We start from the raw sequence: 144,179 nt of genomic DNA, 5'->3' as shown, positions 1-144,179 counted from the left end.
TTCTTCAACAACAATTCATTGCATGAAAATTATTTACCAGAAAATTCGTCATGGGAAACTTCATTGTGAGAAAAATTCTTCGCTGGAAAATTCATCGGCATGTTTCCTGCCAAAGAAAAATTATCTCAAAGTCCTCAAATGTTTTATAAAAAATTATAATTATGATTATAAATGATAAAAAAAGGATAAATTTAAAGAGCACATACACAAAATAAATCAAACTCCAAATTTTAAAATGAAGTTATGTGTTTACATGTGACTTTATAGTCAATATACGTTTGAAAAGGAAAATAAAACAATGAAAAAAAGCAATAATCAACAATTTTCAAAAACCAAATCTAACTCCTTTTTATGGAATTAGATTTGGGCAAGTCCTCTTAAATAATCAAGCTTCACAATTTTCATAATCAATGATGATATACTGAAGTCTTTCCACTTCAGTCTTTCAATAGCATTTTCCTTACCAGGAAGAGGTTGGGTGTCAGCAATATATTACTCTATTTTTTAGATAAAAGTTTGAAAATAGGGGAAAATAGAGTAATATATTGCAATATATTATATATTATATAGAGTACATATTATATATATGTAATATACAGAGTAATATATATTCAGTAATATATAATGGAAGATGATATAGTTAGTGGGTTAGAATGTGTAGGTTAGAATGAAACTCTTAACATGTCAGATGTTCCAGAAAGGTTATAGGTTATAGTGTGTTTAGGAGGGACAGAGAGAATTAAATGGGGGGCGTGTTGTTGATGATAGCTGATGAACTGCAGCCAAGGAGAATTGAAGTTGTATCGCAGGATAGTGAAAAGAGCTCATTTGAGGCTATTTGGTGTGAGATTGAGACTGGCAGAATAAAATATACAGTTGGGTGCTGCTATAGACCAGGTGATGGAATAGATGGTGGAGATAGTATGCATAAACAAATTGATGAAATGAGTGGAAGGAGGGTAATTATTATGGGGGATTTCAACTACAGTAACATTGATTGGAAGGAGGAAAGGACACATGTGAGGAAGGAAATGGATTTTATTCAATTATTAAGGGATAACTATCTGAGACAGCATGTAATTGAAAATACTTGGGGTGTGAGAGTGCTTGACCTGGTAATAGCATCTGAGAATTTGACTGTAATGAATATGACCATGTTGCCACCCATTGGTGAGAGTGATCATAAGGTCTTGACCTGAGAGGTGGCTAAAGGTGTGGAATTTTCGATTAAGACAAGGTATATGTGGAATTATCATGCTGGCAAGTATGACAAGCTTAGGAGAGTGCTTGGATCAGTGCCATGGCATGTAAAATTGCAAAGGCTGAATGTCGATAGAGCATGGGAAGTGGTCAAGGAGCATTTACAGGAGGTTATGGCTGATTGTATACCTAGTGTCCGAATAGTAAAACAAGTAGGGGTTAAATGGATGAATAACACCATTAAGCTTGAGCTGCAAAAAAAGAAACAACTGTGGAGGAAATTTAAAGAAAGAGGTGACCTGCAGGCACTCGAACGGTATAAAATGCAGGCCAGAAGGGTAACAAGTGTGGTAAAAAAAGAAAAAGCGGATTATGAAAGGAAACTAGCTATGCAAGTTAAAGAGAATCCCAAACAGTTCTTTCAATATGCTGCAAGTAAGAAAAAAACTGTACACGGCAAAATGATTTTAAGGAATGACGATGGTAAGGAGGTCACTGAATCAGTCGATACAGTGGAGTTACTGAGCGAGCACTTTGCAAAAGTATATCATCCAGGTGGTGACAGTGAAAAAATGAAGGAACCATTAGTTTATACAGGAATTGTGATGAATGAAGTGGAGGTGAATAGTCTATTACAGAACCTTAATGTGAATACATCTGTGGGATTGGATGGTATACCGGCATGGGTCTTGCATGAAGCGGCTAAAGAATTATCAGTGCCCTTGACCATGTTGTTTAATCTGGGTCTCGGGTCTGGTTTAGTCCCTAAGGTGTGGAAAGAGGGGAAAATAGTTCCACTGCATAAAGGAGGATCCAAGACTACTGTTGCAAATTACCGACCAATCAGCATATCAGGAGTCATTGTCAAGGTCTTGCAGAAAGTAGTCTGCAAGGGGAAAAATACAGGAATGGATTGATGAAAATGAGATACGGTACGAGGGACAGCATGGCTTTGTGAAGGGTAGATCATGCCTCAGTAACTTGCTCAAGTTTTATAATTTTATAACAAGGTGACGGCTGAACTGGATAGGAGTAATGGGTTTACAGTAATACTGCTGGACCTGGAAAAGGTGTTTGACAGGATACCACATGGAATTCTAATCCGTAAACTACAACATATGGAAATGGATATAGGGTTGGTGAGATGGATAGGTGGGTGGTTGATGGAGAGATATCAAAGAGTAGTTTATTCAGAAGTACAGTCCAAAAGACGGCCTGTGACTAGTGGTGTGCTGCAGGGTTCTGTTCATGGACCGCTGCTGTTTAATTTGTTCATTAACAACATAGGGAAGGATCTAAGAGGGATAGTTCATTTGTTTGCTGATGATGCTAAGTTAGGTAGGGCAATAGTGAATGCAGAAGACTTGGATAGATTGGAGTTCTGGGCTAAGAAGAATGGATGTCAATTTAATGTGACAAAATGTAAAGTTATGCATTTTGGGGTGGAAAGATTAGCAGTAGTATACCACATTGGTGGAACTGTACTCCAGAAGATTGGAGTGTTGGTAGATAGGGAGATGAAGTTTAGGGGGGGGGAACATTGCAAAAGTGGCTAAATCAGCTCATCAACTCACTTGGTTGTTGAAAAATACTTTGACGAGCAGAGAAAAGCAAGTTATTGTACCTCTGTACCGAGCATTGATAAGACCTCATCTCGACTACTATGCCCAGATTTAGTCATCTAGGTTTCTTCTTGATGGGGAGGAGCTGGAGAGGATCCAGAGGCAAGTGACCAAGATGATTGCAGGTCAATGGAATGACCTGCTCTCACCTTATGAGAACAGGTTCAAGATTTGTGGGTTGCAGAAATTAGTTGATAGGCGGAAAAGGGGAGATATGATTGAGACATTCCAATTGCTAAAGGGTTTCTATAGGATTAATTCAGAGGATATTTTTGAGATCAGGACTGGTGGTGGGAGAACTAGGGGACATCTGTGGAAGCTGGGCAAGAGTGCGGTTAGCAAGGGTGTTAGAGCTAGGTATTTTACTTGGAGAGTGGTAAATGAGTGGAATAAGCTGCCAGAGCTGTTGTGGGTGCTATGACGGTGAATGAGTTCAAGGCAATTTATGATAGATACTGTGAGAATGTTCGAATAGTTGTGTGGACATGATGTTTAGGGCCTCCCTCGATGAGTCTAAGGACTCCCTGGAGTTGCCCGTAATAATAATAATAATAATAATAATAATAATATTGTTCTATTTTTCCTTTATTTAGATTTTGCTCATCTTTCAATGCTTCAGAAACTTTCATATTGCAAGATGAAAAGCACTAATTTATTTGCTGAATGCATGATGCGATCCATCACATGAGTTGTTTGTTTTGGTATGATGCTGCTTTTGACCCTTCAAAAGCAGCATCATAACAATTCCATAATGAAATGGCAAACTGAGGTAGGTAGATGGTGAAGTAACCAATGATCAGGTTGGCCAATCCAGATGTCTTCTAAATAGTTCAGAAGGGACTAAGATCAGCAGGAAAGTCACGGTTTTCACATAATTCATCAAAAGAACGTACAATATTTAGAGATGCCACAAAAGCAACTGCTGATGCCATGCACAATTTGATTGCAAATTCTAAATCTATTTTATTTTTAATCATTGTATATCATTTGCTTGAATGCTGCAAGATGTACATTGGGTGAAGGAAAAAAAACACAAATTTTTTTCTATTTGGAAATTTTATATGGGGTGCATTAATACAAGTCACTTCAACATGTGCCATAATTACATTTGCTAATAAATCTAATTCTAAATTTTTTTTTTAATTCAGCCAAAAATCTATGGTTTGTACTTAATTTCTTAAAGGCATAAATGCAAATATCACAAGAATCATGTGATCATTAAGAATGCTATGAACTGTGTGCAGTTGTTTAAAAAGGGAATAGTTTTAAAAGTACAATCTGCATACCAAGTTGTAGACTGCAACAATAATTATAAATTTTATGTTGAGGTAGAAAGTATGAGCAGTCAGTTGGGATCATTGTTGCTGTCATATAACAAATCCTTTTGTATGAAAATGAACAAATTCATTTTCATCTGTTCAAGTGTTCCATGAATTACTTTCCTCTACTGGATTCTGTCCTCTGCCAACCTTATCATTTGTTGGAATGAGATAAAGACTAATTGGTGGCTTGATCATCTCCAACCCTTCCATATCGCAAGGCGTAGGGCAGTCTTTTTTGGCACATCCTGGCTATGTGCCCAAAACTGTAGCTCTTGTGTCACCTGTTTATGTTGTTTTTTTGTGCAGCTAAACAGTTGCCAAGTGCCAATTGCTAAAAAGTGCTAGACTAGTTGGCCGAGTGGTAAGTGTATCCACTCTCTGGACAAAAGGCTGCAGGTTTGAATCCCACTGTGGGCATGGATGTTTGTGATTGTCTGTGGAAATGCTAGTGGTGGTAGTGGTAGGAGGTAGATGGCATTGGTGTAATTGCAGGTGGTAGATTGAGTAGTGGAGACAGAGTCGTAGAGTAGGTGCCCTCCCTTGATGAGTCCTTGGACTCCCGGGAGGTGTCACGTAATAATAAACTATTTTCTTTTTTAATCATTAATAATAATAATCATTTTCTTATTTTACCAATCCAGTTTATTCCACTGATTCTTCTTAAAGAATTTTGATTCAAAATGTGACTTTATATTCTGGAATAATTAAATCACTTAATGTCACTGGATTTGGAAATACCTGTCCTGCTAGTTTTTGCATTATTTGAATAGTATTTTTTACAGAGACTTTGCTTGGCATTTAGCGGATGACAGTAGCAGACATTTTTGTGCAGCTGCCGTGATAAGCCTATCTTGAATTGTATGGTCTCAATCTTTAATACCATTCAATCTTTAATACCATTAAATACCTTTACAACTTCAACAACAGCCACATTACCTGCATGATTATGTTGTTTAATTCGCTTGATCATGCTGTCACCAGACCAGCTGTATGAATATGTGCATTTTTTTTAATCCGATCACATTTCCAGTGTAGTTTGCATGTAGCGTTTCTGAATGGAACATACTTACTTCCAAATCAGTACAGCATGATCACTATTGCCAACTGGAGACAAAAACAGTCACATCTTTAACAGTATCATCCTATCTGACACCATAATCAATTCTAACACTCTTTGAAGTTGAGTTCTTTCTGTCACATACTGCTTGAGGAAGTTGTCTCGCAAAAGTTCAATAAATTCAGTTTCATTCTTCTTAGGAGATTTTACCACTCCTCAGTCATTGATCAGATAACTAAAATCATCCATTAAAGTATAAGGTCTTTTAGAATGCAAAAGCATAGGGTGAAAGAATTGATAGTAGCAGCAGGTATGAATGATTTGAAAGAAGACAAAATGGCTATGAGAGAGGACTTGAAGGAATTACTTGAGGTAGAAAAAGAGAAGAGTGAGAGAGTTAGGATGGAGAGTCTGTTGCTGCAGTATCACAGTGAAAGTGGTGTGGAATTTGTGGACGTGTGGAGTGAGTTTGATGGGCGAAAGGACTTATATAAGATGGATGGTTTGCATCTGAATGGATTTGGTGTACGGCGACATGAAAAGGTGTTGATGAATGAAATGAAAGTGGATGTGCAGAATCAGGAAAACTAGAGTTATTAAGGGAGGAGGGAGGTAGATATGCAGACTTTAGGGGAGACAGTTGAGTGTATGAATGAGTATAATATGCCTGAGCAAAATCAGAATGGGATAGTTAGTATAAGGCATCAAAATAGGGATGGGACAAATGGACGGCTGCAATTCATGTATACTAATGCCAGAAGTATTAGGAACAAGAAGGAAGAATTTTTAGCCTTGGTTTGTTCAGGAGTGACAGGGAGAATAAAATGAGGGGGGGGAAGTGTTGTTGAGGATAGCTGATGAGCTACAGCCAAGGAGAATAGAAGTTGAACTGCAGGATAGAGATAAGAGCACATTGGAGACTATTTGGTGTGAGACTGAGGCTAGCAGAACAAAATATACAATTGGGTGCTGCTATAGACCAGGTGATGGAATAGATGGTGAAGATAGTATGCATAAGCAAATAGAAGAAATGAGTGGAAGGAGAGTAATTATTATGGGAGATTTCAACTATGGTAACAATGATTGGAAGGAGGAGAGAACACATGGGAGGAAGGAATTGGATTTTATGCAGTTATTAAGGGATAACTATCTGCGACAACATGTAATGGAAAATACTAGAGGTCAGAGAGTGCTTGACCTAGTAATTGCATCTGAGAATTTGGCTGTAACGAATATGACCACGTTGCCACCAATTGGTGAGAGAGAGATCATAGGGTCTTGACTTGGGAGGTGGCTAAAGGTATGGAATTTACAATTAAGACCAGGTACCTGGGGAATTATCGGGCTGGTAAGTATTATAAGCTTAGGAGTTTGATTGATTCAGAACATACAGCCCTCGCAGTTTTACATGCCATGGCATGTAAAACTGCGAGGGCTGTATGTTGATAGTGTATGGGTGGTGGTTAAGAAGTGAAAAAATAAGAAGTTTTTGCAGGAGGCAATGGCTGACTGTATATCTAGAGTCTGAATAATAAATCAAGTAGGAGTTAAATGGATGAATAACACCATTAAGCTTCAGTTGCAAAAAAAGAAACAACTGAGGAGGGAATTTAAGTAGAAAGGTGACCAGCAGGCACATGATTGATTTGATTGATTCAGTGCCATGGCATGTAAAACTGCGAGGGCTGTATGTTGATAGTGTATGGGTGGTGGTTAAGAAGTGAAAAAATAAGAAGTTTTTGCAGGAGGCAATGGCTGACTGTATATCTAGAGTCTGAATAATAAATCAAGTAGGAGTTAAATGGATGAATAACACCATTAAGCTTCAGTTGCAAAAAAAGAAACAACTGAGGAGGGAATTTAAGTAGAAAGGTGACCAGCAGGCACATGAACGGTATAAAGCGCAGTCCAGAAGGGTAACGAGTGTCGTAAGAAAAGTAAAAGCGGATTATGAAAGACCATTAGCCATGCAGGCTAAGAGAATCCCAAACAGTTTTTTCGATATGTTGCAAGTAAAAGAAAAAATGTATATGGCAGAATGATTTTAAAGAATGCCGATAGTAGGGAGGTAACCAAATCAGCTGATATAGTGGAATTACTGAGCGAGCACTTTGCAAGAGTGTATCATCCAGGTGGTGACATTACAGGAATGAAAGAACCAACAGCTTATACAGGAATTGTGGTGAATGAAGTGGAGGTGAATAGTCTATTACAAAACCTCAATGTCAATACATCAGTGCAATTGAATGGTAAACCAGCTTGTGTCGTACGTGAAGCAGCTAAAGAATTGTCAGTGCCCTTGACCATTTTGTTTAATTTGAGTATCAGATCTGGGTTAGTCCCGACGGGGTGGAAAGAGGGGAAAACAGTTCCACTGAATAAAGGAGGTTCCAAGACTGCTGTTGTAAATTACTGACCGATCAGCATATCAGGAATCGTTGTCAAGGTCTTGGAGAAAATAGTCAAGAGGAAAATACAGGATTGGATAGATGAAAATGGGATACTGTATGGGGGCCAGCATGGTTTTGTGAAGGGTGGGTCATGCCTCAGTAACTTGCTCACGTTTTATAACACAGTGACAGCTGAACTGGATAAGGGTTTACAGTGATTCTACTGGACCTTGCTAAGGCCTTTGATAGGATACCATATGGAATTCTAATTAGTGAACTGGAGCATTATGAGGGATGGTTATAGGATTGGTGAGATGGATAGGAGGGTGGTTGATGGAGAGATATCAGAGAGTGGTTTATTCAGGAGTAGAATCCAAAAGATAGCCTTTGACTAGTAGTGTGCCACAGGGTTCTGTTCTTCTACCACTACTGTTCAATTTGATCATTAACAATATAGGAAAGAATCTGAGAGGAACTGTTCATTTGTTTGCTGATGATGCAAAGTTGGGTAGAGCAATAGTGAGTGCACAGGATGTCAAAATTTTGCAGGATGATTTGGATAGTTTGGAGGACTGGGCTAAGGAGAATGGATGTCAAATTAATGTGGCAAAATGTAAGGTTATGCATTTTGGGGTGAAAAGATTAGCAGCACTGTATCACATTGGTGGAACCGTAATCCAGGAGATTGATGAGGCTAGGGATTTGGAAGTGTTGGTGGATAGGGAGTTGAAGTTTAGGAGGCACATTGCAAAAGTGGCTAAATCAGCTCATCAAATCAGTTGGTTGCTGAAAAATACTTTAACAAGCAGAGACAAACAGGTTATTGTTCCTCTGTATTGAGCCTTGATAAGATCCCATCTAGACTACTGTGCCCAGATATGGGCGCCAGGGTTTCTTCTCGATGGGGAGGAGGTGGAGAGGATCCAGAGACGAGTGACCCAAGATAATAGCAGGACTATGGAATGAACCTTACGAGAACAGGTTGAAGATTTGTGGGCTGCAGAAATTGGTTGATAGGCGAAAAAGAGGTGATATGATTGAGACATTCAAATTACTGAAGGGTTTCTATAAGATTAATTCAGTAAATATTTTTGAGAATAGGATTGGTAGTGGGAGGACTAGGGGCCATCCATGGAAGCTTGGTAAGAGTTTGGTTAACAAGGGTGTTAGAGCTAGGTTTTTTACTTGGAGAGTGGTAAATGAGTGGAATAAGCTGCCAGAGTCTGTTGTGGGTGCCATGACTGTAAATGAGTTCAAGGCAAAGTATGATAGATACTGTGTGAATGTCGAATAGTTGTTCTTGACATGATGTTAGGGCCTCTCTCGATGAGTCTAAGGACTCCTTGGAGTTGCCCGTAATAATAATAATAATAATATTAATAAAAAAGTAATTGTTTAGTACCTGTTAAGTTTATTTGGTGATGCATTTGATCATTACCAGCATGCTGATTCTCTAGGTCTGTTAATAATAATTTTCCTTACAGCAATGAGTTATATATATAGGTTACTAAGATCACATGTGGACTGTTGCATGTAGATTTGGTCACCTTTCGTTGTGATGAGGCAATGGAGAGATTTCAGAGACATCAAGATTGTGACACATCTATGAAATACTTCCTATGAAGATACATTAAAAGTCTGTGGATCACAAAGTCTGTTGACAGGAGGAAAAGAAGAGATATGATAGAAACATAAATTATTAAATGGATTTCATAGGAACACAGAATATTTTTACATCACAGGAAGGGGGGAGGAGGAAAAGAGCAAGGTGGAAATCATGGAAGAGTGTAGTTAGTAAAGGTGCAAGAATTATATCTTTTGCTTGGAGAGTAGCGAATGTGTGGAATGGATTGCCAGAGGTAGTTGTGTGTTGGTAAATGAGTATAAGTTTAAGAAGTATAATAGGCATTATGGGAATAATGGTTAGCACTTACCTCCAATGATGAGTCTTTGACTCCATGAGAAATAGTAAAATTAATAAATTAAATAATTATAATAAAAATGATATGTTACTTTAATGAAATTTTAATATTTTTTTTGACTCTATGGAGATGCCCAAGAAAACAGTAATAATGATAAAAAAATGTTGTTACTTTAATGAAATTAGTAATGATTTTATTTTTTCCTCTTTATAGAATGGAAAGAAGAGGCTGACTTCTAGAGACTAGGCATTTATTCCATAATGTTGGTTTAAGAATCAAAATGCTGCAGAGATTGTTTTTATTTAATTTTTTTCTACCTTGCTTCAGTTATCGTAGTAAGGATAAACTGACTATTAGTCTATAATTTGTATTCAAGACATACATCAAATTTTCAGAAATTAACAAATTAAAGCTTCATTTGTATCACTATATCTCTTTAAATATAGTTTCATTAAAATCATGGTTTCTTTCTTATTATAAAGCATCACCAGCAATTCCTGCACAATTTGCATATATTTTCTTGTTGCCTTTCAAGTAAAATCTCAAGCTATCTAGCCACATCAATATTTGATGCTTCTAAAAATGTTTATTTCCATGTGTTTCACATAGTCAGATGTTGACTATGAAGACTTTCACCATGAGGAAATACAATTTGAAGAGGTGTGATAGTGTATAAGAGAAGGATATAACTGAGATACAGAATATAATAAATTTAGTTTAATCCTTTATCAAGTTGGTAGGGGGTTATTACCAGATTAACGCAGATGAGGTTTTCATAGAATGGGGAGAAAGGTAGGGAAAGAACAAGAGGCTATCCTTTGAAGCTGTATAAGAAAGGTGTGAGGAAGGGCATGAAAAATAGGTGTTTTGCACTGAGAGTGTAGGTGAATGGAATGTGTTGCTTGAGAGTGTGGTAAGTACAGAACTGATGAATATATTTAAAGGAAGACATAATGAGCTATGTATATGTGTGAAAGTGGGACCTCCCACAATGAGTGTTCTGACTTCATAGAAGTCTGATGATAGTAATAATAATAATAATATGTGTGAAACACCACGTATGTAGTTTATTCTTATTATTATCATCATCAAACTGCATATGTGATGCCTCACAATTTAATGAAATTATTAACATCATCAGACATCCATTCAAAGATTCACTGTGGTAGCTAGTTCTATCACTCACTCACTCACACTCACACACATCAACCTGTGCTTTAAACACATTTCCCGTCACACACATGTGCTCTTAAGCAATGCATTGCATTCCAATCACTCACTGTTCTTCCTGCTCCCCTGCTCATACCCTCCTTATATAGCTTCCAGTGATGACCTCTTCTCCTCCCATTTTAGTAAATTCTAAGAAAAACCTTTTCTACATTAATCTAGTAATAACCTCTTACCAACTTATGTGTCCATCATATCCCTCTGAAAATTGTTTTCTCAACCTTTCTTCATACTGTAGTCAATCACCCCTGAATCCCTTTCCAACATCTCATAATTCTTATGAGAACAATGTAACAAAATATATTCATGGCAGTCCATATGCAGCCTGATCCAAACCTTATAGAACAGAACTATAATTTCCTAACTTCTATGTGTCATTGTCCTCTTCATCATTGTTAGAATCCATTGTGCTGTCTTCACAAATGCAGTAATGTTTTTAAATTTTAGGTCATTATCTACTATCACCCTCTAAATCTCTTATTTCCTCCATCTCCTCCAAGATATCCCCAACAATTATATATTTTGCATCCCATCTTTATTTCCTGAATTTTAAATCCTTACAATTTTTAACATTGAACTTTCAACTCCATTCCCATTATTCCAGTTTATTCAAGTCCTCTTGCAGAGCAGCAAACAACATCTGCTCTATTCCTCATAGTTCTTCCCAACTTTGCATCAACTACAAACAACTGCATATTCTCATTCAAACATTTTCCAATATCATTAGCATACAATTAAATAGTAATGGTCTCAAACCAGCCCCTATGGCACACCATGATTGACTTTCTTCTTCAGGATATTGTTCCCCAAACACAACTTGCTGACACCTATTAACCAATATCTAATCCAGTGCACTAATGTATTATCCAGCTCCAAGGATAACAGATTAGTGCATTTTAACCACAACTCCAGAAACACAGATTGGCCTATACTTCAAGTCTCAGTCTTCTCATTAACCTAAAGTGGAACAATTTTGCTCACTTTTCACTCCTTTGAAACTAGGCCTAGTGTAATAATCATGTTTAAAAGGTTAAGAACATCAGAGCTGTTCTTAATTCCTTGGAACATTCTCTCAAAACACATGGTGATATCCATATTCTTATTAACATCAAATTTAGTCAAGTCTACATATACCTCCTGCTCACTCACATCAGTCCCTCATCCACCTATCCTACTCCACTCAAGTTCTATATAATGTTACATTCATAAGTATGAAATACTTTTATGAACTGCTCATTTAATATCTCAACTATATCCTATGCAGTGGTTATCCTGCTACTATTTTTGCCAACAGATATCATCCTTCATAATAATTCTTTCTTCTTTTGGCTATATATCAAAAGAACTCCCTGGGATTTTTATTTTATTTATTATTATTATTATTATTATTGGCCTCATTAGCTAAGTGATGCTCATACTGCACTTTTGAAATCAATCCTAACCAAGCAAATTATCTTCCTTGCCTGTTCTTTGTACTCCTTATGCAAATGATTATTACTTCTCATTTAACGCTGCTTGCTGCAGATTGCATTTTTAACATCTTAAATACTTCTTGAACAGCTCCACGGTAGCTCTGATCTCATTTCTTAATATTCTCTCATAATGTAAAATGCAGCTCCTAGGAGATGTATTACTGTTTTACATTATGAGAAGATGTCACTACCCAGACCAGTTTCAACCTTTTTTGAGGTCTCATCAGTGAGTATTACTTACACTTGGGCTCGCCGATAGTTTTTTTGGCATGAAACTTAGGATTATGATGGATTTTGATCAGAGTTTCGTACCCGGCTGTAGAATAATACGGGATTTACCATCTCCCTTAAACTTAATTTATGTCACCGGTAAAATAGCCTTTTGGCTTCTTATAGTAGTAATAACAATATATAAGTACACCAGTTTAGCAATTCATTAGTAGAGGTATATGTAAGTTCAGTTCACTTAAAACCTTGATATTCCAGGTCTACCTACTCACTGATGAGACCTCAAAAAGGGTTGAAACTGGTCTGGGTAGTGACCTCTTCTCATAATGTAAAACAGTAATACATCTCCTAGGAGATGCATTTTACATTATGAGAGAATATTAAGGACAGTGACGGAGCTTGCTCCACCTGTGCTCCGAGTTGCCCTGGTGTTGTACTACCCAAGTGATTACTTACACTTGGGCTCGCCGATAGTTTTTTCGGCATGAAACTCTAAGATTACGATGGATTTCGATCCGAGTTTCGTACCCGGCTGTAGAATAATACGGGAGTTACCATCTCCCTTAAACTTAAAATATCTGGTTGTTGCTGCTACAGGCCAGAGGATTCCAGGGATGAGCTGAAAGACATGCATCGGCAAATTATCATAAATGAGTGCAGGTTGAGTGATTATTACATGAGACTTCAACTATGGAGATACAGATTGGAAATAAGAGAGATCACATGGCAGGAAGGAAATGGAATTTATACACCTAATGAGAGATAATTGCTTGAGGCAGCATGTGATGGTGGGGACTCAGGGTGCAAGAATATTGAACCTGGTCATAGGTTCAGAAGAGCCATCCATAACCAAGGTGGCCACATTGCCTTCGATTAGGGAAACTGACCATGTGGTCTTTAATTTGGAGATTGTAAAAAAATTAGGAATATTCTGTGAAGAAGGGGTATATGTGAAACTACAAGCCAGGTGATTATGACAAGCTTAGGAGGAATTGAAGCTGTGGCAGGGCATAAAACCCTTCAAGGGAAGGATGTTAGTAGTGCATGGGAGATAGTTAAGGGACATCTAGAGGAAGGAACATTAAATTGTATATCTCAGGTAAGGAAGGTATATCAGGTATGAGTTAGCTGATTTTTTTTAATCTTTAGGAGCATTCCATCATAAATGAATAAATGGTCCATTCTTTGAATCTTAACAGACACACACACACATGCATGTGTGCGTGCACACACACACACACAAACAAACAAATAATAACTAAATTATTAACTCAGTATGATCATTTACACTACAACAGTTTTTGTATAAAAAAGGGTATAACTACCTGTTTTCACCCAAATATGAGTTTACCCTGTGTAAAATATCTGAAGGATACAAGAAGCTTTCAAAAAAAAAAATTAATAATATAATATAATAAATAAATGAAACAAATAAATGAATAATCCATAATTAAATATTTATTAGCTAAATAACTAGTGGAGGTGTACAAGAAAAGAGAAAATTAAGTACATAATATAAATTTAACAACAATATAAGAATATTTAGATCTTTATTTTATCAACATTTAACTATTTGGGTAAAAATGAACTCTAAAAAATAACAATTTCTGAAAAAATATATTTACTTAATTCATTAGACATGAAAGCTTCATAATTTACAAGAAATGTATAAAAAATACATCGGTACAGAGCCAGTCTTAGACCAGATAACACTCTAGGCAAGAGGCATTTCAGTTATTCCCTCCTCTTGCCTTTAAAGATTTAACCTCTCCTCCAATAGTCTAAATTTTTTTCAGGTCAATAATGATCAATAAGTCAACTGGAGGCATTTCAGTTGTGATATCTATCAAAATACCGCGAGCCTGTTACTCCCCCCCCCCCCACTACCCATAAGCCTTGATTTCCAGGCACTAAGACTAGTACTGCACCTGCACAATAGAATTTTAAAGTCTGCAACATATTTGTTATACATATTATAGTTCAGAGATGAACACCGACAACTTTTTTTTTTAAGTTTATTAATATTTTAAAAAAAAACTAATACTCAGAATAAATGACCACTTTTCAAGAGACAGAATACAAGTAAGAGTAAACAAATAATGAAATAGTATATTCAGGAAAACCTTGCTTAACGCAACTGATTAATCTATCAATTAATGCGCACCAAATGAAATCATCTTAAGCAAATACAATAACCAATAGGAACCATTATAATTCATCAATCAGTTAGCGTAAATTTGAAAAAAAAAAAAAAATTATGCATAATCTATATTAGGGGATAAAATCATCAAAGTTAATAAAAATCAATAGCTTAAATTTTATTTAATGTCTAAACATTTGATTGAGCTACTTTTTTTTACAAAAAAAATTAAGTAAAGATGTTTGAATCGACTTTTTCATCTTGTCATGCAATTTGCGATAGCTGGCAATCACTTTATCAAGATTTTGGCAGACTTCGAAACTATCGAAACTTAGCTTCTTAGTTGTAACATTCTCTTCTTGTCACATTCCTTATCTTCTACTTCTTCTTCATATGCGCACTGTTCTTCTTGTTGAAGGAGATCATTCTCGCTTTACTGTTCTGAATGGGAATCGAGCAAGTTTCTCACATCTTCATTATCCAGTTCATCAAATCCAAGTTTTTTTCCAATTGTGCTGATTTCTTTAATAATGTTATCAGCTGGGTTATTAAAACCAATGAAATCATTTGCACAGTGAGGTAAGACTTTTTGCCACACGGTTCTTTTATTACTGCAGCTTTCTTTATCAGTCTTTCTCATTTCCACACCAGGGGTTGAATATAATAAAGCCTTATAGGTATCTAAATTAAAACAAAATGAAGGAAAAGTGATTGAGCAACAGATTGCACGTGCGCTTGCGATGATAGCTTTGTTTCAACTGCCAAGTGTCGCCAGCTACTCTGCTACATTGAAAAGTGCGACTGCTCGCTGCGGATCGGCAACAAAAAATGTTGCATAACATAAAAAAATCACATTAACTGATTAATCACTCACTTAAAGTGGGAAATAGTATCACTTCACTCACTCGCACTAACTGATTATCACACGTATCGACTTCATGTTAAGTGAGGTTTTCCTATACATGTGATTACATTTAAAAATAGCCAGCTTATCTCTATCACATTCAGAGTCAAGGAAAAATATGTATGTTGTAAGACAGATACCATTACATAGAAATGCTCTGTTTTGTTTTATTCTTAATATTCTATTATATGAGACCGCATTTATAATATGAACCAGCCAGCTGATTCTGTGTATCAGATTTGTTAAAACATACCCTATCTCAAAAGTAATCCAATCTTTGCTCTGTTAACAATAATAAATTTAGTACAAATCAAATTTATTAGTGTAGCAATGATGATTAATAATAATACCAGAGGGAAGATCATTGATCTCTTTGAAATGACATACACACTGCTTTATGTGTAATAAGAATAATGTAAAATATCCAAGACTGCAGAATCTTATTTGTTATTTCAGCAGCATAATATTGTGAAATGTCTGGAAAGGGGAAGGATATCTACAAGATGTTAAAATGTTGCAGATCTGAATTTTAAGCTAACTCATCAGAACTTTACTTGAAGACATTCTTTCAGACTATCTATAGATAAAGGTTTCTATCCTTTCTAGAATATACCAGAACTGTATTCAAAAATGTCTGAAGAAATTGAAGCATGAGTGAACAGACACTTATTACTATTGTGTATGCATATATACTGAAGCCAGATATCTTGAACAGTTGAATTCTTAACCTAAATATTGGGACATTTTATGTGTTGTAGACTTTTGTGTACTGATGAATAAAATGATACTTTATGAGACATTGTTTTACCAAAATTCATTTGGAAGTAGTGGAAAGACAAAAAATATCAGTCGTCATGTGGACTGCATCAAGATAAGTAAATTTTATATGCAAATATGTGCTGATATTGTCTAAATTGTAGATTAAGTGAGACATTTGAGTGTGGATCATGGTGTTGGGATAAATTTTTAGGCAATATTATCATAAATTCATTGTTTTTTGTTAGTACACTGATACAATAGGTGAAATGCAAATCATTGCTTACGTCTGCGCAGAAGACAAATAAAGTAAACAACATGGATTTTTCAAAAAATGGTATGGTGCCATAAATGTAGTATGTATGCATGGGAAGATGTCATGGTTATTTATGTAGAAAGGCTGAATAAGAAAAAAGAATGAGTCTAGGTATGTAGGAAATGCGATATTCTGATGAACAATGAGGCTTGCTTCGATATAACTTTAAATATGAGTAGGGAACATGGTGTCAGCAGTTGAAGATTGTGTGAATGTTCAGAGGATGTGTGCAAGTGATAGCGAGAAAAAAGTTGGATTGACAATAAAGCAGGCGATATTGAAAAACAGAGTGAAATTTACAATAAAGTGGGCAATAATGGTGTTGAAAAACAGAGTGCAATTAATGGTAAGGTGATGAGCAGGGTTGACAGTGAATAAGTGTGTGTGTGTGTGTGACTGGTGATAAAATAGTAAGCGAATGATAAAAAAACAGATGCAAGATTCGAAAGCTAAGCTGGTGAAGATGAGGCAGATACAGAGTGAATTCAAGAGAATTGGAGATATGTGTGAAAGAGTGAAGAAGATGAAAACAGTAACGAAAGACCTGCAAGTAGCTTTGTATGATGATTCAATTATTAGCAAGGTGTGGTAAACGAGAAGAATCACAAGGTTTGTTTTCCAGAAGGTAAAATGAATAGAGTGATTGAGGCAAAGGATATGAGGAGTAAGCAAGCAAAGGAGTTGATAGTGGTAGTAGAGACAAATGACTTGACCTCACTTGTAACAAGGAGAATGTAAGATTGGATATTAGCAGGTTGGTGAGAAGGATAAAAGATAATAGCATGACAGGAAAGGTAGTCCGTATGTTGCCCAGGAATGAAAAGATTAAGATGAGGCACAGAGCAAGAATTATGAATGATATGTTAGCAGAAATGTGTGAAGAGAAAGGAAGTGACATTTGTTAATGTGTGGAACAAGTTTGAAGCAAAAATTGAACTGTATTAGGGTAATGGACTGCATTTGAATGGTTTTGGTGTGAGTAATTTGGAGAGACTGCTACTGGAAGGAAGAGTGATAAGCACATAGAATGAATCTGATCAAATAAGAAGTGATGTAAAAGAGCAGGAGAGTAAGAAAGGAGAGATTGAAGTGGTGCTTATGAATGAAGTGGGCAGCATGAATATAGAGAATGAGAGAACAAGTGTGCAAGACAGACAGGGGAACACAGCGTGAAAAAGGTTGATGCTCCAAGAGGATGTGAATGTGCGTCTAGACAAAAAAGGGAAGGGAATGACCTGGGATGAAGGAAAAATAATTGGATTTGAAGAAGGTTCTGGGATGAGTAAAGAGAAAAAGAAATGGCTCGAGGAAAATATGGAGGTCACATCTAATAAGTGGAATCAGCAAAACTAGATATAGATCCAGGAATGAGCTGTTATGTTTATATACAAATGATGGAAGTATCAGAAACAAAGGAAAGGAAAAGATTACATTTATTAAGTTCGTTCAGCCAAAAATTGTTGGAATAAGTGAGACTTGCTTGTATGAGGACAACAGCCTGACAGGAACAGAGATGGAAGTATGATGTATTTTGCAAAGATAGAAAGGGCAAAAAATAATAATCACCCTTTTCCCATTTATTAGCTAATTTGCTTATGCATTTCCTGGTCACAATTTATGGGTGATTTTAATTACGGCAATATAGACTGGAATGATAAGATAGCAACCTGAAGTACAAAAAAAATGACTTTCTTGAGTTTTTCAGGGACAACTACCTAAGGCAGTATGTAACAGAGAGCATATGAGGATCGAGTTTCTTGGATTGATCATCTCATCAGAGTATATTATTGTAAATAATGTGTCAAATCTCTCTCCAATTTGTGACAGTGACCATCAAGTGATTACCTGGGTGGTTGTCAACCATGTGACGATTTTCATGAGCAAAGGATATGTGAAATACAAGGCTGGTGATTATGAGAAGCTTAGGAGACAGCGCTTGCAGGAAATGTATAAGCAAATTAGCCAACAAAGGGGAAAAGGGTGATCGTCATGGGTGATTTTAATTATGCCAATATAGATTGGAATGAGAGAGTTGAGTGGAAAGGAGATCAACAGATTATGCGCTAGAGGGACTCGTGGTGTGTAGTGTTGGTTGAGAGCTCCCATAAGATAAGTGTTATTTTAAGTTATCATTAACAACTTTGCTTGAATATTACGTAGTTTTGTTTGCTTTTTGTATCTTAGTGTGTCTGTTTGTGTATTTTGGTGTTGTTTCAATTATTAATTCGATAAGATACGATAGCACATGGCTCCGGTAAGAAGAAAAATGGCAGCTAGTAATAATGGTTCGCCATCTTTGTTCAATAACGGTAACATAAAGGAGATTATTCAGTGTACTATCTGCGAAATGTATGCATTGCAGAGAGCGGTTGGCGTATGGTTAGATGATGACAGTGGAGTGAATGTGTGCTAGAAAATGTAAGGAAAATGAGGAATTAAAGTGTGTTTCAGGTCGTGAGTGTGATATTTTTATCAAATTTCAAAATGTAGAAAATAGCGATATGATAAGAAATTGCGAGGTTGTACCAGAGAGCTGTGAGGGCGTGAATGTAGAAAGTGTGAATGAAGGTATTAATACAGAGCAAATTAATGGTTTAACAGATGATAAAAAAGATGAGATAGATGCAATGAGTGAGATCACGCTGCTGAGCGGAGCGATACATAGAGCAAAGCGGTAGCTGGAGCGTATGCACAAATGTCTACCGAGTGAACCAGCCAATAAAAAAAAGTATGATAGGAAAAATAAGAGTATGATTGTGAACGTAAACAAAATGAAGGAGCGAGTGCTGTATGGAGATTCGTCAGTACGAGGTGTGATAGTAGAGGATTTAACAAAATCGTATCAACCTGGTGCGACCATTAAGGATGTAAGTGAGTCTGTTAGGGAGCAAAAGCAAAGAGTGAAAGAAATGATAGTTGTGGCAGGTACAAATGATTTGAAAGGAGATAAAATGGAAATGATAGAGGACCTGAATGAATTGTTTGAGGTAGCAAAAGAAAAGAGTGAGAGAGTTAGGATGATTAGTCTTTTGCTACGGTATGATAGTGAAGAGTTTAGAAGGAGGGCCATAATTGCAAATGACTTTATGCGTGGGTTATGCATGACAAGTGGTGTGGAATTTGTGAATGTGTGGAGTGAGTTCAATGGGCGAAAGGATCTATATAAGATGGATGGTTTGCATTTGAATGGATTCGGTGTAAGGAGACTTGAAAAAGTGTTATTGAATGAAGTGGATGTGCAGAATCAGGGAAACTAGATTTATTAAGTGGGAGAAGTAGATATACAGACCTTAGGGAGGCAGTTGAGTGTATGGATGAGTATAATATGCCTGAGCGAATAAGGACAACAAATCAGAATGGGATAGTTAGTATAAGGCATCAAGGTAGGAATGGGACCAACGGAGGTCTGCAATTCATGTATACTAATGCTAGGAGTATTAGAAAGAAGAAGGAAGAATTTTTGTCCTTGGTTGGCAATTATAGACCACAGGTTATTGGCATTAGTGAAACATGGTTGACTGAAGATGATGTAGCTAGTGGGATTGAATGTGAGGGGTATAGTGTGTTCAGGAATGACAGGGAGAATAAAATGGGGGAGGAGTATTATTCATGATAGCTGATAAGCTGCAGCCAAGGAGAATAGAAGTTGAATTGCAGGATAGAGAAAAGAGCACATTTGAGGCCATTTGGTGTGAGATTGAGGCTAGCAGAACAAAATATACAATTGGGTCCTGCTATAGACCAGGTGATGGAATAGATGGTGTGATGGAATAGATGGTGGAGATAGTATGCATAAACAAATTGATGAAATGAGTGGAAGGAGGGTAATTATTATGGGGGATTTCAACTACAGTAACATTGATTGGAGGGAGGAGAGAACACATGGGAGGAATGAATTGGATTTTATGCGGTTATTAAGGGATAACTATCTGCTACAGCATGTAATGGAAAATACTAGGGGGGGGGGGGTCAGAGAGTGCTTGACCAAGTAATTGCATCTGAGGATCTGACTGTAACGAATATGACCATATTGCCACCAATTGGTGAGAATGATCATAGGGTCTTAACTTGGGAGGTGGCTAAAGGTGTGGAATTTACAATGAAGACAAGGTTCATGTGGAATTATCGGGCTGGTAAGTATGACAAGCTTAGGAATTTGATTGGTTCAGTGCCATGGCATGTAAAACTGAGAGGGCTGGATGTTGATAGTGTATGGGTGGTGGTTAAGAAGTGTTTGCAGGAGGCAATGGCTGACTGTATACCTAGAGTCCGAATAATAAAGCCAGTAGGGATTAAATGGATGAATAACACCATTAAGCTTGAGCAGCAAAAAATGAAACAACTGTGCAGGGAATTTATGGAGAAAGGTGACCCGCAGGCACATGAACGGTATAAAGCTCAGGCCAGAAGGGTAACAAGTAAGGTAAGAAAATCAAAAGCGGATTATGAAAGAACATTAGCCATGCAGGCTGAAGAGAATCCCAAACAGTTTTTTCGATATGTTGCAAGTAAAAGAAAAAATGTATATGGCAGAATGATTTTAAAGAATGCCGATGGTAGGGAGGTAATCGAATCAGTTGATATAGTAGAATTACTGAGTGAGCACTTTGCAAGAGTATATCATCCTGGTGGTGACATTGCAGAAATGGAAGAACTAACAGCTTATATGGGAATTGTGGTGAATGAAGTGGAGGTGAATAGTCTATTACAAAACCTCAATGTCAATACATCTGCAGGATTGGATGGTATAACAGCTCGTGTTGTTCAACAAATGGCTAAAGAATTGTGAGTGCCTTTTGACCATTTGGTTTAATTTGAGTCTCGGATCTGGGTTAGTCCCAAGGGGTGGAAAGAGGGGAAAATAGTTCCACTGAATAAAGGAGGTTATAAGACTGCTGTTGAAAATTACCGGCTGATCGGCATATCAGGAATTGTTGTCAAGGTTTTGGAGAAAATAGTCAAGAAAAAAATACAGGATTGGATAGATGAAAATGTGATACTGTATGGGGGACAACATGGTTTTGTGAAGGATAGATCATGCCTCAGTAAATTGCTCATGTTTTATAACACAGTGACCACTGAACTGGATAAGGGTTTACAGTGATTCTACTGGACCTTGCTAAGGCCTTTGACAGGATACCACATGGAATTCTAATCAGTAAACTGCAGCATATGGGGATGGATATAGAGTTGGTGAGATGGATAGGAGGATGGTTGATGGAGAGATATCAGAGAGTGGTTTATTCAGGAGTAGAGTCCAAAAGACAGCCTGTGACTAGTGGTGTGCTGCAGGGTTCTGTTCTTGGACCACTACTTTTCAATTTGTTCATTAATGATATAGGAAAGGATCTCAGAGGAAGTGTTCACTTGTTTGCTGATGACGCAAAGTTGGGTAGAGCAATAGTGAGTGCACAGGATGTCAAAATTTTGCAAGATGATTTGGATAGTTTGGAGGACTGGGCTAAGTATATAGCAGTATATCGCATTGGTGGAACCATACTCCAGGAGATTGATGAGGCTAGGGATTTGGGAGTGTTGATGGATAGGGAGTTGAAGTTTAGGGGGCACATTGCAAAAGTGGCTAAATCAGCTCATCAAATCACTTGGTTTCTGAAAAATATTTTAACAAGCAGAGACAAACAAGTTATTGTTCCTCTGTACTGAGCCTTGATAAGACCCCATCTAGACTACTGTGCTCAGATATGGGCGCCAGGGTTTCTTCTCGATGGGGAGGAGGTGGAGAGGATCCAGAGATGAGTGACCAAGATAATAGCAGGACTATGGAATGAACCTTACGAGAACAGGTTGAAGATTTGTGGGCTGCAGAAATTGGTTGATAGGCGAAAAAGAGGTGATATGATCGAGACATTCAAATTGCTGAAGGGTTTCTATAAGATTAATTCAGAAGATATTTTTGAGAATAGGACTGGTAGTGGGAGGACTAGGGGCCATCCATGGAAGCTTGGTAAGAGTGTGGTTAGCAAGAGTGTTGGAGCTAGGTTTTTTACTTGGAGTGTGGTAAATGAGGGAATAAGCTGCCAGAGTCTGTTTTGGGTGCCATGACTGTAAATGAGTTCAAGGTGAAGTATGATAGATACTGTGTGAATGTTGAATAGTTGTTCTTGATATGATGTTGGGCCTCCCTCGATGAGTCTAAGGACTCCTTGGAGCTGCCCGTAATAATAATAATAATACTGCTTGGATGATATTCAAGAACTATCTAATAGAAGCAATGTCTGAATGTATTCCAATTAAATTAAATAAGGCAGATTTGAAATGGATAAATGAAGAGATTAAACATGCAATACAGAGAAAAAAGAATTATGGAGACAACATAAGAGGAGTAATAATAGTCAATTCCATTAGGAATACAAAGAAGGTGACTCGGTTGGTAAAGGTATCAAAAGTTCAGCATGAGCAGTAGTTAGCTAATGAAGCCAAAAAAAAAAAAAAATCTTAAAAAGTTCTTTCGATATGTAGCCAGGAAAAAAAAAAAAGATTATGGTAGAATGGCACTGTTTGAAAAAAATGGCATAAAGACAACTGGTGCAGAGGATACAGTTGAGATATTTAATGAGCAGTTCATAAAAGTCTTTCATCTTTGTGAATGTAACATCATGGAGAGTTTTTGAGCAGTGGAATGAGGAGGAGAGGCTGACTGTGAGTGAGGAAGAGGTATATGGAGAATTAAGAAAACTTGGTATTAATTACACTGTGTGATACTTGATGATATATCGCTGCATATTTTGAAGGAATGTGCCAGGGAGTTAACTTCTGCCTTGACATATTTGTTCATTATAAGTCTTACACTGGTCAAGTTACAAGGAGTGGAAGGATGGCAAGATTGTACCACTTCATAAAGGAGGTGACAGAATTCAAGCATCAAATTATATGCCAGTCTGTGTGTCAGGTGTTGTGGTTCAAGTGATGGCCTGGTGAGAATTAGGATCCAGAATTGGGTTGACACCAATGGTATTATCTTTGATGGACAGCACAGATTTGCTAAAGGGATTTCATGTTTAAGTAATCTACTTACTTATTACAATAAGGTGACAGCAGCATTCAATGTGGAAGTTTCATACACAGCAGTATACTTAGAAATTGCAAAAGCTTTTGATAGATTACTGCATAATAAGTTGATATTCAAACTAGTGCAGATGAGATTGGATATTAAACTAGTGCAATGGATTAGAGATCGGCTGTCTAGTAGGTATCTCCAACTTGTGTATGGGGAGAAGGGGAAGCAGTATCCCAGAAGAGGAAAATCACTAGTGTTTCAATAATGAAACATTTAAAAAATAATAATAATAAGTTTTATTTATCTTACATTATCTACTTATGTAGTGCTTTTTTGTCTGTTAATGTTTAATTGCCATTTTGCGATATTGTACTGATGATGCCTATGATGCTTAGGTTAAATTCTATGCTAATAAAGTATTTTATGCGAGTTTTCCTTCGGTGTTATAATTCTTTGCAAAGCCACTAGTGGTGTGCTTCAGGGATCTGTTTTAGGACCACTGCTGTTTAACCTAAATGTTAATGACAGAAGATTTGAATGGAGATATTCAGTTGTTTGCAGATGATGCAAAGTTGGGACAAAATATGAGGAGCAGAGCAGATGTTGTGGATTTACAAGAAGACTTGAATAGGCTGAGTGAATAGGCATGGGTAGTGAGGATGCCAGTTCAATGTTGTGAAATGTAAGGTTTTAAAATTAAAATTTGGAAAACAAAGATGGGATGTAGAATTTATTCTTAGTGGAGATATATTGTTGGAGTGAAGTGAATAAGAGATCTTTGGATGATGGTAGATAACGATCTAAATTTAGAGGAGGCACTGCTAAAATTGTTAGGACAACACAACAAATTCTGGCAATGATGCAGAAGCCACTGACTTGAAGAAGTAAGGAGATTCTGGTTTCATTAGGCACATATGGACTACTGTGCACAGATTTGGTCCTGGGTTTCAAAAGGATGAAGAGATGTTGGAGAGGATCCAGAGGTGATTGACCAAAATAATTTCTGATCTGTAAAATGTTGAATATGGAGAAAGGTTGAGACGATGCAATTTGCAGAGTCTAGTGGATAGGGGGAAGTGAAGTTATATGATAGAGATGTATAAGTTGGTAAGGGGTTGTTATAAGATTAACACTGAAGAAGTTTTTCATAAAATGGTGGGAAATGGAAGAAGAGCAAGAGGTCATCCATAGAAGCTGTATAAGGAAGGTGTGAGCAAGGGAGTGAGAAGTAGGTTTTTTTGCATGGAGAGTTGTAAATGATTGGAATGCACTGCTTAAGAGTGTGTGTCTGCAGAGAATTTGAATGTATTTAAGGCATGGTATGATGAGCTGTGTGTACGATAAAAGGGACCTCCTAAATGAGTCTGTGACTCTATGGGGTCGTAGAATAAAATAATAAGGAGAAGGGAGTGGAGTTTGTGGATGTATGGCATGTGTTTGAGGGAAGAATGAAATTATACAGGCATGATGGGTTGCATTTAAATGGCTTTGGAGTGAGTGTGCTGGAGAAAGTATAGTGTGCAAGTACAGTGCGTGATGCATGCCAGAGATCAGAAGGAAGAGATGAAGAGAAAAATCAGGAGAGTGGTACTGAAGAGAAAGAAGTGCTTGGCAGTGGAAACAGTAGTAGTGTGAGAGAGAGAGAACGGGAATACAAGAGGAAGGAAACAGGGGGAGCTCAGGTGGACAGGGAGACATGATAAAGGTGATTTGGCAGGTAGTGGGGAAATCACAACCAACATATGGCTTGGATAGGACTGGCTATAGACCTAAAAATGAACTGTTGTGTTTGTTTACAAATGGCAGAAGTATCAGAAATAAAGGGAATGAAATGGTTTCAGTGATTGAGTTTATTCGTCCCCAAATCATTGGAATAAGTGAATAAGTTAAATGAAGTTGAATGAAGATACCCTTCCATTTCTATCGGAATAGAAATGGAAGGGTATTTTTCATGAGGATAGAAAGGAAATGTGGAATGTGGTGATGAAGAAATGTATAAACAACTTGGATTAGTGAAAAAAGGAAGGGTAATTATTATGGGTGATTTTAATTATGGTGGTACAGATTGGAATGAGGAGATAGCATTTGGGAATAAGGAAAATGAATTTCTCAAGTTCTTGAGAGATAACTATCTCAGGCAGCATGTAAAGAAAGGCATGTGAGGATCAAGAGTTCTAGATCACATCATTTCATCAGCAAATGTAATCGTTTGAGTAGGTTTCACATTTTCCTCTAGTTGGTGAAAGTGATCATGAAGCAATCACTTGTGTTGTGGCTTCATATGCAGACTTTTGCAAGGAAAAGATATATGTGGAATTATAAGGCTGGTGATTATGACAAGCTTAGGAGACAATGTTCAGCTATAACATGGAACGAAGAGTTGAGCGGTAAGGAAATAAATGCTGCATGGGAACTTACAAAGGCTGAATAAGGTAGGTGTAAAATGGATGAATGTGGAGCTCAAGAATGAAATCTGGAAAAAGAAAGTACTTTGGAGGAAGTACGAGATGAATAATGGTAATTAGTCACATGAAGAATATAATGAACAAGCCAGGAGAGTGGTGACTCAGTTAGTAAAGAAAACAAAAGTAGAGTATGAGCAGAAATTGGCAAATTAGGCTAAGAAAAACCCTAGAGAGTTTTCTAGATATGTAGCAAGTAGAAGGAAGAATGATCATAGAAAGGTGAAGTTGGTAGAAAAGTGAAAGTGGTAGAATGGTAACTGCTGCAAAAGACATTGTTGAGGTATTCAGTGATCAATTTATGAGGGTGTGTCATCCTGATCAGGGTGGAATCATGAGGAACTTGTGTAGAGGACATAGGAGAGGATAGCTTAATTGTAAGTGAGAAGCAGGAGGTATTTGAGGAAATAAATAACCTTGATGTTAATAAGGCAATAAGATTTGATGACATATCACCACGCATCTTAAGGGAATGTTCCAGAGAACTGGCAGTAGCATTGGCATGCCTGTTTAATAAGAGTTTTGCAACAGCACAGGTTCCAAGGGAGTGGAAGGAGGGTAAAATTGTTCCACTGCATAAAGGTGGTGATAAGGCTGTAGCTTCAAATTATAGGCCGGTCTGTATATCTGGAGTTGTGGTGAAGGTCTTGGAGAGATTGGTGAGAAGTAGGATACAAAAATGGATTGATAACAGCAGTATTCTGTGTGGTTATCAGCATGGGTTTGTTAAGAGGAGATCATGTTTCATAACTTATTTATGTACTATAACAAGGTGACAAATACCTTGGACAAGGAGATGTACATACAGTGGTGTACTTGGATTTTGTAAAGGCTTTTGATAGATTGCCACATGACAAGCTCTTAAATAAATTGAAACAGATGGGACTGGATAACAGACTTCTGTGTTGGATTAGTGACTGGCTGTCGGATAGGTATCAGGAAGTTGCCTATGGCGGTGCAGTATCTTAAAAGAGAAAGGTCACCAGTGGTTGTGCCGCAGGGGTCAGTTTTGGGGCCACCATTGTTGTTCAGTTTGTATGTTAATGATATTGGGTTGGGTTTAACTAGTGATATCCAGCTGTTTGCAGATAATATAAAACTGGGGAGAGCAATGCACAGTCAGGCTGATGTTAATGCCTTACAAGAGGACCTGAATAGATTGCATGAATGGGTAGGTAAGTTGAACTATCAGTTCAATGTTGCAAAGTGTAAGGTTGAGATTTGATAAGCAACGATGGGTGCAAAGTATACACTTTGTGGGGAAACTTTAACAAAAGTAGAGGAGATCCGAGATCTAGGCGTGATGGTGGACAAGGACCTGAAATTCAGGAGTCACATTGGACAAATTGTGAAGACATCACATCAAATAATGGCAATGATGCAGAAAACCCTGAACATGTAGATATAGAGAGGTTATGATTCCATTGTTTAAGGTCTTGATCAGGCCTCATATGGATTACTGTGCACAGATTTGGTTGCCAGGTTTTCATGGTGACGAGGATATGATGGAAAGGGTACAGAGAAGATTTACAAAGATAGTCAGTGTTCTTTGGAATGTGAAGTACGAGGACAGATTGAGAGAGAATGTAAGTTGCAGAGCCTCATGAACAGGAGGAAGAGGGGGATATGATTGAGACATATAAGCTGATCGAGGTTGTTAGCAGGTAGACATGGAAGAGATTTTTCACAGAATGGGAGAGGGGAGTAGAACAAGAGGCCATTGCTGGAAACTGTATAAGGAGAGTGTGAGCAAAGGAGGTAGAAGCCGGTTCTTTGCATGGAGAATGGTTGGTGAGTGGAATGCATTGCCTGAGTGTGTTGTGGATGTGGACACATTGAATCAGTTTAAGATGTGGTTGGATGAGCATTGTATGCAATAATGAAAACCTCCCACAATGAGTCTCTGACTCCATGGAGGTCAAATGTTAATAATAATAATTATTATTATTATTATAATTATTATTGAAAGTAGCAGAAAACCATAATGGAGAAACTCGACTGAACCAGTAAATAAAAATTTGGAGTTAAGAGGACATATTACAAATTGTGATAATAATTCAGAGAACTGCTGCAGTATTGAGGAGGACATTAATGAGAAATAAAAGAGTAGCTGTCCCATTGTATCTCTGTACTCAGATCTGGTCAATGTGATTTGAAGGGGGATGAAATAAATAACCTTGGAGAAGGTGCAGAGATGGATAACAAAAATTATATCAGGACTGTACAATGTTGGTTATGAGGACAGACTGGTGACATGCAAACTACAGAGTTTGGGGGATAGAAGACAAAGGGGATTAGATACGATTGAGACATTTAAACTGTAGAACAGTTATTACTGGATCGAGTCAGGAGACATATTTCATATGATAGAATAAAGTGAAGAAACAACAACAACAGGGGACATTCCTGGAAGCTGGAAAAGGAAGTTAGTAAGGGGGATGAGAAGTGGACCTTTTTTATGTAGGGTGGTAGGAGCATGAAATACATTGCCTGAGAGGGTGGTGAAATTACAAACAATGGGTAAATTTAAGAAATGGTATAACAGACTTTGTGTTGTCTAGCACCAGCAATGGCCTTCCATTGAGATGAGTCTTGTGACTCCATGAAGGTCGGGAAATAATAATAATAACAATAACCAATAATTTCCATAGTTCCATTCACTCATCACTTTCTGAAAGAAAAATTTAATCCTAAAATAATTTTTGTTAAATACATCCTAGCTTAACTTTCAAGGATGTTCCCATATGTAGTCCAACCACTTGTCATATCTACTCTATACACTCTTCTCACCAATTTAGATGTCTGTATCATATCCCCCCCCCCCCCCACACACACACATACTCCTTTTCCTTCTAGCACAATTATGCAAGAATGACATGACAAATAATTTAGCTGGAAACATGTGAGACTGAGTTTGAATCTGGCTACGTTTGACTAGCTAACTTACAGAAAAATGGCAGCAAAGTTTTCCACCCAAGCAGAAAAACTGTTGTCGAGAAACATAAAAATAAATGCAATATCTGGACTCTTGGCCTTAGTTTGCTTTGGTTTAATTTTAACAAACATTTTTCTCCTATTTATTAAGCTGCAACTTATATTCCCTGTCTACCTACATAGTCAACATTCCATGGGTTAGATATTATCTTGATTATATGCTGCTGAACGTTCTCAACTATATTCTTATGTCTTTATTTACAGAGTACAGCTCTGTATTCTGTAAATAAATATATGTCATTTTTATCATTATTATTCGTATATATTGTCCTGTCATTCTTAGAAGAATCACATGACAATGTATCGATAATAATAAAGATCGAAAACTAATGTAGAAAATCTTGATATTTATTGCAAAATTTTTAGAAAGATTCTAACACACACTATCATAATAGCAACAGTAAAGTACCAAAAGCAGTCAACACTTTCCTAACTAAAATAAATAAATAGCGTGTGTGTGTGTGTCTGTGGAGGAAATATGAGCTCTTTGGATGATGGTGGATAAGGATCTGAAATCTAGAGGAGACACTGCCAAAATTGTGAAACAATACAAAAATTCTGGCAATGATGCAGAGGATGATGACTTGTAAGGAGATTTTGGTTCCATTGTATAAGGGCTTTGATTAGGCTACATATGGACTACTGTGCACAGATTTGGTCACTTGGTTTTCAAAAGGATGAAGAGGCAATTGACTAAGGTAGTTTCTGATCTCTGGAATGCTGAATATGAAGAAAGGTTGAGAAGATGCATTTTGCAGAGGTTAGTGGATAGGAGGAAGTGAGGCAACATTATTATTATTATTATTATATTCCATGGAGTCAAAAGACTCATCGTGGGAGGTCCTTCCTAAGAACATAAAGTCTGTCAAGACTCATCAAGGGGAGGTTCCCCCTAAGAAACACAAAATCTATCATACGACTCCTTAAACTCATTGACCGTTCTCGCCGTCACCACTCTATCAGGCAATGCGTTCCACGGCTCAACCACCCTCCATGCAAAGAAACCACTCCTCACCCTTTTGCTCACAGTTTCCTTTCGTAACTTCCAGGGATGGCCTCTTGTCATCACTCCTTCCCGCTGTTCAACCAAGTGAAAGAACTCCCCAGTGTCAACCCTGTAACCACCTCTCAACAGTTCAAAAGTCTCAATCATATCACCTCTCTTTCTTCTATCCGCCAAACTCTGCAGTCCACATTCCCTCAGCCGATTCTCATAACTATCCTTGTACAGTCCTGAGACCATCTTTGTCATCCGTCTTTGTATCTTTTCCACAGTTAATTTATCCCCTTCAAATCCTGGGGACAAAATCTGAGAACAATAATCCAAGTGTGGCCTGATCGGAGACGTATACAGCGGAATGATAACCCTCTTATCTCTGCAGGTCAGTGTCCTTCTCATAATTGCAGCAATCCTCTGTGTTACCTTCATCACCTTTGCAATATGTCCCCTAAACTTCAGGTTTCTATCAATTATCAACCCCAGATCTCTTGTCTCCCCAACTTCCTCCAGTATAACACCTCCCATAGAGTATGCAGCATCCCATCGATGTTTCCCAAACCTCAAGACCTTACATTTTGCTGCATTAAACTGACACCCCCCATTCATTTGCCCATCTATCTAGCTTATTCAAATCCTCTTGCAGGGCTACCACATCTGCACTATTACTAATAATCCTTCCCAGTTTCGCATCATCTGCAAACAACTGAATATCCCCTTGCAATCCACTGGCAATGTCATTGATATAAAGGTTAAACAATATAGGTCCTAGTACTGAGCCCTGTGGGACCCCACTTGTAACCCTCTGCCTCCTTGAAACTGCTCCACCATACACAACTCTCTGATACCTATCAGATAGCCAATCCTGAATCCAGTTGACCAATCTGACATCCAGACCCATGTGCTGCAACTTAAATATCAGCTTATCATGTGGCACCCTGTCAAATGCCTTTGCTAAGTCTAAGAAAATTGCAGTATATGCCTTTCCCTCATCTGATGTTCTTGTAACTTTATTATACAAGGCTAGCATATTGCTAAAACAAGAGCGCCCTTTCACAAATTTCACAAATCCATGTTGACTCTCACAGATAGCATTACCCTCATCTTCCCAGTGCTGTATACGGTCCCTCACTACTGATACCTTTCTCCAAGATCTTAACAACTACTGATGACACACAGACTGGTCTATAATTAGACACTTCCAGTCTGTTACCACCCTTATTCAATGGCACTATCTTACCTTCCTTCCATTCCCTGGGCACCTTTGCCGAAGCCAAACTTTCATTGAAAAGCCAGGTTAAAGGCACTGTCAGTTCCCTAGCACATTCTCTCAAAACTCATGGTGAAATACCATCCAGTCCAAAAGCTTTATTGACATCCAGAGTTCTCAGTATCTGAAATACACTCTTCTCCTGTACCTCTAAACCTTGAACCTGCCCTATCCCTCTAGTATTAAAACTGACTCCTCCAGGATGAAATACTCCAATAAAGTGGTCATTGAACAATTCCACTATGTCCTCTGCACATCAGTCACTCTATTCCCATTTTTATCCCACAATATCATTCTTCCACAGTCATTTCTCCTCCTACTGGCCACATAGCTAAAAAATTCCCTAGGATTTTCTTTGGATCTTAGGGCCAATCGCCTCTCATATTCCAGTTTCGCTTTCCTTACCACACTAGTCACTCTTCTGGCCTGTATCTTATATTCTTCACGCATCCTCTCTTCACCTGTCTCCTTATATCTCTTCCATAGCCTCTTTTTCACATGCAATTCCTGTTTAATATTGTTTGTCATCCACTTTACTCCAAATTGTGTCCTCTTCTTCACTCGTGATATACAACTTACCATTTCTGCTAACAAATATTCTTTCACAATTTCCCACGCACTAACGATATCCCGGCCTTCCAATTCCTCCCTCCATGAAACTTCCCGAAGTTGACGTCTAAGACTATTATAATCACCTGCATTATAATTCCACATAAGTTCCCATCTCTTTGATACTCCTGCATGTCTATTCATTTTCCAAGTCAAAACCATATGGTCACTCTCTCCAACTGGTGGGAGAGATGTCATCTCAGTTATTATCAACTCTTCTGATGCTATAACCAAATCTAAAACTCTTGAACCTCCTGTTCCCTCTGTTACATGTTGCCTAAGACATTTGTCCCTCAAGAATTCTAGAAATTCCATTCCACTATTGCTACATGTATCTTCCTCTCTCCAATTTATACTACTGTAGTTAAAATCTCCCATAACAATAATTCTTCTTGCACTTGCCAAACTTAGCTGTCTAAACATCTCCTGGTCCCCATCCTCCATGCTCCTGGGTCTGTAGCAACACCCCACTAAATATCCTGTCTTGCCTACCTCTACCTCACACCATATGCTCTCAAAATCATTTGTCTCACTTCCTTCCAAAGCCTCCACTCTTAGAGGACATAGGTCATCACTTATCATAAGCAGTAGTTAGAGATGTACAAGTTGGTAAGGGGTTGTTATAGGATTAACGTTGAAGAGGTTTTTCATAAAATGGGGGAAATGGGAGAAGAACAAGGAGACATCCCTGGAAGCTGCATATGGAGGGTGTGAACAAGGGAGTGAGAAGTAGGTTTTTTTGTATGGAGAGTTGTGAATGATTGGAATGCATTGACTGAGAGCATGGTGTCTGCAGAGAATTTGAATGTGTTTAATGCATGGTATGATGTGCTGTAGATATGACAAAGGAACTCCTAGATGAATCTTTGACTCTACGGGGTCTTAATATAATAATAATAATAATAATAAAATTTACCTAGAGGTTTTAACTGAATTTATGAGAAGGAAAGAATAATAAACTTCAGTAATACTTCAAAAATTGACAGTGTTAGTTAAAACATCTAATTATGCCTAATCTTAATAATAATAATAAAAAAAAATTCATTAAACTATTTTAAAAGTACTGCACAAATAAAGGAGCATGTTAAGTTTATTTACTTATTTGCTGTAAGAAAGTAATTGTTTAGATTAAAAGGAAATTCCATAATTTCCTTTAGGGTTAGACAAGAGTTACCTGATATATCTCATTTCATGCTAATCCTGTATAACAAGGTTACAGTATTCAAGGAACATCTCACATTTACTTCAAAAACACACTATTCTGTTAATTATCATGAAAACAAAATGGAAATAATAAATATTTTAAAGGAATTATTATCAGCTCATATTTTATTGAAATATTATTATTATTATTATTATGTGACACCTCCAGGGAGTCCAAAGACTCATTGAGAGAGGGCACTCACTCTACAACTCTCTGTCTCCACCACTCAATTCACCAACTACAACGAACTGCAACTACACCATTACCATCTACTGCTAGTCACTACCACTAGTATTTTCACCGACAATTACATATGACTTTCTTCAGTGAAGAATGGCAAGGAGATCCGAGTTTAAAGCATTGCTTATGAAAAATCTCAAAGCTTGGAATGATTGTGCACTATTAGAATTGTCAAATGAAGAAAATAATGCTTTCTCCATATCTTTTGTTCTAAGGTGGAATACTGTCAGCTTGGAGATCTACTACAGATCAAGAATGGCAGAATTCCTATTGGTGATCACTAATTAGTTGGCTGACCTCTAGGTGAAGACATCAGCTGTTGATGACCTTCTCCATGATTTTTGAGGGAACTAAAGTGAGTGCAGTAGAATGATAGTTGGATAAGGTGTTTTGTCACTCTTCTTTTTGGAATGGACTGAATATAGGTTGTCTCTAATGATTTTTGAGGGAACTAAAGTGAGTGCAGTAGAATGATAGTTGGATGAGGTGTTTTGTCACCCTTCTTTTTGGAATGGACTGAATATAGGTTGTTTCTATGCAGCAGGGGAGATGGGTGATGCAGATGATTAGGAAAGATTGAAAAGATTACTACTATTACTATTACTACTACCCCAAGATCTCATGGAGTCAAAGACTCATCTGCGAGGTCCTTTTATCACACACACACAGCTCATCATGCCATGCCTTGAACACATTCCAACTCCTTGCAGACACCACACTCTCAGGCAAGGCATTCCAATCATTACAACTCTGCACGGAAAAAACCTGCCTCTCACTCCCCTACTCACATCCTCTTTATACAGTTTCCAGGATGATCTCTGGTTCTCCCCCGATCTCTCACTATTTTCTGTAGAACTTCTCCAGCATTGATCCTATAACAACCCCTTAACAACTTGTAGATCACTATCATATCTCCCCTCTTCCTCCTGTCCACCAGACTCCACAAATTACATCTTCACAATCTTTCCCCATCTTGACATTCCACAGGTCAGAAACTATCTTAGTCAGTCGCCTCTGGACCATTTCCAACATCTCTTCATCCTTCTGAAAACCAGATGACCAAATCTGGACACAATAATCCATGTATGACCTAATCAAAGCTTTATACAATGGAACAAGCATCTCCCTACTTCTACATGTCAGTGTCCTCCGCATCATTCCCAGAAGCCTTTGTGTTGTCTTCACAATTTTAGCTATGTGTCCCCTAAATTTCAGATCTTTATCCACTATCACCCCCAGATCTCTTATTTCTTCCACCTCCAACAATATATCCTCACCAAGCATAAATTCTGCATACCATCTTTGTTTTCCAAATTTTAAAACCTTACATTTTGCAACATTGAACTCACATTCCCATTTCTGTGCCCAATCACTCAATTTATTAAAGTCTTCTTGTAAGGCCACAATATCTTCACTACTCTTCATGGTTTGTCCCAACTTTGCATCATCTCCAAACAACTGAAATATCCCCATCCAAATCTTCACCAAAATCATTAATTATTGTTATTATTATTATTATCCAAGCCTCCATGGAGTCAAAAGACTCATCGTTGGAGGTCGTTTTTAGGAAATACAAAGTCTATCATACCACTCCTTGAACCCATTAATTGTCCCCACTCCAACCACTCTCTCAGGCAATGCATTCCAAGGTTCAACCACCCTCCACGCAAAGAAACCACTCCTCACCCTCTTGCACACAGCCTCCTTTCATAACTTCCAGGGATGGCCCCTTGTCATCGCTCCTTCCTGCCGTTCCACCAAGTGAACTCTCCAATGTCTACCCTGTAACTGCCTCTCAACAGTTTAAAAGTCTCAATCATATCACCTCTCCTTCTTCTATCCATCAAACTCTGCAGTCCACATTCTCTCAGTCGATCCTTATAACTCATATTGTACAGTCCTGAAACCATCTTTGTTATCTGCCTCTGTACTACCCTTTCTACAGTCAATTTTTCCCCTTCAAATCCTGGGGACCAAATCTGAGAACAATAGTCTAAGTGTGGTCTGATCAGGGCCTTATACAACGGAATGATAACTCTTTTATCTTTGCAGGTCAGCATCCTTCTCGGTATTGCAGCAATCCTCTGAGTAACCCTCACCACCTTTGCAATATGCTCCCTGAATTTCAGTTTTCTATCAATCATCACTACAAGTTAAACAGTAATGGAAAACAGACCCCTGAGGCACTCCACTAGTGACATTCCTTTTCCTGGATATCATACCCCCATACACAACTGATTGATACCTATCAGATAGCCAGTCTCCAATCCAATGCACTAATCTAATATCCAACCCCATCTGCTCTAGTGTGACTATCAATTTATCATGAGGTACTCTATCAAAAGCCTTATGAAGCCATAAAAACGTCTAGTATATTCGAGTAGCCTAAAAGGTTTAAAGAGGGACAGGAAGATATGAAAGGCGATGAAAGAACTAGGTACCAATACTCGCTGAACATATGAAAATGTGGAAAGAGTATGGTTAATGGCAAAAGAATTAAATTTAGATAGAGAAACAGTCACGATGATTTTAACAAATGATCTGGGCATAAAAAAAGTTTCTGTAAACATGGTTCAAATTTTTAACCATGTTTACAGAAACTTTGTAAAAGAAAGAACCATGTTTGTTTTTTTTTGTTCAGAATTGACTTTTTTGATCAAGTTATTACTGTTGACAAAACTAGATGCTTTCAGTATAACTGTCAAACAAAATGTAAAAGCATGGAATAGGAAACATCATCTTTACCAAGATGAAAAAAAAAAAGTGTGAATGTCACAATCAAGACAACACTTGTTTGTTTGTTTTTTCAATGGTAAGGATGAATAGTTCACTTCAAATTCATTAAACAAGGCCAAACAGCGAACATGTTGCTATTTAGAAGTGCTGACGAGGTTATGTGAAGCTGTTCATAAAAAAGGGTTATGTGAAACTGTTCAACCTGAATTTTGGTTGAACAATTTTATCATTTATAATGACAATGCCCCTGCACATGATGCAATATCTGAATCTGAGTTTCTTTCTAAAAAATTAATCAAAAAATTAATCACAAAAGACTATCTTTCATATTCACTAGATTTAGCCCTTGGTAACTTTTGACTGTTCTCAAAATTGAAGAATACCTTAAAAATACTCAGATTTTCTGACATCCAATTAGTGACAGTAATAAAATGCATTCCAGAAATGTTTTGAACAATGGCAGCATTATCTAAGTGAACTGCTGCACTATGTATGCAATATGTATGCATATATATATATATATATATATATGTTTAAAATTATTAACTGACTTAAACACCAAGAAAAAATATAAGAGATTTAATAAGGTTTCACTACTAGTTTCATCGGAAATGCCGACTTCGTCAGGTGAATACAGTACCATGGAGAAAACAACATCATAAAAATATATTGTACTTTAGACAAACACAGAGTTTAGAACAAGTAGTAGTTGTGTTTGAAATTGAATCTGAGCGTTAGTTCTGGCATGAAGCACTTTGCATGTGAATGATATCATGAGTACGCCAAAACTGGATTACAGCTATGTGAATCAGGTAGGCTGTAACTGAGATTGCTGTTTAGATGGGTAGGGTTGAGAGCTATTTCTTTGGATTCCAAGATATGTCTTTCTAATTCATGGGAGCATTTATGGATGTTTGACGTTAAGTTCCAGTCTATTTGATGTTGTTGTCCTTCAACACTGGTATTGGCAGAGAACAAAATGTGGCTGGATAGGGCACTAGCATGGTTCTGTTATAAGAAATGTCACGTTGGTGTTCTTCTAGGCGAAGAGAGATGAACTTTTCTGTCTGGCCATAATATGGTTTGCTGTAACTGCAAATGATGGGTTAGGTTAGGTTAGGTTAGGTTAGGAACTGAACCTGGGAAATGAACCTTCTTCAGTTCCCAGGCGTATATCTGCATATGCCTGGGAACTGAAGAAGGTTGTGTTTTACTTTAGGTTGACTGAAGCAAGATCGGAGTTTTGGAAAGGTAGAGAAATATGTTTTAACATTAAATTTCTTCAGGATTTTCGCCAGCTTGGAAGAAAGCATTTCCAAAACAATACTGAAACCCAAAATCTGGCTGCATTACATGGACAACGTATTCCTAATTTGGAAGCACGGCCGAGAAAACTTACAAACCTTCCTGAATCATTTAAAGAATTTTCATCAAAATATAAACTTCAAATCCAAACCAGAAGTTAATGGTGTTTTGACTTTTCTAGATGTAAAACTTACTATAGGGTGTCCCAAAATTCACGCAAGATTTAAATTCTGCGCCATTTGTGCGGTAAAGTGTTGCCAACGAGAAAAAAAATGACAGCGTGACAGCTGACAGTTCAGGGTTATTAAAAATGGAGCGCTACATGAAAGAACAATGCATTTTCATTGTTGAGCAATATTTTAAAAATAATGAAGGTTTGGCAGCTACAGTTCGCAATTTTCGTACAAAATATGGTCGGAATAGTGATTTAACTTCATCAACTGTGAAAAGATTAATTAAAAAATTCAAGAAAACTGGATCAATTAGTGATCTTATACACTCTGGCCGTCCCTCAACAAGTCATTCAACAGAAAACATCGAAGCAGTTCGTGAGAGTGTTGTTGAGAGTCCAGGAACATCAATTTGGCACCGTGGTCTTGAATTGGGCATTTCGAGAAGCTCTCTAAAGCGTATTCTCATGAAAGATATGTATCTTTATGCTTACAAAGTTCAATTGACTCAAGAACTGAAGCCTACTGACCACACACACAGCGAAGAGAGTTCGTTGAATGGATTATGGAACAACAACAAGTGGATGCTTATTTTTCGAAGAAAATCTTCAGTGATGAGGCTCATTTTCATCTTGATGGCTTCATTAATCGACAAAATTGTCGCATTTGGGGTTCAGAAAATCCACGAGTGATTGTTGAGAAACAAATGCATCCACAACGAGTCACTGTTTGGTGCGGATTTTGGGCTGGAGGTATCATCGGTCCATTCTTCTTCGAAAATGCGGCTGGTAAGGCAATAACAGTTAATGGTGCTCGCTATTGCAACATGATAATCCAGTTTTTTGTGCCTAAATTGCAAGATATGGATGTGGACGACATGTGGTTTCAACAAGATGGTGCCACATGCCATACAGCCCGAGAAACTATTCAATTACTGCATGAGTCATTTCCTGGTTGTGTAATTTCCCATTTTGGTGATCAGAATTGGCCGCCCAGATCATGTGACTTAACGCTTGGACTTTTTTCTTTGGGGTTTTTTGAAGTCTAAGGTTTGTGCCAACAAGCCCACGACCACCCATGCCTTGAAGGAGGAAATTGAGCGCTGTATCAACGAAATTCAGCCACATTTATGCAAAACGGTCATGGAAAATTTCGACAAAAGAGTGCGTATGGGCCAGCAAAGCCGTGGAGGCCATTTACCCAATATGCTATTCCATGCATAACCCTACACTGTATACTTTATGAATCAATAAGAAATTACAATTTTTAATTAAAAACCTGTGTTTTCTATCAAAATTACTTCTTGCGTGAATTTTGGGACACTGTGTAGAACAACAAATGGTCTCAAAATTTCTATCTTTAGAAAGGAAAGCCAACACACACATCAATAGATACCTACATGCTTCGTCTCACCACTATCCCCCTCAAACATTAGAAATTATTTCCACACTAGCTCAAAGAGAGAGATCCTTGTTGTCAGAAGAAGTTTTAGGAACTTCAACAAGAACTTAGTTACCTCAAAAGGACTTTCTTAAATAACGGTTACTCTCCTAAAAATATCTATAATCGTCTTAGTGTACGTAATCAACATAGTAATGAAGATAACTCAAACTCCACAGCCTACATCTCCTTACCGTATATAAGTTCTCTTTCCCTAAGCTGGTGAAAATCTTTAAGAAATTTAATGTTAAAACATATTTCTCTACCTTTCCAAAACTCCGATCTTGATACAGTCAACCTAAAGTAAAACACAACCTTCTTCCGTTCACAGGAGTATACAAAATCATTTGCAACTGAGGCAAACCATATTATGGTCAGACAGAAAATTTCATCTCTTTTCGCCTAGAAGAACACCAACGTGACATTTCTTATAACAGAATCCATGCTAGCCCTATCCAGTCACGTTTACGTTTTATTCTCTGCCAATACCAATGTTGAAGGACAACAACATCAAATAGACTGGAACTTAACTTCAAACATCCATAAATGCTCTGATGAATTAGAAAGATGTATCTTGGAATCCAAAGAAATAGCTCTCGACCCTACCCAATTCACATAGCTATAATCCAGTTTTGGCATACTCATGATATCATTCACACACAAAGTGCTTCACGCCAGAACTAATGCTCAGATTCAATTTCAAACATAACTACTACTACTTGTTCTAAACTCTGTGTTTGTCTAAAGTACAATATATTTTTAAGATGTTGTTTTCTCCATGGTACTGTATTCACCTGATGAAGTCGGCATTTCTGATGAAACTAGTAGTGAAACCTTAATAAATCTCTTATATTTTTTCTTGGTGTTTAAAGTCAGTTAATAATTTTAAAGATGTCATTAAACCGAATCAATTACTCTGTAAATAAATATATATATATATATATATATATATATATATATATATATAATATCTGATCTCATCTCATCTTCCTTTTCCCCTCTTTTACGTTGCGGTTTCGAGGGTTAGTTAATGATCGAACCTCAAACCGTTCACAGGATAAGGTGGTCAGCCCTACGCCCCCAGCGTATCCTATGTCCATAATGTTGAGTTCAAAAGGTCAGTTTGCCTGCTTTGCGGGATGAAAAACTCCAGGATAAACTGGTAAAAAAATCCTACTGTCCACGCCCAAGCCAGCTAACTTGGCTATGGCTGAGGAAGTTCCTTCTGCTCCTCACATCACAGACAGGAATTGAACCTAGGACACTCCTTCCCTAGGCATATGGTTCCAAAGCGCACTGCCACTAGGCTAATTGTGTGGACCAATATATAATATATAATATAATAATAATAATAATAATAAAATATAATAAAATAAAATAATAATAATAAAATAAAAAATATAATATAATATATAATACATATATGTGTGTGTGTGTGTCAGCGATCATATGCCTCGGGAAGGAGTGGCCTAGGTTCAATTCCTGTCGAGACGTGAGGAGTTCAAGGATCTTCCTCAGCCATAGCCAAGTTAGCTGGTCTTGGGCACAGGCAATAGGGTTTTTCCCTCGGTTTAGCTGGGGTTTTTTCATCCCGCAAGCAGGCAAACTGGCCCCATGAACACACACACAGACTACAGTGATGAATATCTCCAATAGGGATGCAGCAGAAGAGTGGCATACTGGCTGCATTATTTCACTGCGACTTCTCATTAGGAGGAGACCCAACCCGTCTGAAGCAGATGGAAGGGATATATATATATATATATATATTGCTGGCCTGGTTGGAAGAGTGTTTAGCATATCCACTCTCCAACCAACAGGTTGCTAATCTGAATTCTGCTGTGGGCATGGATGTTTGGTCTTTAAGTGGGAGATGAATTTCTTTACCAATGTGAGATCACTGCCCCACTTATTGGAAGCCTGAAGTGGCTTGAAAAAGTTCCATGTTTGGTCTCTAGAGCAGGGTTTCCAAATATGTAAAAAATAAATTTAAAAAAATATACAAAAAAAAATTTATATATATATAAAAAAAATCATAAAAATTAAAAAAAAAAAATCCTTAGCCCACCTGCAGTACGAATGTACTATAGGTTTGCAAATAACCTTTTGTGGGCATGAGAACCACATAAGGAAAACATAAATCTACTGTTTATCTGACATTCAAAACAGTGATCCTTCAATTAATCGACCCAGACATATCAACTGACTTCTGGTATGGTACCATGTAATTGTATTACAACTACCTGACCTTTTAATTAATCATCTCATCTTCTTTATACCCTCTTTTACCTTGTGGTGTTGAGGGTTCATCGGACATCAAACCATTCACAGGATAAGGTGGTCAGCCCTATGCCCCAGTGCATCCTATGTCCTGTAATATTGAGTTCTCAAGGCTGGTTTGCCTGCTTTACGGGATGAAAAACCCCATGATAAACTGGGGGAAAAACCCTACTGTCCACGCCCAAGACCGGCTAACTTGGCTATGGCTGAGGAAGATCCTTCTGCTCCTCACATCACCGATGGGAATCGAACCTAGAACACTCTTTCCCCAGGCATATGGTTGAGAAGCATACAGCCACTAAGCTAACTGCATGGACCCTTTAATTAATAGAACAGCAGAACATCTTCTGATATGGTTGGATAAATAGTAGAGTACTATATATATGTATTTTTATGTGAATCTCAAAAATAAAAACATTGTAAACCTATAGTACATCAATATTAGTTAGTTAGTTAGCTAATGATAAAATAATCTATGAGCCAGAGACCAAACATGGCTATCTGATCCACTTTGGACCTCCAATAAGCAGAGTGGCTCTAACACTGGATGATTAAGTTCATCTGCTTAAAAACATTCACAAACCTCCATCAGAGAGAGCAGATATTATTAAAAGTCTTGAGGGGTCATTTGTTAGCTGACAATACAAAGCTGGATAGAGTTATTAGTATATGGTTGATATTGTTACCCTGCGTATTTGCCGGCGTATAAGACACACCGCCCTATAAGATGTACCCCCTTTTTTCTACACATTTTTTAGGAAAAAAACTTTATCGTGGAATATTATAATGAATTTATAGTATTTCAAATATAAAGTAATAAGTAGGTCTACTTTCAACAAATACCTAATCTAACTAGGAAAGAGTACCCACCTTTTAATCTTCTTCATCAAAACCCAGAAATTCATCTCCAGAGCTAAATGAAGAGACACTTGAAACCCCTTCTAAATCAGAATCTGAGTCTTCATACAACAAAGTGTCCTCTGTACCATCCAGTGCTTTACTAATGTCACACTTCTTAAATGATTTAACCACTGTCTCAGTTTTCACAGCATCCCATAAAGCTTTGATCCACTCGTACACTTCGAAAAGCTAGGCCTCTTCCTTCTTCCTGATGGCATAAGCCTCAAAATCTGAAGACTGCATCCAGCTGTTCCACTTCTCCTTCATAAATCCCTTAAATGGTTTATTAATACAAACATCTAAAGGTTGAAGCTAACTAGTTAGACCTCCTGGAATTATAGCTAACTGAGTTTTCAATTCCTTGAGTTTATTTTTAGCATCTTCTGTTCTGTGAGAATGAAACTGATCCCATGCTAGCAGGGCAGGCTTCTTCAACAGTCCACCAGGGCGCCTAGACCAAATTTTATTTATCCATAACTTCATTCCTCCTACATCCATCCAGCCTTTTGCGTGAACATGTAAAAACACTCTTTTAAGCAGTTTTTCTTTGGGTAGCATCTTCCTTTTAAAAATCAATAGTGGCTGCAATTTTGTCCCATCAGCACAGCAGGATAAAACAACCGTTCAGTGAGTTTTTTTTTGCCCCGAAGTTGTAACAGTAACACCTTTTGCACCCTTGGAATCTACAGTTTTGTTTGAGGGCACATGAAAAGTCAGAGGAACCTCGTCCGTGTTTCCTATTTGCGCAAGTTCAAAATTTTCTCGTTTCCTTGCGTTAATGACGAATCGATGAAATTCAATAATTTTTTCTTCATATTCAGCTGGTATCTTTTGTGATATTTTTGTTTTAGTCCGCATACATAGCTGGTTTCTCTTCATGAATCTTGAACACCATGATGTTGATCCAGTAAAATTGACGATCCCACTGTTAATGGCTATCGCTTTCGCTTGATGAATAATCATTTTTGTAGACACTGAAAGTCCTGCTTTCCTGTGGTCTAAAATCCAAGTATTCAGTTCTGCCTCAAGTTCTGGCCATTTTGCAGTTCCACTTCGTAGGTTATGTTTACTGTGAGTTGCTTTTTTTAGATCCTCTTCCTGATTCTGCCAAGTTCTTATCATTTTCTCATTTGGGGTGGCCGAAATGCCTCTCTACAGCCCTGTTTCCCTGTTCTTTAGCATATGCAATGACACGTGGCTTGTATGCAATATTGTAGCAATGTCAATGTTTTTCAGCCACAATTTGGCAAGAAATTTAGAGAAAATTTAACGGCAGAAATTTATCACCATTCACAACAACCGCGACAACATATGCATCCACTGAACTCTATGTAACTGGAATGTTCTCACATACTGCAATGAAGCAAGAAAGAAATCGAGTAACTCGGAACAGAGAAAATTTCCAGAAATGAAAGTAATAAAAAACTGAGTATTGGCGTATAAGACGCACCCTGTTTTTCAGACCTATTTTCAAAGAAAAAAAATGTGTCTTATATGCCGGCAAATACGATATGTTGTTATGTGGGTGTGAATATCATTTTTATTATTATTATTATTATTATTATTACGGGCAACTCCAGGGAGTCATTAGACTCATCGAGGGAGGCCCCAAATCATTTTCATCACAACTATTCGACATTCATACAGTATCTATCATACCTCGCCTTAAACTCATTCACTGTCACAGCATCCACCACAGACTCAGGGAGCGCATTCCACTCATTCACTACTCTAAAAGTAAAGAACCCAGCTCTAACACCTTTACTAACAACACTTTTGCCCAGTTTCCATGGATGTCCCCTAGTCCTCCCACAACCAGCCCTGTTCTCAAAAATATCTTCTGAATTAATTTTATAGAAACCCTTCAGTAATTTGAATGTCTCAATCATATCTCCCCTCCTCCGCCTATCAACCAATTTTTGCAACCCACAAATCCTCAACCTGTTCTCATACGGTTCATTCCACAGACCTGCTATCATCTTGGTCACTCGCCTCTGGATCCTCTCTACCTCCTCCCCATCAAGAAGAAACCTAGGTGACCAAATCTGAGCACAGTAGTTGAGATGAGGTCTTATCAAGGCTCGATACAGAGGAACAATAACCTGCTTGTCTCTGCTTGTCAACGTATTCTTCAGCAACCAAGTGATTTGATGAGCTGATTTGGCCACTTTTGCAATGTGTCCCCTAAATTTCAATTCCTTATCCACCAACACTCCTAAATCTCGTGCCTCATCAATTTCCTGGAGCACGGTTCCACCAATGCAGTAAACTGCCTCCCATCTTTTCACCCCAAAATGTATAACCTTACATTTTGCCACATTAAATTGACATCCATTCTCCCTAGCCCAGACCTCCAATCTATCCAAATCATCCTGCAAAATTTTGACATCATCTGCATTCACTATTGCCCTACCCAACTTCGCATCATCCGCAAACAAATGAACTGTTCCTCTCAGATCCTTTCCTATATCATTTATGAACAAATTAAACAGCAGTGGTCCAAGAACAGATCCTTGTGGTACACCACTAGTCACAGGCCGTCTAGTGGACTCTACTCCTGAGTAAACCACTCTCTGATATCTCTCCGTCAACCACCCTCCTATCCATCTCACCAACCCTATGTCCATTCCCATATGCTGCAATTTACTGATTAGAATTCCATGTGGTATCCTGTCAAAGGCCTTAGCAAGGTCCAGCAGAATCACTGTAAACCCATTACCCTTATCCAGTTCAGCCGTCACTGTGTTATAATACGTGAGCAAGTTACTGAGGCATGACCTACCCTTCACAAAACCATGCTGTCCCCGATACAGTATCCCATTTTCTTCTATCCAATCTTGTATTTTCCTCTTGACTATTTTCTCTAAGACCTTGATAATGATTCCTGTTATGCTGATTGGCCGGTAATTTTCAACAGCAGCCTTGGAACCACCTTTGTGCAGTGGAACTATTTTCCCCTCTTTCCACCCCCTTGGGACTGACCCAGTCCTGAGGCTCAAATTAAACATAATGGTCAAGGGCACTGACAATTCTTTGGCCGCTTCACGTACGACACGAGCTGGTATACCATCCAATCCCACAGATGTATTGACATTGAGGTTCTGTAATAGACTAGTTACCTCTACCTCATTCATCACAATTCCAGTATAAGCTGTTGGTTCCTCCATTTCCGCAAAGCCACCACCTGGATGATATACTCTTGCAAAGTGCTCGCTCAGTAATTCCACAACATCGACTGATTCAGTTACCTCCCTACCCTCAGCATTTTTTAAGATCATTCTACCATGAGCATTTTTCCTTTTACTTGCAACATATTGAAAAAACTGTTTGGGATTCTCTTTAGCCTGCATGGCCAATTTCCTTTCGTAATCTGCTTTTGCTTTTCTTACCACCCTTGTTACCATCCTGGCCTGAGCTTTATACTGTTCATGCACCTGATGGTCACCCTTCTCCTTAAATTCCCTCCACAATTGTTTCTTTTTTTGCAGCTCAAGCTTAATAGTGTTATTCATCCATTTAACCCCTACCTGATTTATTATTCGGACTCTTGGTATACAGTCAACCATTGCCTCCTGCAAACCGTTCTTAACCACCTCCCATGCACCATCAACATCCAGCCCTTGCAGTTTTACATGCCATGGCATTGAGCCAAGCACACACCTAAGCTTGTCATACTTACCAGCCCGGTAAAAAAATAATGATCCTTCCGCAGGTTCCTCATTCATCACAATTCCAGTATAAGCTGTTGGTTCCTCCATTTCCGCAAAGCCACCACCTGGATGATATACTCTTGCAAAGTGCTCGCTCAGTAATTCCACATTGTGTGGTGAATCATTTCAATGGAAATTTTTTTTTTCTAAATAAGATAAGCCTTATAAAGCACTTTGAAATAAGAGATGGAAGGCTGTACATCCTAATAGGGAGGGATGATCATGATGGAAGAAGTAAGGGATTGGTATAAGAGTACTCTTACCATGATAATAAAGAGAAAGATATTCGCATATAGAAACAGGAGATGATTGTTCCATGATGTAAAGTTTTGATCATACCATATATCTGGATATACTGTATACTGTTTCTCGCTGCAACATTTCCATGGTGATATGGAAACTCTGAAAGGATACAGAAGTAAGTAAGGAGTCATTTCAGGACTGTAGAATGTAAGTTATGAGAACAGACTGAGAGATTGTAAAGTGCATAACCTGGTAAACAGAAAAAGAAAGGGTATAACATTATGATTTTGTTATTGAAGGAGCATACAAAATAGATATTCAAAAGAAGGAATAAGAAAGAACTACAGGGCTTTCTTAGAAATTGTATTGAAGGTATGGTGAATAAGGATAAGAAGTTTTTTTATGTTTTGTGGATGACTGGAATGCACTGCCAGAGCCATGACTGCAAGAAGAATGAATTTAAAATGAAGGTTCATTACTCAGTATAAATCCACCACACTTATTGGAGACCAGAAGTAGCTTTAAAACATTCCGCCTTTGGTCTCCAAAACAGTAGTTTCCAGATCTACATCTGTGTGTGGCTTTGTGGTCAGGTTATTATTATCATCATCAGTCTTAAAGATTCATCATGGGAGGTCAAACAGTAATCACTAAGCCATGTCTTAAACTCATTTACTATTGTATTATTGCACTTATACTCTCAGACAATGTATTCTACTCAACAACCACTCTCTCCATACAAATGAAATGAAAACCATACTTGCCTCTCATTTCCCTACTTATGCCTTACAAAACTTCCAAAGATAGTTCTGCAAATGGTATTTACTCAATTGATTTTCTTATCCAATATTCAAGAGATCAATACTATCTTAACTGCACTCATCTGGACTATTTTAAACATATTTTCCAACAAGAACATGGTCTAGCTGACCATGCATTGGATATCTGTCACAGAATCAAAGGAAAAAAAAAACACTTTAAGCTTCTAGACTAACATCTTCCACTTATAGTTTTTGCTTTTGTGTGTGTTATTACAATTTTTATATTGTATCCCAAAAGATGTCTCTGTAATAGAGATGAAATACTGGAACAATTAAACCTGTGTTTAATTATTTCCTTATGCTGTATTCATTCCATTAAACTAAATTCTGGATGGCGTGGTGTTTGGAAGGACTTCTAATGATAGTTTAGTAAGTTCATAGAAACCTGGAAATGTTCAAGTAATAAAGTGAATTATATAGTTAAATAATTGTGATAAATCTTCAGGAAGTGGTAATTGATAAGGGCTAGAGTATGTTGATGAAAAAGAAAGTGGCAATAATACCAACCATTGCTTTATTTTCTTGAGCTATATATAATATATTTTGCACAGTGTGAAAAAATTTCTTATCTAAGAGAGAATTTAAACTGATATCTGTAAGGGATTGAGCTAGCTGTTTCTGGATTGTTGATGCCTTAAATTGTGATTGCGATATTTCTGGTTTGTGGATTTATGGTAAACCTAGAATGACTTTACAGTGACATCAGAACATCAGTACTGAACTATGTGATAAAGTTAAGATTACCTTTAGTGACAAACTTCTTCCTACTGTGTTATACCTTAGCCTTAGTGGAAAACTTCTTCCTATTGTTTTATACCTTCCATGCCATTGACCATGTATCTGTCTGTTAGCCATATTCTTATTCTTAATCCCTGATAATGCCAGGCCAGAGAGTCTCTAAAAAACATCAGATTTAAATCAATGACTTAAAAATTAACACTAGTTTTGAATGTATTTGGTTGTTGGATTTCGTAGGGAAGAGAAAGTGGAGCAGTGGATCTAAATGGAGAATGATCAAGATGACAAAGATCAGTAGAAAATTCCCTATAATCATAAAGGTTTGTGGATTACAAAATCTGATACAAGTGGAAAAGAGGGATATGATAGAAACACAAGTTACTAAGAGTGTTTTATGGCATAGATGCAGAAGACATTTTTCAATACATGACATGATTGAAATCATGTCATGTATTGAAAAATAATGAGGGGAGAAAACAAAGGATCACTCCTGGAAGTTCTGTAGTTAGTAGATTTTTCACTCAGAGAGTGTGGCAAATGAGAGGAATGGATTATCAGAGGTGGTTGTGAGTGTTATGTCAATGAATAAGTTTAATGAGAGGTACAATTCAGCATTGTGTTAGCCCAAAGGTTAATAATGCTAATGGTTAGCCCATCCCATGATAAGCCTTTGAACTTTATGATATTGGTAATAATAATTTTTCTTTTACATGTCTGTTTTTTTTTTGTTTTTTTTAAACATACTGTGAGCTTACAGCCAAAAAAACTATTAAGTCCATCTTGTGCAAGTGTAAACTATAGAGTATAATCTACTGATAAAATATAATAAAATTAGTTTAATCCTTTATCCAAGTGTGAGCAAACAAAGTTTGTGCCTGAAAGTATCTTCAGGACTGGGGTAAGGTGGCACAACACCAGGTGGTACAACACAGGGTGTTGTACCACCTTACCCCAGTCCTGAAGATACTTTCAGGCACAAACTTTGTTTGCTCACACTTGGATAAAGGATTAAACTAATTTTATTATACTCTAACCAAGTGAAAAATAAACTTTCAACTACTGATAAAAATCAGTCAAGTTCACATGGATCTAATCCTCATCAGGGTGAAATTATGAGAAACTTAAGTGTAGAAGACATAGGAGGGGAAGGCTTAATTGTGCGTGAGCAGGAGACATTTGAAGAAATAAGGTGATAGGATTTGATGGCATCACCATGAATCTTAAGGGAATGTTCCAGGGAACTAGCAGTAGTATTGGCATGCCTGCTTAATAAGTCTCACAACAGCATAGGTTCCAAGGGAGTGGAAAGAAGGTAAAATTGCTCCACTGCATAAAGGTGGTGATAAGGCTGTGGCTACAAATTATAGGCCAATCTGTATATCTGGAGTTGTGGTGACGGTACTAGAGAGATTGGTGAGAAGTAAGATACAGAAATGGATTGATAACAGCAGTATTTATTGGGTTTGTTAAGGGGAGATCATGTTTTACTAACTTACTTATGTACTATAATGAGGTGACAAATGTCTTGGACAAGGGAGATGCATATACAGTGGTATACTTTATTTTTTTTATTATTTAATTCGATTCCTTAGATGGGACAGGGTACTTTTTTCCAGTACACTGCTATGAGTGCTGCAGGACTATCTGTCCATTGGTTTTCTTGCCTGATTTTACAGTCCCTCGGCAGGGGGCCAACTGTAGTTTCCTACAGGCAGTGTATCATTTATGCTAATTACATGTGTTCTTATGGCCAGTTTGCCTGTTCTGGGGGACAAAAAAATCCGAATTTCCAGAAGGGAAAAAACCCTCTACCTCCACATGGGACCGCACGCCCTGGTTTCGATTCCCATTCCTGACCTGAGGAACCTTTATCTGGTCTCTTTCGACTAAAGGTGAGTTAGGCGAAAGAGACCAGATAAAGGTTCCTCAGGTCAGGAATGGGAATCGAAACCAGGTCTTTCCAACCAAAGGGCTTCATCTATACTGACTGAACTATGGAGGTTCTCAGTGATATACTTAGATTTTGCAAAAGCTTTTGATAGACTGCCATACGACAAGCTGTTAAATAAATTGAAACAGATGTGATTAGATAACAGACTTCTGTCAGATATGTTTCAGAAAGCTGTATATGGGCGTGCAGTATTCCGAAAGAGGAAAGTCACTAGCGGTGTCCCACAGGGTTCAGTTCTGGGGCCACTGTTCTTTAATTTGTATATTAATGATACTGGGATTGGTTTAACTAGTTATAGACAGCTGTTTGTAGATAATGCAAAACTGGGGAGAACAATGCAGAGTCAAGCAGATGTTATGGCCTTACAGGAGGACTTGAACAGATTGCATGAATGGGCAGGTAAGCAGAACTGACAGTTCAATGTTGCAAAGTGTAAAGTTTTGAAATTCGGTAAGCAACAATGGGATGCAAAGTAGGTAGAGGAGATGAGAGACCTGGGAGATATGAGAGTTGCACAAGTTATGAAGTCACATTGGATAATGGCAATGATGCAGAGGACCCTGACAAGCAGAAATAAAGAGGTTATAATGCCACTGCATAAAGCCTTGATAAGGCTTCATATGGATTATTGTGCACAGATTTGGTCACTGGGTTTTCATAGTGACAAGAATATGTTAGAAAGCGTCCAGAGAAGATTCATAAAGGTAATCAGTGGTCATTGGAATGTGGAGTACGAGGACAGATTGAAAGAATATAAATTGCAAAGCCTTGTGAATGGGAGGATGAGGGGGGGGGGGATATGATTAAGACATATAAGCTAGTCAGGTGTTATTATCAGGTTGAAATGGAAAAGAAGATTTTCATAGAATGGGAGAGGATGGTAAAACAAGAGGCCATCAGTGAAAACTGTATAAGAAGGATGTGAACATAGGAGTGAGGAAAGGTTCTTTACATGGAGAGTGGCTGATGAGTGAAATGCACTGCCTAAGTGTGTTGTGAACGTGGATACACTGAATCAGTTTAAGGCATGGTTGGATGAACCTTGTGTGAGTGTGCACCTCCCATGATGAGTCTCTGACTCCATGGAGGTCAGATATTAATAATAATAATAATGAAGCTTTGTAACCTTAATTGTTCATATCCGATAAGTCTAAATAGTCACAATTTATATGACCAAAATGCTGTAAATGCACTTGAATGTATGTGCTGTTCATCAGATTATAAATGATTGTAATCCAGTAAGTCCCCCTTACAAGTTTTTACCTGCAAATTATACTCAAATATAACAAAAATCTGCTAAATGTACTTGACAGATTTTGGCTGTATATTTCGGAAATAATAACCTATAACAAACCCTCTGGTAATTATTCTAATAATGTTAGTTTTATTTTTTTTTAGTAATAGTTTAATTTTTAATTCTTTTTAGTTTAGTTTTTAATTCTAGTAATATTTTTGATAATTATAAGTTTTGTCAAAATGAATAATGAAAAAGAGTCAAGATCTGTCCAAAAACATTTTTGGAAATTATGGAGACAACTACCATGTTTGAATAAAAACTTTAGTTTACTATTACTAAAATTTTACAATTCGACGTTTCGACCTTTATGTTAAGGTCGAAACGTCGAATTGTAAAATTTTAGTAATAGTAAACTAAAGTTTTTATTCAAACACGGTAGTTGTCTCCATAATTTCCAAAAATGCATTCGGATCACCGTGCAAGCCTAAAAGAAAGGATCTGTCCAAAAAGTTTTAGTGGTATTAGAGATTATATCAAGATCAAGAGAAAATAAAGAATCAGGTACATGCATAAGAATTAAACAAGTTTTGAATTGTTATTGTTCCTTTGTAGGTTAAAAAATTATATAATAATGTTTGCAAAACATAACGTTTAGATTAAGTATTTATACCTTTGTATAAATACTTAAAATGGTAAAATGTAACTTAGTCCAAAAGTTACATTCTGCAAAGAAAACTGCAGTTAGAATCTTCTTCTAAAAGGTTTGTCCTTCTGAGCAGCAGAAACAATGACAATGGATCCCAGTTACTCAAATTTGCTGACTTCTTCAATCATTCCTCCATTAATGAATACTTTCTCAGGACCTTTCCTGTCTTTATTTCCATATCAGAATAGAGCAAGTATTTGTTGATTTACATGAAATTATCATTCGTTAAAACAAGCTTCTTCAGGCAAAATTTACAAAACATTTTATTTTTTTCAATTGCTGAGAATCATCCCAAAATAGCTGATGGTTACAATTTGGAATTTATCCAAATTTAGATAAAATTCTAAACCAAAGAACAGAACCCTATAAAAATGTTTTGAGTATTTCCAAAGAAACTAATAATCATGAATGTTTTTTCTGAATGAGTTCTGTAGATAAGACAATAGATCATGAAGACACTCAACTGGATTTTCACTCTGACTGTTCTGTTCAAGATTTTGGTATCAGCCAGAGTCTGTAAATAAAGAAAGAGACAAGATGCAAAAAAACTACAGAAGTTATAACAGAGAAATAAGTGAAAGATGAAAAAAAAGCAATTCATCAATATGGAAGAAAATATACATATAAAAAAGACACAAAGAATGGAAACTAAAATTCCAAAACCAGTAAATGTGAAAAATGTCAATATCATTGCAGTTAATTTTCCCAGAGACAAGAAAATCAAGGTGCAAACATTTTTGGAAAGCTAATTTTATGACACAAAAAGAATGTATTCATCAAACTATGGGTGTTCTACCCACGAGAAGAGTTAAAACTGACTGTTCAGCAATAATACAAAAGGATTATAAAATTTACCACTTTAGTACTGCATCAAAAAAAAAAAAAGTTCAGTGTGTAAAAATTTTTTGTTTGAAACTTTATGTATTTTACTTATAGTGAATGAGAGCGAAAATGTGATGTTAGATTTGAAAGCTGAGTTGGTTAAGATGAGGCAAGAGATGAAATGGATGCAGAATGAAGTTAAGGGAATTTGAGATATGTAAAAAAGAGTGAAAATGATGAAAACAAATAATACTGGTATAAAAGAAGTAACGAAAGACCCACAAATGGCATTGCATGGTGATTCAATTATTAAAGGTGTGCTGGACGAGAGGATGCAAAAGGTTTGTTTTCCTGGAGGTAGAATGAGTAGAGTGATTGAGGCATTAGATATGAGAAGTAAGTGAGAACAAGAGTTGGTAGTTGTAATGGGACAAATGACTTTATTGGAACAAAGAACATGTCAGATTGGATATTAGGAGGTTGTTGAGATGGATAAAAGATAATAGTGTGATAGAAAAGGTAGTAAGCATGTAGCCCAGGTATGACAGTGGTGAGATGAGGCAGAGAACAAGGATTATGAATGATATGTTAGTACAAATGTGTGAAGGAAAAGGAGATGAGGTTTGTTAATGTGTGGAATGAGTTTGAAGGAAAAATTGAACTATATTAGAGTGATGGACTGCATTTAAATGGTTATGGTGTGTGAGTCATTTGGAGAGACTGCTGGAAGGAGGAGTAATGAGTGCAGAGAATGAATTGGATCAAATAAGAAGTGATGTGAAAGAGCAAGAGAGTAATAAAGGAGAGATTGAAGTGGTGCTTATGAATGAAGAATTGAGTAGCATGAGTATAGAGAATGAGAGAACAAGTGTGCAAGACAAATAAGAAAACGGAGAGGCTCAGGGTAGACAGGAGAACACAGCTTGAGAAAGGTTGATGCTCTAATAAGATGCCAATGTGCATGTTGACAAAAAAGGAAGAGGATGTCCTGGGATCAAGGGAAAATAGTTGGATTTGAAGAAGGTTCTAAGATGAATAAGGAGAAAAAGAAATGGCTCGAATTAAGCATGGAGAAGTCACATCAAATAAGTGGTATCAGTGGAACTAGCTATAGATCCAGGAATGAGCTGTTATGTTTGTATACAAATACTAGAAGTGTAAGATATAAGGCATATGAAATGGTTGCGTTAATTGAGTCTGTTCACTCATGAACTGTTGGAATAAATGAGACATGGTTGGATGAGGACGACATTCTGACACCTGAAGACTAGAGATGGAAGGGTATGATGTGTTTCATGAAGATAGAAAGGGTAAAAAGGGAGTGGGGGGTGCTATTGATGATAGAGAAAGAGTTATGTCCATACAAAGTAGAGATGCAAGATGAAAATAGTGCCAGTGGTTTTGAGGCAGTATGGTGTGAGATAGAGGTGAATGGAATCAAATACTTGGTGGGATGTTGTTATAGACCAGGTAATGTGGATGGTGGTGATAGTGAAATGTGTAGTCAAATTAGCCAAGCAAATAAGAAAAGGGTGATCATTATGGGTGATTTTAATTATGGCAATATAGACTGGGATGATGAGATAACAGGAAGTAAAGAAAATGAGTTTCATTAGTTTTTTAATAACAATTACCTCAGACAGTATGTAATGGAGGGCACACAAAGACTGAGGGTCTTAGATTTGATCATCTCATCAGAGGATGTAATTATAAATGAGGTATCAAATCACCCTCCAGTTGATGAGAGTGACTATGAAGTGATTACCAGGGTGGTTGCAGGCAGTGTGAGAACCTCTGTGAGAAAAGGGTATATGTGGAACTACAATAGTGGTGATTATGAGGAGCTCATGAGACAGCTTGCAGGTTTAGCATGGAATAAGGAGTTAGTTAGAAAGAAGATCAATGCAGCTTGGGGCAGTCTTGAATATCAGCAAGGGATATTTAAGATTGTCTAGTAGAATGTAGTGTTTAAATGAAATGTCTAAATGTATTCCAAGGGTCAGAAGGTTAAATAAGGTAGGTGTGAAAGGATGAATAAAGAGATTAAGCATGCAATACGGATGAAAAAGGAATTATGGAGGCAACATAAGAGAAGTGGTAATAACCAATTCCATGAGGATTACAAAGAACAGGCAAGGAAGGCGACTTGGTTGGTAAGGGTAGCAAGAACAAAATGTGAGCAGCAGTTAGCTAATGAAGCCAAAAAGAATCAAAGAATCCTAGGAAGTTCTTTTGATATGTAGACAGCAAAAAAAAAAAAAAGAATGATTGGAGAAAACAGTATAAGAACGTCTGCTGCAGAATTATTATTACAATAAGGTGACAGAAGATATAGTGATGATACTTATTGAGCAGTTCATAAAGATCTTTCAATCTTGTGAATAGGATATCATGGAGAGTTTAAGAGTAGTTGATGATGAAGAGGAGAGACTGACTGTAAGTGAGCAAGAGGTACATGGGGACTTGAGCAAACTTGATGTTAATAAGGCTGTGGGATGTGATAATATATCCCCAAGTATAGTGGAATGAGGAGTTAGCTAGAATGACATTTGAAGGAATGCCAGGAAGTTGGCATCTGCCTTGACATATTTTTTTAATATGAGTTTTGCACTGGGTCGAGTTCCAAATGAGTGGAATGAGGGCAAGATTGTGCAGCTTCATAAAGCAGATGACAGAACTCAAGCATCAAATTATAGGCCTATCTGTGTGTCAGATGTTGTGGTTAAATGTTGGAGAAGCTGGTGAGAATTAGGATCCAGAATTCGGTTGACAACAATAGCATCACCTTTGATGGACAGCATGGATTTGTTAAATGGATGTCATGTTTTAGTAATCTACTTACTTATTACAATAAGGTGACAGCTTCATTGGACAGAGGAGAGGGATATACAGTAGCATACTTAGATTTTGCAAAGGCTCTTGACAGATTACCGCATGATAAGTTCATAGTCAACCTAGAGCGGATGGGGTTGGATATTAGATTAGTGCATTGGATCGGAGACTGGCTATCTCATAAGTATCAGCAAGTTGTGTGTGGGGAAGCAATATCCGAGAAGAGGAAAGTCACTGGTAGCATGCCTCAGAGGTCTGTTTTAGAGTCATTGCTATTTAATCTGTATGTTAATGATATTGGTGAAGATTTGGATGGGGATATTCAGTTGTTTGCAGATGATGCAAAGTTGGGACAAACTATGAAGAGTAGAGAAGATGATGTGGCCTTATAAGAAGACTTCAATAGATTGAGCGAATGGGAATGCCAGGTCAATGTTGCAAAATGTAAGGTTTTAAAATGTGATAAACAAAGATGGGATGCAGAATTTATGCTTAGTGGGGATATATTGTTGGAAGTGGAGGAAATAAATGATTTTGGGGTGATGGTGGATAAGGATCTGAAATTTAGGGGACACATTGCTACAATTGTGAGGACAACACAATGAATTCTGGAAATGATGCAAAGGAAACAGACTTGTAGAAATAAGAAGATTCTTGTTCTATCATATAAGGCTCTGATTAGGCCATACATGGACTACTGTGCAGATTTGGTCACCTGGTTTTCAAAAGGACGAAGAGATGTTGGAAAGGGTCCAGAAGCAACTGACTCAGGTAGTTTTTGATCTCTGGAATGTCAAATATGAGGAAACATTGAGAAGATGAAATTTACAAAGTACAGTGGATAGGAGGAAGAGGGATGATATGATAGAGACCTTCAAGTTAGTAAAGGATTGATATAGGATCAATATTGAAGAGGTTTTATAGAAAATGGTGGTAGATCAGGGGAGAACCAGAGGACATCCCTGGAAGCTATATAAGGAGGGTGTGAGCAGGTTTTTTGAATGCAGAGTTGTGAATGATTGGAATACTTTTCTCGAGAGAGTGGTGTCTGCAGAGAATTTGAATATGTTCAAGGCATGGTGTGATGAGCTGTGTGTGTATGACTAAAGGACCTCCTAGATGAGTCTCCGACTACATATGGTCTTAGATAATAATAATAATAATAATAATAAACAGAAAGGAGAAGGCAAAAATGCTTTTTGGAAGCAATAAGAGAGGAAGGAAAACTCCACATAATAAGAGAGATCCAGAGAGTTTAAAGAAAATTAAAGATCACACAGAAAAATTCCCCATAATGGAATCACATTATTCCAAAAAAAAAGATATTAAAGATTCGTACCTCGATCCCAACTAAGTATTACAAAAATATACAATTTATATAAGGAAGAGCAGTTGTTCTCCTTTTTAGTCGTTTCCGACCCCAGGTGATTGTAGGTATTGCTCACAAAGTATTCTTGGTGAGATTTTTACTTGGTCAGATTTTTACGGGGTGGTTCACTATTGCCCCGCCCCACATTTTATCCAGGCTCAGGACTGGCATCTGGCTGGGACGTATTCATGACTGTAATCCATGTGTGTTCATAGGGTCGGTTTGCCTGTTCTGGGGAATGAAAAACCTGAGTTTCTGGGTGAAAAAACCTCCTACCCCTGTATGAGACCAGCTAAATCACCTTTCGTTGAAAGAGACCAGATAAAGGTTCCTCACATCACTGACGGGAATCGAACCTAGGTCTTTCCGACCAAAGGGCTTCATTTATAGTGACTGATGCTCAAGGAAGAATGCTTGAATGATAATTCCAAACTGCTTAGCAGCATAACTTACAGAAATTCTCTACCAGGTACAACTTATTGTTTTTCAAACTAAAAAAAAGAAAAATGCCAGCTGTAATAACAGGTATAATGCTACAAAAAATGTAATGAAAAATATCTACTAGAGACAATTACGGACATCATAATTAATGAAAAGAAGAATGTAATTAGGCCATAGCAACTAATGAAGAAAGGTGTGAAAACAGAAAAACATTTATGTATTGTACATTTGATTTGAATCAGTCATGCAGATATGTTGTAGTGATGTGAGTTCTATTACAGTCTGAAAATCTGCATGCATAATTCACTATTTATGAACTTTGTGAACCTAATGGTGGATTTTGTTATGACTGGACAGAAGGAATGTAAAGTGAAAAAGTTCAATAGGGTCCTTTTTGCTTACATATATATTGCAATTGAAACATAAAATCAAACATCTTCATTTATATTCTGATCTGGTCAGCAGAACTGCAATCAAAATGTTACCATCTTATTTTTATTTGATTCAAAATACTAAATTTGTATGCCACAGAAGACAAATTTTTGAAAGTGAACATAACTTTATGGAAGCTGAGAGAATGCACAGTGCCATTGAAAGTGCAAAGTGTACACACTTGTGTACACTATTCAAGACTCATTAAATATTTTAGAACAGCCAATATGGAAAACTTTCCTTACAGAGTGTGTGCAATGTCTTTTGAGAACTTTAAAGACTCAATAATCTATCAAAATGTATAATAAAGAATAAAGGCAGGAATACTGAAGGTGAAGTCTATTTTTGATACCAAAAATGTCTTAGAATGATAGAAATCTCTCTCTCTCTTTAAACCAATCAAAAAAAGAAAAAAAAACATAAGTATCATTTTTAAGTTTGGTAGGTATGTTTATAACAATATATTGCACCAATAAAGGAAGTTAAGTGACACTAGTGTTTCTTCATCATCTGCCAAAAAGAATATAGTCATAATTTCATTTATCAAAAAAGTTTACTACCAATTCTGAAACATTACAAAATCATTGAATAATACTTCAATGCATTTGCAAGTATAAGGTCTTTTAATTTCTTAAGTTTCAATTTTTTCTGCTTCATTCGCAATTTTTTGTAAGAAAACAAACTTAAAAAAAACAAACATATTTTCTCAACATTTTCATAATTGGACTTAATGAATTTTTTCAGTAAGCCCACAACATGTTGTAGCATGCATATTACTTACTCTCCAAGACTGGACATATCTTGGTCACTGTTATCATAAAATATCCTAATCATTCTAATCATAAAACGTTTAGTGTTCAGGTTCCCAAAAAATAATAAGTACAGAAAAAAACCTGAGAACGATAATAAGTCAAACGAAAAATTTATTTAAATACCAAATAACTCACTCTTATGAAAGAAAAAATATCTATATATAAGAAATTACTAAGAGTAATTTTTAATGAATAAAACCAATTGAAAACTGCATTAGTAACAAAGCCTATGTTTTTAGATGTGCTTTGAAATGTGTTAAAATAGCATTAGCTTGCTACTAATGCAGATAAGTCTGAATATTCTTTAAATGAAATTTAAAGCCAATTTTACTATTTAAAATTCTAAAGCATAAAAAAGTAAAAGATAAAGGTAAAATTCTAAAAGATAAAATCAAAAGAGACATTCTAATCAAAAAATAGAATTTCCAAATAACACCCTCAAGTGACTAAATACATGGATAAGTTAGTTGGGAGCACCAGTGAGTGAAGGAGTGTGAAGAGTGGCAGGCAAGAAAGTGTGAATGATGGAAAGAAAGAGAATATGAGTTGTTGCAGACAAGAAATTGTAAGAACTGAAGACAGAGTTGGTGAGGTTTAAAGATGAAATAAAATGCATGCAACATGAGTTAGATGATTGATGGATGGAAGTGAAACAGTGCAGTGAGTCAAGAGCAGTTCATGTGGCAATTCATTATTAAAAGTGTGAAGTGAGAGAATGCACATGCATGCACAAAACTGAGCAAATGAATATGATATGAATATGAATAGGAGAGTTAGCAGTAGTTATTGTATAATTAGAACAAATTATTTGAATTAAGGAAAATATTTGGATGGATTCAAAAAAGTGTGGAGAGGAGTGAAAGATAACAATATTATTATTATTATTATTATTATTATTATTATTATTAACATCAGACCTCCATGGAGTCAAAAGGCTCATCATGAGAGGTCTACACTGATGCAAAAAAGATAATCAAACCATACTTAATCACATTCACAGTTTCTGCATTCCATTCACCAACCACTCTCCATGCAAAGAATCTGCTCTTCACTATCTTGCTCACACCCTCCTTGTATAGCTTCTAGGGATGGCTTCTTGTTCCCCTAAATTTCAAGTCTCTGCTCACTCTCATCTCTTCCATCCCTTCAGACTTTTGCAATTAAATGTACACTCTGCATCCCAACTTTACCTATCAAGTTTCAAAGCCTTCTTACACTTTGCAACATTAAACTGATAGCCCACTCACTCTGCATATCTATTGTCTACTGAGATCCTCCTGAATGGCTACAACATCTGCTCTGTTTCTCATAGTTCTTACCAACTTTGCATCATCAGCAAAGAACTGCATATCTCTGGTTAAGCCTGTCCCAATGTTATTAGCATACACATACACATTAAACAATAATTGTCCCCAAACCCACCCCTGCAGCACTCTGCTAGTGATCTTACTCTTTTGGGATACCACTTACTTCTACACATAACCAACTGATACCTATTTGAAAGCCAATAATCTATCCAACTCACTAACCTCTTATCCAGTCCCATCCATTTCAATTTAGTTATCAGCTTGTCATATGGCAATTTATCAAAGTGCTTTGAAAATTCCAAGTATACCACTGTATATGTATCTCCCTTATCCAGTGAATTCATCACTTTGTTGTAATAACTAAGCTGATCACTGAAGTTAAGCAAACCTGAGCACAGTAAGTACTTGAGAAGGTGACCACTGATATAAAAGATTTAAGGTGTTAGAGGAAAGAGGTTGATGAGGACTAGAATTTAGAACTGATGTGATAATATCAGTATTCTCAAGTACTTACTGTGCTCAGGTTTGCTTAACTTCAGTGATCAGTCAAGAATAGAAATTCATGAGGTGTGCTGAATGAAAGAGTGCACAAAACAGAGCAGGGTTAATAGCCTGTCCCAATGTCATTAATATACATGTTAAATGATAATGGTCCTGCAACAAGACTTTGGTGCAGCACTCTGCACCAAAGCACTTTGGCACTTTCAAAGTGATTTGGCTGCTGTAGAATTATGAGGACAGTGGTCAGTATACTGCTCAGATATGTGAAATGGTATTTCACATACCTGAAATGGTATTGAATTGGTAATCAAATTGGTATTGAATTGAAATGGTAATCAAATTGGTATTGAATTGAAATGGTATTCAACCATTAAATGAACTGGTTTACCATTTCAAACAATGAGTTGAAATGGGAAATAATAAACAGTATTTTTTACAGTGAGCCTCCATAGCTCAGTTGGTATAGACAAAGCCCTTTGGTTGGAAAACCTGGGTTCAATTCCAGTCCATGATGAGGAACCTTTATCTGTACTCTTTCAACTAAAGGTGAATTAGCCAGTCTCATATGTAGAGGTTTTTTTCCCACTCGGAAACTTGGGCTGTTCGTCTCTCAGAATAGGCAAACCAGCCTTGTGAACACACACAAGGTTTCTACAGTCACAAATACTTGACCTTAGGGGATGCGTCGTAAGTCCCTCATTAAGGGACTAACCTATTCTAAGGGACGGATGAGAAGGATAGGATTTTTTACAGTATAAAACCACAAACAAAGATGTCAAATAGAAACTATGTTTTTATTTTGATTAGTTTTGTGAAATACTTTGTTTCACTTCTTCAGGAAATAACATGAATAAACTAAAAACTAGAAAGCAAGTAATAAAAGCTAACATCTCTACTGAAAAATATCTGAAAATTTTAAAGAATGGAAAGTGTGCATTTGCTATTATGCTGGCTGCAGGTTCGTGGGTTGCTGTATATTACATTACTGGCAGATACAAGTGTGTTATGATGGATTAAGAAAGAACAGACTTGATGCAAAATCAACCCTTGTTTTTTGTTTACACTGTAGAGGATATTTCATCATTTCAGCTGATACTTTGAAATGGAACAGCAAATTAAACAAATAACAAAAAAATTCTAAAAAAGCACCACCATAGTAGCTACAGTAAGGCAAAAAAATGATTAACACTTTCCTAATTATATACAAAAATATATGTATACAATTAATTAAACAAATTAGGAAAGATTAGCAGATTTTAAAAGTATTATCCTTATAAAGGATAAACTTAAATCATCAGATCAATTTAAGTTTGGGCAGTGAAGTAACATTTCACAAGTTTCCTTATAAAATTTGTTCTATAAGAAATCTTCTATAGGATTTTGTCTTATTCCAGAGTACTTTGTGATTAGTACAGATGGCATGTTCAGCAAGCCCAGATTGTTCAGGTCCATAGAACTTGATGTAAGATTTATGTTCTTCATGACAAATAAAAACAGATTGTCCATGATAAGACAAGCCACAGCAGCAAAGAATTTGGTAAACACAAAACAAAGTGGAGAAAGCTTTCCCTCTGGAGATGAGAGAAAGAAGAATTTCTGACAGGACAAAATGTCACAAAAATGTTGAGAGACTTTACAATTTTTATATGTTCAGATATTCATTTCAAATAAGGCAATGGAATACGAGTGATTTCCTCTTGAGCAGAAGAGGCAAGGAGTCTATAGATGCTGCTTGCTTCATTGATACCAATTGACAAGAGTAAGTGATGCATTTCTTTCTGTAGAAGCTTATCTGTAGAACATAAAGAACGGGCATGATATATTAAGCTCTTGATGATCCCAACTTTTTTAGAAAGATCAAGTGTGATTCTGCATGAATATAGCAGCCTGCATGAGTCTTCTTGTGAAATACCAAGAATTGTAGGCATCCATCAGGTTGCCAAAAAATTAGCAGATCCAAAACTATTTAGTTGTTTTCATCTTTTTCTAAAGTAAACCAAATTTTGGGATGAACTGCATTTATTTTGGATTAAAATAAATGTAAATCAAAAGAGAAACTTCCGCCACTTGGTTTTCCAAGTGTTTACCAGATTCAATGCTCCTGTGGTTTGCCTTATTTATTATTATTATTATTATCACTTGACACCTCCAAGGAGTTCAAAGACTCATCGAGGGAGGGCACCTACTCTACAACTCTTTGTCTCTGCCACTCAATCCACCAACTACAGTGAACTGTATCATCTACACCAATGCCATCTACTGCCCACCACCACCACTAGTATTTTCACAGACAATCATAAACATCCATGCCCACAGCAGGATTCGAACAGTAGCCTTTTGGCTGGTTGTACAATTTGGAAGATCTGCTTTTATTCCTAGTGAAAAACATAAGTTTTATATCAAGTACCATGAGCTTGAACACTCTGAGATTGCTATATGCCATCTCTAGTAAGCACTTCTCACAATGATGGAGATCTAATGATGATAATAATGTATATTAAAATTTATGTTTAAATTTCATTTAAAAAAATAAGGTCTTATATTTAGAGTATAAAAGTAGCAAACCTATATTCACAATTTCTTTATAGTTTTCTCAAATATTATTATTCTTTGTTCTATGTGAAATATGGAATATTTTAATTGTGGATATTTTTTGCTTTCTCGGTCTAATTATATTATCACCCACAGGATAACAAAAATTTCATGTCTATCTTTAGTTCATTTATTTTATTTAAAAATGTACACTGAGACTACAGCTGACCATCACTACAGCAAACTTGGAGGATCAATAGGAATTATTTGTTATGGTGAATAGTTTGCTATAGTGAATTTCTTTTAGAATAATAACACAGTGCCTGAGGGACTTTTCAGTAGTTTGTTATAATAATGTTTGCTGTAGGGAGCCACCTGTGCTCTAAAAATTAAAATTTTGTACTTTCATAAGATAACTTTCTCTCTTTCACTACATTTTCATTTTGGCAATACTTTTCTCCATGCCTCTTAGCTATTTGCCAAATTAGAATAAATAATATAACACAACTACAGCTACAAACTAATATAATATACATTAAAATTAGTGAATGCGAATCCATGACACGACCTACAATAATTGGTATTATCATTTCTCCTAGTGATGCAGCAACCACGAACATAGCTGCCACTTTGTTTGTAACAATTACATATCTTTCTGTCCATGCTACAGTTGCTGCATAAATGGATGCTGAACCAAGACCTAACAAAGCTGTTCCTGCCCACAACACTTCAATTACATGTTCACTAAATATGACAAGAACTACACTTCCAATCATTATAAGAATCATATCAATAGTTATCATCAAAACAGAAGACATTCTTGTAGCCAAGAAAATAGAAAACCCCCTGCCAAATGTATAAGTACCCCAATATAATGATGTCATAAAGGAACCGGTGGATTTTGAGAGTTTTAAACTTCCTTTTACTGCAAATGTTGTTAGGAACTGTCCATAAGACATTTCCATTCCACAAAACATACTCAAAAAAAGTGCTACCAGTCCCACAAGAGTGACTGTAAAGATTAAACTTGGCTTCACAATTTTATCTTGGTCTTGATTTGGTTTTTCGTGCCTTTCTGTACGATTAATGATAAATAATGTTAGAAAAGAAATAACAACAATAAATGTGTATGTTCCTATGATTGTGTATGCATATACAATGTTAGGAACATATTCTCCTATAGTCCTATTGGCTATGCTGATATCAGCTGAAATACAGTTCTCATTATTGTTTTCATCTTCCATCATGACCATTTCTAGTAGTGTACCATTTTCTGTCGAATTATTTTCTTTACAAATAGGTGAGAGGAAAGGTTCAGCTATTAGGGGTGCTATGAGTGCCCCAAGTCCAAAAGTAAAATGGAGTGCTTGCATAAATGGAGGATTGTCTTTTCCCCACAGGTCTAGACACCACACATTCAGACCTATAAAGATAAAACGTTTCTTAAGTAACTGCAGACCTATTCCTAAAAACTAGATTTATTCTCATTTACAATATACACAAATTTTGAAAGATATGTCACAAAAAAATTGATAAATTATAAAACACTGCACTGAGAGTAGATATTCTTTAAATCTCAGATGAGTAAAGAGTTTTTTTGAAGAGGGCTAGCAAGAAGGATAACAACAGTTCTTAAAACTATACTGAAGAGCAGTATGATAGCATCTTGAATGATAAAACAAACTCTAGCCAACAGAAACTCCTGACTGAAGATTATTGGCATTAGTGAGACATCGCTGATAGAAGATATAGTTAGTGAGATAGAATGTGAAGGGTACAGTGTATTCAGGGAGGATAGAGAGAAAACAATGGGTTACTGATGAGAGCCAATGAACTGTAACCAAAGAGAGTAGAGTTTAACTGCAGGCCAGTGAAAATAGCACATCTGAGGCTATCTGGTGTGAGATAGAGACTAGCAGAACAAAATATACAGCTGGATGCTGCTATACACCAGAGGATGGAAATAGTATACATCAACAAATAGGCTTGATGAGTGGAGGGCAGGTAATTATTATGGGGGATTTGAACTATGGGAGCATAGACTGAAAGGGGGAGAGGATACATGGGAGGAAGGAAATGGAATTTATGCAATTACTAAGGAATAATTACCTGAGATAGCATGTAATGGAATATACTAGGGGTTTGAGAGTGCTCGATCTAGTAATTTGAGAATTGCTCTGTAACTAATATGACCACGTTGCTACCAAATAAAGAGAGTGTGGAATTTTCAGTTAAGAAGCGGTATGTGTGTAATTATAGTGCTGGTAAGTATGACAAGCTTACCAGCCCTCGCAGTTTCACATGCATGTGAAACTGCGAGGGCTGGATATTGATAGTGCATGGGAAGTGGTAAAGAAACGTTTGAGGAAAGTAATGGCATACTGAATACCTAGAGTCAGGAGAGTAAATCTGGTGGGAGTTAAATGGATGAATATCATCATTATGCCGGAGCTGCAAAAAAAAAGAAAAAACTGTGGAGGGAATTCAAGGAGAAAGGTGATGCAAGTACAAATCAAAGGCCAGAAAGGTAACCAGTGTGGTAAGAAAGGAAAAAACAGAGTATGAAAGGAAATTAGCAATGCAGGCTAAAGATAATCCAAAAGAGTTCTTTCAATATGCTGCAAGTATAAGAAATAATATTTATGCAGAATGATTTTAATAAATGCCAATGGTAGGGAGGTAACTGAATCAATCAAATTAGTAAAATTACTAACTGAACACTTTGCAAGAATACATCATCAAGGTAGAGATATTGCAGTAACGAGAGACAAAGGCTTATATGGGCACTCATCATCATCATCATCAAATTCCTGCCATGTACCCTCAAGGGGTGTACAGGATATGATAGTACTACATGATAAAAATTATGGAGGTACATCACACATATTACAGAACCTTAATTATTATTATTATTATTATTATTATTATAACAAGCAATTCCCAGGAGTCCTTAGACTTATCAAGAGAGGCCCTAAACATCATGTCAAGAACTATCCAACATTTGCACAGTATCTATCATACTTTGCCTTGAACTCATTCACAGTCATGGTACCCACAACAGACCCTAGCAACCTATTCACTCGCAAACCACTCTCCAAGCAAAAACACCTAGTTCTAACACCCTTGCTAACTACACTCTTACTCAGTTTCCAAGGATGGCTACTAGTTCTCCAATCACCAGACCTGTTCTGAAAAATTTCCTCTGAATTAACTGGTAAAAACCCTTCAGTAATTTGTATGTCTATATATCATCCCTTTTCTACCTATCAACTAGTTTCTGTAATCCACAAATCTTCAACCTGTTCTCACAAGGTTCATTCCATACACCTGCTACAATCATGGTCACTCACCTCTGGATCCTCTCCACCTCTTCCTCATCACCAAAAAACCTTGGCACCCACATCTCTGCACAGTAGTCAAGATGAGGTCTTATCAAGGATCAATAAAGAGGAACAATAACCTACTTGTCTCTGCTCGTCAAAGCATTCTTCAGTAACCAAGTGATTTGATGAGCTACTTTAGCCACTTTTGCTATGTGCTCCCTAAACTTTAACTTCATATCCACTAACACTCCCAAGTCTCTGGCTTTGTCAATTTCCCGGAGTACAGTTCCACCAATGTGGTATACAACAACAAAATACAGGAATGGACAGAAGGAAATGGAATACTGTATGTATGGGGAGGGGGACAACATGGTTTTGTGAAGGTGGGTCATGCCTCAGTAACTTGTTCACATTTTATAATACAGTGACAGCTGAGTTGGATAAAGGAAATGGGTTTAGGTGATACTGCTGGACTTTGCAAAGGCGTTTGACAGGATACCACATGGAATTCTAATCAGTAAACTGCAGCACATTGGGATGGATATAGGGTTGGTGAGGAGGATAAGAGGGTGATTGATGGACAGATATCAGAGAGTAGTTTATTCAGGAGTAGAGTCCAAAAGAAGGCCTGTGACTAGTGGCATGCCACAGGGTTCTGTTCCTGGACCGGTACTGTTTAATTTGTACATTAAAAATATAGGAAAAGATCTGAAAGGATCGGCAACAACTTTTCAGTTGTTGCTGATGATGCAAAGATGGGTAGCACAATAGTTAATACAGATGATGTTAAAATTTTGCAGGATAATTTGGATTGACTGGCAGTCTGAGCAAAGGAGAATGGATGTCAGTTTAATGTAACAAAGTGTAAGGTCATGCATTTTGGGTTGAAAAGATTACCAGCTGTTAGTATTACATTGGTGGAACTGTACTTTAAGAATTCAGAGATTTGGGAGTGTTAGTAGATATGGAGTTAAAGTTCAGGGGGGGCACATAGCAAAAATGGCTAAAACAGCTCGTCAGGTTACTTGGTTACTGAAGAATACTTTGATGAGCAGAGACAAGCAGGTTATTGTTTTTCTTTATCGACAATTGATAGAACCCCATCTTGACTACTGTGTGCAGATCTGGGCACCAGGGTTTCTTGGTGATGAGGAATAGGTGGAGAGGATCCAGAGGCGAGTGACCAAAATGGTAATAGATCTATGAAATGAACCTTATGAGAACAGGTTGAAGATTTGCAGGTTACAGAAGCTGATTGATAAGCAGAAAAGGGGTGATATGATTGAGAAATTCAAATTACTGAAGGGCTTTTATATTCAGAGGAAATTTTTCAAAACATTGCGGCCATCCTTGGAAACTGAGTAAGAGTGTAGTTAGCAAGGGTGTTAAAACTAGTTTTTTTTTTCTTGGAGAGTGGTTTGTGAGTGGAATAGATTGCCAGAGTCTGTTGTGGGTGCCATGACTGTGAATGAATTCAAAGCAAAGTATGACAGATACTGCACAAAATGTTGGATAGCTTGACATTATGTTTAGGGCCAGCCTCAATGAGTCTAAGGACTCCTTGGAGTAACCTGTAATAATAATAATAATAATAATAATAATAATAATAATAATAACTTCATAAACTAATTAATTTAGACCAAAATATATATTCTTGAATAATATGACAGACATAATATGTACCAGAGTGAGTGTGTGTGTGTGTAATTTTTTCCTGATAATGACCATCTAAAAATACAACAGACTTTCTGGTCTGGAAATAACATTGCATTCTCAGTGAAATTAGGCAAATTTAAAAAGTAGAACATTCAACAATGGATTTCACCTTTGTGACACAGCCATAAGCTAGAGATGGTATCTATCTGATCAAGATATAATTAAATAGTGTTTAACTATATCTTAACTTTCCTCCTATTAATAACTTCAATATTTTTTAAATGAACACTTCTAAAATATGGCTATTATGCTTCTTCACAGAAAGTAAACAGCTATCAATATAAATTCATATATGTGTGATGAAACCAAGATAAAAACAACTTCTTAATAACTAATAACTACATTTTAATAAATGCAAATTCCATCTGTAAAACATGTTACTAATATTATTCATGCATAAAAAACACTCTTTATCACCTTGAATTTAAAAAAAAAAATGATTGGTTAATGAGAGAGTCCATAATATCTGATATCCAGGAAGGAGAATGAGCAAGATAATTCATGCTTTGGATATGAGGAGGAAATGAGCAAAAGAGTTAGTGATGGTTGTGAGAACAAATGATTTAGTTGGATAGAAGGAGAAAGGAGAATGTAAAGATGGATATCAGTAGGTTATTGAAGAGAGTGAAAGATAACAATATAGTGGGAAAGTTTATCAATGTGTTGCTGAGGTATGACAATGATGAGTTCAGATGGAGTGAGAAAATCATAAATGGTATGCTGCCAGCTGTAAGGAGAAGGGAGCGCAATTCGTGGATGTTCAGCATGTATTTGAGGGAAGAATGGAAATGTACAAAAGTGACAAATTACATCTGAATAGCTTTGCAGTGAGTGAACTGGAGAAATTCTTGATAGTTGGAAGCACAGTGTGTGTTGCAAGCAAGATCTGAAATAAGAGGTGAAGTGAAAGATCAGAAGAGTGGAACAGAAGAGAGACTGAAGTGTTCCCCAATGGAAATAGTATTAATGTGAGAGATGAAGAGAGAATGGGAATGCAAGAGGAACAGGGAAAGGGGAGAGCCTGGGTGGAGAGTGAAGAACCACATAGGAAGAGTGGATGTTGGAAGTAGTAGTAGTAGTGAATGTGTGTATGTGATGATCAGCATAGAAATGAAATGGATCAGGATGTGAGTGGGGTGGTTGAGACTCAGGAGATATATGGGGTAAGTGAAGATAAAGGTGATTGAGTAAGGGCAGGTGTGGTGGGGAAATCACAACCAGCAAATGGCTTGGGTAAGGCTGGTTAGAGATCTAACAATGAACTGCTGTGTTTATTCACCAATGCCAGGAGTATCAGACAGGGTAGATGAAATTGTTTTACTGACTGAGTTTATTTGCCCAAAAAGTGTTGGAATAAGTGAAACACATGGTTAAATGAAGATGATATCCTGACAGAAATGGAAGGGTACAGTATTTTTTGCAAGGATAGAAAGGGTAAGAAGGGAGAGGGAGTACTGCTGATGTAGTAATGGTTCTCAGGCAGTGTAATATGAGGTGAAGGATGTTGCTATAAGCTAAGGAATGTGGAGTGAGGTGATGAATAAATGTATCAGTAAGTTGGGTTAGTGAACAAGGGAAGGGTGATTATTATGGGTGATTTTAATTATGATAGTATAGATTGGAATAAAGAGATGGTGCTTGGGAATAAGGAAAATGAATTTCTAATGAAATTCATTTTCATTAAAAAATGAAACCACTAGCACTGTGCTGGCGCATACAGTCCTCCCTGTATGCTTGGTTAGGCAATTGAAATGTAAAATTTTTACCCAGTTTGAAGGAAAATTTCACACACACACACACACACACACACATTGTTCTTCAAGCTTTTTCAATGTCACTTTGTCACTAATCCGACGAACAGCTTTTACACGTGCTCACTTCAGTGGATGTAATTCGACAACTAATGCTCATATCAGAATGGGGAAATGGTAGTTTGTTGTCAAAACCTGCCACTAGGTGCGCTCAGTAGCTGCAGTCAGCTCTCTATGCCAGTTGATGTGCTATTTAAAAGTTCAGTCTTTTTTTGAACATGCCTCATATTTAATCCCATCCTTACTTTCTAAATACTAAAAACCTTCATTCTGAAAAATTGAACTGGTAACTCGGCTCACTGGCCCACTCACATGGTCTATTCAAAATCTTCCTGTAAAAAAGTGACATCTTCTCTACTTCTCATATTTTTTTCTCAAATATGAATCATCTGCAAACACCATATCTCCATTCAGACCTCTCTTAATATCATTAACATATAAGTTAAACAGCAGTAACTCCAAAATAGATCCCCCTGTGACTTTCCTCTTTCAAGATACTGTACTCTCGTACATAGCTTATTGATGCCAATCAGACAACCAATCTCCTATCCAATGCACTAATCTACTATGTAAATTCTTGTTACATAATAGATTAGTGTATTAAATTGTTCCAATTAAATTATCATCTTGTTGTATGGTAATCTAACAGTGTCCTTTGCAGAATCTAAATATACTTGAATATGCATTTCCTTGTCTAATGCACTTTGCCTTGTTGCAATATGCAAGCAGACTGTAAAAACATGATTTCCCTTTAACAAACCTGTGCTGGCAATGGTGTTGTTATCAACCCAAGTATGGATTCCAGATGTTTGACAATCTCTTCAACCTTTATCCACAACTCCAGACCCACTGATTGACCTATAATTCAAAGCTGCAGTTTTTATCACCTCCTTTGTGAAGTAAAACAATTCTGTCCCCTCTTCTCACTGCAAGATTCTTGTTATACAGGTATGTCAATGCTGACATAACTCACTGGCACATTCCCTTAAAACATGCCATGATATGTTATCGATCTACCACCTTATTAACATCAAGTATACTTAATTCCACAGCTCAGTTGGTATTGATGAACTTTGGTTGGAAAGAGTTGGGTTCAAATTCCATCTAGGATGTGAAGTACCTTTATAATGGATTTTTCAACTGAAGGTGAGTTAGCCAGTCTCACACAGAGGTGGAAGGTTTTCCTCTCATAAACTCTAGTTTTTCATCTTACAAAAGAGGAAAACCAGCCAGAAGGCTGTGCAAAACATAATACACCGGCTCCATATAGTTGCTTCAGCTGTAATTCCAAATAAATAACAACTTAATTCCTCATATTCTTCTTGCTCACTCATCATTAGTCCCTCCTCCTCATTCTCTCAGTACTCAAGTCATGCATGATATTACACTTATGCCAATGAAATACTTTGATGAACTATTCTCAATGATATATCCTATGCAGTTTACCATTCTACTAATTTCATCACCTAATATTATCCTTTCAAAATTATTCTTCATTCTTCTTGCCACATATAGAAACAACTCTAGGATTATTCTTAGCCTGAATGGCTAATTTCTGTTCATACTGCACTTTTGTTGTTCTTACCAATTTTTCTAAACTGCTGTCTATACTACTTTTCATGCAACTGATTATTATCATTCATCTTATGTTGATTCTATAACACCTTCTTCACCTAGAATGAATACTTAGTTTCTTCAGTCTCCATTCTAAACCAACTTATTTAACCTCTTGACACTTGGGATACATTCATACACTGCTGCATAAATAATCTTTGACTAATGACCAAGCAACATTGATCCCTCCCCTCAACTCTTCATTTCATGCTATGGTTCCAAGTTGTCTCCTGAGCTTTCCATAATCATCTTTCTTGTAGTTAGACACACACACACACACACATCCTTTCCTCAGCACTATTAAAGGAGGTCTTTGGATCATCTCATGATCACTAAAGCCAGGTGATCACCTTATCATCACTCTCACCAACTGGCTGGAGTTTCAATACCCCACTTAAAATTACATCCTCTGATGAAATAATCAAATCCAAAATCCTTGATCCTTATGCATCCTCTGTTATGTACTGCTTAAGGTAGTTGTCCCTCAAATACTTGAGAAATTCATTTTCTTTGTTTCTAGGCGATTTCTTCGATCTAATCTATATCACCCTTTTCTTATTTTCTATAATAATTTGCCCATACATTTCCTTGTCACCACCCCTCTACATCCCAAGACCTTAATATTTCATTCTGTCCATAACATACTACCTCAAACAAGATCTTACAATATCTATAACACATCAGTGTGTCCCATGTAGGGTGTTCCTGAAGGTAGAGCCAGACAGAATAAATGAAGAAAAAGAGAAGCAGGTTCGTTGTGTTTGCAGTTGGACTGAAAAGAGATGTTGACACTTGTTTTAACAGGCCCAACAGAAATGATAGTTGCCAGTTCGGTGGAGCAGTATCCATGAAAGTACCTGAGAAAAGACAGAGCACAGAAACAGTGCATCTGTGAGACAGTAGTTGAGGTGATCATCTCTCAGTCAAATTACTCTATTCTGGAAAAGCACCAAGAATTTTAGGTGAACCACCCCAAACATATGAGCAATATTCTAAGGATGAAAAGATTTGGGGATTTCGACAGAGGTTGTAGCTGGATTGGTGAAAAGTAGCATTCTGAAAATAATGCTTAATTTTTAGTGGCTGAAGAAGGTATAAAGCTACTTGTGTGATATGTTTATGCCAAGAAAGGCTAGAAGTAAGTCTAGGGAGTGAGATTCAGATTTTGTCTGGTGATTTATGTGTTCACTAAGGGTAAGGAAATGTGAGCTGAGAGATCGCACTTGAAAAAAAAACAAAAAAAAATTGCATTTTGATGGCACTGTAGGATAAACGAAGTAAACTACTTGTCTGCAAAGCTGGGGATGAGATTAGTGGTGATTGACAGCAGACATAGAAGAAAGAGGGTGGTGAGTGAACAGAGCCTTGAAGTACCTCTTACATTAGTGGCTCACTCAAAGAGAGTGAGCCATGCACTATGACATGCAGCAAATGATCAGAGAGAAAGCTTGCTACCAAATTACAGAGAGTGGAAAATAGACAAAAGGATGGTAATTTACTGAGTAGGCTTCATTGCCAGACCAAATTAAATGTTCTGGAAAATGGCAAGAGTAACAGCATATGTTTCTTCAGGCCTTTCCATGGCACACATGTCTAATGATGAGTGACAATAAGTTCAGTAGTCAGCCGTGGATCTTAAGTGGCAGAATCTGTACTGGTAGTCATTGATTACCTGATAAGTATCTAGGTAGTGAAAAAGTAGCCTGCCAGTGATTTTTTTTTCATTATTTGAGAGGTTAAGTGATGGCAATCAGTTGGTAGCTTGATGGTGAACTTTTATCTCCTTTTTTTTTTTAAAGGAATAAGTAGGCTCTCTATATCACCACCACAGCTATTTATACTCAGCTGGATAAGCTCTAGCTGAGTATAAAAGACTACACAGACAATACATGGAAGGTGTTAGCTCTCCAGCACAAATATTAAAGTACAATTATTATTTTTATTCTTCTTTAGGTATCTCCATGGAGTCTCACTGTGGGAAATCCATTTATTCACACACTAGTCATCATTCACCCAATACTTATCATGCTTAAACTCATTCACTGATGAAGCACCATAACAATCACCTGCAGCAACCCATTCCACTTAGTCATCACCTTACAAAACTTAGTTTCAACAAATTTGCTAACCACACTCTTACACAACTTCCATTGGCAGAAGCAGACTGGGTCTAAAAATATTGGTTGCCAGGAGACAAAGGAGGACCACCCACAACTCTAAGGTTATCATTTAATTTTTATAAGAAATAAAATTTTCAAAATATACATAAATGGAAAAAAGGTACAATTAAAATTTTTGCGAAATAAATGTATATTTTTTTTTAGTAATTACAGTGTACATATATTGTACATATTACTGCCAGTAGATAATAAATGTAAATACAGATTTATAATTGAATAAAAAAAAAATTTTTTTAATTTTAAATAAATGGTGGATATTTTTAAATAGTTTGCTTGTACTGAACATTTTACACATTAACAGGTAGTTCAAAAGCATATTTCATGCAGTCTACTATATTAAAAGCAATCGTTTGAATTCACTAGATAATTGTGCGAATCTGTCAATAATTGCTTCTGCATCCAATTCATCTAACACTTCCTTTTCAATGGATAGCGACATGTAAGATTCCAAGTTCTCCTTAGACAGTGAATTTCTTAGCCTTGTCTTTATGATCTTTAGCTTTGAAAATATCCTCTCACATTGGACTTGAGTAACTGATAGTGTGCAGATGACTTTATAAAGTTCATAAAGGTACATGCCTTGTCATAAAGTTTGCTGGAGGCCAGAATTTTTAGTACACACGATGGGCAAGTGCTACAAATTTTGCACTTGTTGCAACTGGAATCCATATTCTCACCATCATTAAGCAATAGCTTTAATACATCAAAGTTCGAAGTAAAAGAAACAATTCCGATATTACTTGATCTTTGCTGATTTGTGGAGACAGCTTAATAATACCTTCCAATGCTTCATCTTCAAGGCCCTTCTCTGCAATAGTTTTAAACTTTGCTGGGTCCAAGCAGGATAAATCTTTATACAACTTTTTGTGTTGTACAAAGCGTGAATCTAGAGACTGGACAATGCGGTCCATTATTAGGTTAAACACATTTACTCAAAAATCAGCTAAAGAATCTGAGGAATTTCCTTCATCATTTATAAGCTCATCTGACATTCTCTTCTTCCTCCTCTGCCTCTTAACTGGCAATGCTGTTTCCAAAGAGTCATTTTCCAATGTTTGATTTTCATCCATATTAAGGTGACCAATCGTCCTCCTTTAGGGAGGACAGTCCTTCTTTTGTAGGTTCTGTCCTTTCTCAAAAAGTGTCCTCCTACCTGTCCTCCTTTTCGATATTTTAAAACTAAGCTGTTAATCTCTGTATTCAGAGATGCCGCGCCGAACTGTTACGCATCATGTGACGGTACAGTTCAGAAAGACGCGATTATGAAACGCATGCGCAGGGCATAGGAGAACTTCATGTGTCTCGCACCATTGCGCACTTCACTTTGTTTACTTTATCTCTATATTATACTTCGTGTTTATTTCTAACGGAAATAAGAAATTATTTCTTTCTCAGTGAATATTATACTCAGGTAAGTACAATTCACGTTTTATTAATTCATTAATTCAATTTTATACAACCCTGTTTTCAACACAAGTGTAAAATAATTTAAATATAGATTTAGTAAAGTTTTATCACTTTTGTTATTAAAGTTTTAGTTTTAATTATTAATTTTATTTATTCATAATGTGCTTGCATCGTTCGTGAGGCTCTATATTTTATTTTTAATTTCATTTAAGGGATGGAAAAATCAAGAAAGAGGAAATGCCATTTCAACGATCAATTGAAAAAGGAATTTCCACTCCTCATATCAAAGAGAGACAACATTGTTTTCTGCAATATTTGCAGAGGAGAATTTTGTATTGCAGTTGGAGGCAGAGCAGCTATAATGAAACACTTGAACACCAACAAACATAAGCAATCATTAGATGCATCAGCTTCCAGTAGTAAAGTAATCTATTTTTTTAAAACTTCTAATTATTCTGAAGATGAAAAACAGTTAGCTGTAATGGAGGGAACATTTGCATTTCATACCATAATTCACAATCAAAGTTTTCGTAGTATGGATTGTACAACTAAATTATTGAAAAACTTTCACAATGCTAAATTTTCATGTGCCAGGACAAAATGTGAGGCTATTATTAAATCAGTATTTAAAAATTACTGTGATAAAATACTTGCAGAAGACTTGAAAAATGCAGCATTTGTAACAGTTTTATCTGATGCATCAAATCATAATGAAACCAAATTGTATCCAATACTAGTAAAGTATTATAATGTTACCAAGGGCATTCAAGTAAAAATTTTAAATTTAGAATCCATTGAGGGCGAAACTGCTGAAATTTTGTCAAACCACCTATGCAGAGTAATAAATGAAAACAATTTGAAATCTAAAGTTGTTGCACTAACAGCTGATAATACAAACACAAATTTTGGTGGGCGAAGACGCAAAGGAGTGAATAATGTCTATGTAAAATTACAAGATTTACTCCAAAAGAAAATACTAGGAATAGGTTGTAATGCACATATTTTGTCAAATGCAATCAACACAGCATCATGTGCCATGCCAATTGATGTAGAAATAATAATAACGACAATTTATTTGTATTTTAGTCGTTTTACTGTTCGTGTGGCTACTTTAAAATAATTTTGTGAAGACGCAAAATGTTGAATACAAAAAACTTTTAGGATATTCAAAAGTTAGATGGCTTGCTCTAACACCTGCTATAGAGCGTGTTTTACAATTATTTGAGCCTCTCCGTTCATATTTTTTAAGTTTAGACAAATGTCCAAAAATTCTGGAATCTTTTTTCAATTATGAATTATCGGAGATATTAATGTATTTTGTATTTTCCACAAAACGATTCAAAAGATTGATGGTGAACATATTTCAGCTACAGAAGTTAGTCTTATTTTGAACGATTTTGTCCTTCAATATAAATCACGATTTGAAGAAAAATTTATTCCTTTAATAATAAAAAGAAAATTGTCAAACTTACAGGAATCAAATCTGGGCATAACGGAAAAGTTTACCAAAGAAGTGCAGAATTTTTACCAAACATGTTTCCAATATGTCGAAGAATGGTCTGAAACAAATATCACAGGAAATAACAGTTTTCAATGGTGTTTTTTGACTTCATCGCAAGTAAATGGCAGATATTGAAAATTGTGTTGAGTTTTTATCGAAAGAAATGCCTGATATTAAAATCGATGACAATTGTCTGTTTGAAGAAATTAGAAGACTGAATGTATATTTAAATTCTGATAAATTAGAACAATGGGAAAATCAACATGTAGAAATTGATAAAAGATGGGTGGAAATATTTAACCATTTCAAAAATGAGCACATTCCATATGAAAATTTGGTTATTCTTATTGAATTTACATTGTGCTGCCCTGGAACTAATGCAGCAGTTGAAAGAGTTTTTTCAATTGGTAATGATTTTTGGACAAGTGAGAAATCAAGACTGAATGTTGATACTCTAGCTGCAGCACTTACCATAAAATTCAATATGAAGGATATTTCTTGCTCCGAAATTTCCAATATATTGTTAGAAAATGATAAATTGACAAAAAATATTCATTCAATGGAAAAATGCTCGTTTAATTAAATAATTAAAAGGGATGTAAGCATAATTATTTTTTGTGTATTTTTGTTTAAATTAATAAAATGTTTCATTTATTTACGTTGTACTTTTTTCTTAAATTTTTTCGTCCTCCTTTTCATTGTAAAAAAATTGGTCACGTTATCCACATTCAACTGTGAAATCTTGCATTTATTTACAAATTCCAATGCCTTGCCTGTGAATGTTATCAAATGTTCTTGTCTATTCCTTCAACTTTGTTGTAGATGAATCTATTAAACTCCATGCAGTAAACATATCTAACCACTTGTCTGTAAATAACTTGATATCAAGTAAATAACTTGATAACGCTGTAGTTTCAAATATATACAAGTAAGTAAATGCTGCCAATATTGTTTCAAACTTTAGAAGACTTTGAAGTAAAACATTTGCTTCTTGTTTTCTTTTTGCATCAAACTTGTCTGAATCTTGTATCATTGATAAGCATGTCAATAATTTACAAAGATTATTATTATTATTATTCAGGCCTCCATGGAGTCAAAAGACTCATCGTGGGAGGTCCTTCCTAAGAACATAAAGTTTGTCAAGACTCATCGAGGGGAGGTCCCCCCTAAGAAACACAAAGTCTATCATACCACACCTTAAACTCATTGACTGTTCTCGCTCTCACCACTCCATCAGGCAATGCATTCCATGGTTCAACCACCCTCCACGCAAAGAAACCACTCCTCACCCTCTTGCTCACAGTTTCCTTTCGTAACTTCCAGGGATGGCCTCTTGTCATCACTCCTTCCCGCTGTTCAACCAAGCGAAAGAACTCCCCAGTGTCTACCCTGTAACCACCTCTCAACAGTTTAAAAGTCTCAATCATATCACCTCTCCTTCTTCTATCTACCAAACTCTGCAGTCCACATTCCCTCAGCCGATCCACATAACTAACATTGTACAGTCCTGAAACTATCTTTGTCATCTGCCTTTGTATCCTTTCCACAGTTAATTTATCCCCTTCAAATCCTGGGGACCAAATCTGAGAACAATAGTCCAAGTATGGTCTGATCAGAGACTTATACAACGGAATGATAACCCTCTTATCTCTGCAGGTCAGTGTCCTTCTCATAATTGCACCAATCCTCTGTGTTACCTTCACCACCTTTGCAATATGTCCCCTAAACTTCAGGTTTCTATCAATCAACAACCCCAGATCTCTTGTCTCCCCTACTTCCTCCAGTATAACTCCTCCCATAGAGTATGCAGCATCCCATCGATGTTTCCCAAACCTCAAGACCTTACATTTTGCTGCATTAAACTGACACCCCCCATTCATTTGCCCATCTATTTAGCTTATTCAAATCCTCTTGCAGGGCTACCACATCTGCACTATTACTAATAATCCTTCCCAGCTTCGTATCATTCATCCGCAAACAACTGAATATCCCCTTGCAATCCACTGGCAATGTCATTGATATAAAGGTTAAACAATATAGGTCCTAGTACTGAGCCCTGTGGGACCCCACTTGTAACCCTCTGCCTCCTTGAAACTGCTCCACCATACACAACTCTCTGATACCTATCAGATAGCCAATCCTGAATCCAATTGACCAATCTGACATCCAGACCCATGTGCTGCAACTTAAATATCAGCTTGTCATGTGGCACCCTGTCAAATGCCTTCGCCAAGTCTAAGAAAATGGCAGTATATGCCTTTCCCTCATCTAATGTTCTTGTAACTTTATTATAAATAATACTGACAGAGGCATCATTAAAACGTCCAAATATAGTTGTTGCTGAATTGGATTTTCCTGACCATCTTGTCTCATCAATTAGCTTTAATCATTTAATTTTTTCTTGTCCTAGATGTTTTCCAACAACTTCAATCCATACAGCCATTCTCATGTACGATGTTTTCACAAAAGTTCCTAAATTCTGGAGCAAATTGAAAAAAGAAACTGAAGGCACACCATGGTAGCTTGCAGCTCCATCTGTACTATCAGATAAACATTTTTTTGGGATCAATTTTAAGATGCTGTAATGTTTCAGTCAATAGATCAAAAAGTCCCTGTCAAGTACCATCAGTACTTGGCACAACTGAAAGTAGTCGTTCATCAAATAATAACCTTTAAGCACATACTGAATAATAATGCTAAACTGATTGATGGATGAATTATCTTGTGTTGAATCAACTTGAACAGAATAATATTTTGCTTGAGAAACTTCACGACTAATTCTTTCTTTTATCATATTCTCCATAATTTGGATTAACATGATAATAGTTGTTTCACTCAGGTATATAACAAGTCCACTATAGGTTAATTTTTAAAGCCTACAGACCATTAATCTATTCTCACAGAGAGCATTCTACAGATCTGCCACAATCTTTGTCACTCACTTCTGGATTCTCTCTACAGCTTCTTCATCACAATGGAATCCAGGAGTTCAAATGTGGCCTTATATACAGAGCAATAACTTCTTTATCCCTGCTTGTTAGAGTGTTCTTCAACAACTATGTAATCTGATGTGCTGTTTTGGTTACCTTTGCAATATTCAAACTTCAACTCCTCATATACAATCACATCCAAATCCCTGGCCTCATCAGTTTCCTGCAGTTCAGTTCAGTTCCACTAATATAGTACACAGCTTCTGATTTCTTCATAGAGTGCATCACCTTACACCTTGGCCACATTAAACTGGCAGCCATTTACTTTTGTCCATACTGTGAATCTGTTTAAGCCTTCTGCAGGATCTCTGCATCACCTTCATTTACCAATGCTTTTCCCAGTTTAGCATCATCAGTAAACATTGAATATTTCATGTCAAATCATTTCCTATATCAATTATATACAAATTAAACAACAGAGGACCAAGTACTGAGCCCTGTGTATACCACTGGTCACTTGCCTTCTCCTGGATGCAACTCCTCCATAAACCATTCTTTGTACACCAGCCACCCTTGAATACAAATCACCAGATTTGTATCCATCCCCCATTTGCTCCAATTTATGCAATAGGGTTCTATTCAGAATCTTGTCAAATGCTGTTGCAAAGTCTAGCAATATCACTGAGTAGCCATTTCCCTTATTCAACTCTTTTGTCACTTCATTATAAAAAGTAAGCAAATTTACTAAGGCAAGACCCCTTCAGAAAACTATGTTGTCCCTTACAGAGTATCATATTCCTATCCACCCAGTCCTGAATTCTGTCTTTTACCAATTTCTGTAATAACTTAACTACTACTCCTGAACTACTGACTGGCCTATAATTTTCTATCTCTATCTTAGAGCCTCCTTCATGTAATGGGACTTTTTGCCCTCTTTCCACTCCACTAGCATTTTCCCACTACTGAGGCTTAAATTAAATTTAGCTTAGTCAGAGGAGCTGATAATTCCATTGCACATTCTCGTAATACATGGCTTGATATGCTATCTAATCCCATAGCTATGTCTGTATTGAGATTCTGCAATATTTTAAGACCTGCATTTCTTCAATTTCTATTCTCTTATCAGTCAATGCCACATCTGGCACTGAAATGTCACCACCAAGATGATACGCCCTGCATAATGCTCACTCAATAATTCAACTATTTGGCTTGTTTCTGTTACCTCCCCGCCATCAGCACTTTTTAAAGTCATCCTTTCATATTCATTCCTCCTTTTACTTGCCACATAGCAAAAGAACTCTTTAGGATCACCTTTTTTTCTTTATAATCCCTCCACAACCTTTTCTTTGTGTACAACTCCTGCTTAATGAAGCTATTTATCCATCTAACTCCTACCTGATTTATCTTTCTCACTCTAGGTATACATTCAAATACTGCGTTCTTCAAACAATCCTTGATCAGCTCCTATGCACAAACAACACCTCTAACCTTCAAATTTTGATGCCAATGGTATGAGGAAAGCTGTCTCCTCAGCTTGTCATAATCACCTACTTTTGCAGTTCCATACGTTCCATATATATATATACATATCCTTTCTTGATAGAAAATTCTGCATGTTCAATTAATCTTCCAGTTCAAGACTACATGATCACTTTTTGCAAGTGGAGGCAGCATAGCTCGATCAGTGAGTGTTCAGTTCTTTGATGCAATGATCAGGTTCAAGAGTGCTGGATCTAGAGAGAGAGAAAGAGAGAATGATGTCAGGATTTGAAGACTTTTTAGTGTCTAAGTTGTTTAGTATTCTTCTGATGTCATTTTTCCCAAAAAATCACAGGAGGCATATAGTTCAGTATGGCAGAAGCAACTTGCATTTGTCACATATGCAGAAGTTAGAGAAGATTGATGCCATGAGGTCAATTTTATTTTTAGATGCTATAATAATGGTGACATGTGGATGGTAAATGTGCCATTTCACTGGGCAGTGTAGGTCATGTACCACCTAGTGGGTCTAGTTGGCATTTCTTCCAACTCAAAATACATCCTAAATATCCTTTAACAGTGAGAATGCTCACTGGATACTACAGAGCCTCTTTTGTGGTTATAAACAAAGCAGTATATATCCAAAGTTTTCTTAACAATAAGCCCAGCACTGGTCTTTTCAACCTTCAGAAATAATCCAGCATTCTTCTACTACAGCTATCATCTCAATGAGGACATTCTGCTATCCCCCCCTATTCTGATATCCCCACCCGCCACACACACACACACACACACTGGAAATTTCAGTTTCCCCTTGTTTACATTTAATCTATTGCTTAACTGCAGCCAAAAAAACCCAAAATTCTTTTGGTTGGCAAGTGGTGGGTGCATGTATGTGCACACACTCTTCCATACTTATTCAAATAAAAACCATTCTCCACATGCTGATTCTTTCTCCAAACTTATATAACTCTAAGCCTCTCAACACTCATACATTCTGGCTATTATTTTGTTCATAATCTGCATTCTTCTACTCAACTTATGACTATTAAACTTCACAACAAACTATGTGAAAGAGATCAGATTTGCAGAATCAAGGAAGCTAGAGATATCAGGATGGTAACAAGTGAGTGTGTGAATGTATCCTTAAATTAAGTGGATGAGTGTCAGAATGGAAATGATCCAAGAATGCTGAATGTAGTATCTCAGGTCACAAACTGACATGAGGTCAACATTAAAGGAATGCAAGAATTAAAGAAAAGAGTAAGATACTCTTAAAGTAAAGAGTAAATAAGTAATACTCCAACTATAAAAAAACTTAATCAGGTCGTATATGGATTATTGGATTGCATATTTGATAGTCTACTTTTGAAATAGAAAGCACAGACAAGAAGTGTGGGGGTAAAAAAAAAAAGTACCATTAGATTATGAGAGGAAATTAGCCAAACAGACCAAAGAAAATCCCAAAAAGCTCTTTAATTATATAATGAGTTTTAGAAAAAATGATTATGGAAGGATAATTTTAGTAGTACTGATAGAAGGGTGGTAAGAGAAGTGGACAAAAAAAAAATAAGTTACTGAGTGACCCTGCCTGGAGAGTCAGGGTACCATCTGGGGAAGGAAGTGATAGTGCAGTGCCAATATATGACAGGAAAGTGAAAGTGGTAGTGCCCTCTGACGAGGCTATTTAACTTAAGTCTCAGCTCAAGAAAAGTATTGTGGGTAGGACAAATTAATTCCATCACATAAAGAAGACTTCAAGTGAGAAGTAGCATATGATAAGTGGATTAGTATTTCAGGAATGGTAGTTAAAGCATTGGAGACCTTGGTTCATAATATAATTCAGCAACGGATATAGGAATATGGTACTCTATGGGTTCAGTATAGTTTTGTAAAAGGTCAATCTTACCATTTGCAATTTACTCACTTTTTACAATAAGGTGACAGTTGAGTTGGATAAAGGATATGACTACATGATGATGATGTTGCTGAACTTTGTAAGACATTCACCAGGATACACATGAAATTCTGTTACATAAACTGGACCTTCATATCAATTTCCATTTGGTCCCCAATTACAGTAAGTTGAGTCCAGGAGAAGATAGGTAAGTAGAGATGTTCACTGGGCTCTTGGTGACTGCTGTTAAATTTGTACATGAATGATACAGGAAATGATTCTCTGCTAATGATGCCAAACAGGTTAAGGCAATAAACATGATGTTAAGCTTCTGCAGCATGATTTAAATAAAATAATCAAAAAATCAAATAAAGCACTATTAGAGAAAGAATAATGGTTGCCATTTAACATGGCAAAGTATAAGATTATGAATCTTTGGATGAAATGATTACAAGCTGTGTACTATGCTGAAAACTGGTCTATATGAAATTGATGAAACTGTAAATTGGGATAATTATGGAGTTGAAGCTTAGAAAATGTATTGCAAAAATGGTCAAAAAACTCACTTGATTACTTGGATGATAAAGAGCACACTGAAAAGCAGTAAATAAGTTATTATCCTACCAAAGCATGATAAAACCACCACATCTGTACTCCTGTACAAAGATCTGGTCTACTTGGTGAGGACATGGTGGAAAGGAGACAGAGGTATGTGGCCAAGATAGCGACAGTTCTATGGAATGCTTTCTGTGAGGATATATTGAAAGTTTGTAGGATATGATATGACAAATATATAAGTTACTAAAGAGGTTTTATAGGATTGATGGAGAAGAAAATTTTCAATACATGACAAGAGAAAGAACTAGGTCTCAACCTGTAAATCATAAAGAAGTATGGTTGGTATGAGGATGTGAAGATTATATATTTTTGAGTGGTGAATGAGTGAAATGAGTTGCCAGAGGCTGTTTTGAGTGTTTTGTCAATGAATAAATTCAAGAAGAGGTATGATGGATATTGTGTGAATAATGGTTAATGTGGAACTTCACTGATATGCATTTGGATTTCATAGAAATGGAAATGCCTGAGTAATAATAATAATTATTATTATTACATTCCAGGGAGTTCAAAGACTCATCAAGGAAGGGGATTATTTAATCCACCAATTACAACAAACTGCAACTATACCAATGCCATCTACCACCAACCATCACCACTAGTATTTTCACAAATAATCACAAACATCCATGCCCATGGTTAGATTCAAACCCACAGCCTTTTGGTTGGAAACAGGGCCGGCTGGAGGTTTTGCAAAGCCTCGGGAAAAAGTTATTAGTGGTGCCCCTCATACTTGCCGGTGCTTTTTATCATTGCCAGTACTAGGTACCGGCAATGATAAAAGGACAAAGAATCAATATAAATTTAACTAAAATATTTCCCATATCAATACATCTCTAAAACATCAAAAATTCTATTGTCAAATTTTCTTAGAAATTTAAAAGTGGGGGGCACGTCTGGGCATGGGGCCTCCGTCAAGGCCTAAAAAAGCAGACGTCTGAGCCAGTCCTGGCTGGAGAGCAAATATATAATAATAATAATAATGACTTTCAAATCCTGAACTATACACATACACTACTATGAGCAAAAAAAAAAAAAAAAAAAAGGTACTGATAACTAAATAGTGGAATATACTATGCTGTAATATTAGCAAAAACCTCATGCATGAGGTTTTTGCTCTAACAGGAATACAATAAAAGAATTACAAAACATTTACCTGTATCAATAGCACCCATTGAAAGGCCAGATAAAGCCATAGTCACAACAAGAGCAATCAGATTTGGACACCAGGGAACTGCAAAAGATGCTGCTGCTACTAATATAAGGCCTCCTATCAAAAGAGGTTGTCTATCGACGCAATCGAACAAAATTCCACCTAAAAATAAAGATATAATTAAAATGTAAGCTGCATTTAAATTTTATATCTCACAGTCATCATCATCATTATCATTGATTATTATTACTTTATTACTATTATTACTATTATTATTAGATCTTCCTGTAATCAATATAATCATTATACTGTTTCAATCAGAAATATTTGTCTCATGTACACCTTAAATATGCTCACATTCATCATATTTGCAACATGTTCTGGCTATGCAGCCAACATACCAATCTCTCTCTCTCTCTCTCTCTCTCCAAGTACAAAATCTATTTCTTGCTCCCTCATGCAACGTTCAGAGATAACTCCTGTTCTTCTCCTCCTCCTCCTCTCTGCTTTTCTTCTGTATTAATCTTATAAAATCCGTATATCAACTTCACTTCTATCATATCTCTTGCTGACTATGCGCTAAGCTCTGGAATTAACATTTCTTCAATCTCTTCTCATAAGCAACATTCCAGAGTCATGATATTCTCGTTGTAGAGCCTCTGTAGCTCAGTTGGTATAGACAAAGTTCTTTGGTCAGAAAGACCTGGGTTTGATTCCTGTCAGTGACGTGAGGAACCTTTATCTGGTCTCTTTCGACTAAAGGTGAGTTAGTTGGTCTCATATGGAGGTAGGGCTTTTTTTTTTGTCCCTCAGAACAGGCAAACTTGCCCGTGAACACATACGGATGTACAGTCATAAAAATACATAAATCATCATTACTCATTTCTGGATTATTTGCAGTTTCCTATCATAACATAAACCAGATGACTATATTTCACACAAATGTCTAGACATGGCTTGATTAAAGCCTTGCACACTGATACAACTATAATTTCACTACTCATAATTTTACTTGTTCTCATTATTACAGCAGAAATATGTGTAGCTTTAACAGCTTTTGCAACACATCCTCTAAACTTCAGGTCAACCATCATCTCCAAATCCAATCTTCTCATCCACCAATACAGTAAACAGCATTATGCTTCTTCAAAATGCAAAATCTTGCACTCAGCAACAAAATGGCAATTCTACTATTTGTTCAAGGTGAAAATCTGTTTAATTCCTTTTGACTTAACATCAACATCATCACTCCTTATAGACTCTCACCAAGTTTGAATCATCAGAAAACAACTGAATGTCTCCCATCAGACACAATAAATATCATTAGTAAATAAGTTGAACAGTTTCCTAAGAACAAAACTCTGTCACACACTACTGGCTACCTTCCTGTTCTGAGACATTATGGGTTTGTATAACATACTGGTATCTTTCAGAAAACCAAAAATTGATTAGTTGCTGCAAAGAAATTTTTTTAATTGTAATCCCATACCTGAGGGCTGGTCAACCTGTAGTACATTAATACCATGAATGGGTAGAAAGTTCAGGAGAAAAAAGAAACTTGTTAACACTGGATGTGAAGGCCTACATATTGTACTCTTTAGGAAATACATAAGAAGGAAGAGTCCTCATAATAATGCTTAATGGCATAACAACACCAAGAGGAAAAATATACATCTATTTAACTCACCAATATTTTGCTGGTTTTCTACCAGCATCATCAGAGTGCAATGATAACTGTGATACACACGCAGCACTAAACTAAGTAATTATAGAAACAATTTAAATTGCAACTAACACCTGATCTCCTTACATGACACCCTCTAAATGGTCAGATAACTACAAAGTTAATAACGATAGTCTACCAGATCTCTGGTAAATTAATGCAACCATACTTGTTGAGGTTGTGAGAGTGCTTCATGGCGGATGCTGTTTCTAAGAATAGTCTCTCAGACCTGTAACAACTTTATGTAATATATAGATGTTTTTCTCCATCTGATCCTATATGAAGGGGTATTCAGAGCATGGTCTGTCAATCCTAACTTGCCATAAGATGATCTCAGATGTAATTTTTATATTCTTCAAGGCAGATGTTAACTGATCTACCAGTTAACATCTATCCAAAGCAGGCTAAACTGCAGGCACAAGGAACTTTATACACTTCAGGATGTAGTTGATTTTTTATAACATATGAAAGTAACTAGCTGAATGAAGAATTGTAAAGTAGTCTAGAGATCATATTTGCAGAGAACTTTGGCTATTTTTTTTTCTGATGTACCCTTAATGTATAAGATGGGAATGGTTTTTCTATGTGTTGGTAGGAGAGATGGGGGGGGGTGCATGTAATATATTATCTATTTTATATGGGGTGTAACCATTGGCTAAAAAGGTGTTGCAAAGGTCTTTGAGCTCAGTTTAGGAGGCCGTATCATTTGAACAAATAGCCCTGGCTCGGTGAGTAAGTGTTTTGAGGATGCCATACTGTTGGGAAGGATGGTGGTGGTGTGTTTATGTAAATACCTACCAGAATGAGTGGGTTTTCTGTAGATGGAGATGGATAATGAGCCATTACAAAGTCATGTTACTAGCATATCTAAAAAGGGGGAGACTATTATTACTTTCTTGTTTTTATGGTGAAGTTTATTTTAGGATGTTGGCTGTTAAGATGTGCTGATGTGTCTGGACCATGAAGCCAAACAGCAAACACATAATCAACATAGTGCAGCCAAAATATTGGTTTTAGTGTGGCTGTGTTAAGTGCTGTTTTCAAAATGCTCCATATAGAAGTTTGCTGGGAGGGGGAGACTCATAGCAGTCCATCTGGTTGTTTGTATATTTTGTCTTTCCATAGAAAATGAGTTGCATATATTTGAGTCTGAATAATTCTATTATGTTGGGGGGAGGGGGAGTGGCTTAATAAGGTCAAAGGTACATTAGCAGTGCCAGATTACCAAATAGGCAGAGTAGGCACTGACCTATGGGCCCCATGCCACTTAGGGGTCCTGTTACAACAAATCAAAATAATATTGCTTTCATCTTGAAAGAAAATTACAATCAAGCTTTCTTAAATTGTTTCCAAAAGATAAAAAAAATGAATCAACTCAAAGAAGAACCAAAAACTTTACATTAAAGACTCTATAGAGAAAATACTATATTAATGTAATGTACCCATTAACAACTTAAAGTACATAAACCATAGACATCAGGTTCACATTACAGTTTGTCTCTTAAAAGCTCATTTTCTGTCAGCTGTCAGTTAGCAAAAAATTTTGGTGCAACCTACATACGTGTAATATACAGTAATGATGGTTAGGGGGGGGGGGGGAGGAATCCCAAAATTTCAACTGCCCTCCACAGTTTTAATCCGGCACTGTACATTAGTGAAAATGTGAGGTGATATTGAAACTTACCATGATGTCAGTTTCAATAGAATAGATTTTCTATTAATGTTTTACAGCACAAATAAATTTTAATAAATGAGTGTAAGAGTTGTCTGTTGTACTGGAAGAGAGAGGTATGAGACTGAGCAGAAGTAAGACAGAGTATATGTGTTGCGCAGTGGGCGGCGGCCAGGAGACAGATCTGGAGCTGGAAGGAAATGTCATCAGGAAGGTGAGAGACTTTAGATACTTAGGTTCAACAGTGGAAGAAGATGGAGGAGCTGAGAAGGAAGTGGGATGCAGGATACAAGCGGGTTGGAGGAACTGGAGGGAGATGGCTGGAGTGTTATGCGATAAGAGGGTGCCGATCAATCTGAAAGGCAAAATTTATAGGACAGTAGTGAGGCCAGCTATGACATATGCTATAGAAACTGTGGCCCTGAGGAAAAATAATATCAGCAGGATGGAAGTAGCAGAGATGAGAATGCTTAGGTGGATGTGCGGTGTAACCAGAAAGGATCATCTGAGAAATGACTACGTCAGGGGAACAGTGAAAGTTACGAACTTAGGAGCGAAAATACAGGAGGCAAGGTTGAGATGGTTTGGTCATGTGATGAGGAGGGAGGACGAATATGTGGGAAGAAGGGTCATGCAGATGGATGTGCAAGGAAGGCGGAAGCGTGGGTGGCCAAAGAAGAGATGGAGGGGAGCTGGTAGAAGAGGACTTGGAGATGAAGAACTTGGATGTGGTGACAGCCTAAGACAGGACGGTATGGAAGAGACTCATTACAAACAGTGACCCCACTTAAGTGGGAGAAGCTGCAGAAGAAGAAGAAGTGTAAGAGTTGTCTGTTATGGAGGAAAATGATTTAGATAAATCTTTAGCCAGTTTGTAAGTGGGGTTGTCTATGCTATCTATTACTTTACAAAGGAGGCATTGGATTTATGATTTTTAGAGATATGGATTTTTAAGATTAAGTTTTCTGGTAATTTCTTTAGGTCAGGATGTAACTTTTTTAATAATTTGTACACTTTTTTTTTTCTTTTGGGATTTTGTAGGATCCCAATCTATGATCTGACAAGTGGAGGAGTCCTCAAGAAGTTCATTTATTTTTCTGTTGTATTCTGCATGGTTTATAATGACAGTAGCATTTCCCTTATCAGCTATAGTTACAATAATTTGTTTATTCTTATATAGCTTTTTAAGCAATGATATTTCTTTTGGTGGATTGTTATCCTTGGAAGGTTTCAATTAACTTAGAATATTAGCCACATACAACCAAATGTTGTTATCATAGGATGCAAGTGCATAGACACTGTACACCCACAGATGCAAAACCTTTCAACACTTCTGGCATGTCAGAAGGTGAATTCATTCCAATAACAAGGTAATGAATCCGTCTTGTGGAATGAGTTGTTTATTATTACATGTTGGAAAATTAACTTTTCTTTTATGTATATTGTAGTTTTTAAAGTGGTAACTATTTTGCTTGTATAACAGTTAGAAAATTTTACATATAAAGCTCGAGATTTCGCATGTTGGTGACCAATTCATACATCCTTTTTTTTTTCTCTTCTTCAGCATGAAGTGACTATTCTTGGCAATCTGCCAGTCCCAGTTCTATGAACTGGGGGCATATACAATACAATGATTTTTAAAAACGATATTTTTTTGGATGTGATGACAAAATTATGCCCATGACTAAATGCACTGACTGTCCTATGAGACTGTTTGTGATGATAAATTTACTACTATGAGTACTTGTCATAGGTGGGGTCAGGAACAGCTCTGTTGTTGACGCACTGCAAATTTTTTTCAGATGGCAATTCTTAACTTTTTGATTACTAGCAGAATTAGAAAGAAGTGGAAGAATTATCATTGCTAATTCTGATGATAAACAGTTATATTTGTGAACAAGAAATATTTGTACAAAATGCAAACAATAAAAATTAAATGTCTGTCACAAAGAGGGCAGAGAAAATTATTGAAAGATGAGTCATTATTTCACCTAACTGCACTCTTCTGTACCAAGTGAAGTATTTTTAGAGAGATCTTAAAGGCATTATCCTAACAAAATATTCTATGGTTAGATGGATTTGTACAGAATTAATAGCTTGTGTTGATGTTTGGGGGGGGGAACCAGATGTATAATTAATTATCTAAATTTATTTAGCTAATTACATTGCTAAGCCAATATTTTACCTTAGTCACCAAGGCATTTTCATGGGCACAAAGAAATATACTGAACATGCACACACAAATAGGGCAAGATTGTGCCACTTCATAAAGGAGGTGAGTGAACTCAAGCATCAAACTATAGACCTATCTGTGTTGTCAGGTGTTGTGGTTAAGTTGTTGGAGAAGCTTGTAAGAACGAGGATCCAGAGTTGGGCTGACAACAATGGTATTATCTTTGATGGACAGCATGGATTTGCTAAAGGGAGGTCATGTTTTAATAATCTACTTACTTATTACAATAAAGTGACTGCTTCCTGGGACAGAGGAGAAGGATACACAGTAATTGTATCCTTCTTGGATTTCACAAAGGCTTTTGATAGAGTACCTCATGATAAATTGATAGTGAAACTAGAGCAGATGGGGTTGGATATTAGATTAGTGCATTGAATTGGAGACTGGCTATCTGATAGGTATCAACAAGTTGTGTATGGGGGGAGCAATATCCAGGAAAAGGAAAGTCACTAGTGGAATGCCTCAGGGGCCTGTTTTGGGGCCATTACTGTTTAACTTGTATATTAACGATATAGGTGAAAATTTGGATGGAGATATTGAGTTGTTTGCAGATGATGCAAAGTTGGGACGAACCATAAAGTGTAGTGAAGATGTTGTGGCCTTGCAAGAAGACTTGAATAAATTGAGTGATTGGGCACGAAAATAGGGATGCGAGTTCAATGTTGCAAAACGTAAGGTTTTAAAATTTGGAAAACAAAGATGGGATGCAGAATTTATGCTTGGTGAGGATATATTGTTGGAAGTGGAAGATATAAGAGATCTGGGGATGATAGTGGATAAGGATCTGAAATTTAGGGGACACATAGCCAAAATTGTGAAGACAACACAAAGGCTTCAGGGAATGATGCGGAGAACATTGACATGTAGAAGTAGGGAGATTCTTGTTCTGTTGTATAAGGCTTTGATTAGGTCACACATGAATTACTGTGCCCAGATTTGGTTACCTGGTTTTCGGAAGGATGAAGAGATGTTGGAAAGGGTCCAGAGGCAATTGACTAAGGTAGTTTCTGGCCTCTGGAATGTCAAGTATGAGGAACGATTGAGAAGATGCAACTTGCAGAGTCTGGTGGACAGGAGGAAGAGGGGAGATATGATAGAGACCTACAAGTTGGTAAGAGGTTGTTATAGGATCAATGCTGGAGAAGTTCTACAGAAAATAGTGGGAGATCTGGGGAGAACCAGAGGTCATCCCTGGAAACTGTATAAAGAGGGTGTGAGTAGGGAAGTGAGAGGCAGGTTTTTTTCGTGCAGAGTTGTGAATGATTGGAATGCCTTGCCTGAGAGTGTAGTGTCTGCAAGGAGTTTGAATGTGTTCAAGTTACGGTATGATGAGCTATTTGTGTGATAAAAGGACCTCCCAGATGAGTCTTTGACTCCATGAGGTCTTGGGGTAATAATAATAATAATAATAAATAGGAAGGCAAACATGGACCGAGTGTAACAGGCAGGCTCCTACAAGATGCTAACTGGTACCCTCTACAGGTGCAGTGATGAACACTTGCTGAAAGTCTCAATGATGGTCTCCCAGATGCAGCTGAATTTGTTTAACTTTGGGGAATGTTGTAGTGCTGTGGCATATTCCAGAAATAGTCTTTCAATTTTAAAACTGTTTCTGTATAAGAAGGAGGATTTTCCCTATACAGAAACAGATTTAAATCAGAGACTGTTTCTGGAACTGCTACAATCTGCTACAGCACATTAAATAAATTAAGTAAATAAAATTTACTTAATTTATTTAAGTAAATAATTTAATTTGTTTAACATTAAATAAAAGAAACTTAAATAAATATAGTGGCATCACACTGTCCAAATCTAGATCAGCATTTTGCTACCTTCAGCAAGTATCAATAACAGCACCAGTTAGGACTATAGGAGCCATTATGATCAGTCTGTGTTTGCCTTCCTTAGTGCATATACTCAATATATTTCTTTGTGCCCATTTATTTAGTGAATAGGTTAATATACAAGAAATTAATGAACAAAAATATATACAGATTGATTGACAGTTCAGCTAACCAATCGATAACACTATTTGGGAGTAAATGAAAGTTCCTGAGGCCTCCAGGGAAGGAGTGTGTGGGGCAGTCATCAGTGATGTGGTGAATAGTCTGTGCAGTGCTATACACAAAAAATAATGACTATGAAATTCCCCACAAATGTAGTAAGTGGACACAGCAGCATTGTCCTGCCATAAATCTGTTTGGTTGGCTCCAAAGGTTTTGAGGTAGATATCAATATCTCAGGAGTGGTGGTTAAGATATTGAAGAGCAGAAGGTAGGATGGTGGAGAGGATCAGTAGGTAAGGAGAGAAAATTTTTGGTAAGGACTGAAATACTTACCAACAATTGAAGGATATCTCTATGCTATACTTTTTAAGAATGTGGGCAATGCTTTTTTTTTTTTTTTTTGAGGTGCCCTTGATGTAGGGAATGACTGGATTTTTTGTGTTTTGGATTTTGGGGTGGTTGGGTTGGATAGATGCGTAAAGAGCTCTGTTGTTTTTGTTAAGAGAGAGAAGCCACTGGGTAAAAATGTGTCCCAAATGCAATTGATTTCAGTGTAAAGGGTGTTGTGGTTCAAGCAGATGGTTCTAGCTCTGTTTGCTAAGGTTGTGATAGCATCATATGCTGCTGGGAGCAGTGGTGGTGAGATAGGTGGTGGATGTATCTGCCAGTGGGGATAGTTTCTGTATACTGATAAGGACCGATTTGGTAAGATCCATTCACCTAAAGAACTGCTAATATTTGATGAATACAAAAGATATTTCATCTATACTACAGTTGTTCTGGGGTACCAGACCATGCCATGGATATGGATCACTGGATCCAATGGAAAAAAACTCCCTGCTATACAAATAGAGATTTAAATAAGAGAAACCGTTGGAAATTCTGGTTTCACTGTATAAGGCCTTGATAAAGCCACATACGAACTGCTGTGCAGAGATTTGATCAGCTGGTTTTCAAAAAGATGAAGAGATACTGGAAAGGGTCACGAAGCAATTGACTAAGGTAATTTCTTGTGTGGAATGTTGAGTATGAAGAAAAGTTGAGAAGATGCACTTTGAAAAGCAGTTGATAAGAAGAAGAACGATGATATGATAAAGACATACATGTTGGTAAGTGATTGCTATATGATTAATGTTGAAGAGGTTTTTCATAGAATGTGGGAGATGTGGAGGGGGGGGGGAAGAGAAAAATTATGAACTGTTGTAATAGATATAACGGTATTGATATGAACACAGATCGATACGAAAATAACTATTTATTAATTTAAAAGCTAATATTTCGCTGGTATTATATCCAGCATCTTCAGAGCACACAACACAAAGTTTGTTACAAATGCAAGACAACCACAATCCGGTGTAACAGTGGGGTTAGTATAAGTAATTGCAGCATGCAACACAAGACAAAAGTCCTAATACGGCGCCATCTAGGTTTAAAAAAAGTTAATTAATAAATTAATAAATAGTTATTTATTAATTTTTTGGGGTGCTTAAGGGTCAAAGCTGTATAACTGAGAGGAGACCTCCACATAGCCTTTAAAGGAATGCGGAGAACTGACCAGGGCTTCTGACCTAATTTCCAATCCTCACCTTCGCGTGGTGCACCCTGTTGGGTATTTACCTGGATACTGAACGAATGAGGATGGGCTGGAAATTTGGGATTTAGCCGACCAAATTATATTCCTATTGGTTAAACCAAAATACAAAATGATGGTACAACATGACAAAATTTCATGCAAGCTGGGGCGTCACCTGAATAAACAAGGCCCCCCGTTGTTTTCACCAGGGAACCAGGGCGACCAGCGAAAAGTCAGCTACTGGAACAAATCTGAAAACACACCCCAACTCAACATCACCAGAGTTAAAGATCAGTACAATCAACATAAGAAGCTTGAATGGCAAAGAAATGGAGCTAGCGGAGGAATTAGATAAGTACCAGATTAACATAATAGGGGTGATTGAAACAAAAAAGACAAAAACTGGTGAGAATTTCTGAGCAATAAATACAAAATGTTATATTCAGGCAATGACAATCAAGGAAAAGAAGGAGTAGCCATAGTATTCAACACAAAATACGAGGCTAATCTTCTTGAATGCCAGTCAGTCTCAAGTAGAGTAATGTGGGCAAATATGAAAATGGGGAAACTGGACAATGAGACTTATTTGTGCCTATGGTCCCACAGAAGGTTCTACTAAGGTAGAAGTGAAGGAATTTTTTGAGGCTCTAGAGAAAGCTATTGACACAATGAAAAAGGAAAAGTTGGTCCTTGTTGGGGATCTAAATAGCAGAGTAGGAAGTGATTGTCAGACATACAAGAATGTTTTGGGAAAATTTGGAGAAAAGAGCAAAGCTAATAATGACAATTATGAAATAATGACAAAGGTACGTGACAGAGGGGTGCTTAAGGGTCAAAACTGCACAACTGAGAGGAGACCTCCACATAGCCTTTAAAGGAATGAGGAGAACCGACCAGGGCTTTTGACCTAATGTCCAATCCTCACCTTCTCGTAGTGCACCCTGTTGGGTATCTACTTGGATACTGAACGAACAAGGATGGGCTGGCAATTTGGGATTTAGCCGACCAAATTGTATTCTTACTGGTTAAACCAAAATAAAAAAATGATAGTACAACATGACAAAATTTCATGCCGGCTGGGGCGTTGCCCGGTTAAACAAGGTCCCCATTGTTTTCACCAGGGAACCAGGGTGAACAGCGAAAAGTCAGCTACTGGAACAAATCTGAAAACAAACCCCAACTCAATATCACCAGAGTTAAAGATCGGTACTATCAACGTAAGAAGCCTGAATGGCAAAGAAATGGAGCTAGCTGAGGAATTAGATAAGTACCAGATCGACATAACAGGAGTGACCGAAACAGAAAAGACAAAAACTGGTGAGATCTTTCTGAGCAATAAATACAAAATGTTATATTCAGGCAATGACAATCAAGGAAAAGAAGGAGTAGCATTGTATTCAACACAAAATACGAGGCTAATCTTCTTGAATGGCAGTCAGTCTCAAGTAGAGTAATGTGGGCAAATATGAGAATGGGGAACTGGACAATGAGACTTATTTGTGCCTATGGTCCCACAGAAGGTTCTACTAAGGTAGAAGTGGAGGAATTTTTTGAGGCATTAGAAAAAGCAACTGACACAATGAAAAATGAAAAGTTGGTCCTTGTTGGGGATCTAAATAGCAGAGTAGGAAATGATTGTGAGACATGCAAAAATATTTTGGGAAAATTTGGAGAAAAGAACAAAGCTAATAATAATGGCAAATATCTGTTGGATTTCTACTCAGGACATGGACTGGTTATTACTAACACCATGTTCCAACATAAAAATGTGCACAAATTCACATGGAGAGTGAGGCAAGGAATAAGAAAAGTCTCATTGACTATGTAATTGTTGATAGTGATGTTTTCTCCCTGGTGCAGGACACCAGAGTGTACAGAGGATTTGAAATTGGAAGTGATCACTATTTAGTCTTGAGCAGGATAAAATTGAATTTCATATTGAAAAGAAAAACATGTAAGAAAGTTTTAAAGCAAATGAAAGTTGAGCAGCTCTCAGATGTGAACTGTAGACTAAAATACACAAAGATTATTGAAGAAAAAATGAAAGAGTTTGAGAACAGGAATCAAACCTTGGAGATTCAGTGGCAAACTCTGAAGAAAACATTGATTGATTCTGCCAGAGAGGCATGTGGTGAGGTTGTGTGCAAGGATAAAAAAATCAGAACTCCCTGGTGGACACAGGTTGTTAAAGAGGCAGTGAAGGAAAAGAAGAAAGCATATCAAAAGTTCCTGTCAAATAAGTCAGCTTGTGCTCTTAGAGAATATAGAGACAAATGCAAGAATGCTAAACACTGTGTAAAACTAGCTAAACAAAAGTCATGGGAGGACTTGGCAAGAATATAAAAAATAAATATCAAGAAGGTGGCAAAATATTCTGGAGGTTGTTGAAGAAGCTTAGGAATGGAGGAAAGAGTGCTGTAAAAGGAGTTAGAGATGATAAAGGTGACATGAAAACGGGAGAAAAAGATATCCTTGAAGTATGGAGTAATTACTTTGAAAAACTGCTAAATGAAACAAGCAGTGATCACAGCACAGTGGTAAAAAACACTGACCAGGCATGCAGTCAGGGATACATATCCATACTTGAAGTAGAAAAAGCCATGAAAGGCTTGAAATGTGGAAAGGCAGCAGGAGTAGATGATATTCGACCAGAAATGCTGAAGTTTGGTGGTATAAGAGTCTTACAGTGACTGCACTGTATAGTTCAGAAAGCCTGCACAGAGGGACGAATTCTCGATGATTGGAGTAGAGCTCTCATAGCACCCATATATAAAAAGGGAAATAAAACTGAATGTGAGAATTATAGAGGTATTTCCCTACTGAGTGTTCCTGGCAAGATCTATGCAAGTATACTTGAGAAACGGTTGAGAAGAATTGTGGAAGAGAAGCTTGGTGAAGAACAAGCTGGATTCAGGCCAAATAGAGGCTGTCAGGATCAGATCTTCACTTTACGACAAATAGTCGAGAAAACATGGGAATATAACAAAGATCTGTATTTAAGTTTTGTCGATTTGGAAAAGGCATATGACAAGGTGCCAAGAGAGAAGCTATTCAATACGCTACAGTTATATGGTGTCAATGGGGCATTATATCAAGCAATACTTAGTCTTTATTTGAGTTGTAAGTCAGCAGTTAGAATTGAAGGAAGTACAGTAAGTTGGTTTAATGTTAAATCTGGTGTCAGACAAGGATGTGCATTATATCCTCTGTTATTCATTATCTATATGGATCACATTATGAAGGAAAGTGGTATTAAACATGATATCAAAATTGGAGATGTTAATGTCAGCTCTTTGCTTTATGCGGATGATGTTTACTTCTAAATAAATCTGCTACAAGTCTACTTGTAGCAGATTTATTATACTGATAAGGACCGATTTGGTAAGATCCATTCACCTAAAGAACTGCTAATATTTGATGAATACAAAAGATATTTCATCTATACTACAGTTGTTCTGGGGTACCAGACCATGCCATGGATATGGATCACTGGATCCAATGGAAAAAAACTCCCTGCTATACAAATAGAGATTTAAATAAGAGAAACCGTTGGAAATTCTGGTTTCACTGTATAAGGCCTTGATAAAGCCACATACGAACTGCTGTGCAGAGATTTGATCAGCTGGTTTTCAAAAAGATGAAGAGATACTGGAAAGGGTCACGAAGCAATTGACTAAGGTAATTTCTTGTGTGGAATGTTGAGTATGAAGAAAAGTTGAGAAGATGCACTTTGAAAAGCAGTTGATAAGAAGAAGAACGATGATATGATAAAGACATACATGTTGGTAAGTGATTGCTATATGATTAATGTTGAAGAGGTTTTTCATAGAATGTGGGAGATGTGGAGGGGGGGGGAAGAGAAAAATTATGAACTGTTGTAATAGATATAACGGTATTGATATGAACACAGATCGATACGAAAATAACTATTTATTAATTTAAAAGCTAATATTTCGCTGGTATTATATCCAGCATCTTCAGAGCACACAACACAAAGTTTGTTACAAATGCAAGACAACCACAATCCGGTGTAACAGTGGGGTTAGTATAAGTAATTGCAGCATGCAACACAAGACAAAAGTCCTAATACGGCGCCATCTAGGTTAAAAAAAAGTTAATTAATAAATTAATAAATAGTTATTTATTAATTTTTTGGGGTGCTTAAGGGTCAAAGCTGTATAACTGAGAGGAGACCTCCACATAGCCTTTAAAGGAATGCGGAGAACTGACCAGGGCTTCTGACCTAATTTCCAATCCTCACCTTCGCGTGGTGCACCCTGTTGGGTATTTACCTGGATACTGAACGAATGAGGATGGGCTGGAAATTTGGGATTTAGCCGACCAAATTATATTCCTATTGGTTAAACCAAAATACAAAATGATGGTACAACATGACAAAATTTCATGCAAGCTGGGGCGTCACCTGAATAAACAAGGCCCCCCGTTGTTTTCACCAGGGAACCAGGGCGACCAGCGAAAAGTCAGCTACTGGAACAAATCTGAAAACACACCCCAACTCAACATCACCAGAGTTAAAGATCAGTACAATCAACATAAGAAGCTTGAATGGCAAAGAAATGGAGCTAGCGGAGGAATTAGATAAGTACCAGATTAACATAATAGGGGTGATTGAAACAAAAAAGACAAAAACTGGTGAGAATTTCTGAGCAATAAATACAAAATGTTATATTCAGGCAATGACAATCAAGGAAAAGAAGGAGTAGCCATAGTATTCAACACAAAATACGAGGCTAATCTTCTTGAATGCCAGTCAGTCTCAAGTAGAGTAATGTGGGCAAATATGAAAATGGGGAAACTGGACAATGAGACTTATTTGTGCCTATGGTCCCACAGAAGGTTCTACTAAGGTAGAAGTGAAGGAATTTTTTGAGGCTCTAGAGAAAGCTATTGACACAATGAAAAAGGAAAAGTTGGTCCTTGTTGGGGATCTAAATAGCAGAGTAGGAAGTGATTGTCAGACATACAAGAATGTTTTGGGAAAATTTGGAGAAAAGAGCAAAGCTAATAATGACAATTATGAAATAATGACAAAGGTACGTGACAGAGGGGTGCTTAAGGGTCAAAACTGCACAACTGAGAGGAGACCTCCACATAGCCTTTAAAGGAATGCGGAGAACCGACCAGGGCTTCTGACCTAATGTCCAATCCTCACCTTCTCGTGGTGCACCCTGTTGGGTATCTACTTTGATACTGAACGAACGAGGATGGGCTGGCAATTTGGGATTTAGCCGACCAAATTGTATTCTTACTGGTTAAACCAAAATAAAAAAATGATAGTACAACATGACAAAATTTCATGCCGGCTGGGGCGTTGCCCGGTTAAACAAGGTCCCCATTGTTTTCACCAGGGAACCAGGGTGAACAGCGAAAAGTCAGCTACTGGAACAAATCTGAAAACAAACCCCAACTCAATATCACCAGAGTTAAAGATCGGTACTATCAACGTAAGAAGCCTGAATGGCAAAGAAATGGAGCTAGCTGAGGAATTAGATAAGTACCAGATCGACATAACAGGAGTGACCGAAACAGAAAAGACAAAAACTGGTGAGATCTTTCTGAGCAATAAATACAAAATGTTATATTCAGGCAATGACAATCAAGGAAAAGAAGGAGTAGCATTGTATTCAACACAAAATACGAGGCTAATCTTCTTGAATGGCAGTCAGTCTCAAGTAGAGTAATGTGGGCAAATATGAGAATGGGGAACTGGACAATGAGACTTATTTGTGCCTATGGTCCCACAGAAGGTTCTACTAAGGTAGAAGTGGAGGAATTTTTTGAGGCATTAGAAAAAGCAACTGACACAATGAAAAATGAAAAGTTGGTCCTTGTTGGGGATCTAAATAGCAGAGTAGGAAATGATTGTGAGACATGCAAAAATATTTTGGGAAAATTTGGAGAAAAGAACAAAGCTAATAATAATGGCAAATATCTGTTGGATTTCTACTCAGGACATGGACTGGTTATTACTAACACCATGTTCCAACATAAAAATGTGCACAAATTCACATGGAGAGTGAGACAAGGAATAAGAAAAGTCTCATTGACTATGTAATTGTTGATAGTGATGTTTTCTCCCTGGTGCAGGACACCAGAGTGTACAGAGGATTTGAAATTGGAAGTGATCACTATTTAGTCTTGAGCAGGATAAAATTGAATTTCATATTGAAAAGAAAAACATGTAAGAAAGTTTTAAAGCAAATGAAAGTTGAGCAGCTCTCAGATGTGAACTGTAGACTAAAATACACAAAGATTATTGAAGAAAAAATGAAAGAGTTTGAGAACAGGAATCAAACCTTGGAGATTCAGTGGCAAACTCTGAAGAAAACATTGATTGATTCTGCCAGAGAGGCATGTGGTGAGGTTGTGTGCAAGGATAAAAAAATCAGAACTCCCTGGTGGACACAGGTTGTTAAAGAGGCAGTGAAGGAAAAGAAGAAAGCATATCAAAAGTTCCTGTCAAATAAGTCAGCTTGTGCTCTTAGAGAATATAGAGACAAATGCAAGAATGCTAAACACTGTGTAAAACTAGCTAAACAAAAGTCATGGGAGGACTTGGCAAGAATATAAAAAATAAATATCAAGAAGGTGGCAAAATATTCTGGAGGTTGTTGAAGAAGCTTAGGAATGGAGGAAAGAGTGCTGTAAAAGGAGTTAGAGATGATAAAGGTGACATGAAAATGGGAGAAAAAGATATCCTTGAAGTATGGAGTAATTACTTTGAAAAACTGCTAAATGAAACAAGCAGTGATCACAGCACAGTGGTAAAAAACACTGACCAGGCATGCAGTCAGGGATACATATCCATACTTGAAGTAGAAAAAGCCATGAAAGGCTTGAAATGTGGAAAGGCAGCAGGAGTAGATGATATTCGACCAGAAATGCTGAAGTTTGGTGGTATAAGAGTCTTACAGTGACTGCACTGTATAGTTCAGAAAGCCTGCACAGAGGGACGAATTCTCGATGATTGGAGTAGAGCTCTCATAGCACCCATATATAAAAAGGGAAATAAAACTGAATGTGAGAATTATAGAGGTATTTCCCTACTGAGTGTTCCTGGCAAGATCTATGCAAGTATACTTGAGAAACGGTTGAGAAGAATTGTGGAAGAGAAGCTTGGTGAAGAACAAGCTGGATTCAGGCCAAATAGAGGCTGTCAGGATCAGATCTTCACTTTACGACAAATAGTCGAGAAAACATGGGAATATAACAAAGATCTGTATTTAAGTTTTGTCGATTTGGAAAAGGCATATGACAAGGTGCCAAGAGAGAAGCTATTCAATACGCTACAGTTATATGGTGTCAATGGGGCATTATATCAAGCAATACTTAGTCTTTATTTGAGTTGTAAGTCAGCAGTTAGAATTGAAGGAAGTACAGTAAGTTGGTTTAATGTTAAATCTGGTGTCAGACAAGGATGTGCATTATATCCTCTGTTATTCATTATCTATATGGATCACATTATGAAGGAAAGTGGTATTAAACATGATATCAAAATTGGAGATGTTAATGTCAGCTCTTTGCTTTATGCGGATGATGTTTACTTCTAAATAAATCTGCTACAAGTCTACAAGATTCTCTGACTAAATTCAATAGCTGTTGTAATAGATATGGTATGAAGGTCAGCAATAAAAAGACAAAGACAATGAAAATAGGCAGAATCATTGAAAATGTCAACTGTGTTGTGAATGGAGAACCTGTGGAACAAGTAAAACATTTCAGCTATTTAGGCACGATTTTTACTGAAGATGGTAAATTAAATATAGATATAGACAACAGAATCAGCAAAGCTGGTATGGTGGGAAGTCAACTGAATAAATTCATATGGAATAAAGAGAAATTAGTCGGAACACTAAATTAGCTGTATACAAGACAGTGTTCAAACCAGTTTTAACATATGGATCTGAGAGCTGGGTCAGAAGTAAAACACTTGACCAAAGACTAGAGACCACAGATATGAGAGTCCTGAGAAAGATTATAGGCGTGAACAGATGGCATCAATGGCAACATCATATTAAAAACGAAGATATTAGGAAAGAACATAACATTGTCAGCATCCAGGAATGGGTTAGCAGTGCTAATCTCAGGTGGTATGGTCACTTAAACTGAATGTGCGAGGAAAGATTAGCAAAACAAGTGTTCTATGCCAGGTTGGCAGCAAAACTACCTAGAGGAAGACCAAGATATAGGCGGATTGATACGGTACAAAGTGCCTTAGACGACAGAAATATAAGATCTGATAATGTTGGAGTCTTGACATGTAACAGACTGATTTGGAGGAAAATTGTAGATAGGAAATTAATAATGATGTAATTTTTTTCATGTAGTACTATCATATCCTGTACACCCCTTGAGGGTACATGGCAGGAATTTGATGATGATGATGATGATGACGATGACAAAGGGATCTTGGAATATAATAAGACTATATCTGGAATCTTCCACAGCACTACAACATTCCCCAGACTTAAACAAATTTGGCTGCATCACACTGTCAAAAATCTGGGAGACCATCGTTTTGAGACTTTCAGCAAGTGTTCATCAATGCACTCATAGAGGACACCAGGTAGGACTACAGGAGCCTGCCATTACAATCATTGTGTTTCCCTTCTTACCAGTGTGTCTGCATGCACATGCACTCAATATACCTCTTTATGCCCATGAAGATGCCTTAATAACCAAGGCAAAATATTCGCTTAGTAATCTAATTAACTAATTAAATTAAATTAACTACTTATATTTAATTAGTTAATTATTAGCTTTACAGCCTCTGTAGCTCAATCAATATAGATGAAGCCCTTTAGTTGGAAAGACCTAGGTTCAATTCCTGTCAGTGACGTGAGGACTTCATCTGGTCTCTTTCAACAAAAGATGAGTTAGCCGGTCTTATACAGAGGTAGGGGGTTTTCTCACCCAGAAACTCAGGTTTTTTGTCACCCTGAACAGGCAAACCTTCCTCGTGAACATACACATCGACAGACATAGGACATACCGGGAGGCATAGGGCTAACAACCTTATTGTTATTACAGAGAACTCCAAGAATTCCTCAGACTCATCAAGGGAGGTCCTAAACATCATGTCAAGAACTATTCAGCATTTGCACAGTCATGGCACCCACAACACACTCTGGCAGCTTATTCAACTCATTCACCACTCTCCAAGTAAAACCCTAGTTCTAACAACCTTGCTAACTACACTCTTGCTCAGTTTCCATGGACGGCCCCTAGTTCTCCCACCACACCAGACCTGTTCTGAAAAATTTCCTCTGAATTAATCTCGAAAAAATCCCTCAGTAATTTGAATGTCTCAAATTACTGAGGGATTTTTCAACCTATTGTCTTAAGGTTCATTCCATTGACAAGCCACCATCTTGGTCACTCACCTCTGGATCCTCTCTACCTCCTCCCCATCAAGAAGAACCCCTGGCATCCAGATCTGGGCACAGTAGAGTACAGTTCCACCAATGTCGTCTACTGAGGCTAATCTTTTTACCCCAAAATGCAAATTATCCTCGAGTTGCAGTTGCAATGTCTAAGAATAGTTGGAAGGTTGTGTGCTGACCTGGTTGGCTGAGTGGTTAGCGTATTCGCTCTCCAACAAAAAGGCTGCGGGTTTGAATCCCACCGTGGGCATAGATGTTTGTGATTGTCTGTTGAAATACCAGTGATAGTGGTCGGCAGTATGCGTTGATGTAGATGATGAAAGTAGGCGTTGGTGAATTAAGTGGTGGAGACGGAGAGTTGTGGAGTGGATGCCCTCCCTCGATGAGTCTTTGGACTCCCTGGAAGTGTCATGTAATAATAATAATAATAATAATAATTAAGTGCCTGTTACTATTGATGATGACGAATTATTAGCTTCAGACCTCTATTTTTTTTTCTTTTTTCACTGCACATCGACATGAATGATAATCAACATCTAACATTAATAACATTAACAACCAGAATTAATAGCTGTTCATATGCTATTAATTCTAATATGAATTAATACCAAATTAATTTCTTCTTCAACTTTTTCCAGTAAGTTGTGCATTGGAATATGTAGTTCTAAACTTGTACTCCCATATTTTATCATTTTTGAAACATTCACTGAATGAAATCACACTGCAGGTCCTAAAAGGTTGAATATCCTTGTGAAATCCATAAGTACTTTAAGTGCCTCAAAATAGTTAAACAGTTTTCTTCTCAGTTTAACATCAGTCACATGCAAATTTCCATCATGTCTACTGCATGAAGTAAAGATAGTAACAAGCAATAAACTCAAATGGCAATACACTGCTTTTAGTCTAGCCAGTACAATTTGAATAAGAAATGGCACAGTTGCAGACTAGACATCACTGACACACACACACACACACACACGCACGCAAAAGGGTCATATGGATGATCCTAATAAAAGCTCAGTTGGTACATATGCATTCTCATTAAAACTTCCTTTTGATGTTTTAGTTACTGAAAATTATTTATAGAATAGATCTACGCTTATCTGAAACAATAAAACCATAAAAATACAAAAGAAAAAAAAGTAAAAAGAAAAATTGCCACATATCTCCTAAAGACCACACTCTGGGAAACACTATTTTAGAGATATCAACAACAGTCACTTGAGACTCACCAAACTTTTCCATTAGCTATATAAAATATCAGAGCAGGTGAAACTTGTAACTTTTTATTAAACTAAATATCACTTCTACATATTTTGCTGTTTATCTTTGGCTAACAGCATCTTCAAGAAAATCTTCAAGAAACGCTTGGTTGAACAGCGGGAAGGAGTCATAACAAAGGGCCATCCCTGGAAGTTATGAAAGGAAACTGTGAGAAAGAGGGTGAGGAGTGGTTTCTTTGCATGGAGGGTGGTTGAACCATGGAATGCATTGCCTGATGGAGTGATGAGAGTGAGAATCGTCAATGCATTTAAGGAGTGGTATGATAGACTTTGTGTTTCCTAGGAGGGACCTCCCTCAATGAGTCTTGATAGACGTGCTTCTTAGAAGGGACCTCCCACGATGAGTCTTTTGACTCCATGGAGGCATGAATAATAATAATAATAATAATAATAATAATAATAATAATAAATACAAAATGATCTAAATGCTTCAAGCAGCGTTTTTCTTTTCTTTTTTTTAAACAAATTGAAAGATACCGAACAGTCAGTCACTAGACAAAATCATGTTCAGTCTATATATTGTCCGTAAAACTAGTAGGTGTTTGTTAGCATAACAAAGGTCTTATATGTCACATACATGAATTAAAGACTTCCAGATGTCATGATGTATAAATCCTTGGTTTCTTCCTCAACAAACTTTTGGAGATAGAGTTATACTGGTGAGAGACCATGCAGTCTCTTGACTTGATAGCTGAATAGACATGCAGAAGTTTCAAGGAGGAAGGAATTTATGCAGATGTTGAAAGTTTTTTTTCACTTGATTATTCTATAAATTAAAGATGCCAACAAATCACATCCTTGGTTTCATCCTTTATCCAAGTGTAAGCAAACAAAGTTTGTGCTTTAAGTCACTTCATGACTGGGCTACTTCTGTGAATTTGCTACAACCTCCACACAGTCAATCATATGTTCTATTGTTGTGTCCTATTCTTCTTATTCTACTCTATTAACTTTCTTATACTTTATATCCTACCGGCTGCGCCATTTATGTTGTGTCCCAATTTTTCTTATTCTATTCTATTAACTTTCTTATACTTTATATCCTACCGGCTGCGCCATTTATGTTGTGTCCCATTTTACAATTTTTATTCTATCTAACAATTGCTGCTTATCTACGTTCTTCTACTTTCTACGCACAAGATATCACCAAAAATTTTACTAATACTTAAGTTATTTCTCCCCTTAGTACCCCTAATATTTGTATTTATACTATGCCTTTTGGGATATTTAGTTTAAGATATTATATACAAAAACAAGGAGAAAGAACTCAAATATGTCTTAAAGTGTAACTATGTTGCAGTCGTGACACTTTATCTCGTTTCTTAACATTAATTTCCCGCGTGATTAGGTTCGTATTTTTCAAGTGGTGCATTGGACAGCAATTTCACACAACTCTTTTATCATTGAACAAAGGTTTATTAAATTTCTTAACATGGTACAATTCAATTTTTTTTTTGATTACTCAATTTAATGCTAAACTAAATACCTACAAACTAACATTAGCTTATTACATGTAATTAGGCTATGATCCTATAATGAGTATTTCGATCATGCCGCCATAACAATTTAACACATAAATTCACTTGACATGGACAAATAAGATTAATTCACACTATTTAACAATTTTAACTTAAGTAGATTAACTAAACCTTTTTCTGCACTAGCACACAACTATGACATTTTAACTTTCCAATACATTACAATAGACATGCAAAATTCTCAGGACACTTAATTTTTCACATAACATTAACACTAGCCAGCTTACTTTTAATATATTCTGCCAGATACTAAAGTTCTAGTATAAATTTTCCTTGTTCACTTCAACAGTTCCGTATTAGAACAATGACTTATCACAGACAAATTTTAGTTAACATTAGATGTATATTTACAGTACCTTTCTTTCTTGGGATTTTCATATGGACCTTTACCTTCTTCTGATTGAACTATCTTGATATAACCTCACCGATAATCTGCTTCTCCTACGTTCCTTTTGGAATTGAATTAGGCTTACGCTGGCTTAACTTTTCGTAACTCCGAACACACTTTGGATCATCTAAATATCGGCTGTGCAACTCGCCACGTGGACGTCGATTTCTTTACTTCTTTCTCCTTCTTGTAGTTGTCACTGAAGTCGAAACACAAAGAATATGCTTTCCTTTCCTAGACTATATGGCATTCTTCGCGTCTCACATAGGAAATACAGAACCGAAATTCCGCTCACTTTTGTTTCCGTGTTGTGGCGTCGGAGATATAACTCCAATCTCCCCACTCAGGAAAACTCCGTGAAATCCCTACGAAAGAGCTCGCGAAGGGCTCTCTTGGAACAGAATCAAAACCAAAACCAAGAAAAGCCTCGTGGGGGGGGGGGGTTTCCAACCCTTTTATACCTGTTCTCCTAACGGCACTTTTTCTAACTTCTTTTCTCCACCCCCTACTTGTTTTTACTTCACCGACCAATTAGGGTGGCGTTTTTCTGCCAAACGTCATTTGATCGGCGGGCTCTTAACGATGTCTCAATTCGGGAATCGGCCCTGAGCGACAGTCTGTTGTTTTCCTTTGCTAGCCTCTAATTTAATCCCCTTTCCAAAATTTTTCTATGAACTTACTTAATAACTTAATCTCTAGCCTCTCACATACCATCTTTTATGACTAATCCTTTTCTGTCTTATTTATTTAACTTTTCTTATTTAAATCATATCACAATGTTAATATATTCTTTCTTTTGTTAGTTAGTTTAACAAAACCTTTATATTTTATATATTTTATTGGATGCAAGAATCTTTCTTTTTCTTTTAATTAATTCAACTATATATTTTTTTTTTGCAGGTTTCCAATTTATTTTATTTATTCTTCATGTTACACCATGATAACTGAGAATTTTACATTCTTAAGATATCAGGGTGTAACACTATGAATGCTCACTCTCTTCAAGTGCATGGAGATGGCTATACAATGTACAGCACATTGCTTTCCTCACACAAGAATAAATTCTTTATTTATGGTTTCCAGCACCTGTAAATAATAGACAGAAAATTCTTATTTTTATCATCAATAAATTCCAATACAATATCTGGAAGATGATAAAAAAAGTATGCAAACAACACCAGTCCTCCAAATATGCTAGATTTGTTCTGAATTGTCCTATTCAAGTTCTACAGCTTGATACATTGTTTACTGCTGCTTGAAAAAAGAATACCAAAGCAAATCAAAATTCAAGATCAAATGGTGCAGTTCACCTATCCTGAATACCATGAGGAACAAGACTATAGGTCTTTCTTCTATAATACTAACTATCAACTGACATCTTCAGGCTAACTAAACCAAGTTAATATCATGTTTTTTTTACATCTCCAAGTTTTTTTTTTTTTTTTGGTCTTCCACAGAGGTGACTTAGTTTAGTTTATTTAACAGCTTTAATTCACAATACAAGAATCATAAGAAAATAATATTTATTTAACTTACTTGCTGATATTTCACTGGTGTTATACCCAGCATCTTCAGTTTGTCACAGTACATGAACAGCAACAATTAATTAACAGTGGGACCAGTTTTAAAATTATAATGGACAACATAACGAATTAAAGTCCTAACTAGTACCATACATTTCAATAAAGAGAGAGTTAACGAGTTTTAATTTGATCTTAAAATGACTGCTGCCAGATTTTGGTGAATGTTTTAAAGCTGCTGCTGCTAATTCCAAAAACAGTCTCTCAGACTTACAACTTCTGTATAGCACTTTTGTTTTTTTCCATTTGATCCTGTGTAAAGAGGTATCCAAAGCACGGTCTGCTAGTCCCAACTTGCCATAATAATGGTGCTTGACATATTTTTTTACGTTCTCTGAGAGATGTCACCAGTTCTTCCTGTCTGTACATAGTAAGTCAGGTCACATGTACAGGACACGTCATACATTCCTGGAGGTGATAAAGTAAAGAGTTTGTCCTGAACGGATGAGAGTTGACAATTTGATATATTGTTTAAATGTGGTAAGGTGCTAATATTTATTCAGCATTTTGGATATCTTTTCCAATGTTCCCTCAATGTATGGCAACAGTTTTTACTATGGTCTCATGTATTAGGCAATGAAGGGAGATTTCATGGGGGCATGTAGTATTTTTGGAATTATAGCCATTGACTAAAAAAAAAGTATGGCACAGGTAAATGAGTTCAATGATAAGAGCATTTTAATTGGAACAAACAGCTTTGCCTCTGTCGGTGTTTTAAGATGCCATATTGTTGATTTGGATGATGGTGTGACTGTTTGTAGAAATATCTTCAGTATGTGTAGGTTTTCTATAAACAAAAAAAGATAATGAACCATCAGGGAGGCATGTGACTAGTGTATCCAGAAAGGGCAGACATTCATTAGATTTCTGTTCCATCATGAAGTAAATTTTAGGATGTTGGCTATTTAAATGCTAGCCTGGTTGGCCAAGTGGTTAGTATTTCCACTCTCCAGCCAAAGGGCTGCTGGTTCGAATTCCGCCATGGGTATGGATGTTTGTGATTGTCTGTGAAAATACTTGTGATGGTGTTGAGCAGTAGATGGCATTGGTGTAGATGATGTGGTTCGCTGTAGTTGGTGGAATGAGTGTTGGAGACAGAAAGTTGTAGGGTAGGTACCCTCCCTTGATGAGTCGTTGGACTCCTTGGAGGTGTCATGTAATAATAATAATAATAATAATAAATGCACTAAAAATGTATCTAATGTAAAATGTAAAAAATGTTTGGACCATTGGTTTTCTAGCTTGGTTCTCTAAGTTTTCTGAGTGGGTATCAATCACCTCTGTGGCTCCCAGCTGCTATTCACTTTGAAAGTTTATATTGACATTTGATGCAATAGTGCTAAGTCAAAAGGATGAAACAATGTGCTAAAGTCTTGTTTTCCTCCCCTTCTCTACAATTTTCTGTCTTTCTTTTTTCTTTCTCTCTCTCCTATTACTAATAGGCTCTTTCCCACTTTTATTTTATATTACTCCTAGGCTGATTATGTGATTCCCTTTTCTTTTTCACTGTCCTTATTAAGCATATCTATTATTGCAGTTTTTCACACCGTGACAATCTAGATATCCTGATTTTTCCTTCTAACTTTCTTGAAACTTCTTTCCCTAGCTCAGTAAGTTTAATGAGTTTTAGTCTATAGCTGAGCTGGTACTACAGGCTTTATTCCTAGAAAGATCATGAGTGGTGAAGTGTTAGAAGTGAATGAAGAGGATGTATTCCGAATACTGAGTATACTAAATGTCAATAAGGCAGGGGGAATAGATGGAATTTTACAAAGTGTTTTGAGTAAATATGGTATGGAACTAGCTGTGCCGTTAACTTGGCTGTTTAATGAGAGTCTTGCAATGAGGTAAGTTTTTAGAGAGTAGAAGGAGGACAAGATAGTACCACTGCATAAGGGTGATAATAGAATGGAGGTATCAACCTATAGGCCTGTTTGTATTTCTTCTGGAGTTGTTAAGATTTTGGAGAAATTGGTAAGAACTCATATACAGAATTGCGCAGATGAGGGTAATATTATTTATGCAGCATGGATTTGTTAAAGGGCACTCTTGTTTTAGTCATCTGGTTACCTTTTATAATAGAGTAACAAGAGCATTGGATGAAAGTAAGGCATAAACTGTCATTTTTTAAAATTTTTCCAGGGCATTTCACAGGGTGCCACATGACAAGTTGATTTTTAAGTAGCATCATATGGGTTTGGTTATCAGGTTACTGGATTGGATTAGTGATTGGCTCTCTGACAGATATCAAAAGTTGTATATGCGAAAGCAGTATTAAGGTGTAAGAAGGTTACAAGACTGAACCCTGTAGAGTTCCACAGGGTTCAGTCTTGGGACCACTGCTGTTCAATCTTTATGTCAATGATATTGACACAGGTTTACAGGAAGATGTTCAGTTGTTTGCAGATGATGTGAAGCTTGGGAGGGTTAGCACTATTACTAATAAGTAATAGTGCTAATGTTTCGGCTCTTCAAGAGGATTTGAATAAGCTGGAAGAGTGGACAAAGGCATGAGATGTCAGCTGAATACAATTAAATGTAAGGTTTTAAAATTTGAGATCAATAGAACAAATGCTTCATGATCCATAGCTTCCTCCACCTCTTCCAGTATAACTCCACAAAAGGGGGAGGAAACCATGGATCATGGGGTGATAGAGATAGATTTAAAGTTCTGGGGACATATTACAAAGGATTGCAGCAGTGTTGAGGAGAACATTGACCATGAGAAATAAAAGTGTGCTGATCCCATTGTATAAAGCTTTGATTAGACCACATCTGGATTTCTGCACTCAGATCTGGTCACTGGGATTTCAGAAGGGGATGAAGTAACAAGGTTACTTCATCCTTTCATTGCTTATGAGAATAGACTAAGATCATGTGGACTGTAGAGTTTGGTAGATAGAAGGCAAAAGTGGGATATGACTGAGACATTAAAGCTGTTGAAGAGTTATTGTTGTATAGACACTGAGGAGATTTTTCACATGGCAGAATGAGCAAGGAATAAGGCCAAGTTGCCATCCCTTGCAGTTACAAAAGGAAGTGGTGAGTAAAAGGATAAGAAGTAAGTTTTTTCATGGAGAGTGGTATTGCCTGAGAGGGTAATGAATGTGCAGACTGTGGATGATTTCAAGGAGTGCTATGAGACTTTGTGTTCACTAGTGTTGACCTTCTGCAATGAGTCTTGTGACTCCATGGGGATCAGGAAAATAATAATAATAAAATAATGATATTATTTTATTATTATTATGTCCAATACTAGTTTTGTCCAGAACTATTCAAATTACAAAGGAAACAAATTCCTTTTGTAATCCTCTTTAGGATTTAACAAAGAATGCGCTTTAATACAATCAGTTCCAATAAAGGAATCGTCTCACTCTGGTACAAAGTTTGCACAATTTACAAAATAAGAAACACATCCTACCTCTGTAACTTGAATACAAACTATACTCAGGAATATTTACCTCACTCCAGAAAGTTAAACATGAAGATAAAATAGATTAAACTGTTTGCTTTTCAGTATTCTAAACGCACTCTTCATTATATGTATTTAGTTCCTATCCTTAACTGAATAATAGTTTTCTTCTCGTCTTCAGTATTCGGTAAAACACCCGCTATCACAAAAACCACTGTTTAGAAGAAACACACAATTTCAATTAGAGATAAAATATTCTGCTTTTATTTCATTCATTGATAGAAACAAACCCAGGGTTATATTAAACAACAGTAGATAAAGCTAGTACTAGAACTTGCTTTCTCCAAGCTTGAGCTACTGTTATACTAACAACAAAAGCTATATTCAAGGCCTTGTTCTAGATTATCTTCTGGTGGCCATACCCATTTGAAAGAAATGCATATTTCCAGATAAATTCATTGGTCTCCAAATACATTCCTATAATATTTTCTTCTGTCAAAATGGCTATCTGTAATCACATGTTATCTAGCCACAGCAAAACAATATTCAATGCCTTCTAGATTACCTTCTGGTGGTTGCAAATGATATTTAAAGAAATAACTACTTTCAGATAAATTTTTAGATCTCCAAATACATTCCTATATCTCTTTCTCCCATCAATAATAGCTCCTTGTAACTATAAATTACCCAGCCATGTTTTTTCCTCTCTTGCATTCTTTCAATCTCTTATCTGCACATGCACACACCATCTTCAAACTCACTGATGTTGGCCAAAATACAGCACAGTACTTGAACTATGTACATTTTTAACTCCATGTTTTTTTCTTCACTGCATCACATAACATTCCCAAAGTAAGCAATACATTATAACATAATGGGCAGGTTCGAGGTTTAGAGGTGCAAGAGGAGAGTGTGTTCCTTCCAAATACTGAGTACTCTGGATGTCAGTAAAGCTGTGGGACTGGATGGTGTTTCACCACAGGTTTTGAGAGAATGAGCTAAAGAACTGACAGCTCCTTTGACCTGGCTTTTCAATGAAAGTCTGGCTATGGTAAAGGTACCCAAGGTATGGAAGGAAGGTAAGATAGTGCCATTGCATAAGGGCAGTAGCAGACTGGAAGTATCTAATTATAGGCCAGTTTGTGTGTCATCAGTAGTTGTTAAGGTCTTGGAGAAATTAATGAGGGACTATATACAGCATTAGGCAGATGAGGGTAATGTTATCTATGAGAATCAACATGGATTTGTTAAGGGGTGCTCTTGCTTAAGTAATATGATCGCCGTTTATAATAAAGTGACAAGAGCAGTTGATGAGAGAAAGGCATATACTGCCATTTTTTTGGATTTTATTTTGGATCCTTATTATTATTATTCAGGCCTCCATGGAGACCTGAATAATAATAATAATAATAATAATAATAATAATAATAATAAACCAGTCACAATCCATTTTAACAACAACAACATTTTAACATTTTACAAAATGAATTTCATAACGATAATTTGTTTTGTGGAGATAAAGACAAGTAAATTTATTTATAATGTTAAATTAAATTCTACTATTATAATAAACTATTAAATTATGTTAAACAGACAGTAGTGGACAATAATACATAAGCCGCCTAATTAAAAATAATAATAAATAAAAATGTGGTGAATCTGAATGAAACTCATCAGATACTTCACAATACAAAGTTTATATTTAAATCCATAAATGTCTTAGGTGGACTAGTTTTGCTTTTTTTAAATGGATTCACTAGTATCACTTTTCCTTTATTTATGAGACATCATAACTAAGTAAAAAAACTCACTAATTCAAAAAATTATATTGAATAACTAAAGCTTATTAATAATAATATTATTATTCAAATGTTCTGATATACCAAAACTAAAACAGTTCTTTGTACACTATGAGTACAATCTTATACTGAACAAGGAGCTATGAGTATGGCCTCATGACAGAGAAAGAGTAAGATGTGCGACACATGACCGTTCAATGTTTCATTCTCTTCTCACGAATAATTTTAAAACCAGGTTAGGGGCATTGTTAATTCTTTTGCATATTCCTTTTGCATACATGTTGATATCCTATCCAGTCCCTTAGTCCCCCCTATCCATGCTACGTTTGTATTGAGCTCTTCCAGTATCTTTAATACCTCTACCTCATTGATCTCCATCTTTTCATCATGTTCCACTTTGGCTTCTGAAGAACAAATGTCTGTCAGAAATTTATACCTTATCAAAGTGATTACTTAATAACATAGTATTTCTTGTGCATTCATTGCATTTTTCTCTTTCCTACCATTGGAAGTCACTAAGGTTATTCTGCCATGGCCATTTTTCTTTTTACTCATCGCCATGTCTTCCTCACCACCTGTCACTCACTAGCCTGTTCTTCATACTGTTTCTAAGCTTGGTAATTACATTTTTTCTGATACTGGTTCCATAAATTTAAACAAGAGATCAGATAGAAAGATTACAAGCTGTGTACTACATTGACGGAACTGTACTCCAGAAAAATGATGCAGCCAGGCATTTGGGAGTAGCAGTAGATAGAGAATTGAAGTTAAGAGGTTATATTGCTAAAGTAGCTAGGTAGCTAACAGGATTACTCGGTTATTGAAGATTACACTAACAAACAGAGATAAGGAAGTTATCATTCCTCTTTATAAAGCCTTAATATGATTACACCTGGATTACTGTGCTCAGGTCTGGTCACCGTTCTTGGGGATGAGGAAGTGGCAGAGAGGATACCAAGTGAGTGACCAAGATGGTGAGTGATCTGTTGAATGCTCCCTATGAGGGGAGATTGAGGGTTTGTGAATTGCAAAAGTTGGTTGATAGGCAAAAAAAGGGGGAAGATATGATAGAAACATTGAAATTACTTAAAGGGTTTTATAGGACTAATGCAAGGGGAAATGTAAAAGGTCATCACTGGAAGTTAGGTACGAGTGTGGTTAGCAAGAGCATGAGGACTAGATTTTTCACTTGGAGAGTGGTGAATGAATGGAATGGGTTGCCTGAGTCAGTTGTAAGTGCTCTATCTGTTAAATGTTTCAAAGAGAGGTACAATAGATATTTTGCTGATAGCTTGAGTCTCCACAGAGGTGCTTGTGCAATAATTCAAAAAATTCAACTCACTAATTCCTTAATATATAATAATAATAATAATAATAATAATAATAATAATAATTTTACTTTATTTTATTTATTGATATTATTATTTTTTTATGCAGCTTTTGTCTTGCTTCAAAGTTTTTCTCATCAATTTAACTTTCCTGAAATTTAAGCTCCCAATATGGGGATGCAGTCAGTGCTAGTTTCTTGAGAAACTCCTTGACAGTGTTCCATACACTTCAAAGTAATATGAGAAACTGATTTATTATTATTATACAGGTATCTCCATGGGAACAAAAGACTGATCATGGGAGATCCATGCGAACAATTATTTACACAATAGTTATCATTACCTCTTCTAAAACTTAGTCACTGCTGAGGGAATTACAACTACCCCTGGAAATCAATTCCATTCATTCACCATTCTCCAAGCAAAATATTTAGTCTGCACACTTGTGCAACTTCCAGGACTGATCCCCCTTGTTCTCTCCCTACTCATCATGTACTAAAAAATTTCTTTAGTGTCAATCTTATAGAATTCCTTTAGTAATTAATGAGCTCCTATCATGTCACCTCTCTTCCACTTGTTAACCAAACTCTGCAATTATCCCCTCCACCCCACACACACGCGAGAGCATTCCACAGAAAGGTCTGTGGAATGATCTCTCATTTCTGAATCCTCTCCACCATTTCTTAATCTACATGAAACCCAGGTGACCAAATCTGTGCACAGTAATCAAGATGTGGCAAATTAATAAGCTCCTATCATGTCCTTATGAAGAGGAATAATAACTTCTCTATCTTTACTTGTCAATGTGTTCTTCAACATCCAAGTAATCATCTGAGCTATTTTGCCAATTCTTGCAATACGTCCTCTGAATCTTAAATCTCTATCCACCATTACTTCCAGATTTCTAGCCTCATAAGTTTCCTGTAATCTAGTACCATCAATATGATAAGAAGTTTGTAATCTTTTCATCCCAAAGTGCATTATCTTACATTTTACTAAATTAAATTGACAACCATTGTCCTTTGGCCACATTGCCAATTTATCTAAATCATCCTGCAGGATATCTACATCACCTTTATTAACTATTGCCCTCCCAAGTTTTGCATAATCAACAAACAACTCGATATCCCTCCCCCCATTAAATCATTTGCTATACTATTAACATCATCAGCCATTTTCTGTCCACCTGGATGAAGCCACCCACCCTACCAAGTCCTCTATTCATTCCTATCTCGAGTCTTTCTATGCCAATGAGTTCCTGTCATCTCTTTAATCTCATCCTTTGATCATCTCTTTAATCTCATTCTTCAACCATCTCTTTGGTCTTCCTGTAGCTCTCTTTCCATGGTATAACAATCTACTTCAGCTTTGTCCATTTTTGAGGGTTACTTCTTGCAATATGACTTGCCTGTTGACATTTGGATATTTTAATGGCTGTTATAATGCCTCTCAGCTATTCTGAGCACTGGCCCAAGTTATTGCACTTTCTATCTGGAATGGCATGAGTAATGATCCATTTTCTTCTGGGTGATTCTCAATTTATTGGTCGATTTTTTAGTCAAAGTCCATGTTTCCCTTCCATATGTCATGACTGGAAGTATACAACTGTTGAATATTTTTCTTTTAAGGCAGAATGGGATGTTTCCTTTGAATGCTTTTATGGTGTTTTCCAATGGCTATCCAAACAAGTTGAATTCTATGTATATATTCTTCTTTACAGTCACCCTTTTAACATACAAATTGAAAAGTGCTGGTCCTAGTACAGAGCCCTGAGGCATTCCACTAGTAGCACTCATTTGCCTTGATTCCACTCCACCAGAAACTACTCTCTTGTGCAGCCACTCCTATCCATGCTATTAGCTTCATATCCATTTCCATTTGCTCCATCTTTGAAACAGTTTCCCATGCAGTATTCTTCAGTATTCTGTAAAATGCTTTTGCAAAGTCCAACAGTATCATGGTATAACCATCTACATCATCCATTTTTTGCTGTCACTTTATTATAAATTGTGAATATATTACTAAGGCAGAACCTGCCGTTTGGAAAGCACATTGGTGCCCATCGCAGTGTATCATATTCCTACCCATCCACTACTGAATGTTACCTTTAACCAACTTTTCCAAAACTTTAATCCCCACTCCTGAGATACTAATTAGTCTGTAATTTGCTACTTTTGTCTTCATGTAATGGAACTATCTTATCCTTTTACCACCTCCTCCGTGACCTTGCCAGAGCTGAGACTTAGATTAAATAACTTCATCAGAGGCACTGCCAGTTCTCTTGCACATTCTAATAGCACATGGGCAGACATTCTATCCAGTTCTGTATTCACAGTGATATTTTTCAATATGCTGAGTCCCTTCCAGTATGTTTACCTCAATTCTCACATCTGTCTCTGTCCCATTAGTAATTGCAAAGTCTCCACCTGGATGATACACCCTTGCAAAGTGATCACTTAGAAGCTCAACTATTTCTTCTGCTTCTGTTGTTTTCCTACCATCAGCACTGAGTAAAGATATTTTTCCATAATCATTCTTTCTCCCACTTACTGACAGCAAAAAAAAAAAAACTCTTCTGATGTACTTTTACTTGCTTAATTACTTTTCTCTCATAATTGCCTGCACTTTGTATTGCTCATGAGCATATAGATCACTTTTTTTTTCTTTATAATTCCTCTACAATATATGTTTAATTCATTTTTTTTTGCAGCTCCTGCTTTTCATTGCTACTCATCTATTTAATCTCCACTCTCATTTATCCTTCTGATCCTGGGTAGGTAGGTATATAGTCCAATACTCTCTCCCCCCAAACAATCCCTGACCACTTTCTATACACTGCTGACATTCTTTCCTTTAGCTTCTTATGCCATGGCACGGCTCCAAGCAATGATTTGAAGTCTCACATCATAATCATTTGCTCATTTGCTCTGATCAGAGGTAGAGTTGTTACCATGTTTATGAATAGATTTGATGTCATTACAAGATCCAACACGCTCAAATCCTTAGTCCCCTCCATGTGATGTTGTTTCAGGTAATTACTCCTAAGTAGCTGTAGAAATTCCATTTCCATTCTTGCCATGTGCTCTTTCCTCCTCCCAATTCCTATACTTGTAGTTGAAGTCCCTGATAATTGCTAATTAAATGATAATTGCTTGGACTACATTTATCGTGCTAAAAGCAGAAATGAATGATCTGTTTTGTCTTACTGGCCTGTATTTCACACCAGACAGCCTCAAATAAACAATTTCCCTCAGATCTAAAATCCTCTTAACTTTATTTTTGTTGGTTGAAATTCTGCAAGAATCATTGGTAATACTCCTCCTACTGTCCTGTTCCCTCTATCCTCTCTGAAAATACAATGCCACTTGCATTCTTTCCCTGTAATATACCATTTTTTGTCAACCAGGTCAACGCTGATTTTGATAATTTTTGGCCAGGTTGAGCTGACCAATGCCAAAAACTCCTCTCCTTTATTTTTGATAATTACTTGTGGCATTCGTGTACATGCATTTCAACCGTCCCCTGGGCCTGCAGTTATCCTTCCTTAATGTCATTACCAACCCGCTCAGATTCAAAACCTGGGAAACCACACCCATTACCATTACTAATGGTAATGTTTATCAGTTCACTGCAATATACATTCATTTTCACCCTACGATTGCAAACTCTTGACTGAGAGTGTCATGTACAACACAAGATCATATAATGTTTCATTTCACTCTTCTTCACTTTGGTGTTACCTGCACAATATATCCACATATACTGTATAACATCAAAATGAAAAACTGATGATTTATTCTTTTTCTCTGACTAATTGGAAACAAACAAAAGAAAATCTGTGATACATAAATATTCAAAAAAGTGGATCAAAATTTGGTGGATGTGAAAAAATACACTGAGTGTGCATTTCTGTTTAATGTTTATTTTAGTTCTGTGCTTTGCTCTATCCTTGTATAGTTGTTGTTACAAGTGTTATCAAATTTTACTCCTTTGAATTAGAAAAAAAAAACATACCTAGAAAAATCAGTCAAGCAGATTCAATCACTATTTTAATGCATTCCAAAAGAAAAATCACAGTAATGTGTATGCTACAGTAAGTATTTTCATATTGAGCAAACACCCATTTAAGAAAAATTATAAATTCTCTAACTTTCAATATTTTCTCATCATCATGATCATTTCCTTGTATGTACAGGATACTGTAATAATACAAAACAATTAAGGATTCATTGCTGTTTCCAAATTATATTTTAGTACAATAAAAATATTATTTAGAATACCTAAAACAGAGCCAGAAAAATAACCAGTAGAACGTGCTGTATATATATATGCCATGTGCTCTATAGTTTCACCCACAGAATACTGAAGATCCAAGAGAGTAGGTCCTGTTATAGCTATATTTAATCCCTATTAAAAAAAACAACCATTGATTAGTACTAAGAGATATCATATTTGCTCTATGTTGCTAATTTTTAATATGACACATCAATTAAACACATCAATTTTTAAATTGATGTGTTTAATGGAAACATTTAAATTCAAAGTTTTTCGATTAAATAAGTGATTTAATACTAAGAATAACCTAAGTACAGGTTTTGTCAGTAGAGAAGAGAAGTTAGTTAAATAATCAACTCAGGCTACTTATCTGAGTAGGTCAGGTTTTTAAGAGTTGCTTGAATTAATTATCAGCCTGGTAGTTGGTTGCTATGCATGTTAACTGATGTCAGAAACATCAGGTATAAAGGCAAGAAATTATTAGCATAGATAAATGCAGTCAGATCAAAAATTATTGGCTTTAGTGACACCTGACTGATAGAAGAGGATATGCATACAGGAATAGAATGTAATGGATACAGTGTATTCAGAGAAGATATGCAGAATAAAAAGGAAGACAAAAATACTGAGAGTGTTCCCTAAATATATATATATATAGATAGATAGATAGATTTTTTTTTTTTATTGTAAACATAACAATCTTATATACAGGATTAACCGGTTTTTGGTTCTCTGCAGTCAGACAGAGAGGTTACATGCTCATACTCTTGTTGAGGTATGTTACATTGAAGTCACTTATAAGGCTAATTACATTTTTTTTTTTTTAATTAAATTAAAGCCATTAAGAGTTATTTTAACATGATACTGTATAAGAACATAAATGTGGAAGAACATAGAAGTTACTATTGCACAATATTATCTATTTACATGAGAGTGCCAGCTGATTAATTTTCGCACTGTTAAGCACAACAATTCTTCTTTCTTCCCCCTTTCTTTGGGGGGGGTTAAAGGTGTCACTGCTATGCTGGAAAGTGGATTATAATGCAGTCGCCCTGCTCAGCCAGGAGTTGATTCCATGGATTCCATTCTTGGTGGAAAAGATCTAAGGTGTTGTTTTGTCTATGGTGGTGATGCTCGTGTAGGATCCGACTTCTCACCTTTTGTTGGAAGGCTGCAGTGAGTTGGTCAGTTGCCTCTCTCTGTGAAGTTGCTCTGCTGTCTGGTCTTGTATGTCTGGGGTAGAAGTTGTATATTACCGCTTTCACGGTGATGAAAAGATAATTGCAGAATGAATGGTTATTTGACTCCACATGGACGAGATTGAAATATTCCTCTTCTGTATGAAGATTACCACAGGTAAGAGCTGCCGTTTCCCGAGTCAAACTGATTAATTTAGTGTTGGCTGGGCATTCCAAGTAGATATGCCGGACCGTTCCTAATTGGTAGCAGAAGAGGCAGTTATCTAAGATGTTTGAGTTAAATTTTTGTAATATAGTAGGAGTGGGTAATATATTATGCCACATTCTCCAATGAATATCTGCGTCAGGTTTGATGGCTCTTGTGCGATATGGTAGATCCCATTGAAATAGTGTTTGATCAGATGATGCAGGATTTTCCAACAAAGAGTTATTTTAACATGATACTGTATAATGCTTTGGTTCGACTGTTGTGTTAGAGTGCTGTAGATCTTGTTGGTGTTGCTGGGTGTAAGTTTCTCCCATGAGTTATTGGTTTTTATCAGAAAGATAGGCGTCAAAACTTCTGAGTTTGGAGGGCTAAGTCCCACTTCTGTTATGCTATCAGGCATAGCGGCTTGAAAAGTGGCCTTTACGGTGTCTATCTGCTCAGACTCATTCCCATATTCCAGGTTTTCGAGCGAATTTGGAAAGCGCCAGGTGAGGCTTGGAGAAAGAATGTCACCCAAGATCCTCACGTTTCGCCAGCTCCATGGAGGAAAGAAAAATTCTTTCTGAGTGATCGGGCTTCTTACCATCATGTTGTGAAAGATGGGTTCCATGAGAATTTCAGGTAGGGATGCTGTCTTCACTGTGTGCTGGAGGTTTAGCTTCTTCCATCGTCGAAGGGCATCTTTGTAGAAGTATGTTAAATTTACAGGCACTTGAGCTGTTGTCATTCTTAAGGTGGTGGAGAGAGAGAGATCTCTAGTGGCAGAAGTGAAAATATATTCAGTGGTGCATTTGTGTGATATTTCCTGTTGTAGGGCATTAATGAGAAATCGAGTGTGGAACGTTGTTATCCTGTTGTCAATGGAGACCAAATTTTGTCCTCCATCTTTGAGAGAAGTACATAGCTTGGAGTAGGAAAGCCAGTTTGTTTTGTTCCATATGAATCGATATGGTTGACTTTATTTGTTTGATCAATTGCAATGGTGGCGTAAGAATCTTTAGTGTATGCCAAAGGACACTGGTGGCTATTTGGTTAACGATTATTGTTCTCCCTCTTGTGGAGGCAGAGGCTCGTATTGCTGCCCACTTTCCTAGAACTTGCTTGAAACGCTTGTTTAGTGTTTCCCAGTTCTTATCCACATAAGAGGGTGTGTTTCCTAGGTAAATCCCCAGGTATTTGTTTCCCTCTGTGGACCAGGTACCAGACATTGGGGAATCGGTTCGGTTTTTCCATTTGCCACACCACAGTCCTAAGGTTTTATGTGTGTTTAGTTTGGCTCCTGAGGCTGCCTGATATTGTTGGTATGCCATTTGTATGTTATAGAAGTCCTCTTCTTTGCGGGCTATGATTGTAACATCATCAGCATATGCTGTCAGGGTTATGGTTTGGTAGGGAAGTTTAGGGTGGCATGCTCTGAGCAGCATGCTGAGTCTACACAAAAAGGGTTCAATGGCAAGTGTGTAAAGAGGACCGGAGAGTGGACAGCCTTGTTTAATACCTCTGCTGTATGGTGCAGTTATGGTAAGCCTGTTGTTCTATCTATCTATCTTTTCTATCTGTTTTCTATTTGTTCTATCTATCTATCTATCTATCTATAGATAAATAGATATTTTTTTTTTTTTTTTTTTTAAATTTAACTTGTTAAAATAAACATTACACGATAGGTAACAAGGACTATTTACATATTATATATTATAAGTTTTTAAGTATATATATTTCAGAGAAAGAAACATTTTTTTTTTCGGGTGTACAATACAGAATGCAACAAATGAATTAAAAAATTTACAGTTCAGTTTCAGTCTGAGTTATCTTTCAGATGAAGCACATTGTCGTCGTCAATCCAGAAGAGGGTACCAGGTGGATTTCACGCCTCTATGAATTTCACGACAGTTCTTGTTTCTTTGAAGTGCTCAAGTTCCAATATCAGCCTGCTTTTTAGTTTCCGACGGAGGATATACATGAGGGTTTGTGCAGCTTCGGTGATGGATGGGTGCTGGTTACTTCTTGTCTGTTTTAGGTAGAAGCTGTAGATGACGGCCTTAGCGCAGATGAAGAGGAAATTGTATGTTCTGTGTCTGTTTTCTTCTGTGTGGACTAAATTCCAGTAGTCTTCTTGGCTGTGTGCGTAGTTACAGGTGCTCGAGGCAGTATTCAGGGCATAGGTGATTATCATTTTGTTTGCGGGACAGGTCAGATATGTGTGTTCCAAGGTACCTGAAACGTCACAGAATAGACACAGATCCGTTTCTCTTAGCTGAAATTTGTACAGCTTAGAAGGAGTTGGCAAGATGTTGTGCCATAGTCTCCACTGTATATCGGAATCTGGTTTGGCACATTTTGATTTATATGGCAGATCCCACTGAAAACTGTGTGGTATATGCAGCCTTGTAGATGAGAGTGTTAAGGCTGAGTATAAGAAGGGCGAGGATGGGGACACTGACATGAGGAAGTGGTATATTTTCTTGTAGTTGGAGGGAAGAATTGGAAGTGAGGCTTCAGATTGTACAAGATGAAATATTGGCCCCGAGCAGTTTCTATGAGGAATACGGATTTCCTGAGGTGTAGCGATATCTGGATAGACTTTTATAATGGAGGCTTGCAGCTGTTGATATTGCTTTTCAGTTTTTGGGTTCTTCATTGGTAGGCTTGTGAATGCTTTCCACTTTAGGGTGTGGGTTAGGAGGTCTCCTATGACTCTTATTCCTGCCCAGTTCCATGTAGGGAAAAGAAAAGGCTGGCCCGTTGTGAAACTTGTGATGTTTCTGTTCGCAAATAGTGGTTCTGTAAGTACAGCTGATTCTGTTGATCCTGTGAGTGTGTGATGAAGTCCTGTGTTTTTCCATTGCTGCAGAGCGTCTTTGTAAAAAAGAGGTAGCTTAGGAGGAGATGGTGCAGGACTGGCCATTCGGAGGATTGTGGAAAGTGTAAGTCCTCTGGTGGATGATTTCGTGATGTAATCGAAGGTGGTCACATAAGTGTGATTGCATTGAAGTGTTTTTAGGAGGAGGATTATCCTGAAAGATCTAATCTTGTTTTCAAGGGAAATCAGTACTTGCCCTTCCTTGCTGAGTGGCTTGCAGAGTTTAGGGTATGTTGTCCAGTGAGTTTTGTTCCAGAGGAACGTTTGATTTCCTTTTGAATGTGGTGGAGAAATTCTTCAGGAGGTGTGAGTACTTTGAGGGTATGCCATAAGATACTCGCAGCCATCTGGTTAACTATTAGTACTCTTCCTCTAAGTGAAGACATGGAACGAACGCTGTTCCATTTACCTAGCACCTGTTTAAAACGATTGTGCAGCTGTGTCCAGTTCAGTGTGTTATATATTTTGGTGTTGCCAAGGTGTACACCTAAGTATCTTTGTCCTTCGCTTGACTAGGTACATTCGATCGGAGAGTCATTTCTAGACTTCCATCTGCCTGACCACAAGCCCGTGGTTTTGGCAGAATTTAATTTGACTCCTGAGGCTTGTGCATACAGTCTGTGTGCTTCTTCGGTTACTGTAATTTCCTCTTCATTTCTTACTATTACAGTGACGTCATCGGCATATGCTGATAAGGTAATTTTTTGATGTGGCTCTATTATTCTGGTTAGTTTGGATATGATGGTGTCGTGTACTCTTTTTAAGAAGGGTTCTATGGCCAGTGTGTATAATTGACCGGAGAGGGGACATCCTTGCTTGATCCCTCGAGAGTATGATAAAGTGCGAGTGAGCCTGTTGTTGATTTTTAAGCAGAAGTGTGCATCTCTGTAAAGCAATTGCACTGTTTCAATGATGAAAGGACCATACCCAAATGCCTTTAGAACTTCATAAAGGTACTCGTGCTCTACCCTGTCGAAAGCCTTCTCCTGATCAAGGCTGACGAGAGCTAGGTCTTCATGTTGGCTTTTTGCGATGTGGATGAGATCCCTTATTAAATGGAGGTTATCATGTATTGATCTTCCTGGGACAGAGTACGTTTGATGTTGACCAATAACTTCAGGCAGTGTTGGCTTTATTCGGTTTGCTATAACTTTGGAAATGATTTTGCAATCGGTATTAATTAGGGAGATTGGACGCCAGTTCCGGATATCCGTGTGGTCTCCCTTCTTTGGTATCAATCGTGCTACTGAGGTCGTGACAGATTGTGGGAGGCCATTGATGTAGGCTTCTTGTAGTGTTTTGAGGAGAAGTGGTCCGAGTTGATTCCAGAAGACTCGGAAAAACTCTGACGTGAGACCATCAAGGCCAGGAGATTTGTTCTTAGGCAAAGATGTGCATGTGGTTTTCAGTTCATCTAGCGTGATTTTCTTTTCTAAGTGGTTCCGATCTGTTGCAGAGATTTTTTTTGTTTCTTTCAGTATTTCGTGAATGGCATGATGGGATGTTCCTGCAGTGCTGTATGCATTTTTGTAGTATTGTAGGATTTCAGAGGTGATTTTTCTTGGATCTTCTGTGATGCTTTCATCTTGAAGTCTGATAGCAGAGATGGAATTTACTGCCTGGCATTTTTTTCCAAAGAGAAAAAATATTTTGTGGGGGCGTCTGAAAGATTTATTTGTGTATGCCGCGATCTAAGTAGGGCACCTTTTGCCGATAATTCTGCCTGTCTTTGCATGGCTTGGAAGGCAGAATGATGTTCAGGGCTTTCTTCTGGGAGATACTTGAGCTGTTCTTCAAGTTGTCGGATTCTAATGTTCCTCTGTTGATTTTTCTGATGACTGTAGATCTGCGTAAAGGATTTTATTCGTGATTTTAAGTGGAGCCACCATGTTTTCATTGGTGCTGTATCCACTTTCGAGTGAGTGAGGTTGGTTATTAAAGCCTGAGTGTTTGTTATATAAGCTGGATCTTTCAGGAGAGTATTGTTGAAGATCCAATAGGCACTTCCTGATTTGGATGCTTCCCAAGATAATGAAAGTTGCAGCTTGACGAAGCAATGATCTGAAATGTAGGAAGGGATGTGTGAGATGTTTCTAACTAGAGGCAAGGTGTGTTTGGAAATGTAGTATCTGTCCAGTCGTGCTTGGTAGAGTGGCCTATTTGTCGCTGTGATTGCTGACCTCCATGTGTAGGATTTCTTATCAGGATGTTGATGCCGAAAGACGTCGATGAGTTCATTATCGCTTACCAGTGTTTGAAGTTTGTTTATTAATTGGCTACGATGTTCACCACACTGAAGTCTGTCTTTTTCTTGGTCAAGAGTGCAATTAAAGTCTCCAGCTATTATGATATGTTCTTGGTCTATACTAGAAAGGTGGTTTTGAATGAAATCCAGGATTTGTAATGCCAGAGCATCCTGTTGTGGTACATAGATGTTGAACACATGCAGGGTATTATGGTTGGGTGCTATTATGTGAGCATACAAGGCATATCCTGGTATCTCAGCAATCACTTTTAGTTTGTAGGGAGATCCATGATGTACACCTAAGCTAACTCCTGCTCCATGATGTTGTTGGGTTGCAGAGTGCTGTAAGTCATTAGGCCACTCTGCCCATCTTCTGGATACATTGGTTGAGGAGTTGATGTTTGTTTCTTGCAGAAGTATTAGGTCTATATGATATTTTTGTACCTGGTCAAGGACTATTCTGTTGCGTAGAGCAGAGGCACATCCTCTTGCATTGAGAGAGAAAAGGCTTATAGACATTATGATTTATGAAAGTTTGATTGTAAGTTTAATCTAATATTGATCCTGGTACTGTGTTTGTAGCCCGTTAATTAGGTAGTAGATTCGCTTACTCCTGTTGACCTCTGCTCTGCTCTTTTTACATTTCAGTTTCGAGTGTAGGTCCTGCAGTTGAGATATTAGTTCCGGGATTCTTGTGGTGTATTTAAGGGCTATAGTTAGTTTGTGAGGAGAGCCTCGCACTTTCTGTATGAAGGATGACAGCTGCTTCATGGTTAGGGGACCCTCAGTGTGGGGAAGTTCGCCCTCAGCTTCCTCTTCTTCTAGGTTGTCATGTGGAAATACAGTTTCCTCATTGTCTGGGAGCTCTGTTCCTCCTTGGCTGGCTGCAGGTGATGAAAGGCCATTTTGAGTAGTTTCTTCTATACGGTGAAGTTTTGAATTTATGGGAGGCTGGGTTGGTGATTCTGATTGCTGGGCCTGGGGATTGCTTTTAATTTGTTCATCCTTGTCATCTCTGTTGGGAGGATCGGTGTTTTCGTGCTCTGAGACTTCGTTATCAGAGCCTTGGATCTCAATACTTGGCTGATGTTCAATAGCGACATGAGCGCTGTCTTTTCCGTTCGGGATTTTCTTTCCTCCGAAGTTCGTGATGTGGAGAGAATTTTTGGTTTACTTTTTCCTATGCTTTGAGTTTCTTCATGTACGTTGTTATTCTGTTCAACTGGTTTGCTATTTTGGGCTGGGATGTTTGTTGATGAACTGTTGGTAATATAGGGACAATGTTTCCTAATGTGACCATCTTCATGACAGAAGAAGCACTGTGATGAGGAGGATAAGTAGAAAGTGTAGGTTATTCCATTTATGTTCGTGTTGATTAATTTTGTGAGGTCGTGTAGTGCGTCGTTGTTTGGAAAGTGCATTAATGCCTGTCTCCGAAAGCTTTTGACATGGAAAAATTCGGGCTTCTTCGTGGCTGCTGACAATGTGCGTATTTTTCCTGTGACAGAACCGTATCTTGATAACATGGATCTGATGAGTTGATGAGGAATTTCAGGGGGAACATTTGATACTGTTACTTTTGTTGGGGCCAGTGCTATTGGGGCTGCTTCGAAGTGATAATCGCCAATATCGACGCCTTTTTGCAGTACCGTTTGTGCCCATGAGATATGGCTAAAATATACCTGCACAGTTCCAGCTACGCGGGAAGCGTCAGTAATATTTTTTGCGGGTACAATTTTGGCGATCGCCGTCAGATAATCTTCTAATGGGATGTTTTCTTTGGTGGCGAAAATAACAATCCCATTTTCTCTGGAAATGACGTTCGTAATAGTGGTAGTTATTTTTGCGTTGATCGGTTTACTGCTGGCTGATGTGGCTTTCGTGTGAGATCAGTGTTTTGTGAGACAATGGGATATTTCCATTAGATACAACATTAGCGTAAGATTTTGAATTGACTGACCTGTTGTCCATGTGAACTTAGCTCTTCCTTCCGGGTTCGAAGTCGTAGGGGGTCTTTGAATTGCTAAATCCTTGGTAGTGCATGAATGTGCCGTTGCCATGGCGGTTAATCCTTCTCTGGCTATAGCCTCAGGTGAGGGGTGCAGGTGTCGGAGAAGGAATTATGGCGTCGAAATTGAAGATATATACGAACTCGTACACCAGGAGAAGAAAACTGTCATAAATCACTTATCACTACACTTACGCGTACACGGCTAGTATGAGTAGATAGCTCTCAGCTTGGAGATTTTACCGATATAAAAAATTAAGTCCTTCCTTTCGGATAAACGTATAAAAGGTGGGGGAAGGCAGGAGCGGTATGAACGCACGTGCAACACCTTGGCCACCTAGCGATGATGATGATGAGAAGTAGAAGAGCTTATACATCAGTGCTGTGTATATAGCAGTCTGGATCATCTTTCTTCAGATTAGAAAATATAGTTCTAATATATGAGAAATTGATTCAAATTGATATGAGAAGCTGCTATGAAGTTGAAGTTTGCAGAACATGTTGCAAAAGTTGGCATAACAATAGTACTGGATTTTGCAAAGGCATCTGAAAGGATACCACATGGAACTCTGTTAGGCAAACTGCAACAAATAGGGATGGATATGGAGAAGCCAGATGACTAGTGGTATGCCACAGGGCTCCATGCTTGTGCTGCTGCTTTTAAATTTGTACATAAATGATATAGGAAATAATGTGAAAGAATATATATTTCAGGGATATTTGCTGACGATGCAAAGTTAGGTAAGGTAATAGTTAATTGAGATGATGTAGAGAGCTTGCAGGATGATTTAAATAGGCTGACAGTATGGATAAAACATAATGGATGTCATGTTAATGTAGAAAAGTGATGCATTTTGAGATACAAAGATTACAAGCTGTGTAATTTGATTACAGTTCCCAAATTAAGGGAACTATACTTACTCCAGGAAACAGATGAAGCCAGGGATTTGGAGGAAGTAGTAGTAGTAGATAGAGAGTTGAAGTTTGGAGAGCATATTACTAAAGTAGCCAGGGTAGCTTCTCACAGGTAGCTCAGATTCTCTTTATAAGCCTTGATATGACCACATCTGGATTACTATGCTCAGATCTGGCCACCTAGGTTTCTTGGGTATGAGTAGTGGAGAGGATCCAGAAGCAAGTGACTAAAATGGTGAATGATGTGTGGAATGCTCCCTATGAGGATAGATTAAGAGTTTTGGGTTGCAAAAGTGGGTTGCAAATGGGGGGGGATATGATAGGAACATTCAAGTTACTTAAAGGGTTTTATAGGACTGATGCAGGGGAAAATGTTTCCGCACTTGGCTTAGAGGTACAGAACAAGAAGTCATCCCTGAAAGTTGGGTATGAGTATTGTTAGCAAGGGCATGAGGACTTTTAGCTTGGAGAGTGATGAATGAATGGAATGGGTTGCCTGAGTCAGTTGTGAATACTTTGTCTGTTAATGGTTTCAAGAAGAGGTACAATAAATATTGTGTTGATAGTTTGGTTCTCCTATGATCTATGATGGTTGATAGTTTAGTTCTCCTATATATTAGGACTCCATGGAGGTGCCTGTTAAATAATAATAGCCCATAGGATCTCCTGGATGCTGAACACACACTGACAAGTAAAGATAGAGAAGTTATTATACTTCTTTATAAGAATATGATTCAGTACATCTTGACTGCTTTGAACACCTGCACACCTTCACAGATTTGGTCACATCACATGTGTTTCTTGAGGATCATGAGATGGTGAAGAGTTCCACAAACAAGTGACCAAGCTGGTGACAGGTTTGTGGAATGCTGCTTATGACAAAATCTCTTTAACAAGCTTAACAGCCTCTCTGCTAAGCTTGATACAATCATATAGAGAGACTTGTTGGAATATTGGCTCATATCGTAAAGGAAAATATGCAAAGGAATTAACAATGCCCCTAACCTGTGTATGAGCGGATGGACCTGAATTCAGAGAATGGTAGATAGAACTTTGATCTGCACTGGTTTAACAAAAGTGGATCTTATTTAGTAATTTTAATTTTATAATTTAGTAATTTTCACATTTTACAATAGAGTGATAGCAGTGTTGGAGAAAGGGAAAGCATATATTATTATTATTATTATTAACATCTGACCTCCACGGAGTCAGAGGCTCATCGTGGGAGGTACACACTATCACCCACAATGCTCATACAACCGTGCCTGAAAATGATTCAATGTGTCTACATTCACAACAAATACACTCAGGCAATACATTCCACTCACCAACCACTCTCCGTGCAAAAAACTTGCTCCTCACTCCTCTGCACACATCCACCTCATACCATTTCCATGGGATGACTCTTGTTCTATACCCACCCCCCTCTCCCATTCTAATAAAAATCTCTTTCATGTTAACCTGATAACAACCCCTGACTAGCTTATTTGTCTCAATCATATCCCCTCCCCCTCTCCTCCTATTCAAGAGGCTTTGCAATTTACATTCTCTCAATCTGTCTTCATATTCCACATTCCAGAGACCACCGACCAACTTAGTGAATCTTCTCTGGTTCCTTTCTAACATATCTTCATCACCATCAAACCCAGTGACAAATCTGTGCACAATAATCCATGTGAGGCCTGATCAAGGCCTCACATCGATTATTGGCAGCATAACCTCCTTATTTCGTGAAATGTGGCCCCTGAATTCAGGTCATTTTCCTCCACCACCACTCCCAGATCTCTCATCTCTTCACCTCCCTTAAAGGTTCCCAAAATGTATACTTTGCATCCCATCATTGCTTACCAAATTTCAAAACTTTACACTGCAACAGTGAATTGGCAGTTCCACTTACCTGCCCACTCTTGCAATCTATTAAAGTCCCCCTGTAAGGCCATGCATTGCTCCTCCCAATTTTGCATCATCTGTAAACAGCTGCATATCATCAGTTAAACCCATCCCAATATCATTAATATACAAATTGAACAATAATGGCCTCAATACAAATCCTCACTGCACTCTACTAATGACTCTCCTACAATGAACCCCAATATACAATATTTTTCTTTCTGATACCTATCTAATAGCCAGCCAACTTACTAGTCTGCTATCCAATCCCATTTCTTTCAGTTTATTTAACAATTTATAATGTGGCAGTTCACTTATGGGCGGATCAGGAGAAGGAAGACCTGCAGGCTGTCGGGCTGGAAGCCAGAACGTGGCGGACAGTCGCAGAGGACCGTGCCCAGTGGCGATGTGTGGTGCTTGAGGCCAAAAGTCCCCCCGTGGCAGTCTATCAAAAGCTTTTGGAAAATTTAAGTATAACACTGTATATGCATCTCCCCTGTCCAAGATATTTGTCACTTTATTATAGTACATAAGTAAGTTATTAAAACATGATCTCCCTTTAACAAATCTATGCTAATAACCACAGAAAATACTGCTATTATCAACCCATTTCTGTATCCTACTTCTCAACAATCTCTCTCTAGTACCTTCACCACAACTCCAGATATAGAGATTGACCTATAATTTTAAGCCACAGCCTTATCACCAACTTCATGCAGTGAAACATTTTTGCCTTCTTTCCACTCCCTTGGAACCTGTGCTGTTGTAAGACTGTTATCAAACTGGCATGCCAATGCTACTACGAATTCCCTGGAACATTCCCTTAAGACACATGCAATATGACATCAAATCTTATCATCTTATTGACATTAAGGATATTTAATTCCTCAAATGCCTCCTGCTCACTCACAATTAAGCCATCCTCTCCTATGTCCTCTACACTTAATTTCCTCATGATTCCACCTTGATGAGGATGAAACTGATCACTGAATACTTCAACAATGTCTTCTGCAGCAGTTACCATTTTATTATCATCATCTATTAAACTTCCTTCTACTTGCCATACATCTAAAAAACTCTGTAGGGTTTTTCTTCATCTGATTTACCAATTTCTGCTCATACTGCACCTTTGTTTTCCTTACTAACTGAGTCACTCTCCTGGTTTGATCTTTATACTTTTCATGTATTTGATTATTACCATTATTCGTCTTGTACTGCCTCCAAAGCGCCTTCTTTCTCCAGATTTCATGTTTAAGCCCTTCATTCATCCATTTTTCACCTATCTTATTCAGCCTTTCGATCTTCAGAATACATTCACACATTGATGCTGTTATGTATTTCTTTGTCAGTTTATAAGCAGCATCTATTTCCTTACTACACAACTCCTCATTCCATGCTATATCTCCAAGCTGACTCCTAAGCTTGTCATAATCACCACCCTTATACTTCCACATATATCCTTTCCTCACAGGGCTGCATATGGCTATCAACAACCCAGGTGATCACTCTTGCCAAATGGAGGAAAGTGCGAAACCCAACTCACAATTACATCCTTTGATGAAATGATCAGATCAAAAAAAGAGAGAAGCTATTGAATACGCTACAGTTATATGGTGTGTCGATGGGGCATTATATCAAGCAATACTTAGTCTTTATTTGAGTTGTAAGTCAGCAGTTAGAATTGAAGGAAGTACAGGAAGATGGTTTAATGTCAAATGTGGTGTGACACAAGGATGTACATTATCCCCTCTGTTATTCATTATCTATATGGATCACATTATGAAGGAAAGTGGTATTAAACATGATATCAGAATTGGAGATGTTAATGTGAGCTTTTTGCTTTATGTGGACGATGTTATACTTCTAAATAAATCCGCTACAAGTCGGAAAGATTCTCTGACTAAATTGAATAACAGTTGTAATAGATATGGTATGAAATTCAGCAATAAAAAAACAAACACAATGAAAATAGGCAGAATCATTGAAAATGTCAACTGTGTTGTGAATGGAGAACCTGTGGAACAAGTAAAACATTTCGGCTACTTAGGCATGAATTTTAGTGAAGATGGTAAATTAAATATGGAAATAGACAAGAGAATCAATAAAATTGGTATGGTAGGAAGTCAATTGAATAAATTCATATGGAATATGAGAGAAATTAGTCGGAACACTAAATTAGCTGTATACAAGACAGTGTTCAAACCAGTTTTAACATATGGACCTGATAGCTGGGTCAGAAGTAAAACGCTTGACCAAAGACTAGAGACCGCAGATATGAGAGTCCTGAGAAAGATTAGAGGCGTGAACAGATGGCATCAATGGCAATATCATATTAAAAACGAGAATATTAGGAAAGAACTTGACATTGTCAGCATCCAGGAATGCTTTAGCAGAGCTAATCTCAGGTGGTATGGTCACTTAAACAGAATGGGTGAGGAGAGATTAGCAAAACAATTGTTCTGATGGTACAACATGACAAAATTTCATGCCGGCTGAAATTTTGTTAAACAAGAAAGAAAGTTAAACAAGGCCCCGTTGTTTTCGCCAGGGAACCAGGGCGAACAGCAAAAAATCAGCTACTGGAACAAATCTGAAAACAAACCCCAACTCAACATCACCAGAGTTAAAGATCGGTACTATCAACGTAAGAAGCCTGAATGGCAAAGAAATGGAGCTAGCTGAGGAATTAGATAAGTACCAGATCGACATAATAGGAGTGACTGAAACAAATCTGAGCAATAAATACAAAATGTTATATTCAGGCAATGACAATCAAGGAAAAGAAGGAGTAGCATTGTATTCAACACAAAATACGAGGCTAATCTTCTTGAATGGCAGTCAGTCTCAAGTAGAGTAATGTGGGCAAATATCAGAATGGGGAATTGGACAATGAGACTTATTTGTGCCTATGGTTCCACAGAAGGTTCTACTAAGGTAGAAGTGGAGGAATTTTTTGAGGCTTTAGAAAAAGCAACTGCCACAATGAAAAACGAAAAGTTGGTCCTTGTTGGGGATCTAAAGAGCAGAGTAGGAAATGATTGTGAGACATACAAAAATATTTTGGGAAAATTTGGAGAAAAGAGCAAAGCTAATAATAATGGCAAATATCTGTTGGATTTCTGCTCAGGACATGGACTGGTTATTACTAACACCATGTTCCAACATAAAAATGTGCACAAATTCACATGGAGAGAAGAGGCTAGAATTAAGAAAAGTCTCATTGACTATGTTATTGTTGATAGTGATGCTTTCTCCTTGGTGCAGGACACCAGAGTGTACAGAGGATTTGAAATTGGAAGTGATCACTATTTAGTCTTGAGCAGGATAAAATTGAATTTCATATTGAAAAGAATAACATGTAAGAAAGTTTTAAAGCGAATAAAAGTTGAGCAGCTCTCAGATGTGAACTGTATACACAAAGATTATTGAAAAAAAAATGAAAGAGTTTGAGAACAGGAATCAAACCTTGAAGATTCAGTGGCAAACTTTGAAGAAAACATTGATTGATTCTGCCAGAGAGGCACGTGGTGAGGTTGTCTGCAAGGATAAAAAAACAGAACTCCCTGGTGGACACAGAAGTTAAAGAGGCAGTGAAGGAAAAGAAGAAAACATATCAAAAGTTCCTGTCAAATAAGTCAGCTTGTTCTCTTAGAGAATACAGAGACAAATGCAAAAATTCTAAACACTGTGTAAAACTAGCTAAACAAAAGTCATGGGAGGACTTTGGCAAGAATATAGAAAATAAATATCAAGAAGGTTGCAAAATATTCTGGAGGTTATTGAAGAAGCTTAGGAATGGAGGAAAGAGTGCTGTAAAAGGAGTTAGAGATGATAAAGGTGACATGAAAACGGGAGAAAAAGATATCCTTGAGGTATGGAGTAATTACTTTGAAAAACTGTTAAATGAAACAAGCAGTGATGACAGCACAGTGGTAAAAAGCACTGACCAGGCATGCAGTCAGGAATACATATCCATACTTGATATAGAAAAAGCCATCAAAGGCTTGAAACGTGGAAAGGCAGCAGGAGTAGATGATATTCGACCAGAAATGCTGAAGTATGGTGGTATAAAAGTCTTACAGTGGCTGCACTGCATAGTTCAGAAAGCCTGCACAGAGGGACGAATTCCCGATGACTGGAGTAGAGCTCTCATAGTACCCATATATAAAAAGGGAAATAAAACTGAATGTGAGAATTATAGAGGTATTTCCCAACTGAGTGTTCCTGGCAAGATCTATGCAAGTATACTTGAGAAACGGTTGAGAAGAATTGTGGAAGAAAAGCTTGGTGAAGAACAAGCTGGATTCAGGCCAAATAGAGGCTGTCAGGATCAGATCTTCACTTTGCGACAAATAGTCAAGAAAGCATGGGAATATAACAAAGATCTATATTTAAGTTTTGTCGATTTGGAAAAGGCATATGACAAGGTGCCAAGAGAGAAGCTATTCAATACGCTGCAGTTATATGGTGTCAATGGGGCATTATATCAAGCAATACTTAGTCTTTATTTGAGTTGTAAGTCAGCAGTTAGAATTGAAGGAAGTACAGGAAGATGGTTTAATGTTAAATCTGGTGTGAGACAAGGATGTACATTATCCCCTCTGTTATTCATTATCTATATGGATCACATTATGAAGGAATGTGGTATTAAACATGATATCAAAATTGGAAATATTAATGTCAGCTCTTTGCTTTATGCAGATGATGTTATACTTCTAAATAAATCCGCTACAAGTCTGCAAGATTCTCTGACTAAATTGAATAGCTGTTGTAATAGATATGGTATGAAGGTCAGCAATAAAAAGACAAAGACAATGAAAATAGGCAAAATCATTGAAAATGTCAACTGTGTTGTGAATGGAGAACCTGTGAAACAAGCAAAGCATTTCAGCTACTTAGGCACAATTTTTAGTGAAGATGGTAAATTAAATATGGACATAGACAACAGAATCAGCAAAGATGGTATGGTGGGAAGTCAATTGAATAAATTCATATGGAATAAGAGAGAAATTAGTCGGAACACTAAATTAGCTGTATACAAGACAGTGTTCAAACCAGTTTTAACTTATGGATCTGAGAGCTGGGTCAGAAGTAAAACACTTGACCAAAGACTAGAGACCACAGATATGAGAGTCCTGAGAAAGATTAGAGGCATGAACAGATGGCATCAATGGCAATATCATATTAAAAATGAGGATATTAGGAAAGAACTTGACATTGTCAGCATCCATGAATGTGTTAGCAGAGCTAATCTCAGGTGGTATGGTCACTTAAATAGAATGGGAGAGAAAAGATTAGCAAAACAAGTGTTCTCTGCCAGGTTGGCAGGATAATGACCCAGAGGAAGACCAAGATATAGTTGGATTGATACGGTACAAAGTGCCTTAGACGATAGAAATATAAGATCTGATAATGTTGGAGTCTTGACAAGTAACAGACTGATTTGGAGGAAAATTGTAGATAAGAAGTTAGTAATGATATAATTTTTTCATGTAGTACTATCATATCCTGTACACCCCTTGAGGGTACATGGCAGGAATTTGATGATAATGATGATGATGTGTTCTCTGCCAAGTTGGCAGGAAAACGACCCAGAGGAAGACCAAGATATAGGTGGTTTGATTGGGTACAAAGTGCCTTAGACGACAGAAATATAAGATCTGATAATATTGGAGTCTTGACAAGTAACAGACTGATCTGGAGGAAAATTGTAGATAGGAAGTTAGTAATGATGTAAATTTTTCATGTAGTACTGTCATATCCCCTTGAGGGTACATGGCAGGAATTTGATGATGATATATCATGATACTACTGGACTTTGCCACCTGACAAGATTATTTTTTTTTTGTTACTGTTGAAAGTTTTTCCACCTGGTTATACTATACATTAAAGATGCCAAGAAATTATATTCCTGGTTTAATTCTTTATTGAAGGCAAGTGATGTTAAGTCATTAGCCTATATACAATTGAGTTACTTCATGTGCAAACTTTGTTTGCTTACACTTAGATATAGGATTTAATCTGGAATATAATCTCTTGGCATCTTTAATTCGTGACATGATTCTGCATGGAAGGTGTGTATAAACTCAAGAGATAAATGTGCAAATAGACTTGTGACATGGCTATCAATGAAAGTGGCAGAATCCAAACTGAATAATAATAATAATAATAATAATAATTATTATTATTATTATTATTGCACCCTCCATGTAGTCGGCAGACTCATCATAGGAGGCTCATTCAACTGACAACATATTTATCGTACCAAATCTTAAAATCCTTAACACTCCTTGCATTAACAACACATTCTGGTAATGTGTTCCATTCACTGACAATTCTTCATGTAAAAAATCTACTCCTCACATCCCTCACTCTTACATCACTTCCAGGGATGACCTCCTCTAGTTTTTTCCCTTTCACCTTCTACTCTTTTTATAATCTCATCTGGATTAATCCAATAAAATACTCTCACTAACTTAAATGTTTCTATCATATCACCTCTTTTCCTCCTATCCACCAAACTGTGCAATCCACATTTTTTCAACTTCTCTCCATAGCCAGCAGTCCAAAGTCCTGATATTGTCTTAATCATTAGCCTCCAGACCCTCTCCAATGTCTCCTCATCACACTGAAAACCAGGTGACCAGATTTATGTATAAACATGCTGACTCCAATAAAAAGTGTCATCTATGTGGTAACATTGGTGCTATGCTTGGACCACTGCTGTTTAACTTATATGTTAATAACATAGGGAATGGTGTGGAGGATCATTTCCAATTATATTCTAATGATGTGAAGTTGGATTGAGCAAAAAAGGACACAGACACGCATGATATAGAATCCTTTCAGCTGACCTTGAAAAGACTGATTATGCAATTCTTACCAGACATCAATGTAATTTTATTACTAAGTGCGAAGTTATGTATTTTGCAGGATGAGCATGATATTAAAAGAATTTGCTGCAAGTGGTTAATGAAACTAGAAACCTAGAGGTGATAGCAGTTAGCAAGTTAAAATTTGGAGATTACTGCTAAGGTGGTTAAGTAATCACATTGGATGACTGTGATTTTGAATATAATACTAGTCTGTAGGAATAAAGAAATTATTCTCCCACTTTACAAGTTTTAATAAGAACATAAGTGGACTGCTGTGCTCAGATAGCGTAACCTAGGTTCAATGGAGTATAAAACAATGAAATGGTCATCATTTACATAGTGACGATGCTATCTGGCCCATGGAGTTTAATATATGAAGACAAGGAAGGAATGCAGTCTGCAGAGATTGAGAAATAGAAGACTTATTGAAAGCATGACAGAAATATTCAAGTTGATAGTAAAAATCTTTACATTATAGGTACAAGAGAAACTATACAACTCACGGCAGGTGGAAAGAGCAAGAGAGAGAGAATTTGGGGTCATTCTTGGAAGCTGAGTAAGGTTGTGGTCAGGAAGCATGTGTAGTTTTCTTATGGCATGTGATGAGTGAATAGAATCAGTGCATTTTCAGCAAATGTTTTCAAGAAAGATACAAGTATTTAGGCATTGTACAGGACACCACATGACTTGCAGTGGGTCCTCCTTTGATGAGTACTCCTGGAAGTGCTTAGATATAATAATAATTATTATTATTTAATATATTTTCCAGAAGTCATTTTATGTGTTAAATAGATACAAAGTCCCAAATGTAGTTTTTCAAAAAACATATTAACATGCTGCAGAAGTGGCATTGTATGCCTGCTAAACTCAACTGGATAAAATTCTCTAATTTAATTACTTCAATGGTCCGTGAGACAGAATGCAGATTCTAGGTCTAGTGTACTGGCAGGACTCACATGTGCTGTGAGGTTTGATCAAGTATTGCATTATTGCTGAAGTTACTCTTCTTCCTTCTCACAGAAATATGAAATCCTGTTCATAAGCAGCCTGAGTGATAGACTATATTCTGTAATCACAGAAACAGTTTCTTTTCTGATTAAACACTCTTCTAGAAGATGCAAATCCTTGAAGTGCTAATTAAAGACATTTGATGCTATTACTTCAGTGTTCATTGCCAAAATTTCTGTTACATCTTTATTAATTTCAGTATCATCAACATCATTCCAAGGTTAAGATCAGTAACTATTCTACAAGGGTTGTTTGAAAAGTTTGGTAAAAAAAGTTAAACACATTTTTTTGGAAAAAATCATCTTTATTTTTCAACATAGTTTCCATCAAGGTCTACACATTTGGTCCAGCGAGTTTCCAATTTTTTCATCCCATCTAAAAAGTAGGATTTGTCAAATTGTGCAAAATAGTCATATTATTATTATTATTTTATAGCTCTAGGGAGTCCAAAGACTCATCGAAGGAGAGTGTGCCAACAGCATCGAACCATTGATCCCTTCCAACTACTAACCATGCTCAAACTTGCTTAACTTTTTGCGTGAGCCATTAGTAGCAGAGGCTCTACCAATCGACCAACCTTTGCTATCATTGACGTCCTTGATGACATCCTCGTTCGAAGAAAATTTTTTCCCCACCGAGCCAAATTTTTAAGTTTGGGAACAAGAAGAAGTCACATGCCAAGTCCAAAGAATACGGTGGAGGTGGAACCAACTTGTGCAATTTTGCCATTGCAACGGCCGATATGTGGGACAATGCATTGTCTTGATGAAAGAGTTTTGTGCACCAATTTCTTCAGTTCTTCTTTTAAACAATCCAAGAATGACGCATGATAGATTCCAGTTAATAGACTGGATAACAGACTCCAAATAATCTGTCATGAAAATTCCTTGGGAATTCCAAAAAACAGTGGCCATCACCTTCCCAACTGACAGTCTTTGCTTTTTGCAGTGCTCTTTCACAGGGCATTGTCCACTGTTATGACTGCTGCTTGGACTCAGGTGTGTAGTGGTGGATCCAAGTTTCATCCACAATCATGAATCAAGGCAAAAAATCCTGCTAATTGGGATTAAACATAGCCAAACACTGTGCTGAAATGTCTTTTCACATGCATTTTTGACTGACAGTCAACAATTGCGGCATCTATATCTCACACACACACACACACACACACACACACACACACACACACACACACACACACACACACACACACACACAGCCTTTTTCGTATGCAATTTTTCATGCAGGATATTATACACCCGCCATTCAGCTGAGATACCTAAAATCTCGGCAATCTCACGCACTTTCACTCAGTGGTCTTCCATAATGATACGATGGATTTTGTCAATCATTTTCTTCATAGTGACCTCAGTCGGGTGTCTGGAGCACACTTCATCTTCAATGGACTTAAGACCACATTTAAACTCATTTATCCAAAAATAAATAGTCTTAAATGCTGATGCAGAGTCCCCATGAACTTCATCTACCTCGGCTTTGATCTGCGCAGCGGTCCACTTCTGGATCCTTTCTAACATATCCTCGTCACCATGAAAACTTGGTGACCAAATCTGTGCACAATAATCCATATGAGGCCTGATCAAGGCCTTGCATACAATGGCTGCAAGTCAGGATCTTCTGCAGTCATTGTCATTATCTGATGTGACATCTTCACAACTTGTGCAATGTGGTCCCTGAATTTCAGGTCATTGTCCACCATCACTCTTAGATCTCTCAGCTCCTCTACTTTAAAATTTCCTGACCAAGTGTATACTTTGCATCCCTTCATCGCTTACCAAATCTCAAAACCTTACACTTTGCAACACTGAATTGACGGTTCCGCTTATCAATTTATGCAAGTCCTCTTGTAAGGCCATAACATCTGCTTGACTCTGCATTGCTCTTCCCAGTTTTTTACCATCTGCAAACAGCTGAATATTACTAGTTAAACCCATCCCAATATCATTAATATATAAACTGAACAACAATGGTCCCAAACTGACCCTTGCAGTACATCACTAGTGACCTTCCCTTTTGGGATATGCATCCCCCCCCCCATACACAACTTTCTGATACCTATCTGATAGCTAATCACTGGTCCAACTCAGAAGTCTGTTATCCAATTCCATTTGTTTCAATTTATTTACCGGCTTGTCATGTGGTAGCCTATCAAAAGCTATCTCCCATGTCCAAGGTATCTGTCACCTTATTATAGTACATAAGTAAGTTACTGAAACATGATCTCCCATTAACAAACCCATGCTGAATAACCAAGAGAATATGGCTGTTATCAATCTATTTCTATATCCTACTTCTCAACAATTTCTCTCTCTCTAGTACCTTCACTATGACTCCAGATATACAGATTAGCCTAAAATTTGTAGCCACAGCCTTATCCCCCTTTATGTATAATAAATTTAGTTTAATCCTTTATCCAAGTGTGAGCAAACAAAGTTTGCGCCTGAAAGTATCTTCAGGACTGGGTTAAGGTGGTACACACCAGGGCAACTCGTTGCAAAGGTGGAGCAAGCTACCAACACTCCTATCCTAGTATCTCCTATAATGCAAAACACATCTCCTTGCGGATATGTCTATTGTTATGCATTAAGGGAAGGGCCACTACCCAGACCGGTTTCGACCTTTATTGAGGTCTCTTCAGTGGGAGCCAGGCCCAAGTCGAGATATCAGGCAGAAGCATTAGCAGGTCATCTCCACCTATAGGAATTGCCAATTGGTGTGCCACCCTTTTTTAATAAATTACTCTGGATTTAGAGAAAGATGTTGAAAGTTTATTTTCCACTTGGTTAGAGTATAATAAATTTAGTTTAATCCTTTATCCAAGTGTGAGCAAACAAAGTTTGCGCCTGAAAGTATCTTCAGGACTGGGTTAAGGTGGTACAACACCAGGCAACTCGGTGCAAAGGTGGAGCAATGGGTTATGTATATATATTGTCCCGTATGTGTCGGTTTTCGGTAAACAGTGAAGGAAAGATTGCCCGAGGGAAGACGTGTGACAAGTGTATCTAGAAACGGATGTGTGTTGTGTTTTTCAATTTCAGTTGTGAACTGTATGCGTTTGTGTTGTTTAACTTATAATTTTGTAAGTTATTTTGTAAGTAATAACTTACAAAAAAACGGATACAGCCAAAACACTATAAACAAAATTCTCTACAAAACCACAATAAAAAACAAAGACAAACCAGACTACAGTAAAACTATAACCATTCCCTACATTAAAGGAATATCAGACAAAATAAACAGAGTACTACAAAAGTACAACCTCAAAGCCACCTTTAAACCTCCTGCAAAATTAAAAAGCTTATCAAAATCAAAATCAAAATCAAAAAGCTTATCAAAATTAAAAAGCTCAACTCATCCGAAGACCCACTCCCTCCACTAGCTCACCCTGGAGTATACCGGATTTATTGTACTTGCAACATACCATATATAGGAGAAACAGGATGCACTATTCCTATTAGACAAAAAGAACATAAACGACACATTAAATATAATAATTATGGTGAAGCTGGTCTTTCTGATCATACCCTGAATACCTTACACAGAACTGACTGGAAAACCACCAGATGTCTACATCACACTAGAACATGGTATGAACGGAAATTCAAGGAAGCCTGTGAGATTATCAGCAACCACCCCAATCTGAACAACAATGATGGTTTAAAAATCCCAAACATATGGAAGATATATATTCGACCTTCCTCACCAAGAACAACTATAAACAGGACTGTAGAAAATCCAGTATTGTAAATCAAAAATAAGAATTGTAACACTAAAAATAGGACACCAATTGTTTCTGAAAGAAAACCATCTAAAAGAATATTTATTCCTGTCATTGTAAAACTAGAATTTAGCTTGATGTAAAAATTTATTTTTTATTTTATTTTTTATTTTTATTTTTGTATTTTTTTTTCCACCAGAGGTCACGCCAGTAGAATAACATGTGATCAAATCATTGTTTCTCTAGCTTACAGTTAATGATGTAACTCAGCTTGTCCTGTATATTTATGTACGCTCCAGATGATGATCTTGATGTGAAGATCGAAACGTCGGGATGATAAAAAAAGTTTTTTTAAAATGGTTGTAAATTCCATAAAATTTTTAAAATGAAATCAAATTACAGGCTTATCTGTGTGTGTCAGGTGTTGTGGTTAAGTTGTTGGAGAAGCTTGTGAGAACTAGGATCCAGAGTTGGGTTGACAACAATGATATTATCTTTGATGGATAGCATGAATTTGCTAAAAGGAGGTCATGTTTTAGTAATCTACTTACTTATTACAATAAAGTGACTGCTTCCTTGGACAGAGGAGAGGGATACACAGTGATATACTTAGATTTCGCAAAGGCTTTTGATAGAGTACCTCATGATAAATTGATAGTCAAACTGGAACAGATGGGGTTGGATATTAGATTAGTGCATTGGATTGGACTGGCTATCTGACAGGTATCAACAGGTTGTGTATGGGGGTGCAACATCCAGGAAAAGGAAAGTCACTAGTAGAGTGCCTCAGGGGTCTGTTTCAGGGTCATTACTGTTTAATTTGTATATTAATGATATAGGTGAAGATTTGGATGGAGATATTGAGTTGTTTGCAGATGATGCAAAGTTGGGACGAACCATAAAGTGTAGTTAAGATGTTGTGGCCTTGCAAGAAGACTTGAATAAATTGAGTGAATGGGCACGAAAATGGGGATGTGAGTTTAATGTTGCAAAACGTAAGGTTTTAAAATTTGGAAAACAAAGATGGGATGCAGAATTTATGCTTGGTGAGGATATATTGTTGGAGGTGGAAGAAATAAGAGATCTGGGGGTGATAGTGGATAAGGATCTGAAATTTAGGGGACACATAGCCAAAATTGTGAAGACAACACAAAGGCTTCTGGGAATGATGCAGAGGACACTGATGTGTAGAAGTAGGGAGATTCTTGTTCCGTTGTATAAGGCTTTGATTAGGCCACACATGGACTATTGTGCCCAGATTTGGTCACCGGGTTTTCAGAAGGATGAAGAGATGTTGGAAAGGGTCCAAAGGCGACTGACTAAGGTAGTTTCTGACCTGTGGAATGTTGAGTATGAGGAAAGATTAAGAAGATGCAATTTACAGAGTCTGGTAGACAGGAGGAAGAGGGGAGATATGATAGAGACCTACAAGTTGGTAAGGGGTCTTTTTATCACACACACAGCTCATCATACCCTTGAACACATTCAAACTCCTTGCAGACACTACACTCTCAGGATCAATGCTGGAGAAGTTCTGCAGAAAATAGTGGGAGATCTGGGGAGAACCAGAGGTCATCCCTGGAAACTGTATAAAGAAGGTGTGAGTAGGGGAGTGAGAGGCAGGTTTTTCTCGTGCAGAGTTGTAAATGATTGGAATGCCTTGCCTGAGAGTGTAGTGTCTGCAAGGAGTTTGAATGTGTTCAAGGGTATGATGAGCTGTGTGTGTGATAAAAAGACCTCCCAGATGAGTCTTTGACTCCATGAGGTCTTGGGGTAATAATAATAATAATAATAATAATAATAATAATAATAATATTGTTTGGTCAGTTTCTGTGCAGCATTTATCTCCTTACCACCATTAATACATCATTCCAATATAGCTCCAAGCTGTCTCCTAAGATTTTCATAATCATCAGAAACATTTAGAAGACTTTTTTTTATTTATTTTATGTTGCTCCCAGCCCTAAAAGGTTATTTCATGGGTGGGTTTTGTATTTGCTAACTGTATTTAATGACTTTGCCAGATGCTTCTTTTCTGGGTTTAATTACTGGAACAACTTTCAAGCATATTTTTATATTAAAGAAAAAGTATACTTTCACATTAAAAAAAAGATCAGTGTATTCATTGCAAGATAAATTGGTTTCACATCTAAAGTGCTAATAATTATACCTTTTAAAAAAATTATACTATAAGTCAATTTTGTAAAGATAATTGTTATAAATTAAATATATTGCACTGTCAAGAAATGGACTTACCAGAGATAAAAAAGCAAGATAAAGATTGAAAGTACGTGCATAGCGAAGTGTTTTTGGTGTCATCACTGGCATTTTTGAAGATTTACATCAAAAGAAACCTGCTATTTTGAAATAAGCAAATATTATATTGATTTATAATTCATTAACTATAAATTACTTTTACTAATTGACAGAAATAATTAAACAAATATAAACTTTATACAAAGAAGCTTTCTTCTTGTCTCAAACAATAAAACTTAAGTTTATTGCTTTATTTCTGGATGAAACTTGTTAAAATAACAATATCCCTTACAAGCATTACTTCATCCCAAATTTGAACAAGTCAATTATATTCAAGATGCTTACCCTTGATGTTCTCATGTAGCAGCTTTTGTATAATGCTTTCCAATAATTTCACTTCAGAAGATTAATTAACATCAGGTATCTATGAAGTTTTGATCTTGATCTTAAACTTAATCACCCTCCCTGTATCCCTTATATCTGGCAACCCCATACACCCAACAC

General features: G+C 37.0%; 1 protein-coding gene across 1 annotated transcript; it reads right to left on the bottom strand.

Annotated features, from left to right (window-relative positions):
• Nucleotides 1-60,831: 60,831 nt before the first annotated feature.
• Nucleotides 60,832-143,762, bottom strand: LOC150102373 (sodium-dependent glucose transporter 1A-like). Its single transcript, XM_090399179.1, has 4 exons — nt 143,676-143,762; nt 118,481-118,607; nt 84,265-84,423; nt 60,832-64,058 (listed from the first exon to the last, which is right to left on the bottom strand). Exons 1-4 carry the CDS (start codon nt 143,745-143,747, stop codon nt 63,025-63,027), a joined length of 1,392 nt encoding a protein of 463 aa, XP_090255305.1. The 5' UTR covers nt 143,748-143,762; the 3' UTR covers nt 60,832-63,024.
• Nucleotides 143,763-144,179: the final 417 nt, after the last annotated feature.

This window comes from Typopeltis vanoorti, chromosome 10 (assembly GCF_054136105.1).
Source record: "Typopeltis vanoorti isolate ZY-2024b chromosome 10, IOZ_Tvanoo_1.0, whole genome shotgun sequence".
Classification (NCBI taxonomy): domain Eukaryota; kingdom Metazoa; phylum Arthropoda; class Arachnida; order Uropygi; family Thelyphonidae; genus Typopeltis; species Typopeltis vanoorti.
This window is presented reverse-complemented; position numbering and strand designations above follow the sequence as displayed.

Excerpts from the sequence above, each read along its gene's own strand:
- LOC150102373 (XM_090399179.1), bottom strand. The coding sequence starts at position 143,747 with ATGCCAGTGATGACACCAAAAACACTTCGCTATGCACGTACTTTCAAT. Across the intron at positions 118,608-143,675 it reads ATCTTGCTTTTTTATCTCTG|GGATTAAATATAGCTATAAC; the intron begins GTAAGTCCATTT and ends TTTTTTTAATAG. Across the intron at positions 84,424-118,480 it reads TTTTTCTGGCTCTGTTTTAG|GTGGAATTTTGTTCGATTGC; the intron begins GTATTCTAAATA and ends CTTTATTTTTAG.